This window comes from Anomaloglossus baeobatrachus (genome assembly GCF_048569485.1).
Source record: "Anomaloglossus baeobatrachus isolate aAnoBae1 chromosome 5 unlocalized genomic scaffold, aAnoBae1.hap1 SUPER_5_unloc_2, whole genome shotgun sequence".
NCBI classification, from domain to species: domain Eukaryota; kingdom Metazoa; phylum Chordata; class Amphibia; order Anura; family Aromobatidae; genus Anomaloglossus; species Anomaloglossus baeobatrachus.
In genome coordinates, this window is record NW_027441795.1 from 629367 (window position 1) to 773545 (window position 144179).

A 144179-nucleotide genomic window follows, 5' to 3' on the forward strand; every position below is an offset into this window, starting at 1 on the left:
ATCTAGTGTGCGGCTCTGCAGGTGGAGGTAGGTGCAGGGTATTATATATCTAGTGTGCGGCTCTGCAGGTGGAGGTAGGTGCAGGGTATTATATATCTAGTGTGCGGCTCTGCAGGTGGAGGTAGGTGCAGGGTATTATATATCTAGTGTGCGGCTCTGCAGGTGGAGGTAGGTGCAGGGTATTATATATCTAGTGTGCGGCTCTGCAGGTGGAGGTAGGTGCAGGGTATTATATATCTAGTGTGCGGCTCTGCAGGTGGAGGTAGGTGCAGGGTATTATATATCTAGTGTGCGGCTCTGCAGGTGGAGGTAGGTGCAGGGTATTATATATCTAGTGTGCGGCTCTGCAGGTGGAGGTAGGTGCAGGGTATTATATATCTAGTGTGCGGCTCTGCAGGTGGAGGTAGGTGCAGGGTATTATATATCTAGTGTGCGGCTCTGCAGGTGGAGGTAGGTGCAGGGTATTATATATCTAGTGTGCGGCTCTGCAGGTGGAGGTAGGTGCAGGGTATTATATATCTAGTGTGCGGCTCTGCAGGTGGAGGTAGGTGCAGGGTATTATATATCTAGTGTGCGGCTCTGCAGGTGGAGGTAGGTGCAGGGTATTATATATCTAGTGTGCGGCTCTGCAGGTGGAGGTAGGTGCAGGGTATTATATATCTAGTGTGCGGCTCTGCAGGTGGAGGTAGGTGCAGGGTATTATATATCTAGTGTGCGGCTCTGCAGGAGGAGGTAGGTGCAGGGTATTATATATCTAGTGTGCGGCTCTGCAGGAGGAGGTAGGTGCAGGGTATTATATATCTAGTGTGCGGCTCTGCAGGAGGAGGTAGGTGCAGGGTATTATATATCTAGTGCGCGGCTCTGCAGGTGGAGGTAGGTGCAGGGTATTATATATCCAGTGTGCGGCTCTGCAGGTGGAGGTAGGTGCAGGGTATTATATATCTAGTGTGCGGCTCTGCAGGAGGAGGTAGGTGCAGGGTATTATATATCTAGTGTGCGGCTCTGCAGGTGGAGGTAGGTGCAGGGTATTATATATCTAGTGTGCGGCTCTGCAGGTGGAGGTAGGTGCAGGGTATTATATATCCAGTGTGCGGCTCTGCAGGTGGAGGTAGGTGCAGGGTATTATATATCTAGTGTGCGGCTCTGCAGGTGGAGGTAGGTGCAGGGTATTATATATCTAGTGTGCGGCTCTGCAGGTGGAGGTAGGTGCAGGGTATTATATATCTAGTGTGCGGCTCTGCAGGTGGAGGTAGGTGCAGGGTATTATATATCTAGTGTGCGGCTCTGCAGGTGGAGGTAGGTGCAGGGTATTATATATCTAGTGTGCGGCTCTGCAGGAGGAGGTAGGTGCAGGGTATTATATATCTAGTGTGCGGCTCTGCAGGTGGAGGTAGGTGCAGGGTATTATATATCTAGTGTGCGGCTCTGCAGGTGGAGGTAGGTGCAGGGTATTATATATCTAGTGTGCGGCTCTGCAGGTGGAGGTAGGTGCAGGGTATTATATATCTAGTGTGCGGCTCTGCAGGTGGAGGTAGGTGCAGGGTATTATATATCTAGTGTGCTGCTCTGCAGGTGGAGGTAGGTGCAGGGTATTATATATCTAGTGTGCGGCTCTGCAGGTGGAGGTAGGTGCAGGGTATTATATATCTAGTGTGCGGCTCTGCAGGTGGAGGTAGGTGCAGGGTATTATATATCTAGTGTGCGGCTCTGCAGGTGGAGGTAGGTGCAGGGTATTATATATCTAGTGTGCGGCTCTGCAGGTGGAGGTGTGTGGAGATTCCCCATTACTGGGACAGGCGGCATTAACCCCTTCAGCTTTGAGACTTTATTGGAGTTTTCCTCTCGCTGATTTCTATGAATCGTGAAGTTTTTTTCCTTTTCCTCTGATAGATACAAACGCCCCAACTATGAGAGGCCGGAAGTGAGGAAACCCGTCTGCCCTCGGTCCTCGCCCCCTTTCTGCCCTCAGTCCTCAGCCCCTTTCTCCCCTCGGTCCTCTGTCCCTTTCTGCCCTCAGTCCTCGGCCCCTTTCTGCCCTCGGTCCTCTGCCCCTTTCTGCCCTTGGTCATCGGCCCCTTCCTGCCCTCAGTCCTTGGCCCCTTTCTGACCTCGTCCCTCGTCCCCTTTCTGCCCTCGGTCCTCGGCTCCTTTCTTCCCTCGCTCCTCGGCCCCTTTCTGCCCCTACAGTATAATGTTCCCCCAGAATGTTCTCATTCTATGTTTTCCCTTATTATCTCCAGTAATTGTATTATTACAGCGGATTGTTTATGATGTTACATCGTCATCTTCTCCCCATTCAGGTCCCTACAATATTGGATCCTCTCAGTGGAGATCATCTATAGAAGAGAATTTTCCTGATTGACCCATCAAGGATGGAAAAGGAGAGGGATAAGATGGCGGAGAGGACATTACACCTCACCCCAGAGATCCTCTTCCGGCTTACTGGAGAGGTGAGAGATTCTGATGACGTCACATTACATCATTCTTATCTATGGGAATAACAGATGGACAGAACTGGAGAGGTGAGGACTCTGGAAATGTCTGGAGTGAGATTTATTACTGTGTCTCTCCATAACCAGGATTACACAGTAGTGAAGAAGACCTCTAGTGAGCGCTGTCAGGCCCCTGTGTCTGAGGGATGGGGAAGACCCCTGAGCCCAATCACGGGGCCTCCACCTCACCCCCCGATACATGAGGACATCAATGACCAGAAGATCCTAGAACTCACCTACAAGATGATTGAGCTGCTGACTGGAGAGGTGACACTGCTGGGAATGCTGGGACATTATACAGTAACGCTATGAAGGGATCGGGGGTGACGGTATCATTGTATGTGTCAGGTTCCTATAAGGTGTCAGGACGTCACCGTCTATTTCTCCATGGAGGAGTGGGAGTATTTAGAAGGACACAAAGATCTGTACAAGGACGTCATGATGGAGGTTCCCCAGCCCCTCACATCACCAGGTAATAGACAGGACTAAATACACACGGCCTATAATTATCTGTATGTAAGGAATGAATTCAGTCCCTGTATGTGTCTCCTCCAGGTCTATCCAGTAAGAGGACAACACCAGAGAGATGTCCCCGTCCTCTTCTCCCACAGGACTGTAAACAAGAAGACCCCGATGTTCCTCAGGATCATCAGGTAGATGGATAGAAGGTGCCATGAAATCTCCCTATGATGTGTACACGGCTGTGAAGGTCTTGTGCTCAGTCTTGTTTTATCCTCCAGTATTATATGTGTTATACTTGTGTAATGAGAGCGGTGGAGATGGCAGGATTAGGAGAGATAAGAGCTTCGATGATTCCTTTTAGTTCTCGTTTACACTACTGTATTTTCAGTGCTGTCCATAAAATAAGACAACGTCTCGCCCTCAGACCATTGTTATTGGATGTGGCGGTGCAGATGGGGATTTTTCTTTCTCACTGACTGAATCTGCGTGTGAGAATAATCCCAGCATCCTCTAGTGCCTTCTGTAAATCGGAGGAGACTCGTCCATTCAGGTCTGTGTCTGCACAAACCATCAGATTCCCACCAGCTCCACCATACAGCAGACATTGTGTTACGGGTACATTGCAGTTCTGTAATGGAGGAAGCTGTAAATGGTCTTGTAAATGATTAATAGCGGCTGTAAATACCGGATTGTATATGGATGACAAATAAGAAAAGACTTGTCCTAGTTTTCTGGATGAAGCTGTGATGATTCTTTATCCAGCCGTGTGATCCTGGCATTAGAGGCCGTTACATCCCAGGAAGAGAGGATTTATCTAGAAAGTGTAAAATCTTTCCCTTCCCTGAATATTTTTGCCTGCGGTCACATCCCGTCTGCCGGTATAACGGGCTCCGCACCACAAAACTTACATCTAACTCATCAATTCTGTTGGGTTTTTCTAAGTCACTTTTTTTATCTTCTTGTATTAATTAATGTTTTTTGTTCCAGATTCTTCATATTGGTCCAAGTGGATCATGAATTTTGTGCACAATAGAAGCGCTTTGTATTTTTCCCTTTGACCTGTGTTTTTGACTTTTTAGTGCAAAAAGTTTCATGTTTTCCTAAATTTTGACAAATTTGCACCAAAATATTTGGGCTACATAAAATATCTCTGGTGTGGACTGGAGAACATTTCTGACAAAATTTACTAGTTTTTAGGTTGAAGGTAGACATACCGTTCCTTGAAAAACTATTCACACCCGATGACCTTTTCCACATTTTTTCAGATTACAGCCACAAACAAATAGATTTTATTGGGGTTTTATGTCATACCAACACAAAGTAGCAAACATTTGTAAATATTTTAAGAAATATAACTCTGAAAATTGTGATATGCATTAGTATTCAGCCCCTGAGTGAATACTTTGCAGGAGCTCCTTTCACTACAATTACTGCTGCCAATCTCTTGGGGGATGTGTCTACCAGCTTTGCACATCTAGAGGTGAGATTTTTGCCCTTTTTACTTTATAAAGCCGCTCTATCTCAGGTAAATTGGATGAATTGCATCTGTGAAGCAATTTTCAATTCTTATGTTTTGCTTTTAAAAATATCCATTATTCTATAAAGACCAAATTTGTGGAGTTTATGACTTATAGTTGTCCTGTGGACAGATCTTCCCCCTGAGCTCTTGATCCCTCCTGCTTTTCCTCTGACCATAGGCCTCTTGGCTGCTTCTCTATAATTAGTGATCTCCTTGCTTGGGATGTCAGTTTAGGTGGACGGCCATGTCTTTGTCATTGTGCAGTTGTGCTATATGTGACAACTAAGCATCTGGAGATTTGTGTGAGGGGTGAACTGTTCTTAATTAGGCCAGATCTTTTGTTTCTTTGATTGCCAAATCAAGAGAAGTTAGCCATTGTTTAATATCAGACTGACTGGAGCCCTATTGCCTGTTAAATGTTGATTGCCTCAGCCTCTTTGACTATGTCAGTTAGAGCAATATTATGTAGTAGAATTGAACTGAACCAATGAGAGAACAGCCATCTCCCACCAATCCTGTAAGATACAGTACTCTGAAATGAGAACTGAGGGTATAAAAAGGGCTTTGCTCCTGTTTCCACATTCATTTTGCAGGACTTCAGCCTAAAATCCACATTTTCAGCTGGAGGATCACAGATGTGCTTCACTGCTCAATGCTGAGCCCACAATTGTGCCTGGAGAACCCAGGTTAGGATCATTCAGTTGCCTGGCTATATGCTGTATCTTGCTGTGCTCAGTCAGCTTTCTAAGCTTGCCGCTATCTCCTCTCTGTGGGTGCTCATCAAAAGCGAGGTGCTGCTGACTGGGATAGTTAGCCCAGGAAACCCCGAAATCGCAATGATTCTAATTCCATGCGAGCCAACGGTTGGGAGAGACTCTGTCGCTTGTACCATCTTGTGATCTTGCTGGAAATGTACAATACGTGTTTGCCTGTTGGTGAACCAGTAACATCTTACCAAGGTGTGGTTCCCTCATCCTGTGTTGTCAAAGAAGTGTTCTGCCCACAAGGAAGGAGTGCGGGCGTTCAGTGGGATGAGCCCTGGTCCGAGCAGTCTTTCTGAAGACAGCCTGGCCAGAGGACGACTGTACCCACTGACCCTCATGTCTCCACATTATACTCCTGCCATTTTTGGATGATTGATTGAAAAGTGCTTAGTGAGATGTTCAGAGCTTTTGCTATTTTTTTTTTTTATAACCAAACCCTGCTTTACTCTTCTCCACAAATTTATACCTGACTTGTCTGGTGGGTTCCTTGGTATTCAAGATGCTGTTTGATCCCTAATGTTCTCAAACAAAACTTGTGAAACCTTCACAAAACAGCTGTAGTTATACTGAGAATAAATGATACAGGTGACTCAGGTTACTAATTATGTGACCTCTGCAGGCAATTGGTCCCTCAGGGGCATCATACTACAAGGGACTGAATACAAATACACGTCACAATATTCAGATTTATATTTTTAAAATATTTAGCAAACCATCTATTATTTCCTTTACACTTCACAAATACTTGTTACTTAATGCTGGTATATTACATAAAATCCTAATAAAATACATTTACATTTGTGGGTGTAATGTAAAAATAAGTGCAACATTCCCAGGGTGTGAATACCTTTACAAGGGGCAAAATTCCTCCATGACTCTAAATATATCAGACTAGTTCCCTGGATCAATGTCCCATCACAAAATCTAGTACTGACAACCTGCCATAATATACTTTTTACAGAAGGCATCCAAGCCCGCCTTGAATTTTGTAGTCTATCAACATTTATCACATCATGTGTCGGAGAGTTCCATATTCTCACTGCTCTTACAGTAAAGAATCCCCATCTGTGATTATGATTGAACCTCCTTGTCATCATTGCAGGCCTCAGTTGTAAAAAGCTCATTAGAAATATCTCAGTAATGCCCCTGATATACTTGTACATTGTAATAAAATCGCCCCGTAGCCTTTGTGTTTCCAAAAATAACCCCAAGCTTGCTAACCTGTCCTCCTATTGCAGACCTTCCATTCCTTTAATGGTCGCTCTTCTCTGCACCCGCTCTAGTTCAGTTATGTCCTCCTCATTCACTGGAGCCCGAAATTGTGCAGTGTGGCTGCACTAGTGACTTGTATAGAGGCAAAACTGTTCTTTTCCGGAGCATCTGTGCCTCGTTCACTACATCCTATTATATTATCTGCCTTGGCAGCAGCTTCCTGGCACTGGTTGGTTTTCCCGTCCACCCACACAGCCACATCTTTTTCAGTGTCATTATTATGCAGTAATTTTGCAAATATTTAAAAAACAATTGCAGTTTAAAAATCAGCCCAAAAAATCTGGAAAACTAAAAACCTGCAAACAGATGAATATTATAAAATAGTCACGTGCCATACATATCAAGTAAAAGTCGCTTCTTAATATTATTGGATCAAGAATCTTCATTTCGGTTCCTGCAGCCCCAAAACCATGAATTATCTTCTCCTTCATGCCATACATGTTAGTGTTATTTCTGCAGCCAGTGATCGGATATAAAGTCTCCAGTAATTATATTACTATACAGGATTCTTTATGATGTTACATCGTCATCTTCTCCCCATTCAGGTCCCTACAATATCGAATCCTCTCAGTGGACATCTTCTATATAAGAGAATTCTCCTAATTACCCCATCAAGGATGGATATGGACAGGGACAAGATGGTGGAGAGGATATTACACCTCACCCTAGAGATCCTCTTCCGGCTTACTGGAGAGGTGAGAGATTCTGATGATGTCACATTACATCATTCTTATCTATGGGGATAACAGATGGACAGAACTGGAGAGGTGAGGACTCTGGAAATGTCTGGAGTGAGATTTATTACTGTGTCTCTCCATAACCAGGATTACACAGTAGTGAAGAAGACCTCTAGTGAGCGCTGTCAGGCCCCTGTGTCTGAGGGATGGGGAAGATCCCTGAGCCCAATCACTGGGCCTCCACCTCACCCCCCGATACATGAGGACATCAATGACCAGAAGATCCTAGAACTCACCTACAAGATGATTGAGCTGCTGACTGTAGAGGTGACACTGCTGGGAATGCTGGGACATTATACAGTAACGCTATGAAGGGATCGGGGGTGACGGTATCATTGTATGTGTCAGGTTCCTATAAGGTGTCAGGACGTCACCGTCTATTTCTCCATGGAGGAGTGGGAGTATTTAGAAGGACACAAAGATCTGTACAAGGACGTCATGATGGAGGTTCCCCAGCCCCTCACATCACCAGGTAATAGACAGGACTAAATACACACGGCCTATAATTATCTGTATGTAAGGAATGAATTCAGTCCCTGTATGTGTCTCCGCCAGTTCTATCCAGTAAGAGGACAACACCAGAGAGATGTCCCCGTCCTCTTCTCCCACAGGACTGTAACCAAGAAGACCCCGATGTTCCTCAGGATGTGTCTCCTCCAGCTCTATCCAGTAAGAGATATCTACTCATGTACTTGCTGCACTAATTTTGTGTTTACATTTTTAGGCTTTCTGCTCTGTTTTTTTTCAGCTGTATTTTCTTTGCTTCTGCTTCTTCTGCTGTTTGTTTCTAGTGTCTTCTCTATGTTGTTATGAAGGCAACTCAAAGACCTGCAGAGGGTTCATGAATACCCCGTTTCCCTAAAAATAAGACCTACCCTGAAAATAAGTCATAGGATGATTTTATGGGATTAAAAATAAGTTTTAGTTACAGTCAGGGCCCGCGTTGGGAGGTGTCAAACTGCACAATTTATCAAGAACCCCAGTCTCTTAGGGTCCCCATCAGTTGTATTCTGAGGTTGATTGTTTAAGGACCTTTGATGACTTCAAAGTCATGTGACATGATGTAACCAAAGGTCTCTTATTTGGAGGAGTCTAAACTGAACAGGACACAGGCTGGCATGAAGGACTGGCATCAGGGGAATGGGAGAGCAAACTGGGCAATTTCATAGGGCCCCCATTCTCCTAGGGACCTCAGTGTTTATATGCCAATTATAGGACTGCTTAAGGACCTTTTTGACATCATGGCATGTGACCAAAGGTCTCTTATTTGCAGGAGTCTACAGCTGAAAAGGAGACGGGTTGGTGTGTGTTAGTGTGTTAACCAGCTTTGACAAAATAGGCAGAGCTTGGCCAGAACAAGGGGGTGATGCCACCGCGTCTTTACATCTTAATAAACTGCAGTGTTCCCTATGCCAGAAATCTCACTACAGTGCCTGATGTCATTTTTCAGTGTACAGTAGCAATCTTGATGAATTGGGGCCCTGATGTTTATCTTCATAGACCGCAAGACCCTGCTACGGTTATAAAGCCTAAGGATAGGTCATCAATGTTACACACCTGGACAACCCATTTAAATATCCGGCATCGGTCTCTAACAGAGGCAGCTCTTAGCCTTTTAAACTTGTATGTCCATTTTTGACAGCATCATCAAAATGGAACTCACACATACCAACTCCTGTCTGCGCCCTGTGATGCGATTGCGGGACGCTGAAGAGTTACTAAGTTCCCCATCACTGCTGTATTGTTACTCTTCTCAAGCTGAAAATAGAAAGTTAATTACAACTAGAGATGAGCGAGTACTGTAATATTCGTAATCGCTATAATCGTAACGAGTACTTTGTAATATTCGTGTATTCGTTCTGAATAGTGAGTACAGTGCAAGTCAATGGGAAATGCGAATAATTTTCTGCTGGACCCAACAAAGAGGTCTGGGGGCCTGAGGAAAAGGATGAAAGGGATGGTAAAGTGATGAAACTGAATGGGGAGAGCCTGGAGGATATGCCTGCATGCATTTCTGACTCACATGTGGTTTCTGGGAACAAGGATGTCACAGTATTACGCCACTTTTACAGATGCACAAGAACACCTAACCTAAATTGCATTTTACAGGCCAGAAAGGTTGATAAACAGTTTTCCCTGCATAATCAATTGTATATAAGGCTAAATAAACCAGAGAAAACAAAAGTCCCCTTTAACTTTTGTTCACATGTATTGTTTTTGACTTTTTTTTCTTTTATAATTGGGAGGGGCCTGACATACATTTTGTAGGTCCCTGTGACATATATAATTTCTAGTTAGCTATTCCCAAGTACTTTACAAGGCCACCTAGAACACGTTTATTGGTATCTTGATCATTCACTTGAGAGGTCTCAAGTGGTCCTGTAACATACAGTGCAGACCAAAAGTTTGGACACACCTTCTCATTCAAAGAGTTTTGTTTATTTCATGACTCTGAAAATTGTAGATTCACATTGAAGGCATCAAAACTATGAATTAACACATGTGGAATGAAATACTTAATAAAAAAGTGTGAAACAACTGAAAATATGTCTTATATTCTAGGTTCTTCAAAGTAGCCACCTTTTTGCTTTGATTACTGCTTTGCACACTCTTGGCATTCTCTTGATGAGCTTCAAGAGGTAGTCACCAGAAATTGTTTTCCAACAGTCTTGAAGGAGTTCCCAGAGATGCTTAGCACTTGTTGGCCCTTTTGCCTTCATCTCGATTGGGTTCAGGTCTGGTGACTGTGGAGGCCAGGTCATCTGGTGTAGCACCCCATCACTCTCCTTCTTAGTTAAATAGCCTTTAAGCAGCCTGGAGGTGTGTTTGGGGTCATTGTCCTATCCAATCTACAATTTTCAGAGTCATAAAAATAAAGAAAACTCTTTGAATGAGAAAGTGTGTCCGAACTTTTGGTCTGTACTGTACGTCTTGGAGGGACTCCTGTACATTTGGGCGGTCCCTCCCTCATTGAGACTCAGATGATTGAATACATATTCCATAGCAGTTTACAATGTGCCCATTGTAGCGTTGGGCTTTACCCTCCTCCTCCTTCATTTCATTCTGCGGCCCTCAATTCAAGTTTTCAGAGGGCCTGCAGGTGTCAAGAAAGCTGAGTTTGGTGAGGGCCCTGAGGTGGCCCAGTAACATACTTTTGGGAGGGACTGTGCTCACTTATACATTTAGGCAGTCCCTCCCCCATTGAGACTCATATGATGGAATACATATTCCATAGCAGTTTACAATGTGCCTATTGTGGCACTGGGCTTTACCATCCTCCTCAAATTTGCCGGTCTGGAATGTGAACGTGTGTAAGCCAGAATAGCGAGAGCAGATACTGTCTTGGATGGCAGACAACAAGGTTTCTTTGCATTTTTCAAGCAGCAACAAATCTTCCATGACCACACAGTCTACTGTGGATACACAGAAGGGTGGCCCATCCAATCTTCAACCTGGTTCTCCTTCCTCCCCCCCATCATCAGTCACATGAGACATATTACCCCTAGCTTGGCCACTCTGAGGACCTGTTTTGTACATATCCTTTGGTTGCCTCTGGCCTCTCACCGTGCAGCATTGAAGAGTGACGGGAGAAGGTGGCGTGCGTTGATGCGCAAGTATTTGAGGACCTACAGCCAGAAGAAAGCCACTTTGAGGAACTTGATTTACTGTCTCCAGAGGTGGAGGCTGCTGATAAGACACAGTTTCCATCAGGTCCGCCTACAATCTCAACTGTGAAGGAAAATGAGATGGAAGATGAGGTGGTCGATGATGAGTCCACTGATCCAACCAGGACCGTTGACATACATAGCCAGCACAGCAACACAAAGGAAGATGGATATGTCCACCAACACAGGCACCAAGGGGTAGTGGTTTGCCCAGAGTGAGAACTTGGTCAACTGTTCCGAACTGCACCCCCACTGTGGACCAAATCAGGGCAAGGAGGCCTTCAGCCGCTGTTTGGAAGTTTTTTTTCTGAAAGTCCTTCAGAGAAAAACATTGTAATCTGTAGCATCTGCCATCCAAGTTGAGCAGAGGCCAGGGCAAAGGCAACCTGAGCACCACCAGTGTGCAGACCCACATGGCAGCCAAGCACCCCAGTAATAATAATAATAATATTTTTTCCTATAGCGTCAATATATTCTGCAGCGCAATTCAGAGGCACATATCTAAGCAGGTAACAGTTATGAAAAATACAATAATTATAGCAAAAAACAAAAAAACAACCCTGCTGATGAGAGCTTAGATCTACAATGAAGTGGTAGAAGAGACAAGGTACAGGTGCTCATTTCCAATGACAATCCAGCCATCTCAAAGAAATGGATGATAGATAAAGGTTGCCTGAACCAGTCAGCCAATCTTTGAGATACTTTTGGGTGGAGTTTGATAGAGAGTTATGTTGTGAGAAGTCGTGGATGGACTATTAGGAGTGTGATAGTGTAAGGGGTGGGCAGACCCCTTACAAGGAGGTGCAGTGTTTCCCCCTGAAAATACCCCCGCTGGGGTAGACAAAGCTGTTGATGTTTTATGTTGATGTTTTATTGTAATTGCACTGTATAGCTGGGTTTCCCCTAGTGGCCGGGTGGGACGGCTGTCCCCATAGAAACTGTACAGGAGGGAGGAGGAGCCGGCAGCTTAGGGGAAAAGGGAGGGGTGTGTGTGTTGAAGGCAGTTGATTCCGGGACGGGGTAGAAGGAACAGCCAGGGGCAGAGTGTGGAGCTGAGTGGGCAGGAAGAACGAAGGGAAGGAGAGAAGAAGTGTCCTCAATGGTGAAGCAGAATTGGTGTGGGTCCAGTCTGTGATAGCCTGAGTGGGAGCCTAGGTGAAGTGGAGTAGCCGGGCACATCCCCACTAGAGGAGACAACAAGGAAAGATTTCCCCGGACAGGAATTGTGACCGTGCGCTACAAAATCCGTGCATTGAGCTGTCTGTGAAACTCTGTGCAATAAAGATGTCGTTTGGTTTATCTGATCCCTGCCTGAAGAGTCTTCCTGCGGCTGATAGTATGCTCTTTTCCATCACACTCTGCCCCACAGAACAATCCCCTGTCCCAATAGTGACGGCGGGGCCGGGGGTTGGCCTGATACGTGAAGGGGCCACGACTACAACCCCCGAGGCACCCCCGGCACCCCGTTACATGTGGCGTAGTCGGCAGGATCCGGATTATTGGCGAAGGGTCCCGATTCCATGGTGGGAAGAACAAGTGGTGCCTAAGGCGTTGGACCGGGCACAAGATGGCGGCAAGATGGCCGCCGTCTGCACGAACACAGTAAGCGCGCGAAGAATTGGCGCCAAAAGAAAAGCCTGGGGCTGGCCGGTGAAGAAAAAGAAGTGCGGAGTGCGCCGCTCAAAGAGGGGAGGTGCTGGCCCCAGGATGCTGATGAAGACATGTGAAGTGGGTGGCGTTACAGGAAAAAAAAGAAGAGCCGCCTCGGCCGGGTCGATTTGATGTGCGAGACTGGGGGTGGAGTGTATCCAAGAACGGGAAAAGAAGGCCCGCCTCCACCTTCCCCAGCATCTCCACCTGCCCCGGCGCCATTGCAAGAAACGCCAACCCAGAGACCGACTCCGAGCGAGATGGAGACCCCCGAGAAAACAGCATGCTGCAGTGGGCGCGCTGGTAGCAACCAGCCTGGGGAGAGGACGCCCGAAGCAGACTGCGGCCGCGGAAGGACTTACCCTTAACCTACCGGCTGTGCCAGGAGGACCGGAACGGCCCACAAAAGTAACATGGGTCACTTCCTGGGATGCCGCGACCGGTGAGACCTCGACTGAAGTCCGGGCCACCTACAAGGCGCAGCTACGGCCGGGAAGCGAAGTCCTGGGAGCACCACTCCAGTGTCCGGAGGTGTTCCCGCCAGTCGAGGTGGGACCTCCAACCCACACAGCAGTTCCGGCCCCGGAAGAGCAACATGCCCGGGAGCTAGAGGAAGATGAGTGGGGATTCTTTTGGGAGCCGGTAAAGCCGACGCCCCTGACTCAGCGAAAGTCCCCACCGCCTGAACCCGATCCGGTGCAGGAAAGGTTACTGGCCGAGACCGTGCCCCGCGAGATGATGGCCGGTCCCCTTAGCGACGAGTTTGATCGGCAGTGCACCGTTGGCACCGTGGTCAAGTTCAATCAGGCGGAGGACTATGGATTCATTGAGGACGAAGAGACCGGTGACCATTTCTTCTACAACCGGGTTAACCTGGACACTGAGGGTTTACCACAACGCCTCCATACGCTGTACCCGGGAGAAAAGGTGAAGTTCCGGAGAGAAGTGGGATGCCGGGGCCTATTTGCGGTAGGAGTGACCCGGATGCCCACTGCACAAGAGGCCGCACAGTGGCAGCAAGAGATCGAATGGGAAGAGTGCCAATACCGGAGACGTACCCAACAGAGACCGGTGCTGGCTGAGATTTCCCGGCCGAGAAACACGCTGGCGGTGTCGCCAGAAGTCATGACAGGACTGAGTGCTGACCCAGAAAAGGGGACACCGGCGGTGTTAGCGATCCACCAGAGCATGGTCACACACCCGGTGATCGTCGTGGGTAGTCCCCAGCCGTCCTGTTCAGCGACCCCGTCACCCCCGTCGGGGGTTGAAGAGGCAAAACCGGAGACAGAGGCGCCAGAACCACCAGTCAACTACGAACCGTTCCGGAGGTTGTGCCGCTTGCCAGGTCAGTCCCTTTCCGATTATGTGAGGGCTCAGCGGGCCGAATGGCAGCGCGCTTACCACCCCGTGTGACCCGTAATGACCGGAGGTAATGGACCTGTTCGTGTTGAGTACCGGCATTGTTAAAAGAGCCGGAAAAAGTTCCACAGTTTGTAACCATGTTTAAGCTACCGAGCCCGGAAGGAGCCTGATGCTGGACTGAGCCAGGGGCTCCCTCTGTGTTGTTAACGGAGACTTTACTGTTTGTACTCCTACCTACAAAGACCGGGAGTGCTGTGAAAGCCTCCGGGCAGAAGACCAGCCAAGACCGGGAGTGCTGTAACGGCCTCCGGGCACACTGTCTACAAAGACCGGGAGCTCCCAGGAGGGACTCCGGGCGCAGAACTTGTGCGCTCAGTGGTTGACTTTGTTTATGAAGGTTTTAAAGTTTTATCCAAAGTTTTCCTTGCTGCTAAATTGTGTTTTACAGGTTCGAGCCTTGCCGGGAGGCTTACGCAGAAAGAGGGGAGGAATGTAAGGGGTGGGCAGACCCCTTACAAGGAGGTGCAGTGTTTCCCCTTGAAAATACCCCCGCTGGGGTAGACAAAGCTGTTGATGTTTTATGTTGATGTTTTATTGTAATTGCACTGTATAGCTGGGCTTCCCCTAGTGGCTGGGTGGGACGGCTGTCCCCATAGAAACTGTACAGGAGGGAGGAGGAGCCAGCAGCTTAGGGGCAAAGGGAGTGGTGTGTGTGTTGAAGGCAGTTGATTCCGGGACGGGGGAGAAGGAACAGCCAGGGGCAGAGTGTGGAGCTGAGTGGGCAGGAAGAACGAAGGGAAGGAGAGAAGAAGTGTCCTCAATGGTGAAGCAGAATTGGTGTGGGTCCAGTCTGTGATAGCCGGAGTGGGAGCCTAGGTGAAGTGGAGTAGCCGGGCACATCCCCACTAGAGGAGACAACAAGGAAAGATTTCCCCGGACAGGAATTGTGACCGTGCGCTACAAAATCCGTGCATTGAGCTGTCTGTGAAACTCTGTGCAATAAAGATGTTGTTTGGTTTATCTGATCCCTGCCTGAAGAGTCTTCCTGCGGCTGATAGTATGCTCTTTTCCATCACACTCTGCCCCACAGAACAATCCCCTGTCCCAATAGTGACGGCGGGGCCGGGGGTTGGCCTGATACGTGAAGGGGCCACGACTACAACCCCCGAGGCACCCCCGGCACCCCCGGCACCCCGTTACAATAGGCCACCCTAAAAAACTGCGTTTTTAGAAAACGTCTGAAGCTGAGTAAGTTGTGGTTCGTCCTGGTTTCTTGGGTCGGAGCATTCCAGAGGATTAGTGCAATTCGGGAGAAGTCTTGGATCTGGGAGTGTGAGGTTTGGATTAGTGTGGATGTTAGTCAAAAATTGTTTGCGGAGCATAGAGAACGGGTGGGGTGATAGACAGAGAGGAGGGTGGAGATGTAGGGGGGTGCCGCACTGTGGAGAGCTTTATGGGTGAGAACAAGCAGTTTGAATTGGATCCTGTGATATATGGACAGCCAGTGCAATGACTGGCACAGAACAGAAGCATCTGAGTAACGGTTAGCCAGGTAAGTGACCCTGGCTGCAGCATGAAGGATGGACTGTAGAGGAGAGAGTCTAGTTAGGGGAAGACCGATTAATAGAGAATTGCAGTAGTCAAGGCAGGAGTGGATCAGGGCCACAGTATGGGTTTTTGTAGTTTCCATGGTAAGAAAGGAGCGGATTTTAGAGATGTGCTTGAGTTGCAAGCGACAGGAGCGGCCAAGAGATTGTCTGTAGGAGGTGAAGGAGAGATCGGTGTTGAGCATAACCCCCAGACAGTGAGTCTGCTGCCTAGGAGTTATCGTGGTACCACACACAGAGAGGGGAGGTTAGAAGATGGAGGGAATAGAAGTAGTTCAGTTTTGGAAAGTGAAGTTTCAAATAATAAGCAGAAATGACATTGGAAACTGCAGACAGACAGTAGGTGGGCAGAACACCAGGGTACTAAATTTGTGTCTGCGGGTCAAACCACTGCCATGTCACCTGTGCTACGTCCTTCACAACCTGCTGTCCAGGAAGCAGGCACTCATACATCCTGTCCACAATCTGTGATTGCACAGACACAGTAAACATTAACCACATCCACTTCCTTGTCCCAGCGAAGTGTCCAGTTGTCCGTGCCTGAGAGCTTTGAAAAGAAGCGTAAATACACAGCCACGCACCCACAGGCACAAAACCTAAACTCACACATTGCCAAATATCTAGCCATGGAGTTGTTGCCTTTTAGGTTTGTGGGAACGCAGTGTTTCCGTCATCTCTAGGCTGTGGCTGCCCCAAGATACGGTGTTCCCAGCCCCCACTATTTTGCCCGGTGTGCCGTCCCTTCGTTACACAAGTACGTGTTTAAATAATCTCAACCGTGCTCTGACCAACGCCGTAACCGGGAAGGTCCACCTAACAACAAACACGTAGACAAGTTGTTGTGGACACGGATGATAAATATCTGTCACGGCACACTGGGTGAACCTGGTGGAGGCTGGGATAGAGTCACAAACTGTAACATCACACATTCTACACATGCCAAGAATAGCGAGCCCAACTTCTACCAGTGTTTCCGCCTCATCATATGCCACTTCCTATCTCCCCTTCTCCTGCTCCTGCTCCTCATGTACCGTACTATTCTGCGAATAGTAACGAATACACTCGCTCATCACTAATTACAACAATCAGTAAACGCTGTAAAGAGAAAAATTGATGAAAATGCCAGATGTGCTTTTTATGGTCACTACTCCTCCCTGATCAGTCGCGCAGCAGCAGGAACTGGGGAATGGATCGGATACAGGTGAATTGTCACATAGGAACTAATAATTATTTATTACATGTGGCTTTAATTATTTTATTTTTGTCTTTGAAAAAAAACAACCTCTTTGAAATTGTCTATGTTGTGGATCAATGTAACAAGGAGATTTTGCAGGTTTGGCGAACTGTTATGGCGGTGTCAGGATCTGTTGAAACTACACTTTGCCTGCTAACTTCTCTGATGTCTGTGTTGTAGCGCAGGGAGACTCAGGCACTACAGCCTTAAGTAGGCTAGCAAGAGTTAATCTCTGCTGGGCTGCTTGTTAATGTCTTTGATTACATGCTGTAGGGGAGCCAGTATCATTCGCTCCCCTCCTGTATATGCTGGCTGGACTATTTCATTAATGCCATTTATAGTTTACCTATACTGGTCTGGTGAGGTGTTGTGATCCAGACTTACGGATAGTTGTTGTGCATTATTACTATGAGCTGTTGTGGTGTTAACCCTTGTTGTCTTTTTGTTGTTGCCTTCTTGCTCCTGCTTTTCTCCTTAGTCTCTCACTGTTTTTTTCTGTGAGCTTGCAGTGTGTCTGAATTTTGTTTTTTCCATCTGTCTTAATCTGTTTCCATTATACTCCTGCCCCTTCCTTCACTGGGGGATAACAGATTAGATCTGGTCAGGAGAATAGTAAGGCACAAGACTAGAGTTGAGCACGGTTCGTGGTTCGAATGATTTTGGGGGGTGTTCTAGATCGAACTAGAACTCGAGCTTTTTGCTAAAAGCTCGATAGCTCGAGTTCCGTTCGAGAACGGTTCTAGCAGCAAAAAGCCAAGTTAATTAATAGCTGGCTTTTCGCTGTAATAGTGTAAGTCACTCTGTGACTCACACTATTATGAAATTTCATCATATAGTGTGCGGGGACAACGCGTTCAGATCACTGCTGCTGGGATAATGGCGATCGCCATTTTTTTTTTCTTTTTTTTCTGTTCTTCCTTCCCTAAGCGCGCGCGTAGTGGGGCGGGCCAGCATGTCAGCCAATCCCAGACACACACACAGCTAAGTGGACTTTTTGCCAGAGAAGCAATGGCATGTGTCATAGGATGTCCATGTCACATGTCCCTGCATTATAAATACGGGCATCTGACCGTCAGGACACCATTATCTGCCTTCTGCTTCTGCCGATCCTGCTGTGTACGCTCTACACACAGCGCTATACAGAATAGGGATGGAAGTTTCTTTCAGCCCTTTTAAGGGCTAATTACAGCTGGCTCAGAGCCATAGGTGACAGTCAGGTCCGTGGAAACAGTTTTTAACAGCTACAGATAAGAGCGTCTGTGTAGCTAAGCTCATGGACTTCCTTGCTGCATTTCACCATTAGGAGGGATAGAAAGTGAGGCTTCCTTTCCTCTATACTGACCCACAACCCGGCCACTGTACCCTCCTGCCCTTTTTAGCAAAGCCATTTTAATTGCAGAGTGCTGCCAGTTAGTGCCATCCAAAGAGTGGCTGCTGTCCTCCATTATTGTGGCACTTGTGCCACGCAAGTCCTAGCACCTCTGCATTCTCCCCTCCTGCACATTTTTGCAAAGCCATTTTAATTGAAAAGAGTGCTGCCAGTTAGTGGCATCCAAAAAGTGGCTGTTGGACTTCATTAGTGTCCCACTGTTGCCAAGCTATTTCTATCACCTCTGCATTGCACCCTCAAACGCATTGTTACTAAGCCATTATAATAGCAAACACTGAGGAAACTTAGTGGCATCCTAAAAGTGGCTGTTGGACTTCATTAGTGTCCCACTGGTGCCAAGCTATTTCCAGCACCTCTGCATTGCACCCTCAAACTCATTTTTACTAAGCTATTAGAATAGCAAACTGTGCTGCCAGTTTAAGGGCCATGGTTGCATTGTTGGGGATAGTTATTGTTGTTTATTCTGCTGTCAATAAAGGTAGACCACCGCTGCAATCTACACCACCTCTCAATTTTTACTACCACATTTTAAGTGCACAATCTTGTCTCAATCAAAATGAGTGGCAAAATGACAGATGCTGGTGGAAAGGTGAACAGGCGTGTTGGAAAAGGATAAAAGTTTGTGTCCGTGGGGAAGGTGGCAAAGCTCCATTAACATCTGCTGAAGATAGGCCATCTTCCAGCAAAAGTAAGATGTTCACTACTTTCCGTGGACAATCCGATGTGCTCCCTTTTTTACGGACACGAAGAACTGGAACAAAGGTAGATGTTGCCCAAAAAAGAAAATGCTTGAATGGATCTCAAGTAGTCGAACAAGTGCCCTCTCCTCCACCTCAACTACCGCATCCAAAAATCACCAGTCCTCTGAGTTGTCATCCCAATCACACTTGCTTTCTCCCAGCTCTCAAGTCTCCATCCGCCCTGCACAGTATGGTGGAACAGAGATGGCTGAGTCTGCAGAGCTGTTCAGTCACACTATAGCCTGGGAATCAGAGGTCTGCTCCCAAGCTACAGTGAGTACAGACCAGGAAATGGTCTGCAGTGATGCCCAGAACCTGTGTGACTCATATTCAGGCCGTGAGGAACACATTTCTGAGCATAATGTTGATCCTTATTCACAAACTGTAACACCTGTTGTTATAGACCATGAGGAACATACTGATGACGATGAGACGCAGATACCAGATTGGGATGACAACTTAAATATTCGGTCAGGGCAGGAAGCGGATCGGTCTGAGGGTGAGGGGAGTGCAAACACAACAATTGATGAGGAAGTTCTAGATCCCACCTACTGTCAACCCACAGTCAGGCACTCGAGGAGGTCAACAGAGGCGGTGGAGGAGGATGCAACTGACGACGAAGTTACCTTGCGCCTTCCTGGACAGAGGAGGAGTACTGGTAGCACATCTACAACTGCATCCTCAGCCACCACTCTGCCTCTGAGCACTAGTCGGGGGGGCTCAGCAGGTCGCATGCCCTCTAAGCCTTGCCTAACCTGGTCTTTTTTTGACCTTGCAAGGGATCGCCTAAATCATGTGATCTGTAAAATTTGTCGGGAATCTGTTAGTAGAGGCCAAAACATCAGCAGTTTGACAATTTCTTCCATGAATCGTCACATGAATAAATATCATATGTCCCAGTGGGAAGCTCACCATGCTGCAATGCGGCCTAGCGGAGCGGACCATCCACCGCCTGCCCCTTCCAGTGCATCCGGGCGCTCTTCATCTTCTAGGACTGTGGGGACAGCTGTCACACCTGGTTTTCCACACACAACTTCCACCAAAGTAACCGCAACAGGCACTTTGCTTGGTAGGTTGTCAGTTGGTTTGGAAGGGGAAACAAGTGCATGTGTACAGCTCTCTCAGACATCGATAGCACCAACGTTGGATGAAGGCAACATCATGTCTACGCCTGCACTTTCCTCACAAACCTGCATTTTTCCAGGGACACCCTACTCAACACCGTCTACACACAGCAGCCAGATCTCTGTCCCTCAGATGTGGACAAATAAAAGGCCATTTCCTGCGACCCATGACAAAGCTAAGAGGTTGACTTTATCCCTCTGTAAGCTCTTGGCTACCGAAATGCTGCCTTTCCGCCTGGTGGACACACAGGATTTTAGAGACCTTATGTCTGTCGCTGTGCCCCAGTACCAGATGCCCAGTCGCCACTACTTCTCTAAGAAAGGTGTGCCTGCGCTACACCAGCATATCGCACACAACATCACCGCTTCCTTGAGAAACTCTGTGTGTGAACGGGTGCATTTCACCACCGATACTTGGACCAGTAAGCATGGACAGGGACGTTACATGTCGCTGACTGGGCACTGGGTAACTATGGTGATAGATGGTGAAGGGTCTGCTGCACAAGTCTTGCCGTCCCCACGACTTGTGTGTCAATCCTCTGTCTGTCTAAGTTCCTCCACTGCTTCTGCCTCCTCAACCTTGTCTGGGTCCTCCACCTCCGCCCCAAACCTGCCTGGTCAGGCCACCAGCGTTGTAACTGCGCAGAAGGAATCACGCACCCCTCATTACTATGCTGGCAGCAGAGCGCAATGGCATCAGGTGGTCTTTATCTTGAAATGTCTTGAAAATAAGAGTCACACAGCGGCTGAGTTGTGGGCAGCTCTGGAGACTGAGTTTGGTAAATGGTTGTCTCCACTCAACCTGTAGCCTGGTAAGGCAGTGTGTGACAATGCTGCAAACCTGGGTGCGGCCCTTCGCCTGGGCAAGGTGAAACACGTGCCTTGTATGGCTCACGTGTTGAACCTTGTTGTCCAGCAATTTTTAACACACTATCCCGGCCTAGATGGCCTTCTGAACAGGGCACGAAAACTGTCTACTCACTACCGCCGTTCAACCGCCGCAGCTGAGCAACTTGCATCGCTCCAGAAGTCTTTCGGCCTGCCGGTTCATCGCCTGAAATGCGATGTGCCGACACGCTGGAATTAGACTCTCCACATGTTACAGCGACTGTGGCAGCACTGCCAAGCCCTGGTGCAATACGTTATGACGTATAGCCTGGGCCAACGAGATGCAGAGGTGGGGAAGATCACCCTGATGGAGTGGTCACAGATCAAGGACCTATTCACCCTTCTGCACAGTTTCGACATGGCGACGAATATGTTTAGCGCTGACAATGCCATTATCAGCATGACAATTCCAGTCATTTACATGCTGGAGCACACGCTAAACACTATTCGGACTCAGGGGGTGGGACAACAGGAAGGGGAGGAACTACAGGAGGATTCATATGCGCAAGAGACAACAACATCACCAAGGTCCAGATGTTCATCATCACCAAGGCGGCAGGCATGGGACCATGGGGGACAGGGATCAACAAGGGCGCATGGTAGCAAGCGAAATGTTGAGGAAGGTGCAGGAGAACATGAAGAAATGGAGGACGAACTGTACATGGACATGGAAGACTCAGCGGATGAGGGAGACCTTGGTCAAATTTCAGTTAAAAGAGGTTGGGGGGAGATGTCAGAGGAAAAAAGAATAGTTAGCACCTCTATGCCACAAACACAGCGTGGACTTGGTCCGCATGGCTGCGCCAGACACATGAGCGCCTTCTTGCTGCACTACCTCCAACATGACCCTCATATTGTCAAAATTAGAAGTGATGATGAGTACTGGCTTGCCACACTATTAGATCCCCGGTACAAGTCCAAATTTTGTGACATAATTCCAGCCATAGAAAGGGATGCACGTATGCAGGAGTATCAGCAAAAGCTGTTACTCGATCTTAACTTGGCTTTTCCACCAAACACCCGTGGTGCACGGAGTGAATCTCCCAGTTGTAACTCGACAAACATGGGATGGTCTCGTCATCTTCAACAGTCTACCCATACCAGTAGCACCGTATCTGGTGCTGGTAACAGCAATTTTATTGAATCTTTTCATAATTTTTTTAGACCATCCTTTGCAAGGCCACCAGAGACAACAAGTCTGACACATAGTCAACAGCTGGAGAGGATGATACAGGAGTATCACCAAATGAACATCGATGCCATGACTTTGCAAATGGAGCCTTGCTCATTTAGGGCTTCAAAATGAACAAGTCATGGATCCACAAGGAATTTACTTCCCCTGTGTCATCCTGGGGAGAGTAAATGCTTGTGTATTTTGAATGTGCTTGATGCAAATCCACCTGTGAAGTGTACAACTGGGGCACAAGTGCTGCCACTGAAGGGGTATCTGTTTGGCCCAATTTTTGGAAAAAAGGGAGACTCCGCTTGGAGTAACCCTTGCTTGCTGTGCTTCTAAAAATGATCCAAGATGAACAGATCTGGGATCAGTAAAGACTTTGCTACCTACCCCGGTGTCACCCTGGGGACGGTTAAGGATGGCGTATTTTTGAATGTGCTTGATGCAAATCCACCTGTGAAGTGTACAACTGGGGCACAAGTGCTGCCACTGAAGGGGTATCTGTGTGGCCCAATTTTTGGAAAAAAGGGAGACTCCGCTTGGAGTAACCCTTGCTTGCTGTGTTTTTAAAAAGGAGCCAAGATGAACAAGTCATGGTTCAGCAAAGACTTTGCTACCTACCCCGGTGTCATCCTGGGGAGAGTAAATGCTTGTGTATTTTTGAATGTGCTTGATGCAAATCTACCTGTGAAGTGTACATCTGGGGCACAAATGCTGCCACTGAAGGGGTGGGTCTCTGTGTGGCCAAATTTTTGGAAAAAAGGGAGACTCCGCTTGGAGTCCCCTTGCGGTGTTTTGCATGATTTTAGAAGGGCATGCCATGCCTATATCTGTGTCTCATCCTCCTATTCCTCGTCAAGCTGTTTTGTTTTCGCATGAGAATTTGTTCTTGTCACTTTCCCATGTGTTTGTGTTGTGTTGTGAGTTTTGTCACCTTTTGGACACCTTTGAGGGTGTTTTCTAGGTGTTTTTATATGTTTGTGATTACCTCCCATTGTTTCCTATGGGGTTCGAGTGGTTCGCCGAACCGGTTCGCCGAACCGAACGCGAACCAGACCTCGATTCGGCGAACCGAACTCGAGCCGAACCACGCCCGTTTCGCTCATCTCTACACAAGACTCTGGCATCTCTACTTTCAGGGGTAATTCAGAGGTTAGGGATAGCCTAAGGTCTCCTAGCATGAGCGACAGTATAGGAGCCCCCTGTCCCTTGTTATCCTGCAGTAACATTGTGATAGTCACTCAGATTATTTACTGTTTGACATTTAAGAGAACTGTTGCTACTGGAGGGATATCTTGGAGACAGGATTGGGCGGTCCGAATTAACGAAGATGTAACTCTTAGATCTCGAAATTGGAAAACAGATTCAGAATACATTTATTTCTAATTTAATTTCTGATGTTATGGCTTAAAAAATGTTCAAAATATTATTAAATAATAATAACATTGTGTTTATTTTTAGCAGATGACTGTATCGGGAGTTCAGATGGACCTGTAATATCTTCAGAAGTTAAAACAGATGATCAAAGTATCACACATGCTACATATGAAGAGCATGCTGTTGTGCCAGATATACCTTCAGTCCTTCCTAGGAAAGATCTATCACCTGTTCTTTTCAAACAAGTCCAAAATTCCAATCATCAAAAAATTCACACTGGGGAGAAGCCATTTTCATGTTCAGTATGTGGGAAATGTTTTATTCAGAAATCAAAACTTGTTAGACATCAGAAAATTCACACAAGGGAGAAGCCATTTTCATGTTCAGTATGTGGGAAATGTTTTATTCAGAAAGCAGATCTTGTTGAGCATCAGAAAAATCACACAGGGGAGAAGCCATTTTCATGTTCAGTGTGTGGGAAATGTTTTATTCAGAAATTAGTCCTTGTTAGACATCAGAAAATTCACACAGGGGAGAAGCCATTTTCATGTTCAGAGTGTGGGAAATGTTTTATTCAGAAATCAGTCCTTGTTAAACATCAGAAAATTCACACAGGTGAGAAGCCATTTTCATGTTCAGAATGTGGGAAATGTTTTATTCAGAAATCACATCTTGTTGCGCATCAAAGAATTCACACAGGGGAGAAGCCATTTTCATGTTCAGAATGTGGGAAATGTTTTATTCAGAAATCACATCTTGCTTTACATCAGAAATATCACACAGGGGAGAAGCCATTTTCGTGTTCAGAATGTCAGAAGTGTTTTATTCGGAAATCAGAACTTGTTTGGCATCAAAGATCTCACACAGGGGAGAAGCCATTTTTATGTTCAGTGTGTGGGAAATGTTTTATTCGGAAATCAGATCTTGTTGAGCATCAAAGAATTCACACAGGGGAGAAGCCATTTTCATGTTCAGAGTGTGGGAAGTGTTATATTCAGAGATCACATCTTGTTTCGCATCAGAGAAATCACACAGGGGAGAAGCAGTTTTCATGTTCAGTGTGTGGGAAATGTTTTATTCAGAAATCAAAACTTGTTAGACATCAGAAAATTCACACAGGGGAGAAGCCATTTTCATGTTCAGAGTGTGGGAAATGTTTTATTCAGAAATCACATTTTGTTGAGCATCAAAGAATTCACACAGGGGAGAAGCCATTTTCATGTTCAGAGTGTGGGAAATGTTTTATTCGGAAATCAGATCTTGTTGAGCATCAAAGAATTCACACAGGGGAGAAGCCATTTTCATGTTCAGAGTGTGGGAAATGTTTTATTCAGAAATTAGTCCTTGTTAGACATCAGAAAATTCACACAGGGGAGAAGCCATTTTCATGTTCAGAGTGTGGGAAGTGTTATATTCAGAGATCACATCTTGTTTCGCATCAGAAAAATCACACAGGGGAGAAGCAGTTTTCATGTTCAGTGTGTGGGAAATGTTTTATTCAGAAATCAGTCCTTGTTAGACATCAGAAAATTCACACTGGGGAGAAACCATTTTCATGTTCAGAATGTGGGAAATGTTTTATTCAGAAATCAAAACTTGTTAGACATCAGAAAATTCACACAGGGGAGAAGCCATTTTCATGTTCAGAATGTGGGAAATGTTTTATTCAGAAATCACATTTTGTTGAGCATCAAAGAATTCACACAGGGGAGAAGCCATTTTCATGTTCAGAGTGTGGGAAATGTTTTATTCGGAAATCAGATCTTGTTGTGCATCAAAGATCTCACACGGGTATAATATATACAGCAGATAATCAAGGGGTCCTCAAATAAAAAAAAAACACTAAGACAAAATACCCCATAAAATATCTTTATTGCAAAAATTAGCAATCCCACAAACAGGAAGAAATCATAAAACAATAGTACACAAGTGTGTCCCAAAGGGGATAAAGGGAAAGGCACAAAGGTAAACGCCCTAAACAGATTGTTCCATAACATAACCCCTAGAGAGGTTTCTCAGATAAACATGATTATTTCCCGACTATATCCCTGTTAAAAATAGGATTGACGTGAATAATCAGCCCAGTACTTAAAGATTATTCAGAGAAGAAAAATGAGGTAAAATACATGGGTTTATTTAAAATTCAAAAATCATTAAAAATGATACAGTAAAATAATGCCTTGTTAGTGAAAGATTGAGTATTTAAAAAGAGTCCATTGTATCTTACATATAGCTGTGATGTCACGGCAGTGATGCTTCTTGGCAGTCTTCCATCAGCTTCCTTGTGAGAATGGTAGAGCCTTCTATCTCCCATGAGCCGTGGCCAGCTTATATACTGTTTTGCCTTGGCTATCACTCACCTACTCGTGACTAAACATGGTTCTACAGTGAGCTTCAGAATCCAATATACAACTCATTTCCAATCTTGGTTTTGTATGATGCAATTATCGATAGTTGAATATGAGCTTTTAGTTGTAATGGATATTTGCACATAGCTTGAAACACTCTCACGGCTTTACTATGGATATTTTAGTTCACCATATGTCCTGGCAGCCGGTAATGTATATGTCTCCTTGTCAAGGTTGCAACTAATTACAGTTCTAGCTAGGAGAAAACAGTCTTGAACTGTAATACTGAACAATTACCAACAGGTGGTCGGCCAGCTTTTTCAAAATCAATTCGTACTCTAAAATTTAACCCTGTACATTCAAACCATAATGGCTTAAATGTAAGATTCATTTAAAATATTCATGAATCCTTATTTTTTTACAATCCCCCCTGAAATGAATTTTTGAGGAATCCCTGGAAATCATAATTAATTTTCTCACCATTCGTATCACATTCATTCTTTTGAAGATCCTGGGCCAACACCTTGATTGGCAACCAACCAACATGAAGCTTTTTGTCAAAGAGTCGTGTTTGCGTCTTAGCATTTCTCTTAGGATATTATCTTCTTTCTTCATCTCTATTTTCATATTCTTATATATCTTTTGCACATTGCAATAACTTGATAGATAATGCAAACCAAAACAAATAAAAATATGATTATAATAGGAATAAATAAAATATTCCCTACTGCTGTCTTCACAGAAGGCTGTGACCAAGTTTGTACTGATTTTCAAAAACGTTTCCACCAAGTTTTACCTGACATTGCGTTCCATTCGTGCTCAATATCATCCAGTTTACCTTGTCCATGCCAGAATATAATTTCTGCTTCCTTTAATTGTTTTGTTAATGAATCTAGCAATCCTTTATCCTTCTTTATCTCACTTGTCCACATATCCCAAGGGAAATCATTAATCTGTGATGAATTGAATTGTACTGGGGACACCGTTACGTTTCTCTTTCCTATAGAAGTGATATTGAAATTTCCTTCCTTCTTTGAAAGAGATCTCACATTTCCTTCTATACAATACAATCCCATAGGTAAATTTGACTTATGTACACAAGTAGGATAGAAAGCAGAAACAGCTTCTGTCTCAGACATGACCTGGAAACAAATCTTATTTGGGCTTACTGGGGTCACCAGATCATGTATTGTCTGTACAGTCTCTATTCTGGCATGACAAGAGGAATGATTATGGAAACATGAATGATAGATCACCTTATCCTGTCCAGGTAAACAAATCGCCTTAGAAGCAAAATGTAAACATTAAGAAATGTCCAATTGTTCAGTGTTTACTCCATCAAATGCAAAATCTGTGTATTGCAATTGATAAAACACTAATTGTGTATTGCTGACAAGAACCCCCAAAACTGTTACAGGAACGATCGTTCCTTCTCTTCCGATCACTGGGATTAGTGATGTTCCTACACAAATGTTTTGTTCACATCCTAACCACTTATTTACCCACAAATCTGTGTGATTTAATGCAAAATTACACTCTGCAGGTTAATTCCTCAGTATTTTGTAGGATTGTCCAGCAAACAGGTCCAAAATTTAAAAGTAAAAAATCTTTTCTTTATTTCATTGTAGTTAAAATTCCATTATGTCAAGTACACAAAGCATAGAGCAGGAGGACGCGTTTCGGATATCACATCCTTATTCTGTCTCTATACAGAACATAATGAAACAAGCCTTTTAACCTCATAACGATGGCCATACGACTTAAAGCGGCGGAAAAACAGGGTGCTTATTCTATTCCGACGCTTTAAGATGTCAGGCCGAAAAAAGCCTGTAGCACCCCCCAGCGACCAAAAATGTTGGGAATTTCAGCTACCGGGGGTAGCTGAGACCCACCCAGATTATGAGTCGGGGTGTTTTTTTTGGACCCCGATAATGTGATCGCCGGTATACACCGTATACTGACTATCACGTAAAAAAAAAGAAATGTCTGGTAAAACTGATTTCTTTTTCATCTGACGTGATCAAACATGCCAGATGAGAAAGAAATTTAAACTCCTAGTGCCCCCAATACCCCAGTACTGGAGAATACCACCACCCACACCACCCCCTCCGGAACATTCAAAATGGCACCGAAGCGCACCGAAAACTGCCGCCGGCTCTGCATTAATTTCCTTCCGATCTAAAGTGATCAAACATTTCAGGTCAGAGGGAAATGTCCTCCCCCTGAACCCTCCTCCGGTACACCGGAGCCCTCTGGTCCGCCGGACCCCTCCGGTATTCCAGAGATTTTCCCCCATCCGGAGCATGCAAGATGGCGACACGCACAGCAGCACGCCGGCCGCTTTACTCTTCCTCTCATTTCTGTCGCATGTGACACGTCACATGCGACCGAAAAGTCGTCCCCAGGTCCTGCCAGGTCATACCCAATCACCCCCCGTCACCCCCCTTCCCCCTGTCTTCCCCGGTACCTGGATGTTGCTCCGGTCCCCGTGATGATCCCTCCTCCTCTTTCTGGAAAGCTGGTGGCGCATGTGCAGACAGCGGCTGTCAGCTGGCTCCTTGCAATCAGGGACGCTGACTTCACTGCTGCTCATGCTGCTGTACTGTGGACCGGGGGAGCATGAGTGCAGTAATCTGCAGCCACACTCCTCACATGGAGGGCCTGCTGTTCTAGAAAATGGGGGGCATGTTCTCTGAGCGTGCCTCTCATATTCTGGTATGAGGTTACTGCAGGTCACTCTGCCCTAGGTTGGACCGGGGCAGTGTGAGTGCTGTATTCTCAGATTACTGCACCTACAATTTTCACATGAAGAGCTTGCTCTTCCAAAAAATGGGGGATACGTTCCCTGAGCGTGCCCCCCCCATATTCTAGAGCAGACCTAGGGAGGGGGCGGCCCGCGGGCCACATCCGGCCCGCCTACTCTCTGTGACCGGCCCGCCTGGCTCCGGGCGTCCTTGCTGGCCGGTCACTGATGAGGGCAATCTGACCTGTTGTCCGGAGCTCCAGGCTCCGGGCGGCCCGTGGTCAGATTGCCCTCATCACACGCTGCGTGCCGGCAGGTTACAGAGGACAGATACTGCAGCACCGCACAGTGCAGCAGCGGAATGCAGGAATCTGTCCTCTGTTTCCTGCCGGCACTTTCTCTGTGACACACACACGCGCGCCCTGATGTCGTCAGTACGGCGCGCGTGTGTGTCATTTGAAAAGTTCCCGCCCCGGCAGGAGAAGAAGATGCAGCAGCCGGAGCCTCTATGGAGAGAGGAAGCAGCTCAGCGGGGGGCCGTACAAGAGAAGAAGGATGTCAGCGGGAGCCCGTACGGAGGTGCCTGAGGAGGGAAAGGTGAGTGGTGACTAGTAACCTGAGGGGACAATGGGGGGAGTGGAGGGGAGGGGGGGTAACTGGTGAGTAATATTTGGGTGTAGTGATGTAGTATATGGCAATGTAGTTTTACAGGTGTAGTATATAGGGGTCTAGTGATGTATATGTGGATGTAGTGATGTATATTACAAGTGTATATAGGGGTGCAGTGATCTATATTACAGGTGTATATGGGGGTGCAGTGATGTATATTACAGGTGTATATGGGGGTGCAGTGATGTATATTACAGGTATATATGGGGGTGCAGTGATTTATATTACAGGTGTATATAGGGGTGTAGTGATGTATATTACAGGTGTATATAGGGGTGTAGTGATGTATATTACAGGTATATATGGGGGTGCAGTAATGTATATTACAGGTGTATATGGGGGTGCAGTGATGTATATTACAGGTGTATATGGGGGTGCAGTGATGTATAATACAGGTGTATATGGGGGTGCAGTGATGTATGTTACAGGTGTATATGGGGGTGCAGTGATGTATATTACAGGTGTATATGGGGGTGCAGTGATGTATATTACAGGTGTATATGGGGGTGTAGTGATGTATATTACAGGTGTATATGGGGGTGTAGTGATGTATATTACAGGTGTATATGGGGGTGGAGTGATGTATATTACAGGTGTATATGGGGGTGCAGTGATGTATATTACAGGTGTATATGGGGGTGCAGTGATGTATATTACAGGTGTATATGGGGGTGCAGTGATGTATATTACAGGTATATATGGGGGTGTAGTGATGTATATTACAGGTGTATATGGGGATGTAGTGATGTATATTACCGGTGTATATGGGGGTGCAGTGATGTATATTACAGGTGTATATGGGGGTGCAGTGATGTATATTACAGGTGTATATGGGGGTGCAGTGATGTATATTACAGGTGTATATGGGGGTGAAGTGATGTATATTACAGGTGTATATAGGGGTGTAGTGATGTATATTACAGGTGTATATGGGGGTGTAGTGATGTAGTATATGGGGATTGTTTTTGTATATATGTATATAGCGTGTGCGTGTGTCTGTGTATGTATGTGTGCGTGCGTGCAGAGAGAAAAGCCCGTAACTGCGAGTGGTACTGGAGTTACATCGGGTACCACGTGCTCTCTCCCCGCCCCCTGCAGCGCCATACCGCCATTACAGGGCCTGATTGCGTTTCTCCGGTACCTGTTTGCATACATGTGACAGGTACAGGAGAAAACACGAGTCTGTGAAATAAAAAGATTTTCCATATTTACCTGCTTTCTTCAGCTCTGCTGCCTCCCGCTCCTGACCACTGCTCATTCATTGATTATTCACCGCACTCAAGACCTGGAAGCCGGAGCATCGTGATGACAGCACCGGGCACAGCACCGTTGAGGACATCACCGCAGGGACAGGTGAGTATTCTGCAAGCACAGTGACCTCCAGGAGGTCATCAGAGTTTCCAATGAACTTTGATGACCATCCTGCGACACCCACGCTACAGCTTCATGGGTTCATCAGAGTTCATTGGGAACTGTAACGAGTCCCCGAGATGCTCCGGCTTCCAGGTTCTCAACACACACACACACCTGTATACTCACCCAGCGATGCGGTCCCCAGCACTGTCCCTGCTTCCAGCTGCTCACTGCAGTGAATATTCAGTGAGTATAATTACCAGCGATAAGGAGCGGGAGGCAGCAGAGCCAGAGGCAGCAGAGCCAGAGACAGCAGCGCTGGAGAGAGGTACATATAGAAAATCTTTTTATTAAAAAGACCCGTGTTTTCTCTGGTATTTGTCACACTGATGTCACACAGATCACATCAGTGTGCGATCCGTGTGACACCCGTGCTGCCAGAGAAAAAAAGGACATGTGTGCGTGCAGGGCCACGAGGGGTCACACAGTCCGTAACTTACTGTTTGTATATGAAGGGATAGTATATATGCTATATACAGTATTGGGTAAAACTGAGTTAATTATATTAGTCCGGCCCTCTAAAACCATCCCAATTTCTCATGCGGCCCCATGGGAAAATTAATTGCCCACCCCTGTTCTAGAAGGTCCAGAGTCGTCGTGGGACCTCCAAAATGGATTACAGTGGGACAGAATTTTTTATTTTCAATAAATTGGTGAGAGAGGGAATGTCTTGGGGAGCATTTTTTCAAATAACATTTTTTTGTTGTCCTTATTTTTTTCTATTACTGACTGGGTTCGTGATGTCGGGTATCTGTTTAAATGCCATGACACCACAATCCTCTGGGCTTGATGCCAGGTGACATTACAGCTGGTATCAACCCTGTATATTACCCCGTTTGCCACCGCTCCAGGGCATCTAATGGATGCGCCACTTCTGGGGCAGCTGCAGCCTGCAATTTTTAGGCTGGGAAAGGCCAAATAACCATGGCCCTTCCCACCCTGATAATACCAGACCACAGCTGTCTGCTTTACCTTGACTGGTTATCCAATTTGAGGGGGACCCCAGATATATTTTTTTTAATTATTTCAAAATAATTATAAAAAACAGCCTGGGGTGACCTCCAAATTGGATCACCAGCCAAGGTGAAGCTGCCAGCTGTGGTTTACATGCTGCAACCGTCTGCTTTACCCTAGCTGGCTATCAAAAATGACTCCACGTCATTTTCTTTAATTATTTATTTATATTTGAGCTAAATACAAGGCAAAACACAATGAAAGTCACTAATGGGCACCATCTTAGAATATGCAGGGGGTAGGACATTATATATGTGTTAGACATCTATCCATCCATCCATCCTAGCTCTTTACGCTGTGCACCCACAATCAAGATTTGCAGCGTTTTGGATGCCGAGTGTTGTCACTGCGTCCATAACGCTACATTGTGCAGTACAAGCACTGCGTCCTAGACACAGTGTCGCTGGATTGTGGGCAAGTAGCCTAAAAGTGAGAAATTTGGCGCTACAGCAACATTTTTGTGAAGTACCTGTAGATTCAAAATTCTCACTGTACCCCTGAATAGAGTGCTTGAAGGGTCTAGTTTCCAAAATGGTGTCACTTGTGGGTGTTTCTGCTGTATAGGTGCCCTAGGGGCTCTGCAAATGCGACATGTTGCCTACAATTTATTTCAACTTTTACAAAATTCAAATCATGCTCCTTTTGTTCCGAGCCCTACTTTTTGTCCAAACAAAGGTTTTTTAGCCACATGTGGGGGTATCAGTGCGATAATAACAAATTGGATAACAAACTGTGTGGTCCATTTTTTGGTCTTTCCTCTTGAAAAAAGGAGGAATTTGGTGCTAAAGCAACATTTTTCTGAAAAAAATTAAATTTTCAATATGACTACCTAAAGTTATCAAATTCTATGAATTACCTGTGGTTTCAAAATGCACACTATACCCCTAGATAAAATCCTTGAGGGGTCTAGTTTCCAGAATGGGGTTACTTGTGGGGGGGAGCTCCACTGTTTAGGCACCTCAGGGGTCTCAAAACGCAACAGATCGTTCACTAATGATTCCTGCCAATTTTGTAGTCAAATGGCGTTCCTTTCCTTCCAAGCCCTGCCATGCACCCAAACAGTTGATTTCCATTACATATGAGCAGGGCCGGACTGGGACTGAAATTCAGCACTGGAACTCAAACCAAAGCAGCCCATATGCAAAAATCGGGCCGCTCACCGGACCCCGCCGCTATAGTGGCGGCCGGCGGGTGGCGGCAGCCACAAAATAATTTTTAAACAGCAGGCAGTGCGGGCAGGGCCGGCTCCAGGTTTTTGTGGGCCCCGGGAGGAAGAGTCCCAGTGGGCCCCATCCACACGCAGACACACACATACGTACACATACATATTTAAAGACAAACTCACAAAAATACATATAGAACTGACACATCTATACAGTCATATACACTGACATACATAGATACACATCATACATGCATACAGACACACACAGCTCTGCTGCATACATACACATAGCTCTGCTACATACATACACACATAGCTCTGCTACATACATACACACATAGCTCTGCTACATACATACACACATAGCTCTGCTACATACATACACACATAGCTCTGCTACATACATACACACATAGCTCTGCTACATACATAGCTCTGCTACATACATAGCTCTGCTACATACATACACACATAGCTCTGCTACATACATACACACATAGCTCTGCTGCATACATACACACATAGCTCTGCTACATACATACACACATAGCTCTGCTGCATACATACACACATAGCTCTGCTGCATACATACACACATAGCTATGCTACATACATACACACATAGCTCTGCTACATACATAGCTCTGCTACATACATAGCTCTGCTACATACATACACACATAGCTCTGCTACATACATAAATCTGCTACATACATACACATAGCTCTGCTACATACATACACACATAGCTCTGCTACATACATGCATAGCTCTGCTACATACATACACACATAGCTCTGCTATATACATAGCTCTGCTACATACATACATAAATCTGCTACATACATACACATAGCTCTGCTACATACATACACACATAGCTCTGCTACATACACGCATAGCTCTGCTACATACATGCACACATAGCTCTGTTACATACATAGCTCTGCTACATACATGCACACATAGCTCTGTTACATACATAGCTCTGCTACATACATGCACACATAGCTCTGCTACATACACGCATAGCTCTGCTACATACATGCACACATAGCTCTGTTACATACATAGCTCTGCTTCATACATGCACACATAGCTCTGTTACATACATAGCTCTGCTACATACATACACACATAGCTCTGCTACATACACGCATAGCTCTGCTACATACATGCACACATACCTCTGTTACATACATAGCTCTGCTACATACATACACACATAGCTCTGCTGCATACATACACACATAGCTCTGCATACATACACACATAGCTCTGCTACATACATACACACATAGCTCTGCTGCATACATACACACAGCTCTGCTGCATACATACACACATAGCTCTGCTACATACATACACACATAGCTCTGCTGCATACATACACACATAGCTCTGTTACATACATAGCTCTGCTACATACATACACACATAGCTCTGCTACATACATACACACATAGCTCTGCTACATACATGCATAGCTCTGCTACATACATACACACATAGCTCTGCTGCATACATACACACATAGCTCTGCTGCATACATACACACATAGCTCTGCTACATACATACACACATAGCTCTGCTGCATACATACATAGCTCTGCTACATACATACACACATAGCTCTGCTACATACATAGCTCTGCTACATACATACACACATAGCTCTGCTACATACATACACGCATAGCTCTGCTGCATACATACACACATAGCTCTGCTACATACTTAGCTCTGCTACATACATAGCTCTGCTACATACATACACACATAACTCTGCTACATACATACACGCATAGCTCTGCTACATACATACACACATAGGTCTGCTACATACATAAATCTGCTACATACATACACATAGCTCTGCTACATACATACACACATAGCTCTGCTACATACATGCATAGCTCTGCTACATACATACACACATAGCTCTGCTACATACATACATAAATCTGCTACATACATACACATAGCTCTGCTACACACATAGCTCTGCTACATACACGCATAGCTCTGCTACATACATGCACACATAGCTCTGTTACATACATAGCTTTGCTACATACATGCACACATAGCTCTGTTACATACATAGCTCTGCTACATACATGCACACATAGCTCTGTTACATACATAGCTCTGCTACATACATACACACATAGCTCTGCTACATACACGCATAGCTCTGCTACATACATGCACACATAGCTCTGTTACATACATAGCTCTACTACATACATGCACACATAGCTCTGTTACATACATAGCTCTGCTACATACATACACATAGCTCTGCTACATACATACACATAGCTCTGCTGCATACATACACACATAGCTCTGCTGCATACATACACACATAGCTCTGCTGCATACATACACACATAGCTCTGCTGCATACATACACACATAGCTCTGCTACATAAATACACACATAGCTCTGCTACATACATAGCTCTGCTACATACATACACACATAGCTCTGCTACATATATAAATCTGCTACATACATACACATAGCTCTGCTACATACACACATAGCTCTGCTACATACATGCATAGCTCTGCTACATACATACACACATAGCTCTGTTACATACATAGCTCTGCTACATACATACACACATAGCTCTGCTACATACATGCATAGCTCTGCTACATACATACACACATAGCTCTGCTACATACATACATGAATCTGCTACATACATACACATAGCTCTGCTACATACATACGCACACGTGGCTCTGAGGGGCCCACACACGCGGCTCTGGGGGGCCCACACACACGGAACGGGGAACGGGGAGGGCACATACCACTCAGGTCACGGTGGAGAGGGGGCCCACACAGCGCCGGAGAGAAGAGCTGTGCTGGGGGTCGCTGGCTGGCACTGCAACTCCTCTGTGGGACTGAGCAGGCCGGTCGGTAGCTCCGCCCACAGATGAAGTTCAAACCAGGAAGTCTGCGCGCCTTAAAGGGACGGCGCTGCAGATTCCTGGCGAGGACTGCGGACCCCCGGAACTCGGCCCGGGGGCAGCAGAACTAAGGCGAGGGGCCCCCGACCAAGGGGCACCAGAACTGACGAGGCCGAGTGGGCCCCCCGGCTCTCCAGGGCCCCGGCATTTGCCCAGGTATGCCATATGCACTGCTGACGCCGGCCCTGAGTGCGGGAGAGGCGGGGGGCGGCCCCCCCACCCCTCCACCGGCCAGCCCCCCCACCCCTCCACCGGCCAGCCCACCGGGAGAAGTCCCGCCCCTCCCGCCTGTCAGTCCGGGCCTGCATATGAGATATCGGTGTACTCAGGAGAAATTGCACAATAAATTTTATGGTGCATTTTTTTCCTGTTACCTTTGTGAAAAAATCTACTTGGTTGAAGTAACAATTTTGTGGCAAAATTGTTTTTTTATTATTTTCATGGCTCAATGTTATAAAATTCTGTGAAGCACCTGGGGGTTCAGGGTACTCACCAAACATCTAGAGAAATTCCTTGAGGGGTCTATTTTCCAAAATGTGGCCACATGTTGGGGAGCTTCACTGTATAGGCACCTCAGGGGCTCTCCGAATGCAACATGGCGTTCGCTATTGATTCCAGCCAATTTTGCAGTCAAATGGCACTCTTTTCCTTCCGAGCCCTGCCGTGTGCCCAAATAGTTGATTTCCACCACATATAAGGTATCACCAAACTCAAGAGAAATTGCACAATACATTTTATGGTGATTTTTTTTTCATTTACCCTTGTGAGAAAAAAAAGCTACCTGGTTGAAGTAACAATTTTGTGGTAAAATTTTATTTTTTTATTTTCATGGCTCAACGTTATAAAATTCTGTGAAGCACCTGGGGGTTCAGGGTACTCACCAAACATCTAGATAAATTCCTTGAGGGGCCTAGTTTCCAAAATGGGGTAACTTGTGGGGGATTTCTGCTATTTACGTACCTTAGGGGCCCTACAAATGCGACATGGTGCCCGTAATCTTTTTCAGCCAAACTTCATTTCCAAAATTCAAATATTGCTCCTTACGTTCCAAGCCCTCCCAATTGTCCAAACAAAGGTTTCTGACCACATGTGAGGTATCACCACGCTTATAAGAAAATGGGTAACAAACGTTGGGGTCCAATTTTTTTATTACCTCTTGAAAAAGAGAAAATTGATGCTAAAACAACATTTTTGAGAAAAAAAATGAAAATTTTCAATATGACAACATAATGTTATCAAAATCTGTGAAGTACCTGTGGGTCCAAAATGCTCACTATACCCCTAGAGAGAAGCCTTGAGAGGTCTAGTTTCCAAAATGGCATCACTTGTGAGGGGTTTCTGCTGTTTAGGTACCTTAGCGGACCTGTAAATGCAACATGGTGCCCACAATCTATTTCAGCCAAATTTGCTTTCCAAAATTCAAATATTGCTCCTTCTGTTCTGGGTCCACCCATTTGTCCAAACGGAAGTTTCTTACCACATGTGGGGTATCGGCGCGCTCATAAGAAAGTGGGTAACAAGTTTTGGGGTCCATTTTGTTCTGTTCTTTCTTCTAAAAGTGAATTAATTTGGGGTAGAGCAACATTTTTAGGTGAAATTCTTTGTTTTGCTTTTTTCATTCCACATTGCTTTAGTTCCTGTGAAGCACCTGAAGGGTTAATAAACTTCTCGGATGTGGTTTTGAGTACTTTGGGGGGTGCAGTTTTTAGAATGTTGTCACTTTTGGGTATTTTCTGTCACCTAGGCCTCTCAAAGTGACTTCAAATGTGATGTGGCCCCTAAATAAATTGTAAATTTTGATGTAAAAATGATAAATTGCTAATAAACTTTGAACTCTTCTAACTTCCTAACAAGAAAAAAAATTTGTTTACAAAATTGTGCTGATGTAAAGTAGACGTGTGGGAAATGTTATTTATTAACTATTTTGTGTCACAGAACTCTCTGGTTTAACGCTATAAAAATTCAAAAGTTGAAAATTGCTAATTTTTCAAAATTTTTGCCAAAATTCAATTTTTATTTATTGTCCAAAATTTGATACTAACATGAAGTCCAATATGTGACGAAAAAACACTCTCAGAATCACCGGGATCCGTTGAAGCGTTCTAGAGTTATAATCTCATGAAGTAACACTGTTCAGAATTGCAAAATTTGGTCTGGTCATTAAGGTGAAAATTAGCTCCGTCACTAAGGGGTTAAAAGCACAAGTAAACAGGACATTAGGTCACAATAGCAGTGGCAAATTGAATTAATTAATCAAACATCATGTATGTGCAAAGAGGAACAGGAAAAAAGAGGAAAAAAAAAAGGAAAAACAATCAATACAGAAGCATTAAATCATTTTTAAGCTTGAGACCTGCAGGTGATCTCGTTTGCATATCCAAAATCTAATGTGCTTCTTTACATAGTAAAATGTTTTTTTATAATACCCCCTCTACGTGGTAACAGAATTTTTTCCAAAGCATTCCCCTGTAAACCATCAAGGTTACCACCATGAACACTCAAAAAATGTTGTGAAGCTCCCGATAGATTTCTGGTAGCCGCATTAGAAATCTCATAAACATGTTCTGAGATGCGTTTTCTGAGTGTTCTGGTGGTATACCCTATATACTGCATACGGCAAATAGTACAGGAAATCATATAAACTAAGTTGGATGTCCCACAATTAATAAATGTTTTTATATCAAATTTGCGACCATTTGAGTAAGATTCAAAAGAGGGGATATTTGGCATGAATCTACACAAACCACATGCCTTTTTTCCACATTTAAACAAACCCATAGTGGGAAGCCAATTTTTCCTCATCAGACCCGTTTTTATTGAACCTCTTCAAATGGTCGCTTGGTGATAAAATTGCCCTTAGCGTTATGGTCCTTTTTGGAATTTTATGCCATTACACAGTATTTTTTGTTAATGTCTCATCTGTATTTAGAACTGGAAGAATTTTTTTTTATATAATGAATGATTTCACAATAATTTTTACTATATTCTGTGGCAAAAATAGTTGAGAAGAACTCACGAGTGTTTTTAGGTTGACTTTTATTTTTCAAATAATGGTCTCTATCTTTAATTTGTTTTTATTTTAGCTTTTTCTAAATTATTTTTTTAATTCCCCCTAGCTATAAATCTACCATTGATTTTATATATTTTTTTCCGTCTCACCTTATAACTCCCCTGCTACATGTTTACCAAAAACGCACAAGGTAAAACTATCCCCCAGTTTTCGTCCAATTGTATCGGGAATAGGTTCTATTACTGAGTACTTCTCTACTTGGCTTGATTACCATCTGCAGTCCTTGGCTAGGGCATCCCCAGGTTTTGTGCAAAACAGCAAACATGTATTAAATCTACTCAAAAATAATAAATGGGATTCTGATAATTTGTGGATCACAGTGGACGTTTGCACACTGTACACATCCATTCCTCACTACCTAGCCCTGTTGTCGTTAAAAATGCACCTGTCAAAATATTCAAATTATTCTTTGGATTTACAGCAGTACATTCTTGATGTTACCTCTTTTCTTTTAAAAAACAATTACTTTTTGTATATGGGAGATTTTTTTTTATAAATTATAAATTTTATTGATTTTCAAAAGCAAACAAATCATTACATAGAACAAATAATATTAATAATATCAACAATATTATCAGCAAAATGACAAGAAAATTGTATATCGCTCCTTTTACAATTCAGTACTACAACATCTAATCAATGTTCACAGTATTCACAGTAAGACTCAGAATCTTTAACCCCTTCAGCCCCCGGGCACTTTCCGTTTTTGTTTTTTTGCTCCCCTTCTTCCGAGACCCGTAACTTTTTTATTTTTCCATCAATCTTGCCATATAAGGGCTTGTTTTTTGCGGGACGAGTTGTACTTTTAAATGAAACCATCAGTTTTACCATATAGTGTACTGAAAAATGGCAAAAAAATTCCAAGTGCGGAAAAATTGCAAAAAAGTGTGATTGTACAATAGTTTTTGGGATATTTTATTCACTGTGTTCAGTATATGGTAAAACTGATGTATCCATGTGATGCCTGAGGTCGGTGCGAGTTTGTAGACACCACATGTATAGGTTTACTTGTATCTAAGGGGTTAAAAAAAATTCACAAGCTTGTCCAAAAAAAGTGGCGCACGTTTTGCGCCATATTCCAAAACCCGTAGCGTTCTCATTTTTCGAAATCTGAGACTCAGTGATGGCTTATTTTTTGCGTCTCGACCTGACGTTTAACGGTACAATTTTTGCGCAGATGCTACGTTTTGATTGCCTGTTATTGCATTTTGCGCAAAATTTGCGGCGACCAAAAAACGTAATTTTGGCGTTTGGAATTTTTTTGCCGCTACTCCATTTACTGATCAGATTAATTGATTTTATATTTTGATAGATCAGGCATTTCTGAACGCGGCGATACCAAATATGTGTATATTTTTTAACCCTTTAATTTTCAATGGGGTGAAAGGGGGGTGATTTGAACTTTTAGGTTTTTTTTAAAACTTTTTTTTTACTTTTTTTATTTTACTAGTCTCCCTAGGGGGCTATAGCGATCAGCAATCCGATCGCTCTTATCTATCTGCTGATCACAGCTATACAGCTGTAAACAGCAGATACAGTCACTTCCTGTTTCACCCTGCTCCGCGCCAGGTGAAAACGAAAGTGAAACTTCGTAGCTGCAGGCGTCATCACAAGACCCTGTGCTACAATGGCAACCACAGAAAGTCACGTGATCATGTCACGTGACTTCCGGTGGGGGCGGGGTAACTGTCATGGCGGCGCCCATATACACATCGCTGCCAGATTTTGGCAGAGAAATGTAAGGGGTTAATGGCCGCGGGTGGAAGCGATTCCACCCGCGGCTAGCAGGCACACATGTCAGCTGTTGAAAACAGCTGATATGTGCGCGGATCGCCGCCGCCTGCCCACGGCAGGGGGCGGGGATTAACAGAACATGATCCATGATGTACCCAGTACGTCATGGGTTGTTAAGGGGTTAATACCTCACGGAAACCCTTATAACTAACTATATGAATGAATTTGCAACCATCCTGTTAAACTTTCCTTATCCCCCCCCTCTGAACCCTCCTCTACTCAAACCCACTCCCATCCAGTCACCTTCAACCCCCACCTCCAATCCTCCAAGTGTACCTCCTAATTTCTCAGAGTGATACCACGCCGTCTCCTTAAATGGTGACATTAAATGTTCTATTTCCTCCGAATTGAAGTAGGTTATAATAAACTCCCTCCACGTTTTGAAGTGACTCCCCAATCGTCCCGCCTTCTTTCCAGCATCAAGGCTTTCTAACTCCCTCAGCCGTTTTATGTGGATTATTACTTCTTCGAACGAGGGTACTTTTGACTCCAACCAATATTTCAGTATCATCCTCTTTGTTGCAAGTATGATTATATGTATAAGTAAAGGGGGATGTCTTCTCCTCCTGCCCTCAACGCTCACCCCTTCCCACGCATGGAACAGAACCAGAGTAGAGGAGTTTGATGTCCCAGAGTTTAGCAACACACTTTGATACTTGGGCCCACAGTGGCTCAAGGTGGGGACACAGCCACAATCCATGGTAGAGATCCGTTGCTTCTAAATTGCATTTCGGACAATGAGTAATCCTCTCAGGATTCTCAAGCTTTCTGGGCAAATTGAATGCATTGATCGCCCGATGCATCACTTTAAACTGAGTCTCCCGCCACTGTTCACTCAGTATTGCCTTTCGTAGGGCCCTCCCTGATCTTTGTTCCAATGTCTGGGTCCCCTAGTTGCTTTTCCCATGGCTTAAAGAAACTCTCTAGCTGATAGCCAGTCAACTGGTCTCGCATTGCCCCATATAGAGATGAAATTGACGAGGACGTTTGTGCCAACTTGACCAGGCCGTTAAATGTATTAAGTGACACCTCCGACGATATGTCTTGCAATTGAGCCATAAACTTATGCTTCACCTGATCATACTGGATTATTTGGTTAGGATTCAACCCATAATTGCCTACCAATTCTTCACTCCCCAACCATCTTGGCTCAGAAGGATGAAAAAGATGGGAGACTCTCTGTATACCTTTCGGCCTTCATTCTTCAAATAGTTTATTGCTAATTCCCTGGCTGAACTCTGGATTATCCCATAGGGGTAGATATTTAGAAATTTTATATGCAAACTTGTAATGCTTCCTCACTGCCCTCCAGGCTGCTATCGTATCCTTAAACAGAGAAGACTGCTTAATTTTTTGGGGTAGATTAGCTTGACTGGTGTGATGAAGGGCCTTTAAATCCCATTGAAATGCATAATCTCTCTCAACTCAAAGGGACACGTGTTTCTGTGAGCCATGAATCCAATCTATCCAATACCTGGACAAACAGGCCAGATTCTAACCCCTAACATTTGGTAGGTTTAATCCCCCATTATCCTTTGATGCAGTCAGCTTCCTTATACCAATGCGAGCTCATTTCCCCCTCCACACAAACCTCAGGAAACTTCTATTAAGAAGTTCAACATCCTTATGTCTCAAGAGCAAAGGTAGAGTTTGGATATGATACATCAACTTAGACATGGACATCATCTTAATTAATTGTGCTCTGCCCATGATGTTCATTGGGAGGTCCTGCTATCTCTGGAGGTCCTGAACTATTTGATTTATAAGAGGCGGGAAGTTTAGGTTATATAAAGAAGTCTGCCCCTTACCAATTTTAATGCACAGATATGTAATGTATGATCTTGCTATAGAAATATGCTCACACTGGCCACCCTCCTGCAAATGAGCCTTCCCATTGCTAAGGTACAGCAATTCACATATAGTTGGGTTAATTTTAAAGCCTGAGTAGCTTCCGTATTCTCGCAATATTTCCAATATAAGTGGTACCTGAGTTTTAGGATCAGAGAGAAACAACAGTACGTCGTCGGCAAAGAGTGACGCCTGTATTCGCATCTTATTTATGAGGATCCCTTGAAAAGTGCGATGGTCAGTTAACAGCCTTGCCAGGAGCCCCAAAGCCAGGTTGAAGAGAAGTGGTGAAAGGGGACAGCCCTGCCTTTTCCCCCTATGCAAATGAAAGGGAATCGAGAGGAAACCTGGAATATAAACCTGTGCTCTAGGATTCGTATAAATCTCACGTACCACATTGTAGAAAGACACCGAGAATAGCATTGTGTCTGAAACTCTATAGAGCCAAGGCCACTCCACATTATCGAAGGCCTTCTCGGCATCTATTGTTAATAATGCTGGAGTCTCATTGACCAGATTCTTAGAGCTCACCCTATCAAGGCCCAATAAAACTTTACGAATATTTTGAGTCGCTGATCTATTTTTAATGAAACCTGCTTGAGCTGGGTATATTAAATGTGGCAGGATTATGGCTAAGCGGTTAGCCATTATTTTTGAACTTTATGTCCAAATTAATGAGTGAAATTGGCCGGTAAGAGCCTGGGGATAGCGGATCCTTACCCTGTTTCAGAATTAATTTTATATAGGCTAGGTTGCGAAAAGACGCTTCACCCTCCAGGACCTTGTTGTATATTTCTAACAAGATAGGAGAGGTCTCATCTACCATCGTCTTGTAGAATTCAGCCGTGAACTTGTCTGGCCCTGGCGCTTTGTTGTTCTGCATACTTTAGAGAGTGCCAACTACCTCTTCCCCTGAAATTCTAGCGTTCAAAAAAGTACGTTGTTCCTCTGTGATCCTAGGAAGGGTCATATTAGTCTAAATATTGTTATCTGGAATTGTGACTTATATGTCCCCCGTATATAGTTCCTTTTAATATGCTCCCACTATTTCGATTATCCTCCCAGGATCATTGTGTACCTCACCCGCACGATCCCTCATTTGCATAGGTCCTTGCAGTGTCCCTCTAATTTTTACCAGATTGGCCATCAGTTTACCCGCCTTATTCCCAAATCGATGAAGGGTCGCCTCCTGGGCTGTTTTTAATATTTGTTCCCTCCTTACTGCCCACCTGTTAAAAGCCCCCTGCTCCAGGAACCAAACATCCCTATGGGCTTTGTCTGGGTTTTCCTGAAAGGACGTATAAGCCTGCCTCAACTTTAAGAAAGTTTCAATAAATTTGGTCTGAATTTTCTTCCTCATTGGCGAAACATAACCTATTATTTTGCCCCTTAGGACCGCTTTTGCCATGTCCCACAATAGCATCGGAGTATCTCGATGCTGTCTATTGTGATCCACAAACTCGGACCACCACTCTTTCAGTCTCAGTGAGAACTCCTCGTTTTCATAAAGGAAGGTTGGATATCTCCAAAGATAGTCTGAGTCTCTGGGGAAAGCATCTGTCAAAATCAATCACCACCGGTGCATGGTCCGATATTACTAAGTCTTCCACCTCCACTACCTCCAGATTGCTCAACAGCCCTCCAGAGATGAGAAAGTAGTCAATACGGGACCATGTATTGTTTGCGTGCAAGTAATAAGTATACTCTCTATCCTGGGTATGCAAGCATCTCCAGGTGTCTTTTAGTGCTGTAGACATCCACAGAGGGCCCATGACCCTATCATGACTACGATGATATTTAGGATTTCCACCCGGGAATTTTCTATCCTCCTGCACAGAGGCCACTGAATTAAAATCTCCTCCTACTAGTGGGTGTTCCAGAATTTTAATTTCAAGGTGGTGAAAAAAGGGTTTGTTATTATCATTCGGAGCGTAAACATTAAAGATGATATACAACTTCCCTCCCGCTTCCAGAGCCAGAAATAAAACCCTGCCCTCCTTATCCATATATTGATCAGTAACCTGGTGTTGTAGTTTTTTATTTATTAGTGTTATCACCCCCGCTTTCTTTTTTACTGAAGGGACCCCGTAAGCTTTCCCTACCCATAACTTGCACATTCTCTGTATATCCTTTCCCTCGAGATGTGTTTCTTGCAAGAGTGCTATGTCAGGTTTGAAGTGACTGAGATGTCACAATATTTTAAGCCTATTTTGTTTAGAACGTAGCCCCTTAACATTCCAAGTAATTATCCGCATATTTGCCCCGATGACAAAGAGTATTACTGCTGTAGCCTTTCATTTTGCCAATATCGCCTACCACTGAACCAATACTAAACCTAATCTTAACAGAACAGTCTAAACCACTGTTTATAACCAACATAATTAACACTTTATGGGGAAAAACATTTCCCACTAATAACCATTCAGCGGTTTCCCCACAGCCTCCAATACACTTCACTTTTTTCCAACCATGACCCTGAGATCAGTCAAACCTCCAAACTTTTCCATGTAACAACCTTCGTAAGAGGATATTCACACCACCATGACGGAGAGGCAGAGAGGAAGAGAGAGAGGGAGACAGCGAAAAAGAGAGGTAGAGAAAAAAAATATATAATGGGGAGAAAGCAAAAGAACGAGAGGTAAAATGGGAAGAGTGGGAGAGGTAGAAAAAGAGAAATAGGGGAAGGAAGAGAGAAAGGGAGTAAAAGAAAGGGAGAAAGAAGTAGAGGTCGAGCGAGATAGGGAGAGAGAAATAAAAGAGAGGGAGAGAGAAATAAAAGAGAAAGGGGGAGGGATAAAGAGAGGGAGGGAGGGTGGGAGAAAGAGAAAAATGGGGAGCGAGAGAAGGGGGGAGAGTAAAAGAGGAAGAGGGAGAGAAAGAGAAGGAGAAAAAGGGAGAAAGAGGGAGATAGAGAGGGAGATGGTGAGAAAAGCAAAAAAAAAAAAAAAAAAAAAAGAGATCACTCCCTCCTTGCCCCGCGTTACCACCTCAATGTACAAAGACTTTCATAACCTCCCCATAACCAATGGACAGTGTTCCTGTACAATTGTCCACACATATAAAGGAGTACTCCTACCCCCAAATTCAATCGAAAACTCTGCTGGGTCAGAGTCTCTCTCAGCTGGTGATCCTTCCCCTTCGATGCTGCCGGCGTAGACCTCTCCGAAGCTCCTCCTGCCGAACCCTTCTCAGATGAATTGTTATGGCCAGACCCTGGGGATTTTCTGGAACCAGGTGGACTGATCATATTCCCCACATAGGTTTCCGCCTCCTTCAGGCTCGTGAAAGAATGGGAGGAACCATCTTAATGCCGTATAACCAAAGTAGCCGGGTACCTCAGCTGAAAACGGACCTTTTTCTTGAATAGAGACAAGCAGATGGAAGAAAAAGCTCTCCTTTGCCTTGTCACTTCTGCTGAGAAATCTTCAAATATCAAGATACGTGATCCCTGCACCTCCAGAGGCTGTTGTCTTCTCTTGTATGCCTGGAGTATTTCTTGTTTGTCCGAGTAATCCAAGTATTTTGTAATTACTTGTTTTGGACGTTTGGCTTTGTCTTCTTCCGAATTATTCCTAGGCGGCCCAATGCAATGCACTCTCTCTATTCTTCTGCCCACTGCAATGCCCAAGGTCTTGGGTATGATTGATTTGTAAAGAATGCGCAGTTCTCCGTAGGGGTAGGCCTCAGGGAGACACACTATACGCAGATTACTGTGCCTAGAGCGGTTTTCCAGATCGTCAATCTGGTCTCGCAATATTAGATTCTCCCTTGACAAGCGCATCACTGTAGTGTGATCCAAAACCCAGGTCATCTTCTAAGGTTGATAGTCTGTTCTCAATAGCCGTGACTTGCTCCGCTGTCTCATCCAGCTGATTTTGCAAAGCCGTGAGTGCAGGCCTTACTGAATCTTTAACTGTGACAGAAATATCAGGTAATATACTATTTGCCACCTCATCCGCCAGTCGTTTATAATCAACACATTATATTTGTCTGAAGATTTCCGGAGTGCCCGGTGTCACATTAGACGCTACCACCTCCTCATCTTCTGGGGCCAGAGTGCAAGGTGCAGACCCATGTGTAGATGCCATGTTATCCCCCTGAGTGATGAGCTGTATATTATTCTCTATGGCTTTTGTACTACTTCTCAGCAGATATCTTTCCATTAAAATGGGAGATTAGCTTTATTTGATAGAAAGGAACCAAAGCACACTCAGAGTTTCACCCAGCAGGGCATCCCCTATCTCTGCAGCTAGAAATGCTTTATGACAAGACCTTCCATTTACAGGCTCACTGATTACAAATAGCACAGCCAGTCTCCTGCAAGTAGAGCCTTAAGGTCATGTCACACACAACGACAGCGACATCGCTGCTAAGTCACCATTTTCTGTGACGTAGCAGAGACGTCCCATCGCTGTCGCTGTGTGCAGAGCCGGCGTCAACACCCGGCATACCCGGGCAAATGCCGGGGCCCTGGAGAGTCGGGGAGCCCACTCGGCCTCGTCAGTTCTGCTGCCCCCGGGCCGGGCCCACTCGCCTTCAGTTCTGCTGCCCCGGGCCGAGTTCCGGGGACCGCAGTCCTCGTCAGGAAACTGTGGCTGTCGTCCCTTTAAGGCACGCAGACCACAGCGTTCGCTGTGTCCTCCTGGTTGAACTTCATCTGTGGGCGGAGCTAACGCCCGGCCTCCTGCTCAGTCCCACAGATGAAGGAGGTGCAGTACCATCCAGCGACCCCCAGCACAGTGCTTCTCTCCGTCGCTGTGTGGGCCCCATCTACATGACCGAGCGGTATGTGCTACACCCCTCCCCCCCGAGATGTATGCCCTGACACCCCCCCAGAACTGTGTGTGTGTCTGTATGCATGCAGCAGAGCTGTGTGTCTGTATGCATGCATGCAGCAGACCTGTGTGTGTCTGTATGCATGCATGCAGCAGAGCTGTGTGTCTGTATGCATGCAGCAGAGCTGTGTGTGTCTGTCTGTATGCATGCAGCAGAGTAGTGTGTATATATGTATGTATATATGTATGTATGCAGCAGAGCTGTGTGTGTCTGTATGTATGCAGCAGAGCTGTGTGTCTGTATGTATGCATGCATGCAGCAAAGCTGTTTGTGTCTGTCTATATGTATCCAGCAGAGCTGTGTGTGTCTGCATGCAGCAGAGTTGTGTGTGTCTGTATGCAGAAGAGCTGTGTGTGACTGTATGTATGCAGCAGAGCAGTGTGTGTCTGTATGTAGATATCCATATATAAAAATTTGCGCTGAACCACAACAATGTATTGAGGAATAATGTTTTATTTTGTTTTATTCTCCACTCACACCAAAAAAAATATAAACTCAGCTAAAACATCACATATCATTTAAGCATATGAAGCCTCGGCCGACGGCTATCATATGCTGATGATCAAAAGGACAAATATACAAGTACTTGATTATTATTTAAAACAACTGAATATAAATCTCAAGAAAGGATTTTATATGAATCTTTACAAAATACACAAAAGCCCATAATATAGATGAATAATAATTTGTGTTACTGCACCACAGAGTCCTCAAATGTCACTTTGAGTCACGCACTTCACATAAGCTGCAGTTGTCTTTATAGGGTTAAATATTAACAACACATTTAGTGCATTACCGCTAGATGTGTCCAAAATGTAACAATTCAGCAGGCAATGAAAGTCTCTGCAGATTTAGCAGGTTTGATAAGATGCAAATAAGTTAGAGCCTGCAAACTTCAAACAAGAGCAGGATTTATTAACAGATGCATAAATCTTACAAACCAACAAGTTATGTTGCTCAGTTAAATTTTAATAAATTTTCAACATAAAAGTGTGGGTCAATTATTATTCAACCCCTAGGTTTAATATTTTGTGGAATAACCCTTGTTTGCAATTACAGCTAATAATCGTCTTTTATAAGACCTGATCAGGCCGGCACAGGTCTCTGGAGTTATCTTGGCCCACTCCTCCATGCAGATCTTCTCCAAGTTACCTAGGTTCTTTGGGTGTCTCATGTGGACTTTAATCTTGAGCTCCTTCCACAAGTTTTCAATTGGGTTAAGGTCAGGAGACAGACTAGGCCACTGCAACACCTTGATTTTTTTCCTCTTGAACCAGGCCTTGGTTTTCTTGGCTGTGTGCTTTGGGTCGTTGTCTTGTTGGAAGATGAAATGACGACCCATCTTAAGATCCTTGATGGAGGAGCGGAGGTTCTTGGCCAAAATCTCCAGGTAGGCCGTGCTATCCATCTTCCCATGGATGCGGACCAGATGGCCAGGCCCCTTGGCTGAGAAACAGCCCCACAGCATGATGCTGCCACCACCATGCTTGACTGTAGGGATGGTATTCTTGGGGTCGCATGCAGTGCCATCCAGTCTCCAAACGTCACGTGTGTGGTTGGCACCAAAGATCTCGATCTTGGTCTCATCAGACCAGAGAACCTTGAACCAGTCTGTCTCAGAGTCCTCCAAGTGATCATGAGCAAACTGTAAACGAGCCTTGACATGACGCTTTGAAAGTAAAGGTACCTTACGGGCTCGTCTGGAACGGAGACCATTGCGGTGGAGTACGTTACTTATGGTATTGACTGAAACCAATGTCCCCACTGCCATGAGATCTTCCCGGAGCTCCTTCCTTGTTGTCCTTGGGTTAGCCTTGACTCTTCGGACAAGCCTGGCCTCGGTACGGGAGGAAACTTTCAAAGGCTGTCCAGGCCATGGAAGGCTAACAGTAGTTCCATAAGCCTTCCACTTCCGGATGATGCTCCCAACAGTGGAGACAGGTAGGCCCAACTCCTTGGAAAGGGTTTTGTACCCCTTGCCAGCCTTGTGACCCTCCACGATCTTGTCTCTGATGGCCTTGGAATGCTCCTTTGTCTTTCCCATGTTGACCATGTATGAGTGCTGTTCACAAGTTTGGGGAGGGTCTTAATTAGTCAGAAAAGGCTGGAAAAAGAGATAATTAATCCAAACATGTGAAGCTCATTGTTCTTTGTGCCTGAAATACTTCTTAATACTTTAGGGGAACCAAACAGAATTCTGGTGGTTTAAGGGGTTGAATAATAAATGACCCTCTGAATAAACTTTTCCCAATTTTAAAAAAAAAGAAATAACATTCTTTTTTGCTGCAGTGCATTTCACACTTCCAGGCAGATCTACAGTCCAAATGTCACAATGCCAAGTTAATTCCGAATGTGTAAACCTGCTAAATCTGCAGGGGATTGAATACTACTTGTAGGCACTGTATGTTTATTTCTTCAGTGCAAGGCTCCAGCAGATTAAAGACAACTTTTGCGCTGTGGATTTTATAGTGTGCCTGAATACAAGTTTACGACAGGACACCGCAGATTCCTCCTTTGCAGGCTCCTGGATTCCTAGAAAGCAGATATCACTTGAGTATTTAAATAACAACTTGAATACACAGGCTCCGGCAGATTAAAGGAATTTCTGCGCTGCTGGTTTTTAAATGAGCCTGATTGCAGGTCCACAGCAGGGCACTGTAAACTTCTCCTGTGCAGGCTCCTGGATTCCTAGAAAGCAGACACCGCTTGATTAACAACCACGGGACTCCAGGGTATGAATGCCTTCCCAGGTAAGAAGTTTGAATGAAGGACACAGTCCACTTATTCTGCCACAGATAAATTAACACTTTGACAGGTAGACAAGTCTCTGTAATGTGGGTTATTAAGGGTACCTGATCACAGAATTTTCAGCGGGGATGCAGTGATTCCTCCCCTATGTAAGCTCCTGCGTTCCTGTAGTGGAGATACTGCCAAGGCTTTTAGTTTGCCGCAGAGCTCCAAGGTACAAAAGTCCTTTTAGAGTCCGAAGAATTGATTAGGGCGTTCATGACTGATGGACTAGTGAATTGCGCTCCTGGTAACCTAATAAATAAGACACCACACACTGCGTGACATGGATTAAAATTTTGGCCACAGCAGCCCTTTATTTTTTATAAGAAAAAACATCAACAAGAAAAAACAAGATTATCGGCCCAGAGATGTGGTTGTTATAAATCCCAGCCCCATATCCCCCTCCGCCGTGTACACCTAGCTCAAGGGGGAATCTGGGTATACCCCTTGATCATTTTCCTTGTGTCCGCTGAGCTCCTCCCCAGGGACCCATCTATTCCACTGTCCACTGAGCTCCTCCCCAGGGACCCATATTCCACTGTCCGCTGAGCTCTGGCCCAGGGACCCCATTAAAAACATAATTCTCCAACCAACAAAGAGGGGGTTTAAACAACCACATCCCGCCGCCGCCAAATGCTGCTGTAACATACAATATTAAAATGTTAATACAATATTAATATGTTGTTATGACATTGTCAATTTGGATACATTACTGATAACAATTGATACAATACTAATAATGTTGATAAAATACCGATGATGTTGAATACCAAAACATTGTTAGAATATTGACAGTGTTGCAAAGTCCTGATATTGATACATTTCCCTTTATTATAGGGAGGGTGGGTGGGACAACTGCTTGTTCAGTCTTTGAGTCCAGGACAAAGGAATGACACCTTAACATGGGACCTATTTCTTATATGGCCCCTGCCCCCCCCCCCCCCCCCCCCCCCGTCTCTCCTCCTGCTCGCTCACCCCCCACCACATTCCTTAGGTAAAAACCCCCATCCCTTACTCCTTAACCCTTTCCTGGATCTATCACTGCCTCAGTCATGTACGTTACGGCTATCTGCCTTCACTCTGCTTGACTGATGGACTAGTGAATTGCGCTCCTGGTAACCTAATAAATAAGACACCACACACTGCGTGACATGGATTAAAATTTTGGCCACAGCAGCCCTTTATTTTTTATAAGAAAAAACATCAACAAGAAAAAACAAGATTATCGGCCCAGAGATGTGGTTGTTATAAATCCCAGCCCCATATCCCCCTCCGCCGTGTACACCTAGCTCAAGGGGGAATCTGGGTATACCCCTTGATCATTTTCCTTGTGTCCGCTGAGCTCCTCCCCAGGGACCCATCTATTCCACTGTCCACTGAGCTCCTCCCCAGGGACCCATATTCCACTGTCCGCTGAGCTCTGGCCCAGGGACCCCATTAAAAACATAATTCTCCAACCAACAAAGAGGGGGTTTAAACAACCACATCCCGCCAAGACTCGCTCTTGTGACACCTTACAAGAGTGAGTTCCTCCACAACTTAATGGCTCGTTCTACTCCTTCTTGTATTCCCAACATCCATATATCAATGCCAATGTCATTAAGATGTACCTTATCATCTCTCCAAAATTGTTCCTTTGTATTTTCCAGCATCTGGTGACGTATGGCCACCCCTCCGTTTTCCAACACAAATTTTGTTATTTTTTTATTAACCTTTATCCTTGTATTATTGATGCGAGCCACTGATCGCGCTGTTCTCCACATTTGTCTAGCTACTATATCCGACCAGACCACCACTGTTTCTGGGTAAGACCTCTATAAATTCAACATATCAAGCTTTATGTTCCTAACTAAATGTCTTGATGTTCTTATTGCTAAATCATTACCACCTAAATGGATAAGTAAGACGTCCGGGGGGCGGTAGAACTCCACATGATACTGGATTTCTTTTAACAGCTGATGCCACTGCATTCCCCTCTTTCCTATCCATGTCACCCGTGCCAAGGAACTAGGCAACCCCAACTGTTTACCATTAGGCCTGACTGCTGCACGTAAGGCCCCCCAAAAAACAAATGAATGTCCCATGATCCAAACCAGGCATTGCTGTTCAGCTAAAACAAAAAACAAAAACACAATTATCACACAATTGTCTAAATGAAGACACAACTACTATAAGATTACCAAAATGTACACATATATATATATACATGTACGCCATTTATAATAAATGTAATCTAATGTAACTCTTAAATCTGCTCGATTCCCATCTCCCGATTTTTTTAACTATGTCAGGCTCTAAGCCCCATCTAGCAGCTTCTGTGGCTGCTCCTATCCTAAACGAGTGTGAAGTGAATGCATTTGGAGACTCTCCCAATATTGTCAGGCATTTTTTAAGAACTGCTGTGAATTGAAATTGTGACAATGACTTACAATCCTCATGAATTAGTAATGAACCTTGGATATTTGGCCTCCTTAAGACATAGTTTCTAAAACAGATGACCGGGCAGGCCCTGGTACCGCTTAAAGGAAACAATGTGATCCATTTTCCTCTACCCTGTTGATCAGTTTTTGACTTTGCCAGAAAACATTCCAATCTGTCTGTGTACTGATGCATGTCCTCAGCTTGTAGACCCCCACTTCTGGTGGAGCTACTCGACACTAACTCGCTGATTCTAAAAGCTCCAAAAAAGGCCAGTGTGAATGCACAACTAAAGAGTAACACTTCAAACGGACTGCTACAGACTCGGCCTAGTACACTCAGTATCTGCTGCAATAACTGGAAAGAAATCGGACGCCGTTTATCTCTGGTCTTCTTACAACTTTTCCTGTAACCCTTTAGGGCCTGCTTAACTAAAAAATGCTTTGTGTAATCAGTGAAGTTGTGCAACTTAAACCAAAAAGCTAATCCAGACATTTTACTATCAATACTGGACAATGAAGTACCGTCCACAAAGGCCCTGCTAATGTAAAATAACAACAAGGAAACATTATCATGTAACCTGGCATCATGTCCCACTAGAGCACACAAGTCTTCCCATTCCCTCCATGCTGACTGGTACCTCTGCCATGTGCTTACACCCACAGACCGTTCTATCAGAGCGTATGCGGTGTCACTGGCAGTGACCACAGAAAATCCGGACACTTCTTGCCTTGTACCTCTGCCATCGGGGCTAACGAACGGAATCTGTCCCACTGAAAACGAGACAGAGCATCAGCCACAGAATTGCAAACACCGGGGACATGCACAGCTGTAATCTGACAATTTGACTTTAAACAGCGCAGCACTAGATGACGCAGCAACGTAACAACAGGCAGGGAAGAAGCTGATTGTTTGTTGATGACTTCTACAACTCCCAAGTTATCACAATGAAATCTCACTTTTCGGTTTTGGAAAATATTGCACCAAATTTCACAAGCAACCACTATGGGGAACAATTCAAGGAGTACTAAGTTTCGTGTTAACCCATTGTTTCTCCAACTCTCTGGCCACCTATCTGCACACCACTGTCCAGAACAATATGCACCAAAACCAGTTGACCCCGCTGCATCAGTGTGGATGTCTAGATCAAAATTTGAAACCGGTGGTCTGATCCACAATGACCTCCCATTAAACTCCATTAAGAACTGTTCCCATACCGCCAGATCGTCCTTTAATGTTCTAGCCAGCCGCACAAAGTGATGTGGAAAGGTTATGCCTGAGGTAGCTGCAGCTAGGCGCCTACAAAAAACTCTACCCATTGGAATAATGCGACACGCAAAGTTCATTTTTCCTAACAGCGATTGTAGATCCTTTAATCTGATCTTACAGTGAGATCTAGCTTCTCTGACTGCCTCCAGCAGATCACTGACCTTGTCATCTGGTAATCTGCACTCCATTGCTTCACTGTCAATCAAAATTCCTAAAAACTTGATAAGTGTAGACGGGCCTTCTGTTTTATCTGATGCTAACGGTACTCCAAAACACTTAAAAACCGACTGAATCGCTGCCAATAATGAAGCACAAACAAATGACTTTGGTGGACCAATACATAGGAAATCATCTAGATAATGCAGGACAGAACGCACGCCGGCTTCCTTCTTTACTACCCACTCCAAAAATGTGCTAAATGATTCAAACAAGGAGCATGAGATGGAGCAGCCCATGGGTAAACACAAGTCTACATAAAACATTCCCTGCCACTGACAACCCAAGAGATGGAAGCTTTCTGGATGGACCGGTAAGAGTCTAAAGGCAGCTTCAATGTCTGTTTTTGCCATTAAAGCTCCTCTGCCGTACTTCTGAACCCATGCAATCGCTGTCTCAAATGAAGTATACGAGACTGTGCAAAGTTCCTGATCGATTCCATCATTAACTGAGCTTCCATGAGGGAAGGACAGATGATGGATCAGCCTAAACTTATTGGGTTCCTTCTTTGGGACCACTCCCAATGGAGAGACCCTTAAGTTTTCTATTGGCATTTTGGGGAATGGGCCTGCCATGCGGCCCAGGTCAATTTCTTTGTTTAGTTTTGTGGAGACAATGTGAGAATATGTATAAGCTGAAGCAAGGTTACGAGAACAGGTTAATGGGCCCGAAGTAGATGGGATCTTAAAACCTTCTGAGAAACCCTCCCCCAGCAATTGTGCTGCTTTTCTATCTGGGTACCTGCTTAGATAGCCCACCATCTCCCCGAGTCTAATTGGGGTTTCCCCCTTTTTGGTTAATCTCTGCTGTTGGGGTTTTATTTCGTGTAAAGCATTTTGATAGGCTATGGTTTCCACTACAGAAGGTGCATTCATGTTTGTACCTGCATGTGTTTCCGAATCTGCACTGGCTATCATTGAACTGCCAGCAGCAACCTTTTCTGTTTGCTGCCGACAATCCGATTGCTGATGATCTGCCGACATAGCCCTGAAAGGGCTGATTAACCCCACGTGGCGCTGTCATGAGACGCATCCATAAACCAATATCTTTGTGATCCCAACGAATCCCTTGGCGACCAGCCTTTCGTTGGCGAAACTGCTCATCATAGCGCAGCCATGCTAAACCTCCATACACGCGGTGCGCCTCCCCGATAGAATTCATGTAACAAAATAAGGCAGAGCAATGTTCAGGAGTTTTTTGGCCTATTACACTTGCTAATATGGCAAAGGCCTGGAACCAATTGCTAAATGTTTGGGGGATGAGACGATACCGTCTTTCTTGTTCCTCTCTTTTCCTCTCATCAAACCTTACTCTATCCAAGTTATATTTTTCTAAGGGCAATAATGAAAATATTTCCACATATTCGTCGGCCCAAATCTTCTCCCTAACCTCCTGTTTCAAATGAATTCCTAGAGGACCCTCAAAACATACATATAATTCTCCTTTTGCTGCATCAGATAATGTAACCCCTTGTGAAATTACTGCGTCCTCCTGTGTCTCTGGATCAGCACACGACTGACTTACCATCTCCGATGTCCGGCGACCATTTCCACACCATGCAGCAATAGGAGAAGAAGTTATGGGTAAGCTAGACTGACTCAAAGCCTCCTTAACCCCTGACACTAATTGCTGTACTACTGAATTAAGATCCCATCCTACATTGCCGGGAACTGTACCCCCAACTGCGCCCACTGGACTCATTACAGGTGTTGTTACACTAGATATAGGACAAGAAAAAGTGTTCTCACCAATACCTGGCTGCGTCCTAGGTTGACCAGCCGTCCGTGACGTATTAGTTATAGTCTCTACAGCCCCTCCATTATTGAAGTGCTGCGTGCTGCTGCCCTCTAGTGGGGAGTCGTTATCCGTGTCATAGTCATTGTCTGGAATCTCTTCTGAGTCTTGTAGCTGTAGATTTATTGCCTGACTCACATCCTGAGCCGGCCGATGAAGTCTTTGTCTGGTTAAAGTACTTTTGCGCAGTTGTCTTTTTGGATTCCTACCACTCCTCGTGTAATGAGAACCCGGATCCGGAAATGTTGTGTGTCCTAAGCCCATCCCCCCGTGTTGGTTCATTTCCTGGGGTGAGGCCGTATGATGTCCTCTAGAATGATGCAAAGTTTGTTGAGGAAGTTCTAAGGATTCATGGTGGGCTGTCGTCACGTCAGTTGTAGCTTGTGTGGCTGCTTCTCTGGCTGGCACCTCAGTAGAGCTGGACTTTCTCCTTGCACTTCTTGGTGTCTCTCTGGTTAGATGGTCGGGCTCTTTTCTCTGTCCCTTGTTCTTCTGGTACTGTAGTTTCCTTCCTGGTTTGTAAGAAGGATCAGAGGCCGTGCTGCGCTTTGCTCTTTTCCTAGAAGTAACAGAAGGACTTATGATCCTATTGTGAGTCCTATTGGCCATTTCAGAAGTTAGTCTCTCAGGAGGTCTTGATCTTCTTAGAGTTTGATGTTCAGAAAGTTCAGAAGGGACAGATGCTGTATCCCGGGCACTCTTCAGCAATTCGTCTAGCTGGGCCTGAATCCATTCGGGCCTACACGTCAAAGCCGCAGCCTGAACGCTCTTCAGCAAGGCATCCATACTGCTTGTTCAGTCTTTGAGTCCAGGACAAAGGAATGACACCTTAACATGGGACCTATTTCTTATATGGCCCCTGCCCCCCCGTCTCTCCTCCTGCTCGCTCACCCCCCACCACATTCCTTAGGTAAAAACCCCCATCCCTTACTCCTTAACCCTTTCCTGGATCTATCACTGCCTCAGTCATGTACGTTACGGCTATCTGCCTTCACTCTGCTTTCTTTCCAGCAAAGTTAAACTTTGGAGGTTTGAATCCACACACATCCCGGCTGTTCCGCTGTAGGAAGAAAATATGTGCAAATGAGCTTGATCCGACGTGCGTTTCGGGGGCGTTACCGGTCCCCTTCCTCAAGGATAGCCCAACCACCATCTGGTTCATTACAATGCATTAGACTGAACCACAAGGACATAAATTTAAATAGTATAAAAACATGCATTTAACTAATCAGTTATTTGCAACCTAAAAAATAACTACTCATTTAATAACTATAATAAAATACATACATGAAATAATTTAATTTAAAATTCTATTAATAAAGGTTAAAAATTATGTACATATATTATATATATATATATATATATATATATATATATATATATATTTACCTATAACGTATACATCATACCAAAACGGAGACCCATTCTCTTTGTTACCATTTGGAGGGAACCGCAAAGATAGCCATAAATAACAATAATTATGTGTCTGTATGTATGCAGCAGAGCTGTGTGTGTCTGTCTTTATGCATGTATGATGTGTATCTATGTATGTCAGTGTATATGACTGTATAGATTTGTCTGTTTATATGAATTTTTGTGAGTTTGTCTTTAAATATGTATATGTATGTGTATGACTATGTGTGGATGGGGCCCACTGGGACTCTTCCGCCCGGGGCCTACAAAAACCTGGAGTCGGCCCTGGCTGTGTGTGACATCCAGCAACGAGCTGGCCCCTGCTGTGAGGTCGCCGCTCATTGCTGAATGTCCTGGTTCATTTTTTGCTTGTTGCTCTCCCGCTGTGAAGCACACATCGCTGTGTGTGACAGTGAGAGAGCGACGAACTGAACGAGCAGGGGGCCAGCTTCTGGCAGCCTGTGGTAAGCTGTAACCAAGGTAAATATCGGGTAACCAAGGGAAGCCCTTTCCTTGGTTACTCGAGATTTACCTTAGTTACTAGCGTCCGCCGCTCTCATGCTGCCAGTGCTGGCTCCCTGCTCCCTGCAGCCGGAGTACACATCGGGTAAATAAGCAAAGGTTTGCTTATTAACCCGATGTGTACTCTGGCTAGGAATGCAGGGAGCCAGCGCTAAGCGGTGTGCGCTGGTAACCAAGGTAAATATCGGGTAACCAGCGAAGCATTTTGCTTGGTTACCCGATATTTACCTTAGTTACCAAGCGCAGCATCGCTTCCACGTGTCGCTGCTGGCTGCGGGTTGGTCACTGGTCGCTGGTGAGATCTGCCTGTTTGACAGATCACCAGCGACCATGTAACGATGCAGCAGCGATCCTGATAACGTCAGGTCGTCTGTCGTGATCGCTGCTGCGTCGCTACGTGTGACCCTAGCTTTAAGAGTTAATTAGCTGAGCCTGTTATCACTCCAGGAGATCATTCACTCTCCAGTCACTGTTTTTGTTTAGTTTTGTTTGTTTGTTTACTTATTTGTCTGTCCCAGACTGTCACACTGCAGACGCTGCAGAGTTCTGAAGCAGGGGGGGCGGGGCGCAGATCCACACTCACGGCTCTATGCAGACTCATAGGGTATGTGTGCACTAGTCGATTTTTTCACGCTGTGTTTTTATGTGCGTTTTTGTCTTAAAAAACGCACCCGCGGCAAAAAAAAGCATGCGTTTTTACCGCGGTTTGGTGCGTTTTTTGCTGCATTTTTGCTCACTGCGTTTTTAATCATTAAACAAATGCCATTAAAGATTGTTGATGAAAAAAAAAAAAAAGGTCTGATGTCATTTCCTTCTTCAATATGTTCTTCATTGAATGCAGGAGAGCAGACAGCTGCATAACTAGTGTATGCAGGAGAGCTGACAGCAGCTGCAGAACTACAAGGCTCAGCATCCTCCATCCAGGACTGTATGCAGGAGTTTTTTGCCCCAAAAAAAAAAAAAAATGACATGGGCTTCACTATATTTTTGTATGCTAGCCAGGTACAGCAGGCAGGTACGGTCTGACCCAACCCCCAGCTACCTATTTGTACCCGGCTGGAAACCATAAATATAGGGAAGCCCTTTTTTTTTTTTATTTCATGAATTTCATGAAATAATTAAAAAAAAAAATGACGTGGGCTTCGCCCAATTTTTGAGTCCAGCCAGGTACAACTAGGCAGCTGGGGATTGGAATCCACAGTGCAGGGTGCCCATGCTTTTTGGGCACCCCCGCTGCGAATTGCAGTCCCCAGCCGCCCCAGAAAATGGCGCTTTCATAGAGGCGCCATCTTCTGGCGCTGTATCCAAGTCTTCCAGCTGCCCTGATGCCGGGGTGGCTCGCTGGGTAATAATGGGGTTAGGGCTAGCTGTATATTGTCAGCTGGCCCTAAGCCCGAAATTCATGGTGTCACGCCAATATTAGACATGGCCACCATGAATTTCTAGTAAAGATAAAAAAAAAACACACAACACACAGAAAAATATTTTTATTAGAAATAAAACACAGCACAATTAGTGACTCCATCTTTATTGAAATAAAGAACCCCCCTCCGCAGTAATCCTGGGTCAAGGGTCCCGCGCCGTCCAATCCGGATCCAATATCATCTGATCGGTTTGCTGGAAGGCAAAGCGATCAGATGATGTGTCAAGATCAAGGACGTGAATCACATCACACAGCAGCTGATTGTATAAACGGCTTTTATACAATCAGCTGATGCATCAGTAGAAAAAAAAAAAAAAATACTGAGTCACGTCCGTGCTGAGTACCGGCAGCTCGTGGAGCGATCGGATGAGAGTCTGATCCTGTCCCATCACTGCAGGAGCTGCTGGTAATCAGCTGATGAAGTCTCCTGACGGCAGGATCAGCTGATAAGTTAAGCCGGCCGGGTGCTAAAAAGCCGGCGACAATGCGAGAATTACGATCAGCTGATGCGTCAGGTGACTGCATCAGGTGATCCATCGCCAGGTCCTGCAGGCTTCGTACGTGCCTGAGAGCACACACCCAGAGCGGCGGTACCGGGAGAGGAGCTGGGAGCAGACATGGCACTGGGACCCTGCAGACAGGTGAGTATGACATTTTTTTTTCGCCGCTGCCTCCACCTACCGCCCAGACATGGCGCCGCACGGGAGCTGACATGCACAGGACTGGAGGTGGAAGCGGCGGTGACGGTACCGGAGGATTCACGCTTCTGTGTTTACCAATAGAAGGAATCCTCTTCCTGTACACGTCACTTTAGTACCCACCCCTTGCGTTTATAGCTGCGTTTTTAGTCATAGAAACTCAGCTATATGCGTTTCTCATTGCGTTTTTGAACATCTCATTGAACTCAATGGGTGAAAAACGCAGTGAAAAACGCAGAAATAATTGACATGCTGCACCACAAAAACGCAGCTACAAAAAAACGCTGTGTGCGGACAGCAAAAATGAAAACTCATAGACATTGCTGGGGAAGCAATGTCACTGTGTTTTCAGCGCAAAAACGAGATAAAAAACGCCGCTAAAAAAGCAGCAAAAACGCCTAGTGCGCACAAGGCCCTATATGTACTCGGATCCTTTTTAGTATGCAATTTATGTAGCATCAATTTCCGCAGGAACAGGTTGAGGTCCTTAATTACTGAAAATAAATCAAAATTAGATTGGGGAACAAAAGTCAAACCCAGTTGAAGAACTTCAATCTGGGAGCTGGTTAATTGATGTTTAGATAAATTAATTACCTCACGACCTGTGTTCCCATCTTTTTTACTAGATGGAGGAGGAGCACCACGGACACCACCAGGGGTTTTAAATCTATTTTTTGCATGGGCAGCTCTCGTGTTAGGTCATAGAGATCCAATATTGTCTGCTACACCCTCCTCATCCAATGAAGATGCAGATGATGCAGATATTGACATTGATGATGCATGATGTTTCTTTTTATTACTGAGTGAAGCACCTCGCCACCAGTATACTTGACCATGTTTGTAATCCGACACATCGCGTTGATACTTTTTGGTCTTAGTACTCAGAATTTCTTTTTCCCACTTCGTAAATTCATTCTCCAATTATTGATTAAATTTAGTTAACTCATCAGGTGACAATTCTAAAGATAGCTGTGTTTGGGTCTCAGTAATCTTGCTCTCCACCTCCTTAATTGAGGTCTCGTTGATTTCAATAAGGAGCTGCATAAACGTTTTTGAGCAAGTTGATGCTGCTGCTTCCCATCGTTTTTTGAAAGAATCATAGGAGACTGTAAAGGAGGGAAAAACCCTCACACGTAGTCCCCTTGTAATCAAGCTACGCTCCAAGTACCTCCTCATAAATGCCACATTCCACCAGAGGCGTTTTTTTTTTATTTAATAATGACTTCATGCTATTCATATGGTCCAGAGCGGATCTGGAACCCAAAACATGTACATCACCCCCCTCGGTTTCAAATACCCGATCCAATTGTGTGGCCCACGTTTTTTCACGGGCCTTATGATCCATAGGACCCTGTGAAGAGGCTGTGAAAAAACACAGTAATAAATTATAGAGAACAAGAAAACAGGGACCTGACATGAATCTCCTATCACGTGTCAAGCAACAACTTCAAGGAACATCAGAACACAGAACAAAAGAGAGAAGTCTTTAAATTTTGCTAGCTAGTGAAAAACCATCTCATAAAGCCAAAATTCATGCAATATAAATATTTATTATAACAATGCTTCAAGATAATATAAATCAGACAAACAAACAAAGATCAACGGGTATATAAAGTGCAGAGGGGAAATAGAAAAGACCCCACGTGCCCCTGGATAGATGTTTTAATAATAGGATGGGTAAGTCATGCTGTATACAAGGCAAAGTAAAAAGGCAGGTGCAGAAAATTGCCCTAGTTAAATAGCCATGTCAAAACAGTCAAATTACAATGTAAAAACTCACCCATATTTAGTAATTATAGGACCAGGGGTGCACGTGGGGACCAGCATCCCGACACGTGTTTCACGTCTCAACGCTTCTTCGGGGGACAGATAAAAAAGTGTGGAGATGTGCAGCCTTATAAGCCTCCCGTGTAAGCCCCATCACACCACATCACGCCCAGCTGTTACTGCGCACGGCCGGTGTTCTGAGTGCAGAGGCCTTCAGCCACCCGGCGTCCACAGTGGAGATAGGAGGGAAGAAAACTTCCTGTGATGTTAGTAAGTCCAGGTCTCCGCTGCTAAGGACGCTGTTGTAACCATGCTTGCAAACAGACACACACGGCCGCGCGTCAGGAACGGACGGCTCCCCTATCCTGGATAAACAAGGTATTAACCCTTTACTGCATACATCAAAAAAGGCAGGCTAATAACGTCCAAATCAGTACTATAGATGCAAATACTAGCGATCAGGAAAAACAAATTCATCATCTCAAAAATATGTCAGTATGCATAATATGTCAGTTTCTGTGAGAATGTGAGCAAGAGCAGGACATTGCAAGATAAGAGAGGTTAGTTGCAGGACGTCCAGCGTCTGCTTGCACAGAGATGAGACAGTGTCTTGCTGTAAAAGTCAGCAGCGTTCAGGGCTTTCAAAGTCACAAATTTGGCCACTGTCAGACATGAGGCTAGGACAGTCAGTGTCAGTAGCCAGGATGTGAGAGCGTTCTTTACAAAGTCACACAACATACCGGTGCTCACACCAAACCGACAGTGCTCATCACAAATGGCAGGTCATCCACATACACACATACAAGAAATCACAACCTGTCAGCAAAACTGCCAGTCAGTCAAAACGTCAGTTACAGACATTGCAATCAGTCTTCACTTGTTGCAATGTTTTTACAATCACACAAAGTTATAAGGTTACCACACACAGAAACCACAAAGTCCCTGGCTCGTACCCAGCAGCTCCGTCCCTTCTGAACGGAAGCCTCAAATGGTGTACGACCGTTCCCTGCCTATAGTGATGCGAATCTAGATCTTATACTCACCTCAGTCTCCTCTGAGTTAGTCTATCAAGCTCAAAGAGCGACAGACCTGGTCTATCAAATCATGTCAGGGTCCGGGTAGGTCTTTGCACATGAATGTTAGAGTTTCAGACCCTCAGTTTCAACTGCTATACACATCAATCTCCGCGGGTGTCCCTAGGTATAGACAAAAACAAACAGGTAACAGTCCGTGGCTGGAGGCGCCTCACATGGATCAGCTCGCAACATCCCAGGGGCCCTAACTTTCTCACGGTTAGACCACTGTATACAGGGCCCCTTCTCCTTTCTCACAGTTGGACCCCTGTATACAGGGTCACTTCTTTCAGCCTCCCCGTAAGAGTCTTATTACACACACTCACAGACTCATACGCCTACAGACAATAGCACATATAAAGCAACACTCATTGGGTACTAGGCAGCAGGATGCCTGCACGACACCCTCCAAACCACAAGGACAGCACAGGAGGCAGTCAGTAACACAAGGAGTTACTTACCACCTTTTGTCCTGCGTCCAGTCTTGTTCCCGTGGGGGGAGATGTTGTGAGGCCGCAATTTTCCACCAAAAACTGTTATGGAAATCAGCAAAGCCACGAGCCACGTGCCCAATGAATGCTTAGCTGGCGGGAGGAAGTCAGCAATGACAGATGACGGTGTCATTTATTGCAAAGCTCTAACATGTAAGTCAATGTACACCAACATTCATTGGTCAATCCCAACACTATTACATAATGATTGGTTACACCCTTGTTTATCATTTTTACTGATTGGCTCATGTGAAATCTAATATATAAAGCTGAGTTTATGTGTGTACAGTGCTGGCCAAAAGTTTTGGCACCCCTGCAATTCTGTCAGATAATACTCAGTTTTTTCTTGAAAATGATTGCAATCACAAATTCTTTGGTATTATTATCTTCATTTAATTTGTCTTCAATGAAAAAAAAAAATTGTCAAAAAGCCAAATTGGATATAATTCCACACCAAACATAAAAAGGGGTGGACAAAAGTATTGGCACTGTTTGAAAAATCATGTGATGCTTCTCTGATTTGTGTAATTAACAGCACCTGTAACTTACCTGTGGCACCTAACAGGTGTTGGCAATAACTAAATCACACTTGCAGCCAGTTGACATGGATTAAAGTTGACTCAACCTCTGTCCTGTGTCCTTGTGTGTACCACATTGAGCATGGAGAAAAGAAAGAAAACCAAAGAACTGTCTGAGGACTTGAGAATCCAAGTTGTGAGGAAGCATGAGCAATCTCAAGGGTACAAGTCCATCTCCAAAGACCTGAAAGTTTCTGTGTCTACGGTGTGCAGTGTCATCAAGAAGTTTAAAGCCCATGGCACTGTGGCTAACCTCCCTAGATGTGGAAGGAAAAGAAAAATTGACGAGAGATTTCAATGCAAGATTATGCGGATGGTGGATAAAGAACCTCGACTAACATCCAAACAAGTTCAAGCTGCCCTGCAGTCCGAGAGTACAACAGTGTCAACCCGTACTATCCGTCGGCATCTGAATGAAAAGGGACTGTATGGTAGGATACCCAAGAAGACCCCACTTCTTACCCCGAGACATAAAAAAGCCAGGCTGGAGTTTGCCAAAACTTACCTGAGAAAGCCTAAAACGTTTTGGAAGAATGTTCTCTGGTCAGATGAGACAAAAGTAGAGCTTTTTGGGAAAAGCCATCAACATAGGGGTTACAGAAAAAAAAAAGAGGCATTCAAAGAAAAGAACACGGTCCCTACAGTAAAACATGGCGGAGGTTCCCTGATGTTTTGGGGTTGCTTTGCTGCCTCTGGCACTGGACTGGTTGACTGTGTGCATGGCATTATGAAGTCTGAAGACTACCCACAAATTTTGCAGCATAATGTAGGGCCCAGTGTGAGAAAGCTGGGTTTCCCTCAGAGGTCATGGGTCTTCCAGCAGGACAATGACCCAAAACACACTTCAAAAAGCACTAGAAAATGGTTTGAGAGAAAGCACTGGAGACTACTAAAGTGGCCAGCAATGAGTCCAGACCTGAATCCCATAGAACACCTGTGGAGAGATCTCAAAATGGCAGTTTGGAGAAGGCACCCTTCAAATCTCAGGGACCTGGAGCAGTTTGCCAAAGAAGAATGGTCTAAAATTCCAGCAGAGCATTGTAAGAAACTCATTGATGGTTACCAGAAGCGGTTGTTCGCAGTTATTTTGGCTAAAGGTTGTGCAACCAAGTATTAGGCTAAGGGTGCCAATACTTTTGTCTGGCCCATTTTTGGAGTTTTGTGTGAAATGATCAATGATTTGATTTTTGTTTCATGCTCTTTTGTGTTTTTTCATTGCAAGCAAAATAAATGATAATAATACCAAAGAATTTGTGATTGCAATTATTTTCAAAAAGAAACTGAGTATTATCTGACAGAATTGCAGGGGTGCCAATACTTTTGGCCAGCACTGTATGTATGTCCGCTAAAGGAATCCGCACCGTCGCATTTATAATCACGAAATTTTGCATAGTCACTCCATGTGACTCAGGGAACGTCATAGACTATGTTTGGGCGGGAAAATTTAACTCCGCGCTTTACAGTTACTCTTCAAAAATCCTGCCTCCATTAAACTGAATAGTGGTTGCTATAGGAACAAAATAAACTGTTAGTATAAGAAGCTTATGTGTGAGGTAAAAAGATGTCGGTGGGAAGACGGATAGAGAGAGACAGAAAGAGAGAGACAGACAGACAGAGACAGACGTGGAAAGAGACAGACAGAGACAGACGGGGAAAGAGACAGAGAGAAAGAGACAGACAGAGACAGCCCTGGAAAGATACAGCCCTGGATAGAGACAGACGGGCAAAGAGACAGACGGGCAAAGAGACAGACGGGCAAAGCGACAGACGGGCAAAGCGACAGATGGGGAAAAAGACAGCCCTGGAAAGAGACAGACGAGGAAAGAGACAGACCGGGAAAGAGACAGCCGGGCAAAGAGACAGCCGGGCAAAGAGACAGACCGAGAAAGAGACAGACCGAGAAAGAGACAGACCGGGAAAGAGACAGACCGGGAAAGAGACAGACCGGGAAAGAGACAGCCGGGAAAGAGACAGATCGGGAAAGAGACAGACCGGGAAAGAGACAGACCGGGAAAGAGACAGACCGGGAAAGAGACAGACCGGGAAAGAGACAGACCGGGAAAGAGACAGACCGGGAAAGAGACAGACCGGGAAAGAGACAGACCGGGAAAGAGACAGAAGGACAAAGAGACAGACGGGCAAAGAGACAGACGGGCAAAGAGACAGACGGGCAAAGAGACAGACGGGCAAAGAGACAGACGGGCAAAGAGACAGACGGGCAAAGAGGCAGACGGGCAAAGAGGCAGATGGGCAAAGCAACAGACGGGCAAAGCAACAGATGGGCAAAGCAACAGATGGGCAAAGCAACAGATGAGCAAAGCGACAGATGAGCAAAGAGACAGATCGGGAAAGAGACAGATCGGGAAAGAGACAGATGGAAAAGAGACAGCTGGGCAAAGAGACAGCTGGGCAAAGAGACAGCCGGGCAAAGAGACAGCCGGGCAAAGAGACAGCCGGGCAAAGAGACAGCCGTGCAAAGAGACAACTGGGCAAAGAGACAACTGGGCAAAGAGACAACCGGGCAAAGAGACAGACGGGCAAAGAGACAACTGGGCAAAGAGACAACCGGGCAAAGAGACAGACGGGCAAAGAGACAGACAGGCAAAGAGACAGACGGGCAAAGTGACAGACGGGGAAAAAGAGAGACCGAAAGACAGACAGAGAGATGGAGACAGAGACTGATACAAATGCAGACAGATAGAAATAGACAGATAGAGACATACACACAGATAGACAAGGAAAGAGACAGAGAGACAGGCAAACAGCAACAAACAGACAGAGACTGGGAGAGAGACAGAGAGACAGTTACTATCCCAGGCAATGCCCGGGTACTACAGCTAGTATTACATAAATCAGAGACCACCTGATTCAAATGGATGGCAAGATGATATTCCTGGCATGCTGCATGCTCCAAGATGGTCTTTATCTTGTTCTTACATAATCTAGGGACCTTTTTAATATCAATTTATGTAATGTGGAACATGCAGAGCCATGTGCATCAGGGGACTCTCTTAGAGATTGTTCTTACAGTTTTTGACCAAAGTTCTGCAACAAAAAGGCTGCAGTTTGAACTGCATAGTGCGGACAAGAAACCCAAATTCTCATAGACTTTGCTTGAAAAGCAGAACACAACCATTTTGGCATTAAACACTGCAGTTGAAAAAGCAGCAAAAAAGCAGGTAAAAAGCAGGTAAAAAGCAACGTGCGGACATAGCCTAAGAGTCTCCAATTCATTCATTTTGTTTGAAAGACTTCTTGCATTTGCCAGTAGACATTTTATACTATTAACGCATTCTTTACTCCTTGCCTCCCTACTTTCCTTGTATGTCCCAGCCCCCCTAATCCTTCATTGACCCCTACAGTCTCACTATCTTTTTCTGCCCTATTTATCCCCTTATTTGCTCCACTACCCTCCCTCCCCCCAGATCCTAGTTTAAAAGCTCCTCCATCCATCTGACCATTTTCTCCCCCAGCACAGCTGCACCCTCCCCACTGAGGTGCAGCTCATCCCTACCTTAGAGACTGTAGCCGACTGAGAAGTTGGCCCAGTTCTCTATGAACCTGAACTCTTCCTTCCTGCACCAATTTGTAAGCTACATATTTATCTCCCTAAGCTCCCGTTGTCTTTGTAGTGACGCTCGTGGCACCGATAGTATTTCTGAAAACAACACCTTGGAGGTCCTGGACTTCAGCTTCTCTCCTAGTTTCCTGTAATCATCCACCTGCCTCTAATCTTGTCATTAGTACCAATGTGCACCATGACCGCTGGGTTTTCCCCAGCCCCACCCAGCAAACTGTCTATCCGACCCGCAATATGCCGAACTCAAGCACTCGGCAGACAACACACTGTTCAGCATTCACAGTCTCGGCGACAGATGACCCTGTCTGTCCGCCTAATTATAGAGTCCTCTACCACCAACATCTGTCTGGGCTTTGCTGCACTCCTATTTCCCTCCTTCCTACAGCAGCCATTTTCCTGGTTGCTAGGAGTAACGTCCTGCTGTAGAGATCCTAGTCCTGGCCCTTCATTCCTAATATCCGCCACACAGGCATATTTACTAGGCTGTGCCAGATCAGGACTAGGCTCCCTGACATTTCTCCCCCCTACCTCTTCGTCTGTTACCCAGCTACCTACCTCTGGGTCCTGACCTTCCCCTCCTCCACCCTCCTCCATAGCACTGGCCCCAGCCAGAGCCGCTCAGTGAGCTCTAAACTCCTCTCTAGGTTTGCAATGCTCCTGAGTGTTGTGAGCGGCATATTTAGATCAGTTACCTGGGCTTCCAAATATGTAACACGCTGGCATTGAGAGCAGACATATTCACCCTCCAACGGCTGCTCAAGGCAGGCATACACCTGACAAGACACACACCTGGTAGCATTGTCCATGGAGCCGCTATTAATGGGGATGAACAGTGCAGATAAAAGCAAAAAACAATGGGAAACTTGTAAGGAAAACTCCAAACTATGATATTGTTTTTAAACTATGCACTTCCCGGCCCCCTCAGACTTTACTGCCCCTCACAAGCTCAGTGACCCTCGCTTACTGTGGCCGGGGTAAATAGTTCTGGAACAATCTAGAAACAGCTGTGGCTACTGCCCCCTCAGACTTCACTGCTCATCCCTGGATTTCCAGGATATCTGCTCCATGTCCGTCCACGGCTTCCAGGATGTGTCCTGTCTACATACAGCCTCCATTACCTCACTGTGACCCCCTGACAAAACCTCCCCTCACCCAGCACCATGACACCCAGCACAGCAGAGCCCTGCATACACTGAGGAGCTGACCATGTGACCCTGACTCCTCCCCTCCATGTGACATCATCACAGGTCCTATAAGCACAGAGCAGCCATATATCCGGTGTGCAGCTCTGCAGGTGGAGGTAGGTGCAGGGTATTATATATCTAGTGTGCGGCTCTGCAGGTGGAGGTAGCTGCAGGGTATTATATATCTAGTGTGCGGCTCTGCAGGTGGAGGTAGGTGCAGGGTATTATATATCTAGTGTGCGGCTCTGCAGGTGGAGGTAGGTGCAGGGTATTATATATCTAGTGTGCGGCTCTGCAGGTGGAGGTAGGTGCAGGGTATTATATATCTAGTGTGCGGCTCTGCAGGTGGAGGTAGGTGCAGGGTATTATATATCTAGTGTGCGGCTCTGCAGGTGGAGGTAGGTGCAGGGTATTATATATCTAGTGTGCGGCTCTGCAGGTGGAGGTAGGTGCAGGGTATTATATATCTAGTGTGCGGCTCTGCAGGTGGAGGTAGGTGCAGGGTATTATATATCTAGTGTGCGGCTCTGCAGGTGGAGGTAGGTGCAGGGTATTATATATCTAGTGTGCGGCTCTGCAGGAGGAGGTAGGTGCAGGGTATTATATATCTAGTGTGCGGCTCTGCAGGAGGAGGTAGGTGCAGGGTATTATATATCTAGTGTGCGGCTCTGCAGGTGGAGGTAGGTGCAGGGTATTATATATCTAGTGTGCGGCTCTGCAGGTGGAGGTAGGTGCAGGGTATTATATATCTAGTGTGCGGCTCTGCAGGAGGAGGTAGGTGCAGGGTATTATATATCTAGTGTGCGGCTCTGCAGGTGGAGGTAGGTGCAGGGTATTATATATCTAGTGTGCGGCTCTGCAGGAGGAGGTAGGTGCAGGGTATTATATATCTAGTGTGCGGCTCTGCAGGTGGAGGTAGGTGCAGGGTATTATATATCTAGTGTGCGGCTCTGCAGGTGGAGGTAGGTGCAGGGTATTATATATCTAGTGTGCGGCTCTGCAGGTGGAGGTAGGTGCAGGGTATTATATATCTAGTGTGCGGCTCTGCAGGTGGAGGTAGGTGCAGGGTATTATATATCTAGTGTGCGGCTCTGCAGGTGGAGGTAGGTGCAGGTTATTATATATCTAGTGTGCGGCTCTGCAGGTGGAGGTAGGTGCAGGGTATTATATATCTAGTGTGCGGCTCTGCAGGTGGAGGTAGGTGCAGGGTATTATATATCTAGTGTGCGGCTCTGCAGGTGGAGGTAGGTGCAGGGTATTATATATCTAGTGTGCGGCTCTGCAGGTGGAGGTAGGTGCAGGGTATTATATATCTAGTGTGCGGCTCTGCAGGTGGAGGTAGGTGCAGGGTATTATATATCCGGTGCGCGGCTCTGCAGGAGGAGGTAGGTGCAGGGTCTCTGTTATTTTCTCTCCTTTATTTTCATGTTTCTGTCGTCTTTTCTTTGTTGCTATGACGACGCTGAAGTCGGTTTCTTATTCAGGAATTATGTTTTCTGTTTTTTTCCTCTTTTTACAGGTTTTTATCTACAAAAATAAAAACAATATAATATACTGCAGTGCGGAGCCCGAATGTGAATACAACAACAAAAATGATGAAACCGGCAGAAAAAACGGCATCAAAGTAGCACCGAAGGGAGTTATGGAAAGGGTTAAAGGACTCCGCACTGCATTGCACTTTATTGTTATATTTTTGTGTTTGCTGTTTAACCCCTTAACGACCGCCGATACGCCTTTTAACGGCGGTAATTAAGGGTACTTCTTCCAATCCGCCGCTTTTTAATGGCGGTCGGAAAAAAGGGTATAGCACCCCCCAGAGTCAGAAAATCTCCGGGATTTCAGCTACCGGGGGTAGCTGAGACCCTGGAGATCACGATCAGGGTCGGTTTTTCCGGTCCCCATTCACGTGATCGCCATTACAAACCGTGTAACAGCGATGACGTGAAAGTTAATGTTGCGCCGGTAAAAAAATGATTCTTCTCCCATCTGGCATGATCAAACATGTCAGATGGGAGATGAAAGTCCTCCCCCGGTCGCCGGTGTGGCAAAAATCTCCTCACCCCTCCAGTCCCCGTCCCCCGTCGCTGAAAGTGTCTGGCAAGTGTGCAGACCCCTCTCATGTCAGGGCTCACCCACTTGTGAGCACGATTCCCACAAACCAAAAACACTCTCTCTGGGAAAATGCAAAAGTGAGTTTGACTTTGTACACGATAAAGCAGATTCAGAAGCCCCTTCATGACTTTATGAGCACACCACGTATTGTTCATTTGTTTTCCGGTCATACCAGAGATACATTTACCCCACTCCCCCCTCAATGTCCTTCTAGTAAATGTTCATGTACAGCCCTCAATACCCTTCTCATATACTGTCTCATTGTCCTTGGTTAAGTCATGTGTATGTATATAGAAACAGTTATTGTCTTTTCCACAATTTCCAACACCATTGTATTGAAGACTGAACCATAATCAATCATAGGGAATGGGGCCTGAATGAGGAATCTTAGTCTTTATTTTGGCAATTATGCCCTTGTCTGAATCGTATTCCATCCACCACGAGTATCCATCAGGCCGTGTGATATTTAGCTGGAACCAGGGTTTAGTGACCCATCCAACTATAGTCAATGTAGCAGATACATCGCGAGGTACATCTTCTCCCAAAAATCTAGATTGAGTCCAGGTTTCATTGTGTATACAGTCTGGTATCAATACCTCCTGTGGTTCCAGAGGTAAGGCTAAATAAGGCATAGTCTTTGAAGAAATAAGACTGTGTGTGCAGATCCAACAGTCCTTTGGATTTTCTCCTTCCATGTCCTTAGTAAGAGAAATATGGTGGCGAATAAGTTTATTGTCCCAGTCCATATTTAAAAGGTTGTTCAGTGTCTTTGTTGGGTGCAGCAATCCTGGTACTCCCAGCAGGATAATTAGCAAAACTGTCATTCTGCCGGTGGAGTGACCTTTTTACAGTGACTGGCGTGGATCCAGGTGGGCTTTCCCTCAAGTTTCACTGAGGTGGATGTAGTCAGTTGGACTTGGAATGGGCCATCAAAGCGTGGATCTAGGCTCCTTCTCACGTGTCTGCGCACGACCACCCAATCACCTGGATTCAGCTTATGCACATCTGCACTTGCATTGGGATCTGGAATGGATGAAAAGACATATTTATGGACCACATTAAAGGGAAAGTGTCGGCAGAAATTTGGGGCATACTGGGCATGCGCGGGGACCGCTGGAGCACTGGGCGGCATCATCAGGTATGGAAAGGAGCGATGGGGGATGGCATAAAGGACCAGGAGGGAGAATAACGGACGCAAGAAAGCCCGCCCCCGTGACTATAAAAAAGATTGCCATACAAAAAGGTAAGACTTTATAAAGTCTTTATTTTGGTCTCACATGGGGCACAATAACAACAGGAACCTTTCCAGAATGCAGCACAGTAGCTGCAGAGGGGGAATCTTTTAGGTTTTGGGCGAAATTTCTGCTGACACGTTCCCTTTAAATCTTTCCTGTAAGGCCTGGACATAGGCTGTCATAGTGCCGTGTTGCATCTGCACTTGCATTGGGATCTGGAATGGATGAAAAGACATGTTTATGCACCACATTAAGTCTTTCCTGTAAGGCCTGGACGTAGGCTGTCATAGTGCCCTGTTGCATCTGTAACACTTGTGGAAAGTACAGACCTGTTTTTGGGGCACTACCAAAAAGGACTTCAAAAGGAGACAAGCCTGTCTTTCTATTTGGAGTGTGTCTGACTGAAAAGAGTGCCAGGGATAAGCACTCTACCCAATTCTTTCCTGTCTCTGCCATGGCCTTTTGAATTTTTAGTTTAAGTGTCCCGTTTAATCTCTCTACTTTTCCACTGCTCTGCGGATGATAAGGGGTATGGACGCCTGCTCTATTCCCAGGGCCTGCATAATTTCCCTCATTATTTCTCCAGTGAAGTGTGTACCCCTGTCACTTTCTATGGTTTTTGGGATGCATACCTACAGACTAGTTCCTTCATTAGTTTATCTGCAGTTGTTTTAGCATTTGCACATTTTACTGGATAGGCCTCAACCCATCCTGAGAAGAGATCTACACATACCAGGACGTATTCATACACTCCTACCTTGGGTAGTTGTATGTAGTCTATCTGCCGTCTCGGGTAGAGCGGTCTGGGTGTTGCTTTCTTGGGGACTTTTACTGTTTTACCTAGGTTATGTTGTGTGCAGATAATGCAGGATTGTACGTGTTTGGAGGCTATGTAACAGAAGCCAGGAGAGATCCGGAAGGCATTCACCTTTTTACACATGTGACTTTTTGAGGCGTGAGTGGGGACATGTGTTGCTTGTGCCATCATAGGGAACAGGGACCTTGGTAAACACAACTTATCCCTACTTTCCCATACTCCATTAGGCTATGTGCGCACTTACCGGATTTTGCCGCGGATTTTTTGCGGTTTTGCTGCATGTTTCACTGCAGAAATGTGTTCATAACATCTCTGCAGTGAATCACCAGCAAAACCTATGGGCAAAAAAAATCCTGTGCGCACTTGGCGGAATTTGACAGCTGCATATTTTGCTGCGGGATTCCCGCAGCAAAAACAATTGCATGTCAATTCTTTTCCGCACGTCGCTGCGGGATTTCACTCCATTGACTCCAATGTTAATCGTGAAATCCCGCAGGGAATAACGCAGGCAGCAAATTCTGTGCGGTTCACTGCGTTTTCCTGCGTTATTCCCTGCGGTATTTCGCGGTTTACCTCCGGTAATGTACATCGCCTGTCTGCGGTTTTGCAGGGAAGTGATGTCATTACAGGAAGAGGAAGCCGTGCAGAGAGTAAATACACACACACACACACACAGATCACAGACACACAGACATCACAGACATAGAACACAGACACATAGAACACACATAGAAAGCAAACGGAAATATAGAAAACAAAGCACGTGGGCTCCGCTGCATATTTACCGTCCAGCCGAGGTAAGCACACAGCGGCGGCCCGGTATTCTCAGGCTGGGGAGGGAGAGGGGCAGGGTTAATGTCCCCCGCCTCACTCCCCCTCCCGCAGCCGAGAATATCAGCCGCAGCTGCCCCTGGACTGTCGCATGCATTATGCGGCAGCACCGGCGTGTCCCCGGCTCTTCCTGCCGCCGTGTAGCAGTGGCAGCAGGGTAATACAAGGGGTTAATGGTGGTGGATCGCCGCCATTAACTCCAGGCTTGATCATGGCAGCGTCTATGTGACAGCTGACATGATCAACCCGTAAGTAAAGTGAATAAAACACAGACACCGAAAAATCCTTTATTTTAAATAAAACAAACAAGCCTCGTTCACCATTTTATTAACCCCTCCCGCACCAAAGCTCCGGCGTAATCCACAGCTCCGACGTCCTGCGCTGCTTACATCCAGCCGCGACTGTCACAGACACAGCGCTGAATGAATGCAGCAGACAGCAGAGGTAATTACCGGTCATTTCCCACGGCCGGTAATGTGAACTCACTGCCGACCGTGGGAAATGTAGCGATCTGTCCTCTATCTATCTATCTATCTATCCCTCTATCTATCTATCTATCTATCTATCCCTCTATCTGTCTGTCTATCTATCCCTCTATCTATCTGTCTATCTATCTATCCCTCTATCTATCCCTCTATCTATCTATCTACTATCTCAGAATTAAATGACTTTTTTTTTCTTTTTTTTTCAATGTGCTTTATTGCATTGAATGCAATAAAGCACATCCCAACCCGCACGCGGCAAAACCATGGCAATACCGCGAACAATACCGCGGTGAAACCGCAGCAAACCGCGGCAAACCGCATGTGGTTTTCGGGTGCGGTTTGCCGCGTTTTTTTACCGCGGGTGCGGTAATCTTTGAGAGCATGCGGAATTTTCTCAAGAAAATTCCATTTCCCAGTGCGCACATAGCCTTAGAGTTCAGCCTAGCTCCCATTTTCTCCCAGTGTTCCTTCTCTGTTTGGGCAGCCTGATGCTGGAGGGATTTCAGGACATCCAGACTCACTGTGGCTGGGACTTGCTGGCTCCCTGCCACTATCCTCTGATCCCTAGGCCTCTTTGCTGCTGCTTTCTCAGCCGCATCCGCCCTTCTATTGGCGGATGCAGACAGGTGTTTCAGTTGGACTTGCACAAGTATAGCATGGATGTCATGCGGGGAGTAAATTGTTAAGGGAAATGTCAGTGTGATCTCACAAGCCTTCCCTAGCAGTACTGCAGCAGCCGCTACAGCACGGACACACGTGGGTGACCCTCTGACAACTGGGTCCAATCGCGCTGAGTAGTAAGCTATTGGTCTTTGTGTGTCACCATGTTGCTGTGTGAGGACGGCTGTCGCAAGCCCTCACTGTTCTGTGCAAAACAAGAAAAATGGTTGATCGTAATTTGGAATACCAAGGGCCGGGGCAGATACAATGAGTAGTTTAAGGGAATGAAAGGAATCAATAGCTTCCTGAGTGAGGTCAAAGGGGTCAGATGACAGACAATCATAGAGGGGTTGCATCATTAGCGAGGCAGACCTTATACAAGGCCTGCAGTATGACACTAAGCCCAAAAAGGTGCGCAGTTGCCGGTGGGACCTGGGTAAGGAGAGATTTTGGACTGCTTGTTTTCTCTCCTCAGTCAGGTGTCTTGTACCTTCAGAGATACAGTGACCCAAAAATGTCACCTTTTGCTTACAGTACTGTAATTTTTCACGTGAAACTTTGCAGCCATTCTCTGCCAGAAAACACAGCACAGAAACTGTGGCTTTCTTGCAGGACGTCTGGTCTGGACAGCAGAGCAAAAGGTCATCCACGTACTGCAATAGCGTAACCTGTGGATGCGGCGGTTGCCACCGCTCCAGAATTCCTGCCATAGCTGTAGAATAAATGGTAGGTGAATTCATTCCTCCTTGCGGGAGGACAGTCCACATGTACTGTTTCCCCTCATGTGTGAAGGCAAAAAGATACTGACAATCAAGGTGTAGAGGCACAGAGAAAAAGGCTTTTGCCAAATCAATTACTGTAAAAAATTTGGAGGTCCCTGGGATTTGTGACAGTAAGGTATGTGGGTTTGGAACAATGGATGTTACACTCTCAGTGACAGCATTGACAGCTCTCAAATCATGCACCATTCTGTATGTATCAGGGGAACCTTTGGGCCCTTTTTTCTTGATTGGATACAAGGGAGTGTTACAGGGGAGGACCTTTGTACTAGAGCCCCTGCTTGCACATATTCTCTTATATCTCTGGTCAGGGGCATTGATTTGGCTGGGCTTAAGGGATACTGTTTTAAACAAGAAGGAGTGGAGCCTTCTTTTAATTTTATCATGACTGGGGGAATAGGAAGCCGACCAACATCAGTTTTTCCCTTTGCCCATACGATGTCTGGAACTTGTTGTGTCGCGGGCGGGGAGGAGGATGGTGTCACTGCGCTCACTCACTGCTTCGGTCCGGCTACTGCTGCTGCTGCTTCTCGGCGGTGGCTCGAGCGGTGGGCCGGATCCCGGGGCCTCGAGCGGCGCTCCTCGCCCGGCGAGTGAAAAGGGAGGGTTTCGATTGTGGGGGATTTTAGATATTGTTCGTGACGCCACCCACGGTTGTGGTGATTTTGGTGACACCACCGCTGCTCTGGACGGGGATCCCGGGAGCGGTGACAGGGAGCAGCTTTGTTGTTAGTTCTCCCCTCCGTGGGTAGAGGGTTGGTTGTCCCGGGGCCCGGTGATGGGTTAGGGATGGATGATGGATGGCAGGCGGGTTGCGGGGCCTGGTGAGGTGCAGGGTCGCAGGGGTAGCACTGTGCCGCACAGCACGGTGGTACTCACTCAGCCTGAGACGATGACACAGTTCTCGGTAAAACACACGGCTGGAAAGACGGGTCCCACGGACGGCTGCTGTTGCTTTTCCCCGGCAGGTTGGTGGTGATTATCTTTCCCTGCACCTATGCACTGTAAACGGCTCCAATGGGTTCCCACGGGTAACCCGCTCCTCCAGCTTGATGGGTGCTGAAGGAGCCCTTTTGCCCGCAGGCGCTGGCCCTGGGAACGGTTGCCTTGGCGGTGGCGGTGCTCCCCTTACGGTTGGACTGTTGCCTTTTTCGGGACTTGATTGTTTGGAAACCCAGGAGGGGCCCTTCACTAACAGATTCGGCAAATTCACGGCGACTCCTAGCCTTGCCGGGGTCCAAAAAGCCCCTGCCAATGGTGCTGGCTTCTCCTTGTGTACCGGTCCGGCACCGCCGGGCCACCGCCCATCCACGGTCCTTACGGTAAACGTAAACTCCGATAGGCCACTCCTGCAGACGGTCACCACCGTCTGCCAACCTTGCTGCTCCGTCCGGGCCACACACCCGGACTAACTTCAGTCTATTCAGCTAACACTTTACTCCTCTCACTTTTACTGCTCAACTGATCTGAACTTCCTTTTCCTGCCTCCAGGACTGTGAACTCCTCGGTGGGTGGAGACCAACCGCCTGGCTCCACCCCCTGGTGTGGACATCAGCCCCTGGAGGAAGGCAACAAGGGTTTTGTGTCTGGCTTTGATGTGCCTAACCGGGGTGTAGGGTGTGGTGGTGTTATTACCTGTGGCCCCTGGCTTGTCCAGGGCGCCACATTCCCCCTTAGCAAAATGCAGACCGTCCGCGGGCTGCCCGTCCATCACCGGTTTTATTTTTCTTTTTAACTGTAAAAATAGAAAAACGGTAAACACACAATACAAGTAAAATAACATCTTCCCACATCGGGAGGTACTCTTAAACGTTACTAAACGGTACGGCTTCCGCTCTCACCCACCCAAGCAACCTGGCCCTGATGCTGCCCCTAAGCAAACAGGCAGCACCCCTTGACCCTAGTCCTGCACAAGTTGCCCGAGCGGGTTCTATCCTTTCAGGGGACCCGCATCAATGGGGACCCCTGAACCCCCAGAGGATTTCCACCGGTTCCGGTGGTGGCTGGGCCCCAGCCTGCTCCACTGCGGGCCCTTCCTCCAATCTGCCTCTCCGGAGGCGGTCACGGTAAAGCCAAAACATTTTTTTATTTACATTCCACAAGTTTGTGGTTGCCCTGCAAGTTCACGGGCTTGTCCATAAGGAGTTCCTTATGCAAAACTGTAGACAGTCCCCACAGGGACAACGGTGCCGGCAACAACCGGTTTCAAATCACATCGGCAATCAGGTGACTTTCATCATTCATTTACTTATCATTCTTTTCATTTTAAACTTTCAACACAATAAACGGTACTTTTAATATACAATGTTGGTCCCAACGGGGACGGTGACACTGGCATTCCGCTGCCCTTACTCTGATTCTTCAGTGTCTACTGGGGGAGGGGACGCGGTGGACACCCGGGCTTCCTGGCTGCCCCTCAGCTTCGCATCCAACGCAAACCACCCCCTCTCCCCACAATGCCGAGCATACTGCACCAGGTCGCCGGGCATCAGGTTGCGGCCTGGATGTTCCTCTGGCAGGTGGGCATTAGCGTCCCGCTGGGCTATGAACACTTCGGCCTCCAGGCCCGGTTCATATATGAAGCCGTAGCCTCGGCAGACATCAAACCGCCTCACCTGTCCTTCATACAGGGGGCCCCGGATGCGGAAGGTCGCTTGTCTGAGGCTCTCCTTCTCCCGGATTGCCCGGGCCACCAACTCCGCATTCTTCCTTTCCCTTTCCTCGATTTCTGGGCCCAACGGTACCGGCTCCCTATCCCAGTACGGTGCTACTGCGAGCTCCGGCGCGTGGGTCGGGCCCCGCGAGACCTTTTGGACACTGCCCACTGCTGGTGTTCTGGGCGGAAGGTCCCGCGGTGACTTGGCCTTGGACGCCGCCTTGCAGCGGCAACCCGGCGCAACCTCAGCCGAGGTGTGGGGGATGGGCACAGGGGCTTTCTTCCGCTGGGCCTTCGGCACGGAGCGGCCTGTCGGCTCTGGCTTGGGGGAAGTCTCTGTAGATGCCTCCGGTTCAGGCTTCGGGGCTTTCCACGGCAGCACCTCCGGTCGGCTACGAGCTCCGGCTACAGGTCGGTCCGCCCGGGCGGACATGCGGGGTATCACTACCGGTTGCGGTGGTAGCGGGCCTAGTGGCGGGGTCACGGCAGCCGAGACGGGTAGCGAGGGAGGTAGCAGGGCGAGCGGGTTCAGGCCGGGCCCCGCAGCCGCGATGACCGACCCACTAGGGGTACCGGGGCGTGGGTCACTCACCCTCTCCTCCGCAACTTCCTCCTCGCGTCTCCGCACGGTCGCTATGACCTCTGCCATGTCGGTCTCCCACTCCTCCAAGAGGAGCTGCATCTTGACCTGCAGCCGTTGGTGGAGCTGCGCGGTCCGGATCTCCACCCACGACGCGGTTCCAGGCACGGGGGATACGGTGCTGCGGGACGGCATGTACATCTTGCTGGCGGCCTCTCCCAGGAACAAGATGGCTGCATGGTCCTGGCGTGCCCGCTTTTGTAGCCACGCTCACATACGACCAGCCGCCATTCCGTCCCCTTCAGCCTCTTTTTGGCTCCTCCTCTACAGGGGCGGGGTCTAGGCCTTCGCGCCTCAACTGCTCGAGGGGATGCTCGAGCGGGAACTTTTCGCGCCAAAGATGGCGGCTTCTGAAATTTTTCGGCCGGACACCTCCGGCGGTAACAAGGCGCACCTCTACCAGACGGCAGAGCGGTAAGATCCTGTTCGTGATGCCAAGTTGTCGCGGGCGGGGAGGAGGATGGTGTCGCTGCGCTCACCCACTGCTCGGATCCGGCTACTGTTGCTGGTGCTGCTCGGCGGTGGCTCGAGCGGTGGGCTGGATCCCGGGGCCTCGAGCGGCGCTCCTTGCCCGGCGAGTGAAAAGGAAGGGTTTTGATTGTGGGGGATTTTAGATATTGTTCGTGACGCCACACACGGTTGTGGTGATTTTGGTGACACCACCGCTGCTCTGGACGGGGATCTCAGGAGCGGTGACAGGGAGCAGCTTTGTTGTTAGTTCTCCCCTCCGTGTGTAGGGGGTTGGTTGTCCCGGGGCCCGGTGATGGGGTAGGGATGGATGATGGATGGCAGGTGGGTTGCGGGGTCTGGTGAGGTGCAGGGTCGCAGGGGCAGCGCTGTGCCGCACGGCACGGTGGTACTCACTCAGCCTGAGACGATGACACAGTTCTCGGTAAAACACACGGCTGGAAAGACGGGTCCCACGGACGGCTGCTGTTGCTTTTCCCCGGCAGGTTGGTGGTGATTATCTTTCCCTGCACCTATGCACTGTAAACGGCTCCAATGGGTTCCCACCGGTAACCCGCTCCTCCAGCTTGATGGGTGCTGAAGGAGCCCTTTTGCCCGCAGGCGCTGGCCCTGAGAACGGTTGCCTTGGGGGTGGCGGTGCTCCCCTTACGGTTGGACTGTTGCCTTTTTCGGGACTTGATTGTTTGGAAACCCAGGAGGGGCCCTTCACTAACAGATTCGGCAAATTCACGGCGACTCCTAGCCTTGCCAGGGTCCGAAAAGCCCCTGCCAATGGTGCTGGCTTCTCCTTGTGTACCGGTCCAGTACCGCCGGGCCACCGCCCGTCCACGGTCCTTACGGTAAACTCCGATAGGCCACTCCTGCAGACGGTCACCACCGTCTGCCAACCTTGCTGCTCTGTCCGGGCCACACACCCGGACTAACTTCAGTCTGTTCAGCTAACACTTTACTCTTCTCGCTTTCACTGCTCAACTGATCTGAACTTCCTTTTCCTGCCTCCAGGACTGTGAACTCCTCGGTGGGCGGAGACCAACCGCCTGGCTCCACCCCCTGGTGTGGACATCAGCTCCTGGAGGAAGGCAACAAGGGTTTTGTGTCTGGCTTTCATGTGCCTAACCGGGGTGTAGGGTGTGGTGGTGTTATTACCTGTGGCCCCTGGCTTGTCCAGGGCGCCACAGTTGCATTGCTATGTCTTCACTAGTTCTGGTATCGGACACTCTCGCAGATTTGGACATGTACACCATTGCTACAATCTTGCACAAGTGTTTGTCAGAGAGGGGACTTGTGACTGTAATACCTTCTGGGGTGTATTGTATGGTAGCCTGGATAGCACTTAACACATCAGCCCCCAGCAAATTCATAGGAGTATTTTTACTAACAATAAGCTTTGTGAGAATTTCCTGGCTATCTTGTAATTTCAGCTTCATCTGTTTTGTCAAGGGAGTTTCACACACCAATCCCTCCACCCCGACACACTCCACAGTCTCGTCAGTAATCATGTCTGGCTTTATCAGGTCCTTATGTACCACAGTTCCGGCTGCCCCAGTGTCAATTAAAAATTCTGCCTCTTTCCCCCCTGGGATTGTTATGGTCGTAATTAAGGTGGGACCAGGTCCTGAGGGAACAAAAACAGGGTACACATTTGTCACTGGGTTGCCAGTTTCCTAGGCCAGAGGCAAAGGAGGAGGGAAGGAAGGAGGAAAGTCAGTCTGCTCCCTCGCCTTTTTGGGGTTTTTGCACTGTCTGGCGTGATGTCCATTCTGTCCACAATTCCAGCACTGTACGGTCACTAGGTCATCTGGTGTTCCCCTCCTCTGCTTCCACTGTTTTCCTTGTGCTCTAGCATACATTACTGGTCGCTTGCATTTTGTCAGTTCAACCCCCTTAGCTACTTGCAGAAGGTCTGTTGGGTCCATGTTTCTCCACTCAGGTCTGGCTGTCTGTACTGCTTCTCGTAAAAACTTATTCATACCGTCAATGAATGCATTCACCAATATTTTGATACCAAGGTCGTTTCTTGCACTGTACTCCATGTCTGTCCACTTCAGCTGTAACCTCCCAAAGTACATCTCTATACTCTCCCCTTTTTGCTGTGTCACGTCAGTCATCAATACAGACTGCTCTGATTGTTTCTTTGTAGCCCATTCTTTCAATGCCTCACAGTACATCTTTCCAGACCTCTCAGGCTGATCATCCATGATCCATGATTGATCCTTTACCATATCAGTATGTGATTTAATTACCGTATTTTTCGCTTTATAAGACGCACTTTTGTTCCCCCAAATTTTGGGGGAAAGTAGGGGGTGCGTCTTATAAACCGAATATACAGGGAGTGTGTGTGTATATATATATATATATATATATATATATATATATATATATATATATATATATATATATATATATATATATATATATATATATATATATATATATATATATATATATATAATATATAATATACTGCAGGGTCCGCTCTGGAGCACTGCTGGGGGCAGGGAAAGCTGGGAGTGGCAGCGTTAGGTCTCCTGCTCCCGCTCATATAATATGCACAGCCGCTGTCCATCAGCGTGGTGCTGAAATTGCATCACACTGAGGGGCTGGGGCAGCGGGGCATATTATATCTGCCTGTGCTCCCTTTGATCGCACATGATCCCCCCTGTGTTAGATATGCCCCCGTGCTGCTGCCCATAGTAAAATAAAAAAGCTTTACTTACCTCCAGCGCTGATCTCCCGGTCTCCTGCTGCTGCTGTCTGTGATAAGACACGCAGAGATGATATCACTCTGCCGTGCCGATCACATGACCGGCAGCAAGAACCAGAAAGTAGAGGAAGCCGGAGCTCAACTGTGAGGAGTGAGACAGAGGAGGGACAGCGCTGAGAAGGTAAGGAAAGAGTGTTTTATTCTATTATGGGCAGCAGCATGGGGGCATATCTAACACAGGGGAGATGTGCCATCTATAGGGGCCATGGGCAGCTGTATGGGGGCCATATCTAACAGGGGAGATGTGCCATCTATAGGGGCCATGGGCAGCTGTATGGGGGCCATATCAAACACAGGGGAGATGTGCCATCTATAGGGGCCATGGGCAGCACAGGGGGACGTGTCCCAGCACAAGGGGGCTATATTCAATATAAGGGGGCCATATCCAGACTAAGTGGGGCTAATTTTAGGATGGGGGGCTATAAGGGACATATACCCTATATGATTTGTTAGACGGACACTGGCATTATAAGATAGACCCCATTTACATTAAAAAAAAATCTCTTTTCCTTCACCAAATTTGGGGGTGCGTCTTATAATCAGGTGCGTCTTATAAAGCGAAAAATACGGTATGTGTCCCAGCACGTCACCTGCCTTTGCAGTCACCAAACTCTCAAGGTCTGTCCAAGTGCATTTATAAGTCACCTGTATTGTCTGTATTTGTGTATTGTCTGTATTTGCCTGTAAAATGGGAAAGGTTGGTTTTCAGGGTCAGGTAACTGTTTCAACATAGCTAGCTGGTCAGAGGGGCTCCAGGGGTAATATTCCTGTGTCTGTCTGATTCTTGTGACCTTCCTTGGTCGGGATGTATTTGATTTTTTTGGTACTGGTCCCAGGACATTCTTTTCTTTCCTCACCGTCAGAGTAACGTCCAGCTTCCTCCCCAAAACTCAATTCCTTCACTACCTCTGTCTCAGAGTCAGCGTCCTCTGTCATCACATGTGATCTGGTTCGAACAGGATTTAGTGCAATCCGCTTAGGACGAGTAACATTACACGTAGCACAAGTACCTCTCCAGTCTGGGATTTTCTGACTACAATGTTTCCAAGTCCATTCATCTGGTCTGGGTTTCTGATTATGTGAAGGTGGGGCGGTAGCAGTCACAATTTCTGCTTTTGATGCATTAAAAAATTCATAATACACCTTATCTCCCGCTGTGGTCTCTTTATATCCACAATGCTGCACCTCTTCAGCCACACGACACCATTTTCCTTTCTCGCCTTTTCATTGGGGGACACAGACAGTGGGTTATATGTTGTCTCCAGGGGAGGCTTGACACTAGGTTGAAAAAAGAGTTAGCTCCTCCTCCCACAGCATATAACCCCAGCTAGGCGGGAACTAGCTCAGTTCTTTTTAGTGTCAGCAGGGAGGCTGACACGTCTGGCCTGAGCCCCAGGCCAGCTCATGTTTTTTGTTTATTTATTTCTTTTCTTTGTGATTTTATTCTATTTTAGACTATGGGGCAATACCAGGGTATGCTCACCCTCGTTCCCCCCGCTTACGGGCAGAGGAAACCTGGCGTGCAAAAGCCGTCAGTCTTCCCTCACGCCCAAGTGGTCGGGTCTGCGTACCCCTCCAGGCTCCCTGGAAGCACCTCACAAAGGTAGCTCCAGAGGGCTAAGCAGAGCCGAGCACCTGCTAGCCTTGAGCCGAAGATGCGTCCCCGAGATCTCCGCATCACAGTACCGACGCGTCTTCAGACGGAGCAAGAGCAGGTAGGGAGACGACGTGTATCCGTCCCCTGCATCCATCCGCCGCCTGAGGAGGCGCCGGTGGGGCGATGCAGGCCGTGTTCCCGGGGAAGCATCATAAATTTAGCTCCCGACTTCGGCCTGCATTCTTAGCAACGCCCCCTCCACTGCTCCAGAAGCCGCTCCCTCTAGTGGGCCGTCTCTCCCCTCCATGCTGCTAGAGAACACTGGACGCCATTACATGTGGGGAGCAGACACAGGTGAGATCGCTTCCTTGGCTCTGCAACTCTGCAGCACTATATACCGCTCTGTTCAGCGGTATATCGCTGTCTTTCTAGCAGTGTGTGCCTGCTGGCTGGCGGTGTATATCAGCTTTCAGCGGTATATACTGACTGTGCCTGCAGTTATATACCGACTGTTTGGCAGTGTATGCCACTTTACTATTGGTATATACCAGCTCTGTATAGCAGTCCCTTTCTAATACTGCTAGTAGCCCCCTACCCACAATAGTGTAATACTGCTAGAGGCTCACAGTACTAATTGTAGGTTTGTTGCTGACATGCGTAACCGCAAGGGTGATAATTTAAAGCTTCCCAGGCATCCTCTATGGACCTGTACTATACTTGTACCACCTGTGGAAGCTCGTTTCCCAATGGTCGAAGCTATCCACTCTGCCGGGGCTGCGATGCCCTCACTACAGTGTCAACCCAGGCGTTGCCGAACCAGGGGGTCATGCAGTCTGTGGGTTCGGCCCCGGCCACCATTCAGGCAGCACCCCCGTCTGATGAGGCTATCCCTTCATGGGCTCTTCTGATGTATGAAAGGTTAGATGACCTGGCCACTCATATATCCCAGCCTTCCACAGGCAGCCTCCCCCCGGCTCAGCTCCCTCAGAGGAGCCCGCCTTCGTCTGATGTATCATCCCCAGTACGTAAAAAGGCTGTCTCCAAAAGGCGCCATGGCGACCGCTCCGCCTCGTCTGAGTCACACGATGGTCAGTCTCACTCAGGCTCCGTGACCTTTAGTAGTCACAATTCCCGAGACTCTGACTCTGATTCAGATGTCCTTTCTGAGTCTAGGCATATGGAAGACACTTACATAGCAGCTGTCAATCACTCTCTGTCGATTTCTGATCAGCCCTCGGACCCGACTTCTCAGTCGGCAATCAAGCGAGCCAAGAAGCCTCCTAAGTCCTTTGCCCAGGATCCGATTTTTCATCAAATCATATTTAAACGGTGGGATCACCCTGATAGGAGGTTTAATAAAAAATCCTCCTCTTCATTCGCTTATCCCTTTCCTCCGGAAATGGTTAAGCCCTGGTCGCTACCCCCCGTTGTGGATCTGCCAGTATCCAGACTGGCTAAACACACGGTTATGTCTGTTTCAGACAACGTGTCTCTCAAGGACTCGTCCGACCACGCAGTTGAGGCTGCGGTCAAATCTATTTTCCAGGCTTCGGGCTCCTCTCTGCGCCCCCTGTTTGCCATGACATGGGTGGCAAGAGCTATGAGCGTGTGGAGTAGGAACCTGCGCAAGTTGCTTCGCCCTTGCAATATTCCTCCAGAGGCTCTTGAGATTCTTGATTTGTTCTCTCTAGCCTCTAATTATTTTCTTCACGGCTCCCTAGATGCAGCTAGCTGGTCAGCCCTAATGGCAGCCAATGCTGTCTTCGCCCGCAGGGTTCTGTGGCTAAAAATATGGAATGCGGACAGTGCCTCCAAGAAGTCCCTGTCCACACTTCCCTTCCAGGGTCTTCGTTTGGTGAATCCCTGGACAAACTCATATCTGAGGCGACGGGTGGTAAAAGTACCATTCTGCCACAAAAGTGGCCTGTAGCCAGAAATTTCAAAAAATCTTCTTGGCGCAGGCAGTCCTTTCGGCCTGCCCCCCAAAAACCATCAGCCCAAGAACCGTCCCAATGCTCAGATTGAGGATCCGGTCCCTCAAGGGGCTCTTCTTGGCGTTCCCACTCCAAGCAACCTAAACCCAAAGGACCTCGCTCTGTACAGGCCCCCTCAGCATGACGCCAGGTATCCCTCAGATCCGACTCCTGTGGGAGGGTGGCTTCTGCTTTTTCGGGATATCTGGCTAGACCACACTCACGATGCTTGGGTTCGAGAAATCGTCACCTCAGGTTACAAGATCGATTTCCATTCCCTGCCGGCCAACAGGTTTCTGCGTTCTCGTCTTCCAAAGTCCAAAACGCAAAGCCAGGCCTTATTTCAGGCCATAGCCTCTTTACAGAAAGCAAATGTTATTATTCCAGTGCCCCTAGAACAGCGCGGCAAAGGTTTCTATTCAAACCTTTTTGTCGTTCCCAAAAAAGATGGCTCTGTCCGCCCTATCTTGGACCTCAAACAGCTGAATATATTTGTACGGATTCGAACTTTCCGAATGGAATCATTGAGAGCGGTGCTAGCCGCCATGGAACCTGGAGAATTCCTAGCTTCCATAGACGTTCGAGATGCTTATTTACACATTCCCATATATGTCTCTCATCAACGGTTCCTTCGCTTTGCCGTAGGACACCATCATTTCCAATTCAGGGCCCTCCCCTTTGGGCTGGCCACTGCGCCTCGGGTCTTCACAAAGGTCATGGCGGCCATCATGTCCATTTTACACCCCAGAGGCATCCTGGTCGTTCCCTATTTGGACGACCTTCTTGTCAAAGGGAGCTCTCTTCACGTTTGCCCAGAAAGCGTGCAGATTTGCCTAGACATGCTGTCAAGGCTAGGGTGGCTTATTAACTTCAACAAGTCATCCCTCATTCCTCATCAGCGCATCACCTTTTTAGGTATGCTGATAGACATGGCTCAGTCCCGGGTTTTTCTTCCAGAGGACAAGAGGTCTTCCCTGATCTGGGCTGCCCAATCCCTCCGCTCTCGCCGTCACACATCCCTTCGGAATGGAATGAGAGTGTTAGGCAAGATGGTGGCGGTCATAGAAGCCGTGTCCTTTGCCCAATTCCATCTGCGCCCTCTACAACTGGATCTTCTATCCTCCTGGGACAAGAATCCAGCTTCCCTGGACCGGTCAGTCCGCCTATCTCGGTCTACGCTCAGCTCCCTCGTCTGGTGGACTCAAGCCTCATCCCTATCTCAAGGGAAGTCCTTCCGCCCAGTCCACTGGCAGGTAGTCACGACAGATGCCAACCTGATAGGCTGGGGGTCGGTGTTTCTCCACCACACTGTTCAGGGACGCTGGTCTCCTTCCGAGCACTCCCTGCACATCAGTGTTCTGGAGATCAGAGCCATCTTTTTGGCCCTTCAGATTTTCAACTCCTACTATCGGGCCTCCCTGTTCGGATCCAGTCAGACAATGCCACGGCCGTGGCTTACATCAACCGGCAGGGAGGAACTCGCAGCAAGGCAGCGATGAAGGAAGTATCCAGGATTCTTCTTTGGGCAGAGAAGCACATTCCCATTATTTCAGCTGTCCATATCCCAGGGGTAGAAAACTGGGCCGCAGACTTTCACAGCAAGCAAGGTCTAGTGGCAGGGGAATTGGTCCGTCCACGACGAAGTGTTCCATCAGATCACTCTTCGTTGGGGACTCCCGGATGTGGACCTCATGGCGTCTCGAATGAATGCCAAAATATGTCCCTTCATATCTCGGTCGAGAGACCCGCTAGCGCTCGGCTCCGACGCTCTAGTCTTTCCATGATCGCAGTTTCGCCTGCCCTACATCTTCCCTCCATTTCCTCTCATTCCGAGAGTAATCAAAAAAATCAAAACGGAGGGAATCCCGGTGATCCTTGTGGCCCCGGACTGGCCCAGGAGAGCCTGGTATCCAGAGCTCCTCCAACTTCTCAGCGACACTCCCTGGCGTCTTCCTGATCGCCTGGATCTTCTGTCGTAAGGTCCAATATTCCACCAAAATACAGCACAGCTGCATTTGACGACGTGGCGCTTGAATCCCTGATTCTAGCCAAATCGGGTCTTTCTTCAAGGGTAGTTCATACCATGCTTAATGCTCGGAAGCCTTCCTCCGCCAGCATTTACCACAGGACCTGGAAGACCTATCTTTCCTGGTGTGACCATCATAATCGGTCGCCCCTGACCTTTTCAATCCCTAATGTTCTTGCTTTTCTGCAAGATGGTCTGGACTCGGGTCTTGTCAGTACCCTTAAAGGACAAGTTTCTGCCTTGTCGATTTTTTTCCAGAAGCAGCTGGCTTCTTGCCCTCAGGTCCATACCTTTCTTCAAGGGGTAGCGCATTTGGTCCCTCCTTATCGCCACCCCTTAGATCCCTGGGATCTGAATCTGGTTCTCGGAGTCCTTCAACTTCCTCCTTTCGAACCTCTGAGAGAAATCTCTCTTCAACGACTGTCTTGGAAAGTTGCCTTTTTAGTCGCTATTACCTCTATCAGGCGAGTGTCCGAACTGGCAGACCTTTCCTGTCGCACACCTTACCTGATATTCCATAACGATAAGGTGGTCCTTCGGCCTTCCCCCGCCTTTCTTCCGAAGGTCGTATCCTCCTTCCACTTGAACGAGGACATTGTGTTGCTGTCATTCTGCCCGGTCCTGGTCCACTCCTTTGAAAAAGCCCTTCACACTCTAGATCTTGTCAGGGCTTTGCGGATCGACACCTCCAGAACAGCGCCGTTGCGCAAGTTCGATGCCCTCTTCGTCCTCCCAGTAGGACACAAAAAGGGCAACCCGGCGTCTAAATCCACGATTTCTCGATGGATCAGGACTGGCATCTGTGAGGCATACAAAGCACGAGATGCCTTTCCCCCTCAATCTGTGCGGGCCCACTCTACACGAGCAGTGGGTGCCTCCTGGGCTATCCACCATCAGGCTTCGGCGGCCCAACTTTGCAAGGCCGCTACCTGGTCCAGTGTGCACACGTTCACAAAATTCTACAGAGTGCATACGCATGCCTCCGCGGATGCTGCTCTTGGGACACAAGTCCTTCAGGCGGCAGTGGCCCATTTATAAGTGGCCACTGCTTGGTTGTTGATCGTGTTTGATATGTGTTCACTGCAGTTGCAGTTGTTAGTCAGCTCTTGGTCTGATGTTATACACTGTTAATAGTTCAGTTCCCACCCAGGGACTGCTTTGGGACGTCCCACTGTCTGTGTCCCCCAATGAAAAGGCGAGAAAGGAAAGGACATTTTTGTGTACTCACCGTAAAATGTCTTTCTTGGAGCCTTTCATTGGGGGACACAGCTCCCGCCCTTGTGGTTTTGGTTGTCCTTTTCCTACTGCTTTTACACCAAACTGAGCTAGTTCTCGCCTAGCTGGGGTTATATGCTGTGGGAGGAGGAGCTAACTCTTTTTTCAACCTAGAGTCAAACCTCCCCTGGAGACAACATATAACCCACTGTCTGTGTCCCCCAATGAAAGGCTCCAAAAAAGACATTTTACGGTGAGTACACAAAAATGTCTTAATTTACTTGTTGCTCTACTCTCTTGTCTTTTATCTTCTTCCCTGAATCTGTGCCATTTCTCAACATCCAAACATCCGTACTCTGGCATGTCTGCCTTTTTGAGTATTGGTCTGACATTTTTCACTGCTTCCTTGCCTTCCCTTTCTTGCACTGTTTGGCTGTTTTGGATCCCGCTGGAGCCCCACACTGCACACTGAACAAGTTGCCCATGGCTTCAACTTATTCCCACACAGCCCACCTTTCTGCAAATGCCCTCTTAGTGTCCCTGGACCTTGTCAACAGGCCACACTCCTCCGGCAAGTCAGACTGGGCTCTCAAGGTGTAGCTAGAAGGTTAGTCAGCACTTTCACCCGCTACCCTTGCAGGGTGTATTGGGAAGGCTTTAAAACAGCTCTCTCACCCAATAGACCAGATGACTAAAGCAGGAAGGACCAGGTGTGATAGTCCTCTCACCTACTAGACTACCTCCATGTAAGTGGGAAGGCCACACTGCTTTCTCACCCACTTAGGCCTGCAACACACATCCGTGCCTCCGGTACGTGTTTGGTACGTTTTTGCACGTATCGGAGACACGGAGACACGTTGACAAATGTTACCCTATGGGAGAAGGCACACAGACGTAAAATCACACGGAACGTGTGTCCGTGTGGTTAATACGTGTGTGCGTTTTCCCACACGGCCGACATGTCCGTTTTTGGCGGTCAGCACGCAGACACGGACCCACTAAAGTCAATGGGTCTGTGCCTGCATGGATGGCACACGTAGCATGTCCGTGTGCAGCACGTTTCGTCCGTGTGCGTTTTTAAACGAGCGATGTCGCTCTTCTTTTTTTTTTTTTTTTAAGTCAGTATAATTACCTTTGTTTATGATGTTCTCAGTCATTCTCACTTTGGCGCTCGGTCTATTTCTTCCCCCGGCTCATACTTACCAATCCCTGATCATCAGCGCGGCGAGGAACAGCTGTGCCAAAAATACGCGGCTTCAATTAATTTGAAAATGCCGGACGCTCATTAATCAATCTCGTATTCCCTGCTTACTTCACCCACAGGCGCCTATGATTGGTTGCAGTTACACACGCCCCCATGTTGAGTGACAGCTGTCTCACTGCAACCAATAACACAGCCACCGGTGGGCGGGTCTATACTGTGCAGTAAAAGAAATAATGAAATAATTTAAAAATACGCCGTGCGGTCCCCCCCAATTTTGATACCAGCCAAGATAAAGCCATACGGCTGAAGGCTGGTATTCTCAGGATGGGGAGCTCCACGTTATGGGGAGCCCCCCAGCCTAACAATATCAGCCAGCAGCCGCCCAGAATTACCGCATACAATAGATGCGACAATCCTGGGACTCTACCCGGCTCTTCCCGATTTGCCCTGGTGCGTTGGCAATCGGGGTAATAAGGAGTTAATGGCAGCAGCCCATAGCTGCCAATAAGTCCTAGATTAATCATTGCAGGCATCTATGAGACACCCCAAATGATTAACCTGTAAGTTAAAGTTAATAAACACACACAGTGAAAAAATCCTTTATTTGAAATAATAAACAATAACAAATACCCTCGTTCACCACTTTATTAAGCCTCCAAAAACCCATCCATGTCCGGCATAATCCACGGAGGTCCAGTGTCGCTTCCAGCTCTGCTACATGAAGGTGACAGGAGCTACAGAAGAACACCGCCGCTCCTGACAGCTCAACGCAGCAACTGAGGTGAGTCGTGTGATCAGCTGAGCTGTCACTGAGGTTAATCGCGGCCACCACTGGATCCTCCAACTGTGACAGCAAGTCACCCGAGTGACAGCGATGAAGTCACAGGTGAGTTGCGGTCTCGGGGGGAGGACTCCAGCTAGCCGTGGATAACCTGAGTGACGGCAGCGCTAATCATGCTGCCTACTTCAGTCACTCAGGGGATTAGCGGTTACCGGTGAGTCCTTCACAGGTGACCGCTAATCAGTACATGACACAGACAGAGCCGCGGTATGACAATGAAGTCGGGTGAAGTGCACCCGAGTTCATTCTCATCGCGCAACTCTGTCTGCTGTCAGCCAACATGTATCAACGACATTGTGCATCACACACACGGAATATTTCACACGGACATTACACATACGCATACACAGCCATTCCACATGCACACACGGCTAGCATACGCCATCACACAGATGTCATACGTAGAGTTGAGCGCGGTTCGTGGTTCTCCAGTTCGCGGCTCGAGTGATTTTGGGGGATGTTCTAGATCGAACTAGAACTCGAGCTTTTTGCTAAAGCTCGATAGTTCTAGATACGTTAAAGAACGGTTCTAGCAGCAAAAAAAACAGCTAATTCCTAGCTGGCTTTCCGCTGTAATAGTGTAAGTCACTCTGTGACTCACACTATTATGAAATTTCAGTGTATAGTGTGCGGGAACAGCGCATTCAGATCACTGCTGTATGTATAATGGCAATCGCCATTTTTTTTTTTTTTTTCCTTGTCTTCCTTCCCTAAGCGCGCGCGTGTAGTGGGGAGGGCCAGCATGTCAGCCAATCCCAGACACACACACAGCTAAGTGGACTTTTAGCCAGAGAAGCAACGGCATGTGTGATAGGATGTCCATGTCACATGTCCCTGCATTATAAAACCGGACATTTTCCTCCAGCACGCCATTATCTGCCTTCTGCGTCCTTGGTGTCAGACATCACTGGCGCAGCTCCTATCGCCGATACAGCTGTGTACGCTCCATACACAGCGCTGTACAGCATAGGGATAGCACTTTCTATCAGTCCTTTTAAGGGCTCATACCGGCAGGGTCAGAGCCATAGGTGACAGGTCCGAGAAAACAAAGTTTAACAGCTACACAAGATGACAGCGTCTGTGTAGCTAAGGTCAGGGATTTCCTCGCTGCATTTCCCCATTAGGAGGGACAGAAAGGCAGGCTTCCTTTCCTCTACCCAGAGACCCACAACCCTGGCACTGTACCCTCCTGCCCTTTGCACACTCCAACTCATTGTTACTAAGCCATTATACTAGCAAACACTGAGTGAACTTAGTGGCATCCTAAACGTGGCTATTGGACTTCTGTATAGTCCCAGTAGTGCAAAGATATTTGCAGCACGTCTGCCTGCATTGCACACTCAAACTCATTGTTACTAAGCCATTATACTAGCAAACACTGAGTGAACTTAGTGGCATCCTAAACGTGGCTATTGGACTTCTGTATAGTCCCACTAGTGCAAAGATATTTGCAGCACGTCTGCCTGCATTGCACACTCCAACTCATTGTTACTAAGCCATTATACTAGCAAACACTGAGTGAACTTAGTGGCATCCTAAACGTGGCTGTTGGACTTCTGTATTGTCCCACTAGTGCAAAGATATTTGCAGCACGTCTACCTGCATTGCACACTCAAACTCATTGTTACTAAGCCATTATACTAGCAAACACTGAGTGAACTTAGTGGCATCCTAAACGTGGCTATTGGACTTCTGTATAGTCCCACTAGTGCAAAGATATTTGCAGCACCTCTGCCTGCATTGCACACTCCAACTCATTGTTACTAAGCCATTATACTAGCAAACACTGAGTGAACTTAGTGGCATCCTAAACGTGGCTGTTGGACTTCTGTATTGTCCCACTAGTGCAAAGATATTTGCAGCACGTCTGCCTGCATTGCACACTCAAACTCATTGTTACTAAGCCATTATACTAGCAAACACTGAGTGAACTTAGTGGCATCCTAAACGTGGCTATTGGAGTTCTGTATAGTCCCACTAGTGCAAAGATATTTGCAGCACGTCTGCCTGCATTGCACACTCCAACTCATTGTTACTAAGCCATTATAGTAGCAAACACTGAGTGAACTTAGTGGCATCCTAAACGTGGCTATTGGACTTCTGTATAGTCCCACTAGTGCAAAGATATTTGCAGCACGTCTGCCTGCATTGCACACTCAAACTCATTGTTACTAAGCCATTATACTAGCAATTTATGCTGCCAGTTTAAGGGCTGTAGTTGCATTGTCAGGGATAATTATTCTTTATTATTCTGCTGTTAATAAAGCTAGACCACCGCTGCAATCTACACCACCTCTCAATTTTTACTACCACATTTTAAGTGCACAATCTTGTCGCAATCAACATGAGTGGCAAAATGACAGATGCTGGTGGAAAGGGGAAGAGGCGTGGTGGAAAAGGAAAAAAAGGGTTTGTCCGTGGGGAAGGTGGCAAAGCTCCATTATCATCTGCTGAAGATAGACCATCTACCAGCAAAAGTAAGATGTCTACTACTTACCGTGGACAATCCGATGTGCTCCCTTTTTTTACGGACACGAACAACAGGAACAAAGGTAGATGATGGCCAAAAAAGGAAAATTCTTGAATGGATCTCAAGTGGTCCAACAAGTGCCCTCTCAGCCACCTCAACTACCGCATCCAAAAAACACCAGTCCTCTGAGTTGTCATCCCAATCAAACTTGCTTTCTCCCAGCTCTGAAGTCTCCATCAGCCCTGCACAGTATGGTGCAACTGAGATGGCTGAGTCTGCAGAGCTGTTCAGTCACACTATAGCCTGGGAATCAGAGGTCTGCTCCCAAGCAACAGTGAGTACAGACCAGGAAATGGTCTGCAGTGATGCCCAGAACCTTTGTGACTCTGATTCAGGCCATGAGGACCAAGTTTCTGAGCATAATGTTGACCCTTTGTCACAAACTGTAACACCTGTGGTTATAGACAATGAGGAACATACTGATGACAATGAGACGCAGATACCAGATTGGGATGACAACTTGACGTCACATATGCTTTCTAGGGTTAATTGGGCAGTTCACGTCTCCACCCACATGCAGCCATAAACAGATCACTTCTGGGGGAGGGTGGGTTTTTTCCATTTTTTTTTTGCTTGTGCACACTACATCCGATCATTCTATTGTTACCCCCAGTGCAAGCCGATCAAACCCTGCAGGTGACTCACACTGGGTTGAGCACCGAGCGTACCCGAGTACCGCGATACTCCGAGAGTCATTACATTTACATAAAGCCCTGAACTCTGAACTCGAACTTAGTTTTCTTGGAAAAGTCGGAGTTTGTACCGATAGCAAAAATTCAGTTTCACTCATCTCTAGTGGTATTTTTGCATCAATGTAGTTGAGTGAGGAATTGTTTTTTTCTGGATGAGCCAACATTTTCATTGATCCCATTCTAGGTACAATATGAATAATTGATCACTTTTCATTGTATTTATATGGCTATGATGATATCTCACCTCCTGTATCTGAATTAATTTTCCATATCATCTGCTCATCTCCTTCCCATTCAGGTCCTTATAATATCAAATCCTCTCAGTGGAGATCTTCTATATAACAGAATTCTCCTGATTGCCCCGTGAAGGATGGATATGGACAGGGACAAGATGGCGGAGAGGATATTAGACCTCACCCTAGAGATCGTCTTCCGGCTTACTGGAGAGGTGAGAGATTCTGATGACGTCACATTACATCATTCTTATCTATGGGAATAACAGATGGACAGAACTGGAGAGGTGAGGACTCTGGAAATGTCTGTAGTGAGAATTATTACTGTGTCTCCATAACCAGGATTACACAGTAGTGAAGAAGACCTCTAGTGAGCGCTGTCAGAACCCTGTGTCTGAGGGATGGGGAAGACCCCTGAGCCCAATCACGGGGCCTCCACCTCACCCCCCGATACATGAGGACATCAATGGGCAGAAGATCCTAGAACTCACCTACAAGATGATTGAACTGCTGACTGGAGAGGTGACATTGCTGGGAATGCTGGGACATTATACAGTAACGCTATGAAGGGATCGGGGGGTGACGGTATCATTGTATGTGTCAGGTTCCTATAAGGTGTCAGGACGTCACCGTCTATTTCTCCATGGAGGAGTGGAAGTATTTAGAAGGACACAAAGATCTGTACAAGGACGTCATGATGGAGGATCCCCAGCCCCTCACATCACCAGGTAATAGACAGGACTAAATACACACGGCCTATAATTATCTGTATGTAAGGAATGAATTCAGTCCCTGTATGTGTCTCCTCCAGTTCTATCCAGTAAGAGGACAACACCAGAGAGATGTCCCTATCCTCTTCTCCCACAGGACTGTAAACAAGAAGACCCCGATGTTCCTCAAGATGTGTTTCCTCCAGATCTATCCAGTAAGAGATATCTACTCATGCACTTTCTGCACTAATTTTGTGTTTACATTTTTAGACTTTCTGCTCTGGGGTTTTTTTCAGCTGTATTTTCTTTTCTTCTTCTGCTTCTTCTGCTGTTTGTTTCTAGTGCCTTCTCTATGTTGTTATGAAGGCAACTCAAAGACCTGCAGAGGGTTCACGAATACTCTGTTTCCCCAAAAATACGACTTACACCAAAAATAAGCCCTAGCATGATTTTATGGGATTTTTGGAGAATGAAATATAAGCCCTACTCCAAAAATAAGCCCTAGCGTTAGGAGGAGTTAAACTGTGCAATTTCTCAGGAACCCAACTCTCTTAGGGTCCCCATCAGTTGTATTCTAAGGTTGATTGTTTAAGGACCTTTGATGACTTCAAAGTCAATTGACATGATGTAACCAAAGGTCTCATCATTGCAGGAGTCTAAATTGAACAGAATACAGGCTGGCATGCAGGACTGGCATTAGGGGAAAGGGAGAGAAAACTGGACAATTTCACAGAACCCCCATTCTACTAGGTCCCCCAGTGTTTATATACCGATTATAGGACTGCTTAAGGACCTTTTTAACATCACATCATGTGATATAAAGTCTCTTAATTACAGAAGTCTAAAAATAAAGAGGCGATAGGCTAGTGTGTGTGTGTGTGTGTGTGTGTGTGTGTGTGTGTGTGTGTGTGTGTGTGTGTGTGTGTGTGTGTGTGTGTGTGTTCATGCAAATTTTAACCAGCTTTGCCAAAATAGGCAGAGTTACAGCCGCACACTGAAATGCAAAGGTTTACAACTACCAAAAAAGATGTAATTAAATTATTGCTTTAGAGAGTGTGAATTACTGGCAAACTACCCTGGAAGGAATGGAGACACCTACAGAAGGAGATTTTACACCCTGATTCATCAAAGCAATTATGGCATAAACCACTTTGAAATTTCTCAAAAAAATGTGTGCAGCACAGAGTTTTAAAAAAAATTGTGCAACTTTTGGAGGTTTCACGCCAATTTTAACCAGCTTTGTCAAAATGGGCAGAGCTTGGCCAGAAGAAGGGTGTGATGCCACCGCTTCTCTAATTCATAACAAAATGCAGTGTTCCCTATGCCAGAAATCTCACTCCAATCCATGATGTAATTTTTCAGTGTCCATCGCCAGTCTTGATGAGTTGGAGCTCTAATGTTTATCTGCATAGACCGCAAGAACCTGCTACCGGATTGGTTACAAAGCCTAAGGATGGGCCATCAACGTTACAGTCCCGGAAAACCCCATTATACAGTGTGTCCACCCATATCCTGTCCACCGCCATTAACTTGAGAACGGCGGCAGCTTTAAGCATAAAAGTGTTTTCTGGGTATATGAAACCACCTATAGCGCCACCTGGTTGAAAACAACGGAGTTAGCATTTTTATTATGAAATTGGAACGAGATAGAGAAAAAAAGTGAATTACAAAGTTGTAGGGCATACCTAGACACCACTTCTATGCCTATAGCTGCCGCCGTTCTCAAGTTAATTGCGGTGAACAGGATATGGGTGGACACACTGTATATCTGGCATCTGTAACTATTTTATTTTCGTCTTCGAAAAAACCCTCTTTGAAATTGTCTATGTTGTGGATCAATGTAACAAGGAGATGTTTGCAGGGTAAGACAACTGTCATGGCGGCATCAGGATCTGTGGAAACTACACTCTGCCTGCTAACTTCTCTGATGTCTGTGAGCAGCGCAGGGAGATGCAGGTGTCAAACCACAGGCTTGGGCAGGCTAGTAAGAGTTATTCTCTGTTGAGCTGCTTGTTAATGTCTTTGATCACATGCTCTAAAGGGGAAAGTATAATTCGCATCCCTTCTGTATATGCTGGCTGGACTATCTCATTAATGCCAACTATAGGTTACCTATACTTGTCTGGTGAGGTGTTGTGATCGAGATGTACGGGTTATTGTTGTGTACTATTGCTGTAAGCTGTTGTGGTGTTAAGCCTTGTTGTCTTTTTGTTGCTGCCTTCCAGCTCTTGCTTTTCTCCTTAGTCTCTCACTGTTTATTTCTGTGACTTTGCAATGTGTCCTGTCTGTCTTAATCTGTGTTTCCCGTCTTTCTTAATCTGTGTTTCCATCATACTCCTGCCCATTCCTTTCCCGGGGGGATAACAGATTAGATCTCTTCAGGAGACTAGTAAGGCACGGGACTCTGGCATCTCCATCTTCAGGGGTAATTCAGTGGTTAGGAATAGGTTAGGGTCCCCTAGCGTGAGGGACAGTATAGGAGCCCCCTGTCCCTCATTATCCTGCAGTCACATTGTGACAATCAATCAGATTATTTACTATAGCACATTCCAGAGAACTGGTACTAGAAATGGAAGATCCGCATTAACGAAGATGTAACTCTTAAGGCCGCTTTACACACAACGATATCGCTAGCGATCTCGTTAGCGATGTGACACGCCCAGATCATTGCTACGATTTGCCGAGATCGCTCATAGGTCGATTTTTAGCAGTCACACGTACCCATCTCACAAACGACGCTACATCGTTCAGCGATATATTGTTTGACTATTGCGGTCGTGTGGACACCGTCACACAGCAATCCTCCCAACAATTCCGGCAATGACAGAGGCGTACAATTGTGTCCGCCTTATCAACCATGCCTGCCAAATCAGAACGCAGTTGGTACCACCAATCAGAGCGGAGGAGGCATGGAGCATTGCTCGTAAGGACACGCCCGCGTCGCTGATGACGGACACACTAACGATGTTGTTTGAAACGACGAACAATAGTTTGAAACTGAACGACGTGTCAACGATCAACTATTTTTGCTATTTTTAAGATCGTTCGGAGTCGCTCATAGGTGTCACACGCAACGACGTCGCTAACGACGACGGAAGTACGTCACGAAAACCGTGACCCTGACGACATATCGTCAGATAAATCGTAGCGCGTAACGGGACCTGAAGATGTCAAAATTGGACAACAGATTCAGAATACATTTTTTCCTCATTTAATTTCTGATGTTATGGTTTAAAAAAATAAATGTGCTTTCAAGATATTAAAAACTAATAACATTGTATTTATTTTTAGGAGATTACTGTATTTTGAGTTCGTATGGAAATCTATTATCTTCAGAATTTGAAACAGACAATCAAAGTGTCACACATGATACATATGAAGAGCATGCAGTTGTCCCAGATATATCTCCAGTCCTTCCTCGGAAAGCTCTATCATCTGATCTTTTCAAACAAGTCCAAAATTCTGATTCATTACAGAATTGTCAGCAAAATAAAAGTTACAGTAGGGATGTGGAATATGAAACTGCTCCTACAAGGGAGAAACCATTTTCATGTCCAGAGTGTGGGAAATGTTTTATTCAGAAATCACAACTTGTTCAGCACCAAAGATCTCACACAGGGGAGAAGCCATTTTCATGTTCAGAGTGTGGGAAATGTTTTAACTGGAAATCAGAACTTGTTGTACATCAAAGATGTCACACAGGGGAGAAGCCATTTTCATGTTCAGAATGTGGGAAAAGTTTTATTCGGAAATCAGCTCTGGTTAGACATCAAAGATCTCACACAGGGGATAAGCCATTTTCATGTTCAGAGTGTGGGAAATGTTTTATTTGGAATTCAGAACTTGTTGACCATCAAAGATATCACACAGGGGAGAAGCCATTTTCATGTTCAGAGTGTGGGAAATGTTTTAGTCAGAAATCACACCGTTTTCAGCATCAAAGATCTCACACAGGGAAGAAGCCATTTTCATGTTCAGAATGTGGGAAATGGTTTAGTCAGAAAGCACAACTTTTTCAGCATCAAAGATCTCACACAGGGGAGAAGCCATTTTCATGTTCAGAATGTGGGAAATGTTTTATTCGGAAATCAGCTCTGGTTAGACATCAAAGATGTCACACAGGGGATAAGCCATTTTCATGTTCAGAGTGTGGGAAATGTTATATTTGGAATTCAGAACTTGTTGCCCATCAAAGATCTCACACAGGGGAGAAGTCATTTTCATGTTCAGAGTGTGGGAAATGTTTTATTCAGAAATCATACCTTGTTAGACATCAGAAAAATCACACAGAGATTAAGCCGTTCTCATGTTCAGAATGTGGGAAATGTTTTATTCAGAAATCAGACCTTGTTAGACATCAGAACAATCACACAGGGGTGAAGCCATTTTCATGTTCAAAGTGTGGGAAATGTTTTAACTGGAAATCAGAACTTGTTGTACATCAAAGATGTCACACAGGGGAGAAGCCATTTTCATGTTCAGAATGTGGGAAATGTTTTATTCGGAAATCAGAGCTTGTTAAGCATCAAAGATCTCATACAGGGGAGAAGCCATTTTCATGCCTGGAATGTGGTAAATGTTTTACTAGGAAATCAACTCTTATTGACCATGGAAAGCTTCACACAGGGGATAAACCATTTTTATGTTCTGAATGTGGAAAATGTTATTCTCAGAAATCAGATTTTGTTAAACATCTGAAGAGGCAACACAGAGAAGGAACATTTTTCATGTTGTGAATATTTGAAATGTTTAATTGGTAAATCAATTCTTGTCGACCATGAGAAAACCCACACAGTAGAGGAGCCATTCTTGCATTTGGAATTTGGCAAATGTTTTTATCATTACTCAGGTCCTGTTGTCAGATGAGTCACATGGGAGAAGGCATCATGATGTACTGTGAGTAAAAGGGTTTTATTGAAAAGTCAATTGCTCAAGTAAGACTTCGTCAGGGAATGCACCATTTTCTTTCTTTTCAAACTTACTGTATTATTATGATTATAAGATGCACTTAGGTTTTAGAGGAGGAAAATAGGAAAAAAATTGTAGCAAAAAACGTAGTCATGATGCACTGTTATGGGGGGTGGGGAATCTGCTGCTGACACTGTAATGGGGGTAATATCCCCCAATTCTGTACTATTATCCCCCATCCCGATGCCCTTCCAGTTATGTGTCTCTGATTTTGGTGCATATTTCGTTCTTCCTGGTATATATGTTCAACACTTGGAAAAACGATTAACAGGTAGTATATCAATTATGTAACACCCAGAAGCTACCTCAATTAATATATCTAAAAACAATTTTTATTGAAATATATTAAAACAGTTCAAAATTCCACCTGTGAAAATGTGACACACACAAAACATCCCAGGACCATGATACAGCCCCAATAGTATTCACCTACGGAACAAAACAGTTGTTCCAGTCTTATATCACCTTCATAGAAATGCGAATGGGAAAAATCTCTAAATAACCCTCGTTCTCTCTTTCCTCTACCTGCCAATGGAGATATAACCAAGGTTACACGCACCCTAACAGTAAAAAGGTGCCCCCATTCCTCGGCGGCTTTCCCTCCTATGATATCCCTAAGCTCCCTTGTAGTAGGGTAATCTAAGGGGTTATACCATCAAATATTGAGGAAAAATAGAGGATAAACAATTTGCACTTATCTGAGATAAATTCGGGTCAAAAAAATCCCTTTAGCACTTATTTCTCCCTTGAGGTGAAGGTGTCCCGGCTTTCATGGTCCTCAACCCAATAACATAAAATCACAAGAGACCTTTGAGATATTTGATGGTATAACCCCTTAGATTACCCTACTACAAGGGAGCTTAGGGATATCATAGGAGGGAAAGCCGCCGAGGAATGGGGGCACCTTTTTACTGTTAGGGTGCGTGTAACCTTGGATATATCTCCATTGGCAGGTAGAGGAAAGAGAGAACGAGGGTTATTTAGAGATTTTTCCCATTCACATTTCTATGAAGGTGATATAAGACTGGAACAACTGTTTTGTTCCGTAGGTGAATACTATTGGGGCTGTATCATGGTCCTGGGATGTTTTGTGTGTGTCACATTTTCACAGGTGGAATTTTGAACTGTTTTAATATATTTCAATAAAAATTGTTTTTAGATATATTAATTGAGGTAGCTTCTGGGTGTTACATAATTGATATACTACCTGTTAATCGTTTTTCCAAGTATTGAACATATATACCAGGAAGAACGAAATATGAACCAAAATCAGAGACACATAACTGGAAGGGCCTCGGGAAGGGGGATAATAGTACAGAATTGGGGGATATTACCCCCATAACAGTGTCAGCAGCAGATTCCCCACCCCCTATAACAGTGGGGTATATATGTTCCTCATCTTTCTCCCATCCTGGTATATATGGCCTTCATCCTGGGCTCATCCTGGTATATATGATCCCCATGCTGGTATATAAGGCCCTCACCCTGGTATACATGATCCTCATCCTGGTATGTATACCTCTCATCGTATATATTGCAATCATCCTAATATATATGATCCCCATCCTAAGCCCATTTCAGAATATATGTCCCTTATCCTGGTATATATGATCCCAATCTTAGTATTTACAAGTGAAAATGGGCCCCCTTACCTCTTGGGCTGCAGGTTGCACCTGCCCCTGGCGTCATCCTGGTATAAATATCCCTCATCACACTGCAGAAATAAAAAAAAATGCTTATACTCACCATCCATCTGCTCCCCCAGTGTGTGGTGTTGTCTTTGATGTTGGCAAGTGAATTCAGTGTATAAGCGGCGCATCGCTTGACATCACTGCCATGCACCTGCAGTTACACGCAGATATCAGCTGCCGGAATATTCACTGCTCCCCACACCTGGGATTATTGGCTTGGGGACAAGTGAATTATTAAAAAGAAGTAATAGTCACTGCTCCCCACGCCCATAATGCCACACACCCCTCTATTTTCGCTTCAGTGTCTAGCGGTAGACGGGATTATGGGAGTGAGGAGCAGTGAATATTCACTTTTGTTATTAGCAGGCACACTGTTAGCCCCAGCGCTGGTTCCTGCTTCCTGCACTACCACTCCTCCAGCCACAGCCAGGAGCATTCGGACTATGAGACAACCCCCCTTCCTACACATTTTTTTTTGAGGGGAGGGGCGATGTGTCTTAAAGAACAAAAAGTACAGGAATTGGTTAACAATTAGTAAAAGTAAAAAAAAGTACAATAGGCAAAATCACATATTCTAAAAGGGCAATAATTATTGTGAATCTGTCTGACCGCTTCCGGCACCACTCTCTTTCACTAAACTTCTCTTACATTTCAGAATAAAAAATGTCAAAAGTCACAAAATGTTTGAACAACTAAGGTGTGTTGCACAAAATGAGTGACTTTTACACAATAGTTTGTAGCACAATGTGTTTGATGACTTTCCCTTTAAATAGTGCTTATCATCACAAAATATATGTCATGGGATCCTTTATCAAGAATGCATCAAAAAAAAAAAACACAGAACGTCCGCTCAGAGAGAGCTGGAAATTACCTTGTGAGAGTTAGAGGCAGCAAAGCAATCATATCCCACTATCCATCTTACCAAACGTATAACAGATATTACCTTTCAACTACAAACTTTGTTGACAACAAAAACGGAGAGAGCACTAAGATGGACGCAAGCGACATACTACAAACTTTCCAATAAAATAGATAAACTATTAGCAAGAAAACTTTGTGATTAGGAAAGGATTAACTCAGTATACAAATTAAACAACAATCAGGGAGGCCAAACCTCCAAACCTGATAGAGTATACCAGTTATTTAATAACTTTTATCAATCTTTATATACCCAGCCAGCACCTGCTATCCCGAATGCGATAGATAGTGTCGCGGGCGGAGGGGCGCGCTCGGGTCCGGGGCTTCTGCTGCTGCTGCTCGGTGGCTCGAGCGGTGGGCCGGACCCAGGGACTCGAGCAGCGCTCCTCACCCGTGAGTGAAAAGGGATGGTTTGTTTGGGGAGATAGTTCGTGACGCCACCCACGGGACGTGGTGATGATGGCTCCACCGCTGCTGGTGACGGGGATCCCGGGAGCGATGGTAGGGAGCAGTTAGGGTGTTGTCCGCTCCGTGGGTAGGGGTTGGTGTTCCCGGGGCCCGGGTGATGATACGGGACGGCTGGATAGCTGGGATGCAGGGTTGCAGAGGCAGCGCGGCGCAGTGCCGGATGGCACTGTTGTACTCACTCAGACAGAAAGTCACAAAGTCTCTGGTAAACCAAATGGCCGGATGGACGGGTCCCGCAGCCGGCTGCAGTGTCTTTGCTCTCCCCGGACAGGTGATGGTGGCTGTCTTTCCCTGCACCTGTGTAGAATGTGTTGACTCTGATGGTTTCCCAATGGTAGTCCGCTCCCCGGCGTATTGGTACCGTAAGAGCCCTTTTGCCCGCAGGCTCTGGCCCTTGGATCTCTAGCCTGTGGCGGTGGCTGTATATCCTCACGGTGTGGACTGTTGCCTTCTAGCGGGACTTGGGTGTTAGGAAACCCCTGGGGTTCCGGTCACTTTTGGATAGACTTTGCAAGCCTAGTCGGGGTCCGATGGCCCTGCCTGTGTGCTTAACTTCACTCCGCTCCCCGGTTCGGTACCAGTGGGCCACCGTCCAACCCCGGTCCTACGGTTCCGCAGAGATCCGCCAACTCCTGCAGACGGCCACCACCATCTGCCGACCTTGCTGTCAGTGCCTGGGCTGCTACCCAGGCACACGCAGACGTTGTACTCCTCTCACTTTCACCTCCAAAATGAATCTGACTCCTTTTCCCGCCTCCAGGCCTGTGATCTCCTTGGTGGGTGGGGCCAACCGCCTGGCTCCACCCCACCTGGTGTGGACATCAGCCCCTGGAGGGAGGCAACAAGGTGACTGGTGTAACTGTCTAGGGAAGGTGGTGTGTGTGGTGTTATGTCTGTGACTACCTGGCTAGTCCAGGGCGTCACAATAGCTTTTTAAACTTTATAAATCTTCTATAAATCTTCCTACCCTCACCTCGAATTTCTCAACAACACTTTAAGCTAGAGTGACTAAAGAAGAGTTCGAGGAAATGGTTAAAAAGTTAAAACCTCACAAAGCCCCCGGCCCGGATGGACTCTCAGCAGTTTATTATAAGAAATTAATTCACATTTTGAAACCCCATATTATAAACATATGTAATTACATGCTTGAAGATAAAGCGATGCCCCTGGAATTTCTCTTAGCACATATAACTGTTTTACCAAAACCCAAAAAAAGACCCCCTGCAGGTGAAAAACTACAGGCTTATATCACTTTTAAATGTTGACCTGAAGCTCTTTACCTCTCTTTTGGCTAGTAGAATTAATCGAGGACTACAAGCACTTATACCTCCAGACCAAGTCGGATTCATCCCGTTTTGCCAGGCACCAGACAACATCCGTAAGAATCTCAATATAATTCAACATGCCAGTAAGTCCAAATCGTCAATACTCCTTCTCGCCCTTGATATAGAAAAAACCTTTACCTCGGTAATGTGGCCTTACCTATATAGGGTGTTGGCTAGATTAGAGTTCACTGAGAACGTCATCCGAACTATACATGTTCTCTATAACAACCCCGCTGCGTACCTAAAACTAGCCCACAACCAATACGCATTGGACGGGGTACCAGACAGGGGTGTCCTTTATCACCGGCCCTGTTTGCAATAGCGATGGGTGATTCAATAACTTAAACTATAGTAGCATACATTTTTTTTTTACAAGAAATAGTTGATACCTGATTTTCTGATCCCATTTGGGGGAGATATTTTGAAAATAGCATAATGTCATTGTATCAAGAAATGTAACCATATAATGCTTTGATTTATTTGTCAATGATTTGAATGACTCAATAAAAATCTGTTGAAACTAAAATAAATATTTACATGAAAAATTTGTAATAAGAAATTGATTTTGTAAGTCTTATTTTCATTTATTTTGAGGTATTGCCTTATTTAACATAGTTACCTAAATGGTCAGAAAAAGTGATGTCAAACCGAAGGTCATTTTCGGATTCAGTGCACCCAAAAACATAAGGATTACGTGGAAAAAACAAAACATCTCTTGAAAAAACATTTTTTGCAGACCTGTGTTATGGATCCTTTTTCTACATTTAAAACAAAATATGTTCTCCTCATAATAAAAGCTTTTGAGAAAGGAATCTTAATGAGAAGCAGCCACCATCCAACATATTGTATAACGATTTAGAGCAGACATCAGCTGGATTGATTGCAATCTACGGTATGTAGTATTATTTTCCAAAATGTCATATTCTCATTTTTTATGTAAAGAGGCATCAATAGCACTATACATCCCGCCTTGTCTGACGTATGTATAACCAAATAGTTATTATTTTCTTGTTTATTTTCAGCATTAAATTGATTTTTTCTTAAATTATATACTTTATTTTTATTGGAGGAGACATAACGGTGCAGAGCCAACTGGTCCTTTTCAATCATATTCTGGAATATGTCTAATGATGGTACGCGAGAAGTTACTGGATAATAACGAGGGTTTGAGACCTTTGGTTTTACATCATGATCCCCACCAATTCTTCCAAATTACAATCCTCATCCATTTAATGGCCTTCTGTTCAGAGAAGGAGAATCCTTCAAATTCATTAAAGGTTGTAAATGTATTACTAGAGTAATTCTGACCTGAAACATTTCTATCCTCAGCAAAAAAAATGCCACTGACAAAATTTAAGCCCCTGTCCAGGACTTCAATCTGCTCAACCGATAAGACTGTGGGTGTCAAAACCAAAACACTATGTCACGCCAAAGCGTACAGACACTCAGCGTGCAGCGTAACACGAGGGTAACAATGGGAATGGTAAAAAAGAAGGCCCTGATGATGGGGAGAGGGGACACCACCTGCAACTCACCTGAGTCTGTACCCTATGCTCCCTAACGTCTCTATACGGGTGCTTCCCCCCGTTATCATCATGTGCCTAGGCCTTTGCTAAGCCTGGCTAGTGAGAAGGTTGTCGAGAGCAGTAGTCTCGCCATTGCAATACTACAACACATAGGTAAATGAGACAGAGGGAAAATAGACACAAACAGGAAAAATACTTCAAACTCTTCCAATGCAGCTAAACACCACAGCTGCAATAGTCACAACTCCTCAGCTTCTTCCAGAGACAGGCTCCTTTCAAAGACGTCAGCATGGAATGAGAATCTATAACTGGCATCAGATGGTAAAATAAATAACTTTTTATATTGAAGGGGAGTGGTCACAAAAGAGATGCACCTGAGTTTAAGGCTACAAAGCATAGCTAGATTGGATAGCGTTTTTAACCCCTACAGCATTAAAACAAAGTAGATTGACTCAAATAATGTTGTAGACCTATGAACAATAAGGCGCTGTGACCTTCTGATCCCAGAGTCACCAGAGGTCTCCTCAGAGCGGGACACACTCATGACATTATCCATAAATTCATTCATAGTCAAGTTCATTTTTTCTTGTTCCGTATTGGAGATCTTTTCATATCCTTCTTATTGTTTCTCCTTTTTTGCTTTTTTTTTCTGAATCCTGAAATTCTCTGAATGACGTATTAGAATGAACATTTTCTCTTTAAATTATCAGGATTACAGTCTGAAAATTCCAGATCTGTAGATTTTTGCAGCGTCCGTGCAATAGTTACTGTGAGAGGTTTTCTTTAAGATTTAGGCTATGTGCGCACGTTGCGTTTTTTGTTGCGTTTCCGCAGTATTTTGAGCTTCAGCGTTTTAATGCAAAAATGCAGGCGTTTTGATCTCCAAGCAAAGTCTATGGGAAATAGGCAGATTTTGTGCGCACTACGTGTCCAAAAACGCAGCGTTTTTTGTGCCACAAATTTGTCAAAATCTCTGCGTTTGAAGAAGCAACATGTCAATTGTTTTGTGCGTTTTGGCAGCGTTTTGGTAACATTGAAGTCAATGACAGTTGTGAAAACGCATCCAAAATCAAAATTCAAGCGTTTTACATGCATTTTTGATGCAGAATGCATGCTTTTTTGTCAAAATTTAAGCATGCGTTTTTGGCATTATAGTAAGGTCAAGAGGTTTCCTTTTGCCCTCACATTCAGTCCGGCTTTAAAAAAAAAGAGTCAAATAATAAGATAAATTTATTTTTAACATAAATATTAAATCTCAATAATCTTTTTATGAAAATTAGCATTATAGTGTATGATTTAAAACATGATTTTTTTTTCCTTTTTTTCCTAGTGTTTGAATATTCAAACTTTATTTAGTAGTGTCTTTGTCTTGAAAACGCACCCCAATTTTAGCACTGAAAAAGCATGTAAAACGCAGTCAAAACGCGGCAAAAAACGCATGCATTTTTCCTGCGTTTTTGTGGTCACAAAGAAATTTGACAAATTCTGCCAGAGTATGCGTTTTTTTCTGCAAGGTACAGGACTTCCAAAGTGCTGTGATTTGTGTGTGTGTGTGGCACAGCACTTTGGAAGGCCCACTGCTGCCGCTTGCATGTCCCGCCCAGTCCATGTGATTCTAGGACTGGTGTGTGTTGTTTTACTCCCCTGACGAATACTAAATGTAGGAAACGCGTCGGGAGAACGGGGACACCAGGACCTCATTTCTTTATAAGGGGACCATATGTTCAGTCCATGCAAGGACCATTGGGACGCCCTGAGTGGTATGAGGATCCTCTAGAGAAAAAGTTGGATGAATCGTTTCTGGGTGAGACCATTCCACTTTCTCTATATATTGAAGCAGTGAATTTTGTGACCCAGTGGTACTGAGATGGTCCATATTCTCTTGGTAGCGGCTCTGTTTGTGCAGAATTACAGTGGTCAGCTTACCATTTTGTTATCGTAGTGATCTTCTGGCCTTTGAAACCCCCTCCCCTCTACATGCTGAGGGGATTCGTTATGTTGTGGCCATTTTAAGATAGCTTTTTATTTTGAGGTTGGCTTCTCCGGCTTCTTTTAAGGAAAATTTATTAAAAGTTAAGTTTTATTTTCTGTATCCCGGCTGACTATCTTTTTCTGGAGTGTTTAACTTGAGGACAATCACGTTTGATGCTCCAGCAATAGTCAGCCATCATATGTACATCCCATCTACCCTGGTAACGGTCTTCCATAACCTTCAAATCTTGGTGAAATCGTTCACCTTGCTCATCGATAACAGCACCAAGATTTTCCGGAAAGTTGGCAAGATGGCAATACAGAAAATGTAGTTTAATACTCATGTTGCAACCAAGCGCTTTGTAGCTCTCCAATAGTTTCTGAACAATTTCTTTGTAATTACTTGCATGTGTATTTCCAAGAAAGTTCTTGACGATGTCTTTGAATGATAACCAAGCATTCTTCTCAAGATCTGACAAAGTCCCGGTGAAATGTTCATCTTTGATGAGCTGTCGAATTTGTGGACCATCAAACACACCAGCCTTGATTTTTTCAATGGATAGTCCAGGAAGTGCCAACATGATGTACTTAAAACAGTCGCCGTCAGTTGGCAATGCTTTTACAAATTGCTTCATGAGACCTAGTTTTATGTGCAGAGGTGGGAATAGTATATTCTTCCTGTCAACAAGTGGCTGATGTAGAATGTTAGGATCTCCAGGTTTAAGACCAGATCTTGGAGGCCAATTCGACTCAACCCAATGCTTTTCTCGAGCTCTGCTATCCCACATACAGAGAAAGCAGGGATACTTTGTGTACCCACGTTGCTGACCAAGAAGGAAGCAAACCATTTTAAGGTCAACACAGATGATCCAATTGTGTGTGTCATATTTCAATAACTCAATAACTCTCTTTACATCTCCATGTTCTTCACGAAGAGAGACAGAATGCCCAATAGGGATTGCACCAAATAAATTGCCATTGTGAAGGACACACTTAAGACTCCGCTTTGAGCTATCAATAAACAGTCGCCATTCATTTGGATTGTACATTGAAAGCCCTAATTCTTGTAGTAAACCAGGAATATTATGGCAAAACACAAAACCGCTGTCACACCGAAAGTACTGCAAAAATGTACTTTCTCTAGTACGAAAGTATGATACCTTCGCTCCTTGTTCAAGTAACTGTTTCTCATTCAGCCTTGATGCTAGTAATTCTGAAGCTTTTTTTGATAAGCCCAATTCACGTGCTAAATCATTTAACTCGTGCTGATCAAATCCCTTACGAACTGAATCCTTGTGAATTTCAAATTCTGCATCATTGCTGTCACTGTGTTCATCAACATCACTCAGAACTTCTAGAGATGGTAGCTGTTCACTGGCACTGGAATTTCAGCTGAATGAGGCATTGGTCTGATAGCTGACGGGAGATTGGGATATTCTATTTTACTTTTATTTTTCCTGTTAAATCCTGATGTTTCACTAAACAGAAGTAACAGTCTGTGGAATGACTTTTTTGCTCTCTCCACACCATGGGGATACCAAATGCCAACTTTTCACGTGTTCCTTTGGTCCACATCCGTAAACTCTCGACACACTGCTTGCACACTATGTGAGGGGCCCATGGCTTATCTTGATCACCGAGTTTTACTTTAAAATATGCAAAATATGCTTGTTTGACAAATGCACTGATGATTGCCCTTTGAACTGGAATGGTGAAAACACCACAAATATAGCAGAAGGAGTCAGGGTTGTTTAGGCATTTACGACGAGAGGAAGGAGCAGACATGATCTGAAACAAAGGAAATATGTACATAAGTAAATAAAACACTGAGATGGAAAGTTACAAGCTTTGAAAACTAACAAAGAAAAAAATCATAAAAGATATACAAATTACAACTAAGCGCCCAATGTAAAGAGAAAAGCTATCACAAATCCTATTTATTCCTACTATGATACATTTTTTGTGTAAAGATATTGATAATTATGACGTATTGGGAGCTGCACACACCTCTCACCACACTGTCTCAGTTGTGACTACTCTTACAAGTTGCCACGTAGCTCTATATGAGGCGAATTGTACTCAGATAACAAGTCTTATTACAGAAATCAGTGCAATTGTGCTTCTATGGCAGGTAAGTTGAGGAGGAAAAACTTGACGTGATAGAAAAAAAACTGACTACATTTTTGGAATCAGCATGCCAATTTTAGTATAAATCAGCTCAAAAACCTAACTCAACAGAAATTTTTTTTCAAATTGTTCCCCAGTGTTATTAGAGTATAGAAAAAACTTCAAAAAATGTCCAATTTTTGGTAAATATCAAATATCTTTATTAATACAAAAGACTAAAAATCTCACACCAAAAACAGAGGACAATAATAATACAAAAGTATTACAGGTTGAGGAGTGAAGTATTCCAGATAAGGATATCTGCTACTATTTAGCAAAAGCCACATCTAGGACCCAACTTCTCTCTTGTGCCAAAAGGAAGAAGCAATCTGATAACATTATTAGATTTATTACAACTTATAATAACCAATGGTTCCAAATAAGAAAGATATTAACCAAACATTGGTCAGTACTACAACTAGAACCATCTTTTAAGAATGTGTTATCTGATTTTCCAGCACTGACAGCACGTAAGAGTAAAAACTTGAAAGATTATTTAGTGCATAGTCACTACGTCTGTCTAGGCAATCTTCCTTTTGACATCGGACCACCTAAATGGGGCTGCTTCCCATGTGGGTCATGCTTAGCATGCCGTAATATCGAAAGGGCAAAAACCTTCATGTCGGCGGATGGTCAGAAGAGCTTCAAGGTTAGGCACTATATCTCCTGTAGTACTGAATTTGTGATCTACGCAGCCAGGTGCGGATGCGGACTGATCTATGTAGGATTTACCTCTAGACAGTTCCGCATCCGTGTCCGTGAACATGAGGGATATCATGGCAGCGAAGGAGGTGTCTGACCTCGATGCTTTGAAGACCATCCCCCGACACTTTAAGGTCCATCACGATTACAACCCCTCCTCCTTAAAAGTAAGCTCCGACCCAGACACCTAGACAGTCTGTGGCAGGCCTGGTCCCAGGTCTGCCCTTGACTTTCCTCCTCACTCCTTCACAGTACTTTTCTGACTGACTGACTGCATACCTCCCAACTTTTGAAGAAGGGAAACAGGGACAAAGGCAAAAATTTGACCACGCCCCTAGCCACACCCATTTGTCTGTAAGGGTCATTCAGCAGTTGCCCCAGACTGTTCGTTAGTAGTCATAGCAGCCAGAATTTTCTTATATTTATAGGTGTCACTATATGACATGTTGCTTATTTGTGCCTATAAAGCAGTGTTCACACGTTGCATAATTTCAGGGGTTTTTTCGTTTCTGTCGCTGTCGGCACCAAGCTACACAATAACAATCTTCTCTGGTTTTTCCATTTTTGCTGCATTTTTTCTGCCTTTTCTCCATTATTTAATGTGTTTTTGGTTCAGATGTGAATCTGCGTTTTTAAGTGTTTTTATTGTACAGAGAAGCTTTTTCCTGGGTTTTTTTCAGCTCCACATAGAAACCTCCAGAGAAAAAAAAGCATGAAAGCCGCAGAGATCAGCGGCGTCTTCTCGTGGAATCCACTTTACTTGGACAATTAAACACAGCAGAATAAATGTGCAAAAAAACAGCAGAAAAACAAAAGCAGCATTTACACTACATGTGAACACAGACTAAATGTCCAAGCAAAGTAGATGAGACGTCATGAAATCTCTGCCCCTTTTATGTCTGAAGACCCCGCTGAACTGTGCGGATTTGGTGTTTTTCTTTTTTATAATCTTCAGGATTCACATCTGCACAATATGTATCAAATAAGGGGACAATGCATAAAAAACACTGCAAACACGCAATAATCAGAGAAGATTGTTATTGCGCTCGTGGTGCGGACATCTGCAGAAAAAAACTCAGCATTTACGCTTCGTGTGAACACGGCCTCAGTGATACATTTTTATTACATTTTTTATGGGTTTTTCTAAAGAAAAATAATAAATTGCGCCATTTTTTTTCCGTCATTTACCGATCCCCATAAATAATCTGATTGCTGCATTGTTCGGGTCGTTACGATTACAGGGACAACAAATATGTCCATGTTATTCGCTGATTTGTGATGTTTATTATTTTATAAAAAAAGTGCAATAAAATTACATTATTCCATTTTTTTTATTATTTTTAGCAATTTTATTATAAGAAAAAAAAACCCTCTTTTCCTCTCTCTCTAGAATACAGGACATAGAGATCAGGGCCGGCTCCAGGTTTTTGTGGGCCCTGGGCGAAAGAGTCTCAGTGGGCCCCATCCACACATAGACATGCACAGATACATACACATACAGGCATATATACACATATATATTTAAAGAGAAATTCACAAAAACACATAAATAGACATAAATCTAGACACAGTCATGTACTCTGACATGCATAGATACACATCACACATGCGCACACACACACACACACACACACACACATTATTTTTATATATTTATCCTGTATATATATATTTCTAATATTGGGAAGCCGGCAACAGCCTCATTCACCTCCCGGCTTGTCTAACAGACATGGCCGCACATAGGGCACACTAACACTGCTGTATATACATCACAAGAGAGGCTGGGGACAAACACAATACTGGGGGGAATACATATTACTGAGGAAAGGGGTATAGAGCTCTAGAGGAGGGCAGTGACTGAGGTGGAGGGGGGCAGCTGTGAGGTGGGGGGGTGACATGCAGCTCTGGGGGTATACAGCTCTGGGGTGGGGGGGGACATACAGCACCTGGGTGGAGGGAACATACAGCTCTGAGGGGGTATACAGCACCTGGGTGGAGGGGACATACAACTCTGGGGGTATAGTAGTATGAAGCCCCCATATTGTGTTATGAAGCCCCCATTGTCCTCCATATAGTATTATGTAGCCCCCATATGCACTATGCAGCCCCCATATAGCACAATGCAGACCCAGATAGCATTAGGCACCTTCATGTAGTATACAGCCCACATATAGCACAATGCAAACCCAGATAGCAATAGGCACCCTCATGTAGTACACAGCCCCTAAATACCACAGTGCAGAGCCAGATAGCATTTGGTATCCTCATGTAGTACACAGACCTATATAGTACAGTGCAGACCCAGACAGCACAGTGCAGAGCCAGATAGCATTAGGCACCCTCATGTAGCATACAGCTTGTATATAGCATAGCCTGTATATAGCACAGTGCAGAGCCAGATAGCAGTAGGCACCCTCATGTAGAATACAGTGATTAATACGCAGTGGCGTAACTAGAGTTTGATGGGCCCTGGTCGAAATTTGGACCGGGGCCCCCCTCCACGTACACCGACACTTAGGGTACGGGATAATGACACTGACACTCGGGGTACAGGATAATGATGCTGACACTTGGCTCTTACCCTCAGCACCCAGGTTTCCCATGATCTGAAATCCCTCTATCAGTACCCAGCTTTCCCATGTTCTGATATCCATCTTGTCCTCAGCACCCAGATTCCCCATGCTCTGCTATACATCTTTCCCTCAGCACCCAGCTTTCCCATAACAGAGTAAAGCTGGGTGCTGAGAGATGTATAGCAGAGAATGGGAAAGCTGGGTGCTGAGAGATGTATAGCAGAGCATGGGAAAGCTGGGTGCTGAGAGATGTATAGCAGAGCATGGGAAAGCTGGGTGCCGAGAGATGTATAGTAGAGCATGGGAAAGCTGGGTGCTGAGAGATATATAGCAGAGCATGGGAAAGCTGGGTGCTGAGAGAAGATGTATAGCAGAGCATGGGAAAGCTGGGTGCTGAGGGAAAGAGCCTTTTTCTCTCAGCACAAAACATTCCCATCCCATACTTGTATCTTTGTCCTCCTTGTATATAGATCTCCAAATACTATAATGGCCCCCACATAGCCTTCCGTATAATATAAAGGGTCCCACATAACCCGTCATATATTATAATGCACCCTCATAGTTCTCCATGTATTATAATTCACCCCATAGTACTCCATATATTATACTGCACCACAGTCCTCCATGTTTTATAACGCACACCCATAGTCCATGTGTAAGGTAGCCTCCATATTTCTCCATTTATTATAATGTAACCCCCATAGTGCTATATGTATTATAATGTAGCGCCATAAATCATCATATTGTATTATGCAGCCCCATACTCCTCCAGGTATAATGCACCCCTAGTCCATGTATAAGGTGTCCTTCATGTTTATTATGCAGTCCCATAGACCTCCATGTATCATGCAGCCAGGCCCCTCCAGGCCTCCATGTGTCATGCAGCCAGCAAAATAAAAAACAAGTACCTCTCTTCTCCTTCCGACCCCTGCGACTGCGGTAGTTATGCCCCTGCCCCCATATGTCATACACTCTGCACCCCCATATCACACACACTACACCCCCATATCTCACACACCCTGCTTCCCATACAGCCTACACCCCCATATCACACACTACACCCCCATATCTCATACAGCCTGCACCCCCAGATCACACACACTACACCCCCAATATATCACACCCTGCTCCCCATACAGCCTGCACCCCCATATCACACACACTACACCCCCATATCTCACACACCCTGCTCACATATCTCACCCTGCCTGTACCCCAACTTACCCCTCTCAAACACTCTGCACCCCTTCACATGCTTCTGTCACAGTCTGCAGCCCTCATATGCCCCTCACCCTGCACTCCCCTCCCCCTCATGTCCCCTCTTTTCTTATTACCAGTCATCATGTGTCCATGTCTCCTTCAGGATTCAGTATCTTGCTTTCTGCCCGGCCTCCTGTGTCTCCTCCCACACAGTCACATGGGCGTGACGTCATCGCAGGTCCTGCAGGATGGAGATTCCGTCTTCTGTGCAGGTTAGGACTAGCACTCCTGCAGCTCAGACATGGCTGGTGGCCTCTCCAGGTCAGGGGCCCCTCTACTGACACTGGGCTCCCCTGACTCACAGGCCGGCCACTACACAGCGGCACTAGTACACATAGGGGCCCGGCAGCCGGCTCTGCAGAGCGGCTGCCGGGCCCCTATGTGTACTAGTGCCGCTGTGTAGTGGCCGGCCTGTGAGTCAGGGGAGCCCAGTGTCAGTAGACGGGCGGCTCACTTCTCCTCATTCCCCCGCTGATCCGGTCTCCTCGGCGCGTCCATTGCTGTCGCTGACCTCTCAGCAGGCGCGCAGTGATGACGTCACCGCGCTCGCTGCAGAGCTGTCAGAAGAGCGCCGACAGTCACAGCGGGGAGAATGATAAGAGAGAGAGCGTGCCGCTCACTCTCTCATCATTGCTCTCAATTGTATCGGCACCTGCGATGCCGATGCAATTGAAAGCGCGATCCTCGGCGGGGGGCGGTGACAGCGCGGCCACCGGGCCCCCCTGAGTAGCGGTGCGCCACTCCTGCCACCGCGAGTGGGCCCCCCCGGCAGCTCAGGGCCCCGGCATTTGACCGGGTTTGCCGGGTGCTGGCGCCGGCCCTGATAGAGATGCTGCTCTGTACAATGGAGCTGTATCCTGTGTAATCTGCTGTGTAAGAGGCTGCATTGTAGGTTCATTTATGTAAAATCCTCCCTCTGACATCATCAATCCTAGTGGCTCAACAGCTAGAGCAGCTTGTGTCCAGCAGCTAGGAAAGCCAGGAGGCTGCTGGTTTGAAACCAAGCTGGTGAAAAAAATAATTTATTTGTATTTTTTTCCCTCATTTCTTTATAATAGTTTTATGGGAAGAAATGAATCTGACTCTTTCCTTCACCTACAAAGAGATGCAGTATTTATCTATCTACCCTCTATCTATCTATCCTCTATCTATCCTCTATCCTCTATCTATCCTCTATCCATCTATCCTCAATCTATCCTCTATCTATCCTCTATCCTTCTATCTAATCTATCCTCTATTTTCTATCCTTCTATCTAATCTATCCCCTATCTTCTATCCTTCTAACTAATCTATCCTCTATCCTTCATCCTCTATCTTCTATCCTTCTATCTAATCTATCCTCTATCCATCTATCCTCTATCTATCTATCCTCTATCTAACATCTATTCTTCTATCTAATCTATCCTCTATCCTTCTAATCTATCCTCTATCCTTCTATCTAATCTATCCTCTATCCTATCTAATCTATCCTCTATCCTTCATCCTCTATCCTTCTATCTAATCTATCCTCTATCCTTCTATCTAATCTATCCTTCATCCTCTATCCTTCTATCTAATCTATCCTCTATCCTTCTATATAATCTATCCTCTATCTTCTATCCTTCTATCTAATCTATCCTCTACCCTATCTAATCTATCCTCTATCCTTCTATATAATCTATCCTCTATCCTCTATCTCCTATCCTTCTATCTAATCTATTCTCTATCCTTCATCCTCTATCCTTCTATCTAATCTATCATATATCCTCTATCCTCTTTCTTCTATACTTCTATCGAATCTATCCTCTATCCTTCATCCTCTATCTTCTATCCTTGTATCTAATCTATCCTTTATCCATCCATCTATCTAATCTATCTTCCATCCATCCATCCATCTAGTCTATCCTCCATCCATCCATCTATCTAATCTATCATCCATCCATCCCTCCATCCATCCCTCCCTCCATCCCTCCTTTCATCCATCCATCCATCCCTCCTTCCCTCCATCCATCCCTTCCTCCACCCATCCTTCCCTTCCTCCATCCATCCCTCCTTTCATCCATCCATCCCTCCCTCTATCCCTCCATCCATCCCTCCCTCCATCCCTCCTTTCATCCATCCATCCATCCCTCTATCCCTCCATCCCTCCCTCCATCCATCTCTCCATCCATCCATCCCTCCCTCCTTTCATCCATCCATCCATCCATCCCTCCCTCCATCCCCTCCTTTCATCCATCCATCCATCCCTCCCTCCATCTTTGCAGCTGGATAATCTACTTCTGATTTCTCTACTGCAATATAGAGATTAAGATTACCAAATTTTCCTATGTTTTACAATACGGGCAGTGGCTCAGTGGTAGAGCTGCTGCCTATGGAATGATGAGCTTTCACAGGTTCGAGTCCCAGCTGCCCATGATAATCCAGAGCTGATGATCATTTAATTTAATTTATTCACTGCACTGAGGGGAGGAGCCGGGACATCAGCTGTGAGCTCTAAAATCGTGGCAGTCCTGCAAAATCCGGGACGGTTGGGAGGTATGTTTATATGCAGCAGCGGTGATTCAATTATAGCACTTAAAATGACGGCAGCGCGCGCACGTTATTGTGACAGGATTTAGGCTGCCAGAATATGAATTGTGCATAGCTGTAGAAGCTTTTCTCATGAAGTTATGATGATGAAAGGATGTATAAAAAATTATCCACGGAGGATATACGTATTCACAGAGCAGAGCGCAGATTTGATGTATCTATGAGTGACATCAGTTACTCACTGTTATGGCATTTCTTTCTGTTTTAATTAATAACTTCACGGTGCCTTCAACAAATTTCTCGGGAAATGTCTCAAAACATTCTAGTGACCTTCCTAAATATAATTCCAGAGGTTATTGACCGAAAAATTTCCATAAAATTTCTGAAATTAGTTGCTTTATCCTATGGCAGTAGGAGCCCTCCTTAGAGTGTTATGACATCATCACTAGCCCCGCTCACTCTCCGTGTGTCCCTCTCTAGGGAGACCTCTGGTGAGTCTGGGATCAGAAGGTCACAGCGCCTCATTGTTCGCAGGTCTACAACTTGATTTGAGTGACTCTACTTTCTTTTAGTGCTGTAGGGGTTAAGGACTCTTTCTAATCTGGCTGTCCTTTGTAGCCTTAATCTCAGGTGCATCTATTTTGTGACCACTCCCCTTCCTTACAAAAGGTCATGTATCTTACCATCTGATGCTTGTCATAGATTCTCATTTTATGCTGACCACTTTGGAAGGAGCCTGTCTCTGGATGAAGCTGAGGAGTTGTGACTATTGCAGCTGTGATGTTTAGCTGCATTGGAAGAGCTTGAAGTGTTTTTCCTTTTTGTGTCTATTTTCCCTCTGTTTCCTTTACCTTGTGTTGTGCTATTGCAGTGGTGAGACTCCTGCTCTCGCCAGCCTTTTCACTAGCCAGGGTGAGATCAAGGTGACCGGAGGCCTAGACACGTGATGACAATGGTGGGAAGGACCCATATAAAGACGTTAGGGAGCAAGGGTACAGACTCAGGTGAGTTGCAGGAGGTTTTCCCTTCTCCCCATCATTAGGTCCTTCCTTTTTTACATTTCCGTTGTTACCCTTGTGTTACATTGCATGCTGAGTGTCTGCACACTCTAGCGTGACATAATATTTTGGTTTTGACACCCACAGTCTTATTGGTTGAGCAGATCGAACACCTGGACAGGAGCCTAAATTTTGTCCCTGGCATTTTTTTGCTGAGGATAGAAATGTTTCAGGTCAGAATTACTCTAGTAATAAATTTACGTTTAATGAATTTGAAGGTTTCTCCTTCTCTGAAGAGAAGGCCATTGTAATGCTAAACTAAATGGATGAGGATTGTAATTTGGAAGAATTGGTGGGGGATCATGATGTAAAACCAAAGGCCTCAAACCCTCGCGTAACATCATTACACATGTTCCAGAATATGATAGAAAAGGACCAGTTGGGGGGGGCGGAGTTAGCCGATGGCACGTTAGGACGCAGAAAGGAGCTCCCGCGGACCCACGGCAGAACTCCAATAACACAGGCGCTCACCGGGCTCCAGGACGGTAATGGCACGCAGGAGGGGACGGGCGACGAGCACACAGATCCAAAAGGGAGAAGGTGCTGATATCGCCTGCTTTTTCGGGGCCGCAGCCTCTCAGCCTGACACTGCTGCTCTCTCCAAGATGGCGCCGGCAGATACTGAGACAGGAGATAACACTCAGCAAACATAGAGGAGCGACCTCACTGCCCCCACACATAGCGGCAGCCAGCACAGCTCTAAATGCAGACACATTAAAGCTGGGCACCACAGAGGGGAACACTGATAACCCCTTGCCCCAGACACAACAATGATCTCCAGAGAAGTTACAGGCAGAGCAAGGCTCCAGCCCAATATTACAACAGACTCCAGCAGCTATGGGAAGCAGACCTGCAGCACCCGGAGAGGAGCCCATAATAAAACCACCACAACAACATACATCACCTAAAGAACAAAGACCCTCCAATTCAAATACCTCCACCAGCAGAAACAAAGGAGACAAGAATAAACCAGACCAGTCACAGGTACAAGAGGAAGATTGGGATTGGAAAGCACATATCAGATCAATTCCAACCAGGCAGGAAATGGACTCTTTGCTGGGGAAACTAAGGGAATCCCACAAGCAGGACATGGCTGCTATACAATCAGAGCTCAAACAAATTGGCCAGCGTGTAGCAGCTACAGTGGAGGTGCAGGAACAGATATTTTCCCATATAGAATCACATCAACAAGTCCTATCAAAGCACACAGCCCAGATACAGGACATTTTGACCCATTTAGATGACATCGAGAACCGGCATCGCCGTAATAACTTAAGGATTAGAGGCCTCACAGAGGCAGTGGAACCATCGCAGCTGGACGAATGGGCACAAAAATTCTTCACCCGTCTCCTCCAACGTGATCCAGAACAGCGCACAGAACTGGACCGCATCCACAGATCCCTGGGTCCCAAATCCCCTGACCCGGCCAGACAAAGAGATGTGATATATCTTTTCTTTCTTAACTATCTTATTTCTATTCCTTTCTTCTTTTTCCTTTTCTTTTCTCTCTTTCTATCCCCTTCCCACTCTTTTCTGTGATGTCGCACCTAACCTTTTGCACCTACAATACTAAAGGTTTAAATAAGCCTGAAAAGAGGAGTCAAATCTTATATCGTCTTCATAGGAAGGGAGTTAAAATAGCTATATTCCAAGAGACATACTTCATAGCTTCCAATACACCTAAATGTAAAACCAAAAATTACCCGACGTGGTTTCATGGCCCACACCCTAGTCGGAAGGCATGTGGGGTTTCCATTGCCTTTCACAAAACGTTCCAGCCAACAATCCTTGACACTCTCATTGACCAGGAGGAACGCTGGTTATTTCTTAAAATATCTTTTTTGAATAACATCTATACTATTGCTAACATCTATTTTCCAAATCAAGACCAGGTATCCTTTGGTCTGGAGACTTTGAGGGGGCTGGCGGAGTTTGCGGGTGGCACCTGTATAATCGTGGGAGGAGACTTCAACCTCATTCTAGACCCGGTCCTGGACTCGCCTCTGGTAGGTCCGCAATCCCCTCCTCGGCACTACGTAGATTGAAAAGGGAACTGACATCCCTTAAATTAGTTGATCTTTGGAGGGTCCTGCATCCCGGAGTCAGAGACTACAGTTTTCATTCCGCAGTACACAACAGCTACACCAGATTAGATCACATCTTCATATCCCATGACTTGCTGGACAAATCACCGGGCTGCTCGAAGGATGTCTTCCTTTGGTCGGACCACGCACCAGTGTATGGGGAAATTGGGGTAAGGGACAGAGGGGACACGGGACACACCCTGAGATTTAATGATAATCTACTTAAAAATGAGCAGTGTCTGGAAGATATCCATAAGACCATTGCAAATTTCAAAATAGATCATGCGGCAGATCCTACACCAGACCCGGTCAAATTGGAAGCGTTAAAATGTATGATTCGGGGGGTTTGCATATCGCATGGATCCAGAGTTAAAAAAGAAAGTGCAAGAGAGCTAAAAGAACTACTGCTGCAGCTAGGCCACAAAGAAACGATAAATAAATCCAGAGCCAGTGATATACTCAAAATAGAAATATCTAACATTCGTCACCAAATATTATCCATACTAGATCGAAAATCGTTGTGTGCCAGGGATAAATTCCGCAGGAATATCTTTGAGTTTGGAGATAAAAGTGGACGATTACTGGCCAGAACCCTACATCCCAGATATGCACAAACTCCAATACTCTCGCTAAACTCACAGACAGGAATTCAGATCCACTCCACCCCTGACATACTAGAAGAATTTAGAACTTATTATGCAAAACTTTACGACATCCCAACTCCACATGCCCCATTATCTGACATGAGACACCATAACATCTTAGAATACCTCAATAAATATGCACCAGACCCTCTTGAGGATACAGAGGCTGAGAGCCTAGAAGAGGATTTCTCAGACACTGAACTAAGCGATGCTATTAAAGCCCTTAAAGTTGGCAAAAGTCCTGGCCCCGATGGGTTTACCCCCCGGTTCTACAAAATATGTGGAGAAGCCTGTAGCTCTATAATGTTGAAAGCCTTTAACTCCATAACAAAAACATGCTAGTTCCCTAAACAGACACTTCAAGCCCGAATAAAAGTATTCCCAAAACCTGGCAGGGACCCACTAACTTGCGCCAATTACAGACCTATCTCATTAATAAACGTGGATATTAAACTATACTCTAAAATGATAGCTTTGAGATTAGGCCCCTTCATTCCCAAACTGATACACAAAGACCAGGTAGGATTTGTTCCAGGGAGGGAGGCGCGTGATAATACAATCAGAACCATGTCTCTGGTAGCCCAAGCCCGACAACGCCAAACCCCAATGTGCCTCTTGACAGTCAATGCCGAAAAAGCATTTGACAGAGTCCATTGGGGCTTTTTAGAAGTCACGCTGCAGGCAATTGGCGTCCGTTCGCGCTTACTACAATGGGTAAAGGCCCTATACCGTGAACCAACGGCACAAGTGGGCGTGAACGGACGCCTGTCAACCCCATTCAGTATTGGAAACGGCACCAGACAGGGATGCCTTCTATCACCATACCTATACATTTTGGTAATGGAATCCCTGGCAAACGCGCTTAGGAAAAACCCCTCGATAAAGGGGTTACAGATAGGACCAACGTCTCATAAACTGGCACTGTTTGCAGATGACCTCCTGATATATGTGACACAACCAAGGATTAGCTTACCCGCTATACTACAGGAGTTTGAGACTTTTGGTGGACTCTCCAACTTTAAAGTAAACCTACAAAAAACGGAGATCCTAAACGTATCGCTATCGTCGGTGGAAGAGGATGCCCTCAAACCCGTTTTTCCCTTTAAGTGGAACAGCAATTGCATTAAATATTTGGGGATCAGGGTACCTTCTAAACACCAAGACCTATATGAACATAGATAATTTTCCAGACCTTTTAAAAAACATACAAAAAGACCTCACGGCTTGGCATAACCTCCCCATCTCGTGGTTTGGTAGACTCAATACAATTAAAATGGATGTCCTACCCAAAATACTATATATGTTCCAGACAATCCCATTGAATCTAAGAGAAAACTTCTTCCTCAAGTTAAAAAAGATGATCAGCAATTTTGTATGGCACGATACCAGACCCCGACTGAAATACTCCATGTTGAATAGGTCTCGCTGGGGCGGAGGGATGGGGCTACCTGATTTTAAAGCGTACCATGCGGCGTCGGTGGGCAATTGCATACTGGATCTCCTCCATAACAGGGACAGAAAATTGTGGGTAGAGATTGAATGTGATTTACACGCGACCATGACGCAGGAAATCTTCTGGTTATCATCTAGAATCAACTTGGAGACCCTGGGAATTTTCCTGATTCTCTTGTCTCTGGCTACCGCATGGAGGAGGGCCAATAGACGATATAGGCTGACAGGGGAACCGTGCCCTATGACACCACTGGTGGGCAACCCTGCATTCCAGTGCTGGCATCGCGAAATCCGTCCCAGCTTGATTTCAATGCCAACGGGAGGGATCCCACGTGTTAAAGATGTAATTACTCAACAGGGTTGCAGACCACTGATGTCCTTGTTAGATGACCAGCCAAGAGAGCCAAGTCATTGGTTTCAATTCTTACAACTACGTAGCTTTGTAGACTCTCTGGCTCCGAGATCTGAGATGCATAGGGACTTGACTCCATTTGAAAGACTATGTTTCCTTCGAGAAACACCTCCCCACACAGTCTCGATAATCTACAACATAACAGTGTCCGGGGGGACGGGCGGGGACCTGCCCGAGTATGTAGGGCAATGGCAGTCAGAACTGAGAAAGACTTTTTCCAAAGAACAGTGGCATAAGTCATTTAACCTAACACACAAATCCACCATCTCATGTAGAATGCAGGAACTCAACTATAAAATCCTTGCACGGTGGTACAGGACACCTGCCAGGCTCCACAGAATGTTTCCAGAGGTCTCAGACACTTGCTGGAGGTGTCAGACCTCGGTGGGCACAATGCTGCATGTTTGGTGGTCTTGTCCAGGGATCCAGGGATTGTGGGAAGACGTCTTTGCTCTCTATAATCATTTACATCATGTGGGAGTGACACCCTCGCCGGAAGTGGCACTCTTCTCAATGTACGGGGGGGGGGGGGTATTCTCTAAGGCGAAGAGAGGTCTGCTCTCATACTTCATGATCTCAATGAGATAGATCATACCGAAACATTGGAGGTCCACCTATACATTGAGAAGAGCAGACTGGGTGGGGGCTATGGATGCCCTGAGACGTTTGGAAGAGATAAGAGCATTTGATGAAGGGAGAGACTCCCTATGCTTTTCCACCTGGTATCCGTGGCTTCAATTCAGAGAAACACAACAATTCCAATCCTGGTTACTCACGGGCACGCTGCCACATTGATGTTTGGCGGGGCGAAGTGGCCCTCCTGATGGGAGGGTGGCGTGGTGCGACGTCACAGAACTCTACATAATCTCCCCTTCTCTCTTTCTCGTGTTTTCCTTCTTTCTCTTCTCTTTCTCCCTCTTCTTCTCCTTTCATCCCTTGCTTTTCTTTCTTTCCCCTCTTTTCCTTCTCTTGCTTATCTAATTAGTGTACATAGGTTTACTTGTTGAAATATATGGCAAGATTATACAGAATGATATTGCCATCTACATATTAAATAGAACAAAAGATAAACGATTGATATATACTTGGGATAAGATGTCATTAAGGATGTTATATAGAATTTTTCTTGTAAGACCTACGATAAAGTTCACTGTAGTATATGCTGTATAAGATTTAAATGCCCAGACCAAACTGCAACTTTTCCATATTCTGTAAAACCGGGCACTACAAAATTATCTATATTCATGCTTTGTCATATAATTTTTCTTGAAAACAATAAAGAAATATTAAACGAAAAGGACCAGTTGGTTCTGCACCGTTATGTCTCCTCCGCTAAAAATAAAGTATATAATTTAACAAAAAATCAATTTATTGCCGATTATGAACTAAAATGAACAACTATTTGGTTATACGTAAGTCAGACAAGGCGGGATGTATAGTGCTATTGATGCCTCTTTATATAAAAAATTAAAATATGACATTGTGGAAAATAATACTTACTGTAGATTGCAATCAATCCAGCTGATGTCTCTTCTAAATCGTTATATAATATGTTGGATGGTGGTTGGTTCTCTTTAAGATTCCTTCCTCAAAAGCTTTTGTTATGAGGAGAGCATATTTTGTTTTAAATGTAGAAAAAGGATCCATAGTTGTAATCCGTGTATGGGGTTGGGAGAATATTCTGAGCTTCATGATGGATGACTATTCCATCCCCCTTGTCGATTGATAGTTACTGTATCTGAATCATTGCATAATGATTTTAGGGCAACCTTTTCTTTTTTATTTAGGTAGTTTTGTGTCGATGGGCGTGTAATATTTCTGTTTTTAATGAACTATTCAAGCACCAAGTCGAGGAAAGCGTCCAAAAATTGACCTTGCCTTTCAATGGGTTAATATTTTGGAAAAATATCAATATGTAGTCCGGTGTCATATAGAAATTATAAAATCCATAAAAACTCAACAAGACCCCTATGAAGCTGACCCCCTCCTTTTGGAAACAGGTAACTAAATAGAATCCTTTAGAACAGGGGTCTCAAACTCGGCTGGGTGTATGAGCCACACAGAGAAAAAAAAATAATTTGGGGGGCCGCATTCTTTGCAGGACAAAGTGACATTTTTATTGGTACCATATATAATATATATATATATATATATTTTATTTTTTTACACACCTTGGGATCACTGATTTTGAACATTTTCACTTGTTCATTATAGCAAACGTGCACATTCTTTGTTTAAATATAAACATTTTTTTTTTTACATTTTATCCCTTTCTTGTAACTAATAGTCTTACAATTAGCACTATATAGGAATTTTGACCAACATCTTTTAGTAATGTTCCCCATATTGTTGTAATGTGCCCATCCTTGTCCCCTTGTAGTATTGTGTCCCATCCCACAGTAATGTACTCATCCTTGTCCCCTTGTAGTATTGTACCCCATCCTAGTCCCCATCCCACAGTAATGTGCTCATCCTTGTCCCCATCCTAAAGTAATGTTCCCCATCATTGTCCCCATTTTGTAGTAATGTGTTCATCCTTGTCCCCATGTTATAGTAATGTCCCCAATCTATAGTAATGTGTCCATCCTTGTCCCCCATCTTATAGTAATGTTCCCCATCCTTGTCCCCTTGTAGCAATGTCCCCATCCTATAGTACTGTCCCCATTCTATAGTAATGTGCCCATCCTTTAGTAATGTGCCAACCTTGTCCCCACCCTATAGTAATGTCCCCAGCATTATCCCTATTCTATAGTAATGTTTCCCATCCTTGTCCCCTTGTACTAATGTCCCTATCCTACAGTAATGTGCCCACCTTGTCCCCATCCTGTAGTAATGCCCCCATCCTATAGTACTGTGCCCATCCTAGTCCCCATCCTATAGTACTGTGCCCACCTTGTCCACATCCTATAGTAATGTCCCCATTCTATAGTAATGTGCACACCTTGTCCCCATCCTATAGTAATGTCCCCAGCCTTGTCCCCATCCTATAGTAATGTCCCCAGCCTTGTCCCCATTCTATAGTCATGTGCCCATCCTAGTCCCTATCCTATAGTAATGTGCCCATCATAGTCCCTATCCTATAGTAATGTCCCCATACTATAGTAATGATGTCCCCATCTAATAGTATTGTGCCCGTCCTTGTAATGTCCCAATCCTATAGTAATGTCCCCAACCTTATCCCCATCCCATAGTAATGTGCGCACTTTGTCCCCATCCTGTAGTAATGGGTCAGCAGCTCCCCTCACCTTCCACAGACGCCGGAGTTAAGCTGAGGGGAGTGGTCTGCGGCCCCAGATCCAGAGTGATTGGAGAGATCGGTCACAAGGCCGGTCTCTCCAATCAGAGCTGGGGGCGGGTGAAACACAGGTCACCCAGCTCCAGCCAATGATTGGTGCTACAGCTGCCCTGATCTTGGCTGCATTTCAATGTTTCAGCGATTTTTAATGGCTGAAACATTAGTGGCTGTGATTGGCTGACGAACGCCGCTCAGCCAATCACAGCCTCCGTAGGTCCGGGGAGGAGACACCACCCCTCCTGAGGTCCCCTCCTCCCCGAATCTAAGGTATTTGCAACGATCGCAGCCAACGGGGCCGCGATTTCGCCATGACGTACTGGGTATGTCATGGGTCCTTAAGTACCAGGGAGCCATAACATATCCAGTACGTCATAGGTCGCTAAGGGGTTAACTTCCAACACACACACACACAAACCATTCTCACATGTCCCGCGCTCCCTCCGCTGCCTCATCCCTGCTTCGTGCGGCCGCCAGTCCGTGCCCCTGTTCACTATCGCGGCAGCTGCAGTGTCACTGTCAGTGATTTATCTCAGATGATTGTATTGCCGGCGCGAGAGCGCAGCGCCGGCAGCACATTCATCTGACATAGAGTGCAGACAGTGGCTGCGGCCCCTGCACCTGCCGCGATAGTGAACAGGGGCACGGGCCTGGGGGCCGCACGAACTACCCTGAGGGGCCGCATGTGGCCCGCGTGTTTGAGACCCCTGCGCTAGAAGATGTGAGGCCAATCTCAACTTGAATTTACAAGAATGCAGAAAAGGAAAGATTTATGACCGGTAGAAATAAGAGCAGCAGTTGAACAGAAAAATAGCAGAGAAATTCAAATCCTTTATTTCCCCTTATAGAAAATTTGAATTGAGGTTTTATGAACTGTTTTAATATAATAGATAGGAAAGTCATATTTTTGAATTCGTGATAAAGTGGAGAACGCAAAGCATCATTCAGCATAATTGGGTAATGGCTGGAGTTCCGCCAAATGGATATCGGCCTCATAGATTAAAATATCTATGCAATGTCTCCTATCTATGAACAGATAAAATCGTGATATGAAAGATGACTGTAATATCTCCCTCCTGGGACCTCCAGGGGCGAAGATATTGTAAAAGTTGTGAATCTGATAATTTTCAAAGACTTAAGGGGGCTTTACACGCTGCGACATCACTGATTCAGAGTCGTTGGGGTCACGGAATTCGTGACACACATCCGGCCGCATTAGCGATGCCGTTGCGTGTGACACCGATAAGCGATTTTGCATTGCTGCAAAAACATGCAAAATCGCTAATCGGCGACATGGGGGTCCATTCTTAAAAATCGTTACTGCAGCAGTAACGAAGTTGTTCCTCGTTGCTGCCGCAGGAACGAGGAACAACTTTGTTACTGCTGCAGTAACGATTTTTAAGAATGGACCCCCATGTCGCCGATTAGCGATTTTGCATGTTTTTGCAGCGATGCAAAATCGCTGCATGTGACGCCGCAGGAACGAGGAAGCTCCCCTTACCTGCCTCCCGGCTGCTATGCAGAAGGAAGGAGGTGGGCGGGATGTTACGTCCCGCTCATCTCCGCCCCTCCGCTGCTATTGGGCGGCGGTTCAGTGACGCTTCAGTGACGTTGCTGTGACGCCGCACAGACCGCCCCCTTAGAAAGGAGACGGTTCGCTGGTCACAGCGACATCGCCGGACAGGTAAGTATAGGTATAAGGTAGCGACCAAAGACGTTTGTGGTAGAACAAAAGGAAACGACCGCTGCAAACCACAGCCAGGAATAACTATAAACCTCCCCCAAAGCACCCCAGGGTGAGGTTTATAGAGGAAGTCAGAGGCTGGCAACTGAGAGGAAAAACTGAAAGTTTCCCAGGGTCATAGAGTTCGTTGCTGCAGAAACAGAGAACTGTCAGTTAACAACACGTTCTGCAAATCTCTGGGATTTTCCAACACTTCTGCCATTGTATTGGCAGCCGGTCGTGACAACTCCGTGACATCCCCTCACTATTTTTGTGCAAAATGCCTACAGCTCTGCCTTAACTCCAGAGGTTCTGAGGCAAAATCATCACATCTAAACAGAGAAAGACAGGCATGAAAAATATACATTTACAAGCATTTATTAACAAAACAAGTTTTGAAATACAACTATATACAATGTGATATACTTAAGAGTTCCTATCTCCAATCTGGGGCTGCGCTTTTTAGTAAACAAATCACTGGGTAAACTGAGATTAGTGAATTATCTAAATATAATACAGTATCAAAACCTTTCACAAATGTTTATAAAGGCTTTCGAAATACCCAACTTACTAGCAAAGTAGAGCTCGAGTTTCCATTTTGTGGGATCTCAGTGTGCAGAGCAGGATCCCACAAATCTCTGCAGCTGCTCTAAGAACGAGACATTGCTCCCTCAACTAATCCAGCGCGGTCACATACTTTTTTAAGGTTTTAGTGAACTGCTTAAGAAGGATGCCGCAGAGCTGGTGTCGTAGAGCTCACTCTTTGACTGTGAGAGTGATCACTGAGGGTTGTGGGATCTCACAACCTGGAAGTTCCTTTTGGGGACATTAGAGACACTTCAAAAAGTTTTGGTACTGGATTATATTTAGAAAATTCACTAATCTGCAGTTCTCCATTGCTTTAGTAAATAATAAAGGCAGCCACAGATTTGTGATAAGCACTATTTAAAGGGAAAGTCATCAAACACATTGCACTAGAAATTGGGGAATATTACCCCTGTAACAGTGTCAGCAGCAGATCCCCCCAATAATAGTGCATCATGACCACATTTTTGCTTCAATTGTTTTTCCTATTTTCCTCCTTCAAAACCTAGGTGTGTCTTATGGTCCGAAAAATACGATGTTTAAAAAGAGAGGACATTTTCTATCCCTCACCAATTCTTACTTGAGCAACAGGACCTGATTAATGATAAAAAAACACCTAATTGGTGAGACAATTCCAATCTTTTCTATATCAACTGTACTATCAATGCTGTATGTACATTTGAACTGTTGACCGCTGTCAATAATCTATATGATTTATGTATTTTGTGTTTTTCTAATAAATTTGTTATGTATATAGGACCACTGTCCGGATAACACGTGGAAAAACAATGTATATATATTTTTCTTTTTTGTTTGTTTGTTATATTTGTGGCATCCCTGAGGGGCTCTCTCTTGTGTGGCGTGGTCTATGCCTTATATCCTGATAGCAGTCGGGGATGCTTATGGTTACATTGGCCTAAGTATTAGGTCTTTTACATACTTTTATTAAAAGTTATGTTTTAGCCTCTTATTTGCTTTTTAATAAAAAAAAACAATTGGCAAATTCTGAAAGCAAGAATGTCTGCTCCGCTCTGTGGGAGTTCTGATGGTCGGCAAGACGTGATTTACCAGTTAAACATTTCAATTATTCACAATTCACAACATTAAAAAGGTTCCTTCCCTGTGCGGCTTCTTCAAATATTTAACAAAATCCAATTTCTGAGAATGACATTTACTACATTCAGACCATAAAAATGGTTTATTTTGTGTGATTTGTTTGATGGTAAACAAGATATGATTTCCTGTCATTAAACACATTGCACTAAAAACTGTGGGATACCCTCGTAACAGTGTCAGCAGCAGATCCCCCCATAACAGTGCGTCATGACCACATTCTTGTGGTTTGAAAAATACGATAAGTTTAAAAAGAGAGAAAATGGTTCTTTCCCTCACCAATTTTTACTTGAGCAATTGTAGCCGATTTTTGGATAAAACCCTTTGAATTATAGTACATCATAATGGCTTCTCCCGTGTGACTCATGTGACAACAGGACCTGATTAATGATACAAAACATTTGGCAAATTCTGAAAGCAAGAATGGCTGCTCTGCTGGTTTTCTGATGGTTAGCAAGACTTGATTTACCAGTTAAACATTTCAATTATTCACAACATGATAAAATGATAAAGGTTCCTTCCCTGTGTGGCTCCATCATACTTTTAACAAGATCTGATTTCTGAGAATTACATTTTCCACATTCAGAACATAAAAATGGTTTATTTTGTGTGATTTTTTTGATGGTAAAAAAGATGTGATTTCCTAGTAAAACATTTACCACATTCTGGGCATATAAATGGCTTTTCCCCTGTGTGACTAGTCTGATGTCTAAGAAGGTGTGATTTCCGAATAAAACATTTCCCACACTCTGAACAAGAAAATGGCTTCTCCCCTGTGTGATTTTTCTGATGTCTAACAAGGTGTGATTTCCGAATAAAACATTTCCCACACTCTGAACATGAAAATGGCTTCTCCCCTGTGTGAGATCTTTCATGCGAAACAAGATCTGATTTCCGAATAAAACATTTCCCACACTCTGAACATGAAAATGGCATCTCCCCTGTGTGATTTTTCTGATGGCTAACAAGGTATGATTTCCGAATAAAACATTTCCCACACTCTGAACATGAAAATGGCTTCTCCCCTGTGTGAATTTTCTGATGTTTAACAAGGTTTAGTTTCTGAATAAAACATTTCCCACATTCTGAACATGAAAATGCCTTCTCCCCTGTGTGAATTTTCTGATGTCTAACAAGGTCTGATTTCCCAATAAAACATTTCCCACACTCTGAACATGAAAATGGCTTCTCTCCTGTGTGAATTTTCTGATGGCTAACAAGGCCTGATTTCCCAATAAAACATTTCCCACACTCTGAACATGAAAATGGCTTCTCTCCTGTGTGAATTTTCTGATGGCTAACAAGGCCTGATTTCTCAATAAAACATTTCCCACACTCTGAACATGAAAATGGCTTCTCTCCTGTGTGAATTTTCTGATGTCTAACAAGGCCTGATTTCTCAATAAAACATTTCCCACACTCTGAACATGAAAATGGTTTCTCCTTTGTAGGAGCTGTTTCATGTTCCACATCCCTTCTGTAACTTTTATTTTGCTTACAATTCTGTGATAAATGGGAATTTTGGACTTGTTTGAAAAGATCAGATGATAAAGCTTTCCGAGGAAGCACCGGAGGTATATCTGGGATAACAGCATGCTCTTCATATGTATCAAGTGTGATAATCAAAGTATCTGTTTTAAATTCTGAAGATATTAGATGTCCATCTGAACTCCTGATATAGTCATCGGCTAAAAATAAACACAATGTTATTATTTGTTAATGATATAAATTTTGAAAGTAGATTTTTTTTAAACCATAACATCAGAAATTAAATTAGGAAACAAATTATTCTGATCTGTTGTCCAATTTCGAGATCTAAAGCGGGCTTTACACACTACAATATATTTAACGATGTGTCGGCGGGGTCACGTCGTAAGTGACGCACATCCAGCATCGTTAGTGATATTGTAGTGTGTGAAACCTACGTGTGATTGCGATTGAACGAAAAACCATTGATCGCATACACATCGTTCAATTATTAAAAATTGAACGTCCGGTTGTTCAATGTTCCCGAGGCAGCACACATCGCTGTGTATGACACCCCGGGAATGATGAACACAGCTTACCTGCGTCCCGCCTGCAATGCGGAATGAAGTAGGTGGGCGGGATGTTTTCGTCCCGCTCATCTCCGCCCCTCCCCTTCTATTGGCTGGCTGCCATGTGACGTCGCTGTGACGCAGAACGTCCCTCCCACTTCAGGTAGTGGATGTTCGCCGCCCACATCGAGGTCGTATGGAGGGTAAGTACGTGTGACGGGATTTAATCGTTTGTGCAACAAGGGCAACAAATTGAACGTGCCGCACATACGATGGGGGCGTGTCCCAACGCATGCAAGATCGCATGTGTAATTGTAAGGTGTAAAGCAGCCTTAAGAGTTACATCTTCGTTAACTCAGATCTCCCATTCCTAGCACCAGTTCTCTGCAATGTGCTATAATAAATAATCTGATTGATTGTCGCAATGTGACTGTAGGATAATGAGGGAAGGGGGTCTGCTATACTTTCCCTCATGCTAGGAGACCTTAGGCTATCCCTAACCTCTGTATTACCCTTGAACATGGAAGGAAGGGGCAGGAGTATGATGGAAATACAGATTAAGACAGACAGGAAAACCAAAATTCAGACACACTTCAAACTCACAGAAATAAAGAGTGAGAGACTAAGGAGAAAAGCAAGAGCAGGAAGGCAGAAACAAAAAGACAACAAGGGTTAACACCACAACTGCTCACAGCAATAATGTACAACAGCCACTAGTTTGTTATAGATTGCATTAATGGAATAGTCCAGCCAGCATATACAGGAGGGGAGCGAATGATGACATTCTGTAGGGGAGCCAGTATCAAAGACATTAACAAGGAGTCCAGCAGAGAATAACTCTTGCTAGTCTTACTAAGTATGTGGTTTGTCGCCTGCGTCTCCCTGCGCTGCTCACAGACATCAGAGAAGTTAGCAAGCAGAGTGCCAGAATCTGTAATTTCCACAGATCCTGATGCCGCCATGACAGTTGGTGATGCCTGCAAGCATCTCGTTGTGACATTGATCCACAACATAGACAATTTCAAAAAAGGTTTTTTTCGAAGACGAAAATAAAATAGTGACAGATGCCAAATATTTAATGGGCTAGTACGGGACTGTAAGATTGATGGCCTATCCTTAGGGCGGCTTTGCACGTTAAAAGACCATAAATTATGAACAGAGGGGTGATTAACATCAAAACCAAAAAAGAAAAACCCCTAAAAATACAATTTTAATAGTTTCATTTAAAACAGACAATCCCCACAAATATACAAAACACACAAAAGGGACAATAGATCCCCAATAATTGACACTTGGCCACAAAAAGAAGGGTTCTTGTAAGTCCACCAATAAAGTGGCAGCTGAGCAAGAAGAAAATGACCTATGTGGCCTAAGTAAGGCGCCTTACTTAGGCGGCTTTGCACGTTGCAACATCGCACGTGCAATGTCGGTGGGGTCAAATCGAAAGTGATGCACATCCGGCGTCACTTTCGACATCGTTGTGTGTAAACCCTAGATGATACGATTAACGAGCGCAAAAGCGACGTTATCGTATCATCGCTGCAGGCTCCGACTTTTTCATAATTGCGATGCAGTGACAGGTACGATGTTGTTCCTCACTCCTGTGGCAGCACACATCGCTGTGTGAGAAGCCGCAGGAGCGAGGAACATCTCCTTACCTGCCGCCGGCGGCTCTACTGAAGGGAGGAGGTGGGCGGGATGTTTACATTCTGCTCATCTCCGCCCCTCCGCCGCTATTGGTCGCCTGCCATGTGACGTCGCTACGACGCCGCACGACCCGCCCCCTTAGGAAGGAGGCGGGTCGCCGGCCAGAGCGACGGTCGCAGGGCAGGTGAGTGCATGTGAAGCTGGCGTAGCGATAATTTTCGCTACGCCAGCAATACAAGATATTGTCCCTGCGACGGGGGCTATCGCGTGCGACATCGCAGCATCGGCTTGCGATGTCGCAATGTGCAAAGGCCGCCTTAGGCTTTGTAACCAAAGCAGGTAGCAGGGTCTTGCTGTCTGTGCAGATAAACATTAGCGCTCCAATTCATCAAGACCGGCGATGTACAATGAAAATTAATGTCAAGGACTGGCGTGAGATTTCTGGCATAGGGAACATCGCAGTTTGTTATGAATTAGAGAAGCGGTGACATCACACCCTTCTTCTGGCGAAGCTGTGCCCATTTTGGCAAAGCTGGTTAAAATTGGTGTCAAACCTCCAAAAGTTGCACAATTTATTTTTTGTACATTCATTTATTATTGACTGTAGAATGGCTATGACTTATTAATGTTTGGAATCAGCGGTACAATAGGATGTTGATGAAATAGAGAATCATGACTGTAAGGCACTAGAGTGTTAATAAGTGCTCAGAAAACCATGCAATGTAAAAACAACAATGGTCATCGTAATCAAAGAAAACAAGAGACTATAACAATATAGCTCTGCAGTGCAGCCAGGCCAACCATCTGTCTTTATAAAACCATTCTCCGGTCTTCTTTCCAAGCTTATTGAGCAATTCACTGGAGGCAAAAAAGGGGGTTTTCAGGTTCCATCTGGTACCAACCATCAAAGGTGTATTTACTAGTGGCAAGACCAACATAATCCAAAAGCTCAAAAGGACCCATTAGGTAACAGGCTTAAAATTTAATTGCAACATCCATGTCTTCCTTAGATGCATGACCTCTTTCATGAAGATGCACGAATTCCATTAGGTATGGTACCAGAAGACGGTTAACAATGAACCCTGGGGTGTCGTTACATGACACAGGCATCTTTCCTAGTGTTTAACTGAAGTCCATGAGAGAGTCAGAAGTCGTTTGGCTAGTCATTGGTGTCTTATTGACCTCCACCAGCTTCATCATTGGTACTGTATTAAAGAAATGCAGCCCTCCGAACTGATCCTGCCTAGTTGTGGAGTTGGGTATGTCAGTTATTGCCAATAAGAATGTGTTGCTGGCAAATATGGTGTGTTCTGGTGCAAATTTGTCCAGTGTCTTGATTAGTGCGCTTTTCACTTCCAAGTTTTCTATTATGGCTTCCACCACTAGATCATTGCTGTGCACCACGGCCACTGGGTCTGTGCTTGGGCTGAAGTTTGAGAGGGTTTTGCTGATGAACTGTGCAGCAGCCTCAGGCTTGTGCGCAAACATCTTCTTAGTGACCCTTTTCAAGCTGTCTTCAATACTTTTGGCAGACTTTTTCAAGATGTCATCAGTCTGGTCCACTAAAACAACAGTGTGTCTGGTTGCTGCAGCTACCTGCGCTATCCCGACACCCATCAGGCCTTCTCCGATCACAGTCACGTGCTTGATAGTCAGCTTCTTTGCGGTGGTGATGGAGGTCATACATTTCACTATGAGCTATCAAGTAAGAGGAGGCCATGTCTGCTTGTACTGCTGGGAGCTGAAGGACATGCGAGTGATGTCAGCACAGCGCGTCGTGACGATTTAGTCGCACAATCTTTTTTCACAACTCTGTGTTGCACAAAAAATTGATTGAAAAGTGATTTCTGTCAGAATTCTGGCATAATTGCTTTGAAGAATCAAGGTCTAGGTGTCAAATCTCCTTCTGTACATAGGTGTCTCCAATCCTTCCAGGGTAGTTTGCCAGTAGTTCACATTCTCTAAAGCAATAATTTTATTAGATATTTGTAGGTAGTTTAAAAATGTGGTATTTCAGTGTGCAGCTGTAACTCTTTTTTTTCTATTATCTAGCTATCTACACACACATACATACACACACATACACACACCAGCCTGTCTCCTCTTCAGCTTCATACTCCTGCAATTAAGAGACCTTTGGTCAGATAACGTGATGTCAAAAAGGTTCTTAAACAGTCCTATAATCGGCATATAAACACTGGGGCCGCTAGGAAAATGGGGGCCCTGGGAAATTGTCCTGTTTGCTCTCCCTTCCCCCTAATGCCAGTCCACCATGCCAGCCTGTCTTCTGTTCAGTTCTTTTAGACTCCTGCAATTAAGAGACCTTTGGTTACATGTCACATGACTTCATCAAAGGTCCTTAAACAATCAACTTCCGAATGCAACTGATGAGGTCCTTAACAAAGTGGGTTCCTGAGAAATTGCACAGTTTGATTCCTCCTAACACTGGCCCTGACTGTAACTAGGGCTTATTTTAAGGGAAACAGGGTATTTATGAACCCTCTGCAGGTCTTTGAGTTCCCTTCACAACAACATAGAGAAGGGACTAGAAGCAAACAGCAGAAGAAGCAAATAAAGTACAGCTGAAAAAAAAACAGAGCAGAAAGCCTAAAAATGTAAACACAAACTTAGTGCAGAAAGTACATGAGTATCTCTTACTGGATAGAGCTGGAGGAAACACATCCTGAGGAACATCGGGATCTTCTTGTTTACAGTCCTGTGGGAGAAGAGGACGGGGACATCTCTCTGGTGTTGTCCTCTTACTGGATAGAACTGGAGGAGACACATACAGGGACTGAATTCATTCCTTACATACAGATAATTATAGGCCGTGTGTATTTAGTCCTGTCTATTACCTGGTGATGTGAGGGGCTGGGGATCCTCCATCATGACGTCCTTGTACAGATCTTTGTGTCCTTCTAAATACTCCCACTCCTCCATGGAGAAATAGACGGTGACGTCCTGACACCTTATAGGAACCTGACATACAATGATACTGTCACCCCCGATCCCTTCATAGCGTTACTGTATAATGTCCCAGCATTCCCAGCAGTGTCACCTCTCCAGTCAGCAGCTCAATCATCTTGTAGGTGAGTTCTAGGATCTTCTGGCCATTGATGTCCTCATGTATCGGGGGGTGAGGTTGAGGCCCCGTGATTGGGCTCAGGGGTCTTCCCCATCCCTCAGACACAGGGGCCTGACAGCGCTCACTAGAGGTCTTCTTCACTACTGTGTAATCCTGGTTATGGAGAGACACAGTAATAAATCTCACTCCAGACATTTCCAGAGTCCTCACCTCTCCAGTTCTGTCCATCTGTTATTCCCATAGATAAGAATGATGTAATGTGACGTCATCAGAATCTCTCACCTCTTCAGTAAGCCGGAAGAGGATCTCTAGGGTGAGGTGTAATATCCTCTCCGCCATCTTGTCCCTGTCCATATCCATCCTTGATGGGGCAATCAGGAGAATTTTCTTATATAGAAGATCTCCACTGAGAGGATCCGATATTGTGGGGACCTGAATGGGGAGAAGATGACGTTGTAAAATCATAAAGAATCTGGTGTAATAATACAATTACTGGAGATAACCGTTCACTAGATAGGGATGATTGCCGCACTGTCATGAGGAGCCCAGACTAAGGGGCACTTTGCCCACTACGACATCGCAGGTGCGATGTCGGTGGGGTCAAATTGAAAGTGACGCACATCCGGCGTCGCAGGCGATATCGTAGTGTGTAAAGCCTTTTTGATACGATTAACGAGCGCAAAATCGTCGTAATCGTATCATCGGTGTAGCGTCGGTCATTTCCATAATTTGGAAATGACCGATGTTGTTCCTCGTTCCTGCGGCAGCACACATCGCTGTGTGTGAAGCCGCAGGAGCGAAGAACATCTACCTGCGTCCTGCGGCTCACACCAGCTATGCAGAAGGAAGGAGGTGGGCGGGATGTTTACGTCCCGCTCATCTCCGCCCCTCCGCTTCTATTGGCCGCCTGCCGTGTGACGTCGCTATGATGCCGCACGACCCGCCCCCTTAATAAGGAGGCGGGTCGCTGGCCAGAGCGACGTCGGAGGGCAGGTGAGTGCATGTGAAGCTGGCGTAGCGATAATGTTCGCTACACCAGCTATCACCATGATATTGCAGCTGCGACGGGGGCGGGGACTATCGCGCTCGGCATCGCAAGCATCGGCTTGCGATGTCGTAGCGTGCAAAGTGCCCCTTACTCTGCTGCCTCATTACAGTGAATGGATCTTTTGGGGTTTCATCTGAATCATGTCATTTGAAGAATTACAAGTAAACCTGTCATGCTAATAGGTTTAGGAGAAGGGTGTAGCCTCACTGCGCCCTGAACCAGGCTTATCAATAGGGGCATGAGTAAGTGCCTACCCAGTCATCACCAGAGCCTCTGAGGTTGGACTTTTTCTGACAGTAGGCACAAGTTACCAATACAGGGCAGTCCCTGGTTGTTGTGTTTCACCAAGAGGCTGTGTATCATGAGAAAGATGGGGTGGGAACCACTGCCTCTAGGGAAGAACAGGAAGGATAAACCCTGTCACTTACTCTGAGCAACCCTGAGATCCCCGATGTCCCAAGACAGGTTCTTTCCCCTTGTGCAGCAATCACGTGTCTATCCCTGTCTTACCCTAATCACAACCGTGTCTAGTGAGCAGGGCAGGAGGAACACTAGTCCTGCTTTATGATAATGACACAAAAGGAAAACAACAGACAAAGGAAAAAGAAACTGCATTCCCAAACAACAAGTGGTAAAAAAGGGGGATGAAAGAGAAATGAATAAAAAGGGATATGAACAATAGGAAGACAACAAAGAAAATTTCCAAGCAGCAACCTCCAGGATCAAATTCAAAACAATTTCTCTTTCCATGGCTCTCACCTCCATGCCAGCACCATGGAAAAGTAAGTTATCACTGGCAACTACTGAGGTAAAGAGGTGTGTACTTATACCAAAGGAGAGAGCAAAAATCAGAACAGCTGAGACAACTCAGGATGGTAAGCCAAGAAAGACACAAGGGTCTGCTTAACCCTAACAGTGCCAGCACAAAGATCGTCTGCACAGATAAGTGGAAAGCAAAGCAGATCCAACTAGTGCCCTGGTGTCGAAACCCTGATGTAAGTGTTCAGTGTAGAGAACGGGATAAATGTGATCCAAAAGTCAGAGACAGATCGAGAAGTCACATCTATGATCAGCTCTAATCCTGCTGTGGCGCCCCTGAGGCATCAGGCGCCACAGGGTACTGCACCTCAATTAGGGTGTAGTACTTATCCCGGGTCCAAGGAGGGTCGGTACCGATTCCACCAACACACATACACAGAGTTACAATGGGTTGCCCTCCCCAATGGGACCCGTGCCAGGGTCAAGTCACAGTAGGGGGGTCACTACAGCAGTTGGCTTTACATAACGCCATTGCACCAGGGGCTCCCCGATCCACAGGAGTTGTGACCCAGGGTCAGAGAGAAGCAACCACCAGGGGGAGTCAGGAGCACACAGTGGGAAGAGCAGGTTGAACTAGTAAGAGTAGTGAACCAGCCGGTGGCTGCGGCTGGGGGCAACAGCTTGGGACACACAACACAACTATAAAGGAGGGAACAGCTCTAGACACGGAGCAGAGCGGATGTGCAGCGAGGCAGCTCTGTGGGCCAAGGCGTTTGAACACGGTCGCTGGGGAGAAGCAGGCGGCTGCTTTCACAGGACCGGCGTTGTCGGGGTACAGAACCCTAGGGCAGATATACTTCACGTTGTCTACCAACTCTGAAAGGGTTGCAGGAATGGCTAGAAGAGTCACCGGACCTGTCCCATCGAGTCTGCAGCCAAATAGCATATAGGATCCAGGGCTGAGATCTTAGACCAGTCCCATATCGGAACCGCGCTATCAGCATACAGAATGGGACACTTTACTGACACCAGGATAGCCAAGTGATTCACGCCACGGGGATCCGATACTTAGCGCAACAAAGGAGGAAGGGCTCATAGACTGACATACACCAGATCTGACCTTCCACGGAATAGGCATTGGCGGAGAACGGTACTCTGGGGAAGTGCCTGAACTACCAGTGAGTAAAAGACCTGGAACTGCAGCCCCTGTCTCTGCCTCTCCTTTTCCGGCGCCCAGCGCTGCGGCGCCAACGGGGACCATCACCACCCCCGTCCGTCCTCAGTCATCCTCCCCGGGGCAACCCCGCTCCACCTGTGATGAGCGATACCATCCGAGCGGCGACCTTCACCACCAGCCCCAGAGAGGATAAAACAAGACTGAGCACAAGACCTTCACAGCCGTCTACACATCATAGGGAGATTTCATGGCCCCTTCTCTCCATCTACCTGATGATCCTGAGGAACATCGGGATCTTCTTGTTTACAGTCCTGTGGGAGAAGAGGACGGGGACATCTCTCTGGTGTTGTCCTCTTACTGGATAGACCTGGAGGAGACATACAGGGACTGAATTCATTCCTTACATACAGATAATTATAGGCCGTGTTTATTTAGTCCTGTCTATTACCTGGTGATGTGAGGGGCTGGGGAACCTCGATCATGACGTCCTTGTACAGATCTTTGTGTCCTTCTAAATACTCCCACTCCTCCATGGAGACATAAACGGTGACGTCCTGACACCTTATAGGAACCTGACATATACAATGATACCGTCACCCCCGATCCCTTCATAGCATTACTGGAAAATGTCCCAGCATTCCCAGCAGTGTCACCTCTCCAGTCAGCAGCTCAATCATCTTGTAGGTGAGTTCTAGGATCTTCGGGTCATTGATGTCCTCATGTATCGGGGGCTGAGGTGGAGGTCCCGTGATTGGGCTCAGGGGTCTTCCCCATCCCTCAGACACAGGGGCCTGACAGCGCTCACTAGAGGTCTTCTTCACTACTGTGTAATCCTGGTTATGGAGAGACACAGTAATAAATCTCACTCCAGACATTTCCAGAGTCCTCACCTCTCCAGTTCTGTCCATCTGTTATTCCCATAGATAAGAATGATGTAATGTGACGTCATCAGAATCTCTCACCTCTCCAGTAAGCCGGAAGAGGATCTCTAGGGTGAGGTGTAATATCCTCTCCGCCATCTTGTCCCTGTCCATATCCATCCTTCACGGGCCAATCAGGAGAATTCTCTTCTATAGAAGATCTCCACTGAGAGGATCCGATATTGTAGGGACCTGAATGGGAAGGAGATGAGCCCATATGTAAATTTAATGCAGATAATAATGGAGGGAAGATATAATTTGGGCAGTAAAAAAAATTTCAACATGAAATGAAGTAGCAAAACCGACCCATAAAAGTATTGCCCCTAAAATGGTATCAATGAAAATGTCGGCTCATCAAGGAAAAAACAAGTCCTCACTCAACCCCGATGTCGGAAAATGAAGACACACTTATTATGTTTGGGTTTTTTTGTTGTTTTTTTTTACAAAAGTCTGATTTATATTTACTTCTAGAGATGAGTGAACCTGGAGTTCGGTTTTCGGTACAAACTCAGACTTCTCCAAGATAGTAGAGTTCAGGTTTGGAGTTTGGGGGTTTACGTATGGGAACCGCTCTCATGTGATCAGATGTATTGTGCACCAAGAAATAAAACTGAAAAAACTCGCCGCCCCCCCGAAGTGATCTGTTTATGGCTGCATGTGGGCGGAGACCCGAACTGCCAATCAGTGACTTCAAATAAACTTCAGGTCAAGTCCAAGTCCAGAACCGATCTTTGCAAATGTTCAGCTGGACCAGCAGAAGCCGAACGTCCACGGGTCCGCTCATCTCTAGTCACCACTTAGTTAATAAGAAATGTGGGAGTCTGATATTGCCGTAATCACGCTGACCGCTCACTTCCAGCACATCATGAATGGAGTAAAAACAATGATGGAATTATTATTTTTTCACCATTTCACCGCACTTGGAATTTTTACTTAATTTTCAGTAGATTTTATGGTAAAATTAAAAGCTACGAGTCATTTAAAAAAAAACGAAAAAAACAACAACTATCCTTTATACAGCAATGTGAGTGGAAAAATAAAAGAGCCGCGCAGCTGCACACAATCATGTAGCAACACAGAGGAAATCCGTCCATCTCTAGATAAGGCACAGACGGTTTATTACTGCCTCTGCCTTCTCTGTCACTGTATACACAGCTCTGCGGTGCAATGCAGCGGGAATGGTGAGGGACCTGACAGTGACATAGATCTCTGTGTGAGAGCCCATCCACCATCGGTACTTGCCAACTGTAATTGTTTGGGGCCTGGGGAGTGCAATTTTTTTTTGGGTATCTGCTTCCTTTTGAGGGTCTCCACTTTCTTTTGGGGTGCCTGCTTTCTTTGATAAAACTTCTGCTGTATTCTTAAACCTTTTTTAGATGTTTGGACAATTCATTATGGAACCACAACTGGAGCTTATTTTTGGATTACGACTTATATCTTAAGTATACTCAAAAAAGCCCTCAAAAAGCCTACTATGGCTTATTTTCAGGGTATGTCTTATTTTCGAGGAAACAGGGTAGAAAGAGCGGACGGTGCTTTCTCCCCCATACACAGAGGATATGGTCACCGCTGCGTCATCATATCAGCCCCAGTTACAAGGGAAGGAAGATGAAAATAAAAATAAACTGAACTTTCCCCCTCCCCGCCCCCTTCCAAATGTGTGACATATAGGAAAATGCCACTGTCATTCCAAATCTCTATTAGCCCCGACCAGGTAAAAAACAGCCATATATACAAAATAAGAAGTGTTACTAAATAGCTATGAAATATGTAAATGTGATCATAGACATATATTGAGACGGCGTCCAGCTTTCAGTCATGGGGTTGGCACCGATGCGGTTTTAGTCACTGCTCAGTATACCGCACTCTCGGCACTGACTGACAGCAGGTTCCAATGCTCAGCGGCTGTCAGTCAGTGTGGGGGGCAGGGTATATATGTGGTAATAGCAGACATTTCCCTTATTTTCAAACTGGTATCGCTCGACATCAGACACAACGCTGAAGTTGGTTTCTTATTCATCCAGTTTTTTATTCGAGGCTGAAGTTGATTTATTTTTTTTTTTTAGTTTTTATTTTTTTGGTTTTTTTTACAGGTTTAATAACAAACATAAAAAATCACAATAATAAAATACAATACAGTGCGGAGCCCTGATGTGAATACACTTAAAAGCAGCAAAAAAAAAAAGTATCAAACTGGCACAAAATGGGCATCAAAGTGATATCAAAGCTCTTTATTCACAAGGGTAACAGGAAAAAATGCAGCATACAATTTATTGTGCAGTTTCTCCTGAGTACACAGATACCTCATATGTGCTGGAAATCAAATGTTTGGGTGCACGGCAGGGCTCGGAAAGGAAGGAGCGCCATTTGACTGTAAAATTGGCTGGATTCATTAGCGAATGCCATGTCGCGTTTGGAGCTCCTGAGCTGCCTAAACAGTGGAGCTCCATCAAAAGTGATCACATTTTGGAAACTAGACACCTCAAGGATTTTATCCAGGGGTATACTGAGCAATTTGAACCTACAGGTACGTTATAGAATTTAATACACTTAGGTCGTCATATTGAACATTTTCCTTTTTTTTTCCACAAAAATGTTGCTTTAGCACCAAAATTCTCACTTTTTCAAGCAGCAACACTAAAATGTGCACCCACAGTTTGTTATCCAATTTTTTATGAGCGCAGTGATACCCCACATGTGGCTAATAACCTCCGTTTGGACAAACGGGAGGGCTCATAATAGAAGGAGCACCATGTGAATTTTGAAAAAAATTGCGGGCACCATGTCGCATTTTCAGGACCCCTAAGGTACCTATACAGCAGAAAACCCCACAAGTGACCCCATTTTGAAAACTAGACCCTCAAGGATTTCATTCATGGGTATAGTGAGCATTTTGAAAACACAGGTACTTCACAAAAATGTTGCTGTAGTGCCAAATTTCTCACTTTAAGGTATGTGCCCATAACCCAGCGACACTGTGTCTAGACGCTATGTCAGCTTTCGTGCAGAGATGCGAGTATTGTCCACTGGAGAACGCAGCTGCTCGGGCCCACGATCCAGGTTCAGGCTGCTGAGGACTTTAGCTCTATTTTCCCTTTGGACGAAACTCTCGTCTCCACAGCATAAATTGACATGCTGAGGCTCAGGAAGCCGCGCTGCAGGTCAGTTTATGCTAAGGAAAAAAACAAGTACAGTGGGCACAAGATTTCCAAAAATCCTTCCATTGCGCTTGTACTGCACAGCGCAGCATTTTGGAAGCAGCGAAAAGACTCTGTCCAAAACACTGCAAACACTGATCGTGGACACAGCCTAAAAAGCTAGGATGGAGGTATAGGCAAACACATATCTAATGCCCCACCCCCCAGCATAATCTAACCTGGCACCCTTTAGTGACTTTCATGTGGCAGTGAAGGGTGTTTACCTTATATTTAGCCAAAAAATAAATAATTAAAAAAACCTATGTGGGTCCCCCCCATTTTTGATAGCCAGCTAGGGTAAAGCAGATGGCTGAAGCCTGCAGATCACAGTTGGCAGCTTCATCTTGGGTGGTGATCCAAAACAGAGGGCACCCCACGCTGATTTTTTTAAATTATTGATAAATAATTGAAAAAAAACCAACATGGGTTCCCATCAAATTGGATCACCAGCCAAGGTGAAGCTGACAGTTGGCGTCTGGTATTCTCAGGGTGGCAAGGGCCATGGTTATTTGGCCCTTCTCAGCCTAAAAATAGCAGGCTGCAGTCGTCCCAGCAGTGGCGCATCCATTAGATGTACCAATCCTGGCACTTCATCCTGGCTCCTCCCGTTGCCCTGGTGCGGTGGCAAACGGGGTAATAAATGTGGTTGATACCAGCTGTGTAATGTCACCTGGCATCAAGCCCTGGGGTTAGAACCGCTCTGCGCATGCGGCCGATAGTTTTCAGAGGAGGAGTAGGGATCGCGAGGACGGAGCAGCAGCTGGTATCAGGAGACCGGGGGAGAACCGGGGAGTGACAGGGGGTGACTTAGCTGGACCTGGGGAGGACATTTCGG

At 45.5% G+C, this 144179-nt stretch overlaps 2 protein-coding genes across 2 annotated transcripts; one reads left to right on the forward strand and one right to left on the reverse strand.

Moving 5' to 3' along the window:
* The first annotated feature begins 2339 nt into the window (after nt 1-2339).
* LOC142258950 (uncharacterized) lies at nt 2340-100135 on the forward strand. Its single transcript, XM_075331502.1, has 10 exons — nt 2340-2450; nt 2580-2759; nt 2841-2964; nt 3048-3145; nt 7055-7204; nt 7334-7513; nt 7595-7718; nt 7802-7915; nt 23545-25251; nt 98655-100135. Exons 1-10 carry the CDS (start codon nt 2373-2375, stop codon nt 99770-99772), a joined length of 3873 nt encoding a protein of 1290 aa, XP_075187617.1. The 5' UTR covers nt 2340-2372; the 3' UTR covers nt 99773-100135.
* A 28069-nt stretch (nt 100136-128204) lies between these two features.
* LOC142258968 (uncharacterized) lies at nt 128205-136471 on the reverse strand. Its single transcript, XM_075331512.1, is given in 5 exon segments — nt 128205-130081; nt 130083-131163; nt 135817-135930; nt 136014-136137; nt 136217-136471. Coding segments are annotated over 5 exon segments (1695 nt in total). The 3' UTR covers nt 128205-129960.
* Nucleotides 136472-144179: the final 7708 nt, after the last annotated feature.

Excerpts from the sequence above, each read along its gene's own strand:
- LOC142258950 (XM_075331502.1), top strand. The coding sequence starts at position 2,373 with ATGGAAAAGGAGAGGGATAAGATGGCGGAGAGGACATTACACCTCACC. Across the intron at positions 2,451-2,579 it reads TCTTCCGGCTTACTGGAGAG|GATTACACAGTAGTGAAGAA; the intron begins GTGAGAGATTCT and ends CTCCATAACCAG. Across the intron at positions 7,514-7,594 it reads TTGAGCTGCTGACTGTAGAG|GTTCCTATAAGGTGTCAGGA; the intron begins GTGACACTGCTG and ends TGTATGTGTCAG.